Source organism: Agelaius phoeniceus, chromosome 4 (assembly GCF_051311805.1).
Source record: "Agelaius phoeniceus isolate bAgePho1 chromosome 4, bAgePho1.hap1, whole genome shotgun sequence".
Lineage (NCBI taxonomy): Eukaryota > Metazoa > Chordata > Aves > Passeriformes > Icteridae > Agelaius > Agelaius phoeniceus.
The window spans coordinates 61318147-61435867 of NC_135268.1; the positions used below are offsets into that span (position 1 = coordinate 61318147).

The 117721-nt window shown below is 39.6% G+C and overlaps 6 protein-coding genes across 7 annotated transcripts; 2 read left to right on the forward strand and 4 right to left on the reverse strand.

The window, feature by feature from the left end:
• Positions 1–35282: 35282 nt before the first annotated feature.
• On the reverse strand, positions 35283–37478 carry DRD5 (dopamine receptor D5). Its single transcript, XM_054633354.2, has one exon. It carries the CDS (start codon positions 37350–37352, stop codon positions 35895–35897), a length of 1458 nt encoding a protein of 485 aa, XP_054489329.1. The 5' UTR covers positions 37353–37478; the 3' UTR covers positions 35283–35894.
• Positions 37474–42695, forward strand: LOC143693988 (uncharacterized). Its single transcript, XM_077177702.1, has 2 exons — positions 37474–38402; positions 41077–42695. The coding sequence occupies exons 1-2, from the start codon at positions 37474–37476 to the stop codon at positions 41207–41209; spliced, it is 1062 nt and encodes a 353-aa protein (XP_077033817.1). The 3' UTR covers positions 41210–42695.
• Positions 42696–49083: 6388 nt separating this feature from the next.
• On the reverse strand, positions 49084–62164 carry OTOP1 (otopetrin 1). Its single transcript, XM_054633765.2, has 6 exons — positions 61832–62164; positions 56568–56704; positions 53623–53681; positions 51551–51681; positions 49631–50577; positions 49084–49254 (listed from the first exon to the last, which is right to left on the reverse strand). The coding sequence occupies exons 1-6, from the start codon at positions 62115–62117 to the stop codon at positions 49084–49086; spliced, it is 1731 nt and encodes a 576-aa protein (XP_054489740.2). The 5' UTR covers positions 62118–62164.
• Positions 62165–66507: 4343 nt separating this feature from the next.
• Positions 66508–72837, reverse strand: TMEM128 (transmembrane protein 128). 2 transcript variants are annotated; one of them, XM_077176600.1, is made up of 5 exons: positions 72609–72837; positions 71378–71516; positions 69311–69472; positions 68122–68230; positions 66508–66784 (listed from the first exon to the last, which is right to left on the reverse strand). In XM_077176600.1, the coding sequence occupies exons 1-4, from the start codon at positions 72724–72726 to the stop codon at positions 68131–68133; spliced, it is 519 nt and encodes a 172-aa protein (XP_077032715.1). In that variant the 5' UTR covers positions 72727–72837; the 3' UTR covers positions 66508–66784; positions 68122–68130. The 2 variants fall into 2 exon arrangements, with proteins under 2 accessions (XP_077032715.1, XP_077032714.1); XM_077176599.1 differs by having other exon boundaries at positions 71378–71519; positions 72609–72759.
• Positions 72838–81234: 8397 nt separating this feature from the next.
• On the reverse strand, positions 81235–90588 carry LYAR (Ly1 antibody reactive). The gene is made up of 9 exons (XM_054633082.2): positions 90486–90588; positions 89744–89911; positions 89321–89435; positions 87270–87377; positions 85797–85880; positions 83826–84162; positions 83430–83534; positions 82450–82535; positions 81235–82138 (listed from the first exon to the last, which is right to left on the reverse strand). The coding sequence occupies exons 2-9, from the start codon at positions 89863–89865 to the stop codon at positions 82004–82006; spliced, it is 1092 nt and encodes a 363-aa protein (XP_054489057.2). The 5' UTR covers positions 89866–89911; positions 90486–90588; the 3' UTR covers positions 81235–82003.
• Positions 90584–109538, forward strand: ZBTB49 (zinc finger and BTB domain containing 49). Its single transcript, XM_054633369.2, has 8 exons — positions 90584–90671; positions 92061–92234; positions 94226–95325; positions 100752–100798; positions 104556–104629; positions 105376–105458; positions 105546–105707; positions 108197–109538. The coding sequence occupies exons 2-8, from the start codon at positions 92083–92085 to the stop codon at positions 108850–108852; spliced, it is 2274 nt and encodes a 757-aa protein (XP_054489344.2). The 5' UTR covers positions 90584–90671; positions 92061–92082; the 3' UTR covers positions 108853–109538.
• Positions 109539–117721: the final 8183 nt, after the last annotated feature.

Genomic DNA, 117721 nt, shown 5'->3' on the forward strand with positions numbered 1-117721 from the left:
GGTTGTTTGTATTTCTCCAAGTAATAAGCTCATTTTTGTTTTGTTCTACACTGTAAATTACACTGTAAATTATAATCAGAGATCTTAATGTTCAGCTGTTATGACTTTATGACTAATTTATGCATATAGTTTTATACTGTGATTTATTTGTATATGGCATATTTACCACAGACGTTGTAAGCTGACCTAATAGGACAATTTCATTACTAGATAATTGACAAAAAATTGATGGGTGCTTTTATGCCAGACTTTATGGAGTTTTTTTTCCATCGGGATAGAAGTACAGCAGTAAGAAAATTAAATATATACGAGAAAGAGAACTGAGAATGAAAAATAAAAAATTTATGGGTTTGGTGCTACTATTAAGAAAGAGAGCGAAGTGGGATTATTCCAACAGACAGTCATAAATGGAAGCTAATCAAATACTGTGGAGAAAACTCAACAAAAATATTATTGTAATAACCACTTGTAAAATTATATATACAGCAAATGAAAGTATTACTTTTCAGTGCCTTTAGTTCTCTATTCCAAGGGTTATATGAGGCTTGCAAGGTGAATGGTTATGTAAACACTGAGTGTGAATGCCAGGCCTCCCGAAAATTTTATGAAAAAATTTCTTCCTTTTTTGCCTGCAGGGCAAGACTGGCAAATTCAGACCTTCTCCTTCAGACTGGGAATTACCTTGCTTTGTAGTTAGGGCTACTAACATGGTATGATGAGATCTGCTTTGAGCCAAGTTGGAAGATTGGAAACCAATATTATTAGAATGAGCAGGATTTAGCACTTAGTGCTGTTCATCAGCATACATTAGACACTGTTGAAAATGTTACAATTGGATAACTTCAATTAAATATCATGCTGACCTGATACAGCAGTTGTATCAGAAATCAGGACTTCTGCAACAAGATAAAATCATCTTACATTTGCCTACAGTTGCATTTGGAGCCCAGCTCTGAATGCATAGGTAGAGATGTCTGATAGAATTTCCTATCACAGCTTGGGGGTCTTGTACAGCATTAACAGCAAGGGGTCATGTTTTCATTTCTGCAATCCCATTTCCCCTCTCCTGTCCTGCCTGAGATGGGCACACAATTTCTGTGTGGCTGCAAAGAGCTGCTACAGACTGGGCATGGTGTGGGACAGGGGTTCCACATCTCACCTGATTTTCCTTGCCATCCAGTGTTCAAAGCAATTCCAGGCCAAGCTAGTGCTTTGTTCACTAGCCAGGGAAGTGTCCTCCACCTTGGGCTGTGGAAGTTTCAGATGTGCCAGTACTTCATTAACTTTCTCATCTCTGACCCTAATGAGTCTGCTGTTCTTGAAGTTGTTCTATACAGTTTTTTTCCATTGTTACGCTGCTATAATTTTTCCAGCAATGAGAGGACCACATGGAAAATATCAGCAACTTATAGTTTATTTTTTCTTATTGAATGTATCTAATTGTCTATAGCCTGTGTGTTTGTCAGCAAGTGTTGTGTGGTGCCACATTCCCTTTTCCTGTCTGACACTGGGGTGAGGTACTGTGAGGTGGTGTTTGTATGAGTATCACAAGTCTGTGTGATCAACCATGTCCATGCACAGTGATTGCAAAATAAACCTTTGGAATAAAATTTAAATTATGTGGATTTTGTTCTGGGTAAACCTGAACCTCCCCTATGCACATGTTTCAATTCCCTGGGGTTTTGTATGTCCCAGTACAAGACTGTTCATTCCTGTGTCTGGATGAGCCAAGTCATTGTGAGCTCTGCACTTGGGTCGTTGGGAATTATGGGAAGAAAATGGGCCCTGAAACTGTATATTTTTTAAGCATTATTTATATTTTGATTCTCAAATCAGATTCTATACTTCATTCTTTCATATGTTTATACTGGGCTTCAGAAATAAAAATGCAGACAACGGTGTGAGGAAAATTATTAAAACTGGCTAGTGGTAGTAATAACTGCTTATAAAAATTGTTGAAACTGGTGAGGCTTTTTGAAGAAAGTTGTCATTTGCAATGGATGAATTTGAGTTGCTACAGCTCTACTTCTTGATGAGAAATTCAGTCAAGTGACTATTTCTGCTACAAGGATATGCAAAAACTGAAATCTGAAATATGTATAAAAAGTTGAATTTCATACTTCAGGTTTTGAAGCCAATTTTCACTCCACAAGGATCTGCTTTCTAGTGGGGGAAGATGTGAGTAATAATCCATATGGGATAATTTTCATCTTCAGAGTAAAATTTAAAAAAGTAAAAAAAAAAGTGAAAAAAAAGCCCACTCTAAAATCAACCCTTTGAAATTTGCTTTCTTTCATTTGACTATTTTTATGTGCTTTTCCTTAAAGACATCACCATATAAACTACTGGAGCTCACATCACACAGCAGGAAGAACAAATCCAAGTACAGCATTCTTAGGAAATGCCTGTGGACTTTTCCTTTCAGTCTAACTCTAGTAAACAGAGTTCAGATAAAATCTAAAACCCTGAAACACAGAGGCCCAGACCGAAGCAGGTTGGTTAAGGTAAACATTTGTGCAGTTAAAACATTCAGGTTTGACTCCATACTTAATTCTCTCTTCAAGTGATTTTATTTGAAAGTGAGTTCAGTGGAAAGGTGAATTTCTTGGACTTGGACTCCTAATCAAGTTATCACAGCTCAGTAAGCAATCATGAATAACCTGAGTCACTAGAGCCTCTTCCTTGCAGGCTAAGCTGCATTTTGCCATGACCCAAGACAAACATGGGCAGTGGATAATTCAGCTGGTTTTTGAGATGCTCCTGCTAAAGCTTCACTACAGTTAAACTCTTTTAAACTTGGATTTTGACTTTAAAAAAAAAAGTACACAAGAAAAGTTTTCAGGGGACATTACACAGTGAGTGGTGAAGTCAACAGGAATCTTCTCCAGTGGTTTCAACTCCACAAGTGTACCAAGAAAGACATGCTATATGTACAGGAATGCTAAGTTTGGCACATTTTTATCTTCTTTAGAAAGCAAGCCAGTGGCTTGTTCTCTCAGTCTAGGAAAATAATGATATAATTCAGAGGCTGCAAAAGCACCAATCTGAGGCATTTCTTCTGAATTTGGGAGCAGGGGCTTGGTTGGTTGGTTGCAGATTTGTTGAGGTTTTTTTTAAGAGAACACTTTCAGTCTGGCTCATACACCAAAGCAGAGTACCAAGAATGGGACTGCTGGAGTTGTTGATTCCCTTAAGATTATTCCCAAAAGGTATAAAGACAAATATGACTCTGCCACACCCTTGAAACACAATCCATTAAGAGCATGATCTTGCAAATGTAGGAGGTAATTTGTCTGCTGATGTGTAAGGTACCATGCAGAGACATTGATTTTTGTTTCATTTTCTCTTGGTCCTCTCAGTTAAAAAAGTCAGTCAAGCTAAATGCAATGCTCATCTCTACATTTGTTCCACCTTTTGTTTCTGATTAGTTCCACCCAATTATATAAAAATTTTTACAGTTCACATTTGAAAATCAGAAAGCAATAGTTACTTAGGAAAAGCAAACATGCCAAAGATTACAAAACTGATAAGTACAATTTTCTCTACAAGCTGGCATGTTCAAAGATGAATTCAAGATTTAATCCCCTAAATCCAAATTTCATATAATTTCATCTCTTTGAATTAAAATCTACTGTCTATGTATATGTGTATATATAGAAAGACTTCTATGTTATCCCATGGAAAAAGTTCAGCAGTTATAATTCTTATACATAAAATAAATTGGACCTTTTGGATACTATATCAAGTTGTGAACTGGGCAGGTCAGACACACTGGGACTCGACACTTGCATTAATAAACTTAGATAAAGTTTGCATCATCTTAAGTTTGGAAAAATTGCCTAGCAAGGCTGTCTCCTTTTGGCCAGGCTTAGAGTCTTCACTTTCCACTTTTCTAGACTGCTAGGGAGAGACTATAATGCTAATTTGCTTAAATTTATTTTGAGGCATCAAAGGAAAACATCAAAACTCTTTTCATCCAACTGGATTGAAGACCCTCAAGAAGCAGCATGTATTAGAATAGTGCTCAGGCTAAATATACCCTTCCAGGATATGGTGATGCATTTTGTACACCAGAATCTCTCAGCCTTTCGGTGGGGAGGGCCTCATTGCCACCCCTCCCTTCTTTTCTCTCCTCTATCCCCACCTTCCCCTGACATGGGCTGTGCTTTGCCTCTAGGTGTGCCAGCACATCTTTAGAAACATCATTTTCATCAAGTGAAAGAATCAGAAAAGCTGATGCTTTTCTGGACCACCATTCAGGCATGCTGTCACCATTCTTACAGGTTGCAGTGAGCATTATTTCCTGACCCAGACTACCACAGAAGTGGGGAAGCCCCAGCACCACCCAAAAATTACATAAAGAGGCAGAAAGGAGGTCTCACCTCTCAGTGGGATGAAAGGGATGCAACCATGGCTCTCCTGCAGACAGGTACAGCTGCACTTTTAAACTTCTTTTATGGACTTTAAATAGGCCATGAGCAATGCAACCACAAGGAAGGTGGAAGAAACTCAGGAGTTTGTGACTGGGCAGCTGCTGACAGATGAAATCTCTGCCTGAGAAATCATCCAAGTGGCTTAGACATTGCTGCTGTTGATTTAATCAGTATGAAACATGTAGCTGGGCACCTGCAGTATCACTCTGAGATCACAGTAAAAGCACTGCTCACTTGGCAATAGTAATCAAAGGAAACAAAAGGCCAAAGGGATAACAGTGGACATCACAAGAAAAATTTAATATTACAAAATAAGTTTTCTAACAGAATATCAGTTAAGAATAAACATGGCCAAGAAAAACGGGATGCAAGACAGATGGTTTAATTTTTAGTACATGACACCTATTCAATGAGCAATTAAAAATTAATTTAAAGGTAATAGAAAAGTTCAGAAATGCATAACCAAAGCCGTAGAATTCATTAGCACAAATTAGAATTAATGAATTTTTATAGGAGTCGATATTTAAATTAATGATAACTTTCATATTTAGGTTAGGCACTAGGAATAAAGAAAAGCTGTAGCTAATAACAGCTAAGAAATTTCTCTAAGGAGCTGAATTGCCTATAATTGGCCATTAGAACACACTTCCATCTTCTTTTCACATGTACAGATAAATTATGGACACAAGCTGCTGCTTTTCTGGACCACCATTCAGACATGCTATCACAATTCTTACAGGTTGCAGTGAGCACTATTTACTGACCATAGAAGTGGGGAAACCCCAGCACTACCCAAAAAATACATAAATAACACTTGAGGAAGGTGGGGGATAGAGGAGGGAAAAGAAAGGTGGGGTGGCAATGAGGCTCCCCACTGAAAGGCTGAGAGACTCTGGTGTACAAAATGCATCACTAGATCCTAGAAGAGTATATTTAGCTTGGGCCAGCCTGAGAACTACGCTAATACATGCTGCTTCTTGAGGATCTTCAATACAAATTATTCTCTAGTTGGATGAAAAGACTTTTGATGTTTTCCTTTGATGCTTCAAAATAAATTTAAGCAAATTAGCATAGAACTCTCACATTGTTTCAAAAAAACCCAAAACCCAAGCCTTAAGTTGTTTCCACACAAGGAAGCTTTCATATTAAATTTGAATTATGTCTAGTGATAACCATTGGGAGATTGTGCTCTGAACTTTTTCAGCTCTTTTAAAACCTTTGCTACATTTTATTAACTCAGATTTTGCACAGCTGTTACTTGGTAGAAGTTTCAACCTCTTCTCATTGTTCACAGCCTTGGCTAATCAGCATGAGAAATGAATGTTAGTAAGACAAAAAAAAATTCTAACAATTCAGCAAGAGTAGGAGGAGAATCAGCATGTCTGGCAAGCTTGTGTGTTCACTATGAACCAGGACAGCTGGCTCTGATTACTTAAAATTGTAAAAACTTAATAAGTAGGTTTTCTAAATATTCTCAAACTATTTACTAAATAGGGTCAGCTTTGTACTCCAAAGTACTGACTTGAAGAGCTGGAGTCCAAATGGAGTAGGTGACGTTGGCACTCAGGATGTGGGTGGTGCTGAAGAGATGATCACTCTGGAATTCAAAATTGTTCTCAGCTCTAAGACAATTTTTGGTTTAAATTTAGAAGTGACAGAATATTGTAACACATCATACATGCTTTCACTGTCATTAAGTTACTCAATACTACTTTAAAAATCAGATTTTTGAAGGCAAAGACATTTCTTTTATCTTTCAAATGAAAGACATTGACAATGCTTTCTTCTGTACACAATATTAGATCATGGGCATTTATGATGGCCACTTTTCATCAGTTGTACCATGAACAGCTTCACTAGGTGAACAGTAGAAAGCTTTTTCCATCTCCAGTCTTTTAGGCTGCTCATATTTCAGAATCAAAAGAAAAATGCCAAAATAGTCAAATATTAAAGCCACTCCCTCTGGAGCCCCACACCATAGCTCTTGGAGAGGTTTTACCTTTAAATATTGCAGGTGGGATCTGAGGTAGGCAATGTTTGGCATTTTACCCTTCCCTGTCATCACAGGCCAGGATTTCACTCAGAAACCTTTACACAGCACTGAATAGTCACATAAATTCTTTCGGTGGTGAGAAAATGATTGATAAGCAACAAAATGAGAGCTAGTCATAAGGTTCAAAATGAGCAGGACTGGGTCCTTGTTCAGTAAACAGCAGATATTACCAATCTCCCCAGTCTGTGGTCCTAAAGATTCATTGTGTAGCTAAGCAGGATACAACTGCTGCCTCCTAAGAAGAGTGAAATTAAAACCATCTCTATAAGTTGCTTTCTGCTTTGAGAATATGTTCAGCAGGAATTATTACAATGGCCAGATTTGCTCTGGGTGTTTATCTGTAATATTTCATCTGACCTACATGCACAACTCGACCAGCTCAGGATCTGGCTGGGTTTGACCAAGCTCCTACACAGTGTCACTGCTGGCAGCAGGTCACAGACCCACCCCTTCCCCTCAGCCTGGCAGCAGTGCTTGGTTTAGTCCTTTCACAGTTACTTAAAGGAAAAAAATCTTACAATTTATTGAGATGATACATGGTAAATGCCTAATCTGCTCTATGACATTTTGTGCTTTATATTTATGAAACTCAATAGTTGCTTTATTCTGTAATTGTTGGTGTTCTCTTTATTTGTATATGTGTTTTTCATGGCAAAAAGTCCCACCCTTGCCTCTTCCCAAGATTTAAAAACATGAGAGATGGATTCTCTTGCATTAGAAAACAAAACAAAAAAAAATCTTGCATGGTGTTTATTTAATAAATCATTGAATAACATTTTCACAGCCCCCTTTAAAGTCTATGCTTTTGTCAGCTGGACAATAGTGAGGGGACTATCAGAGAAGAAGGAAGAAGAGCAAATGTGATAGAAGTTCACAAAGATGTTGAAGCTGGAAGAGTTCCTCTTCCTCTGGCTGCTGCTGTCCTGGAAGGAGCCAGCTCACCTGCAGGACAGCCCTGGGGCTGGCAGGCTCCTTCCACACACCTGAGGAGCAGCACCACCCTCCCTTGATGCATTCTGCTTATCTTTCCAACAGCTGCTCAGGCAAAAAGCAAACTCTGAAGGGGTTGTGAGAAGCAGAAATAGCAGCTAAATGCCAGGCTCTGCCCAGCCAGGCTCTGCCAGCTGACCCTGCAACCTAAGGTGCATCCTTGGCACATTAAATTGAACACACAGCAAACGTGCCTGCAAACATTTCTAGCCCAAGGAAAAACCCCTGCCTGAAAAAAAAAAAATCATGCATAATGCTCAAAACTTGGAAAAAAGTAATGCATAATGCTCAAAAGTTGGGTTTTCTTCAGGTATGACAGCCCAGTGCCAGTGGCACTGCAGTCATGTGCCAGTTTGCTTAGACCTCACTGTTATTTGGTGCAGCAACTAGAGTTGTGTCACTGCGGTGACTAATGACTCTGCATCAGATGCATCCCAGTGCAAAACAGAAGGAAAAACAAAGAGTAGACAGCCAGATATTAGTCAGTTATTCCTTGTATACATTCAGCAGGGTATGAAGAATGCTCACAGACTTTAAATATCTCTTCTGTCATGATGGTAGTTGATCTTATAAAATAACGATGTTCAGATAATTGCTCTTTCCAAATGTTTCTTCCACAATAAATTCAAATAATAGTTATGCACAGAGAAACAAGCACCTCAGACTCAAGGGGAGTCTTGTTTATGGGTCAATAGTGCAGCTATGTGATTCATTCCCAAAATTACATGTGCAGAGATCTTTTTATTCAAAACAGGGAATGTATAAAAAAAAATCCTTTCATTTTAATAATTGTATTCAGTTAGTAAATCAATTCCCAGAATAATGGAAATCATATGCAGCGTAGGGGAATAATTATACATGTATTTTCATGCAGAGTTATTTATATTTAGATGATTTTATACATATATACACACACACACAAAGACATATAAAATACAGCTTTATGTGCTGTAAAATAGTAAACATTTTTTTCTATTTCTAATGGCAGTAGTTCAGTAAGCTGTATCTCCTTGCATCATGTATGTCTTTACTAAATTGCACAAACTGAAGCCCTTCTCCAGACCAGTTCACAGATTTATAAATTATTTATGTATCTGTCAAGAGTTTAGTGATTTGCTCTCTTTAGTTAGAAAGGAGAAGTTCTAGAAATCATCACTGGAATAGTTCTAGTCCTTCAAATAGAAATACAACTGTGTACAATTAGTGAAGAGGGATTCCAGGTCCCTGCTGCTTTGACTTTTTCTACATTCACTCCCAGTTATTGATGTAAAGTTTGTAATATCTGTGTAATTCTGTGAGAGCTGTCTGTGCAAATCCAGGGCCAAATAACAATAACAAATAACAAAAGGCAAATCATAGTTCTTGCAGAACTTAGAGCAGCTTAAAAAGCCACTGAAACTAAGTTTTTGTGAGTTATTTTCAGTCAAGTCCTACACAGAGCATATTCAGAAATTCTCACACAGCTTAACTAGCAGCTTTGAATGCCTCATGAATTTTTATGATCTTGTTAATACTGAAATAGTGGAGTCCTTTCTATATTGCTTAGTTTATGTTGGCAGTAGAATGGGGAGTTATATTAATCTATTGATGCCTGCATCTTTTTATGTACTCTAGCAAAATGTATGTAGAAAATAACATGTGTGATTGAGAGTTTTTGGGGCTTGACAGCTAAAGCCTGGGTTTATACATGACAAGATGGCTCAGGTACAGTGAAACATTTTTTAATTTAGTCTCCAAGCAGAATCCACTGTTTTTGCACAAACTGGAACTGTTCTTGTTCGAATTTGCCAAACAACTTTAGAGCTGCTCAGTGGGTGCTCTCAGCCTGCCTGACCAGGTCAAAATCCTGGCTTCTGATGAGTGTTTTCAGGGCACTGCTAAGGTTACAGAGGGGAAAAATCACATTATTCAGCCTACCTGTTGACTCAAAATGACACCAAGACATTGAGAATACCCTTTTCCTTAGTCTCAGCTGCTTCTCTAAGCACAATTCTCACAGCACCTTCACTCCCTAGATAGTTCCAGCCCACTCCCCATACTACCCATCAATTCCATTGTTTTCTGCCTTCTATCAGCTTATACACCACTGGTGCAAGCAGCATTTCTCAGGTCTGTGATCCTGCAGGCTTTTGATGAGGATTGTGATTTACACATTTTCACTCCCCCTTCAAGCCCACCACCAGTGTGGCTGAGCCACTGCTCAGGGCTCATCAGGAGGTGCAGCTCACAAACCAAAGCTGCAGTTCAGTCCTGCTGGTCACAAACTGAAGCTCCACTGATGAGAAATGAAACCAATCCACAGAATCCAACACTTATGGAATCATTTAGGTTGGAAAACACCTCTAAGACCACCAAGTCCCACTCTTGACCCAGCAGTGTCAGGTTCAACACTAAACCTGGAACATCTACATGTCTTTGAAACACTTCCAGGGGTGACAACTCTGCCATTTCCCTGACAACCCTTTGGAACAGGCTGCCCAGGGAAGTGGCTGAGTCTCGCCTCAGAAATTTTGAGGAAGAAGGTTTTGTGGTGCTGACATACATCATCCTCTGAAGAATGAAAGAACTAGGGCTCAGCCTAAAGAAATCCACCACACAGAGAAAAGCCACATATAGAAGAGCTTGCTGCAGAAATGGAAGACAGAAACTGTCTTCTTGCTGGATTCCTCAAGAATTAGTGGGGTTCAGTTGCAATTTCTTTTTTTTTTTTTTTTAATGCCAGCAAGGTCAGCATGACAGTATAGTAGATGTTTGTGGAAGCTGGGGAAGGTTTTTGTCTGGTGGTGCTAAGGAATAAATTGCAGAGAGGTGACTTAGTTGCAATTAATCCCTCTCTAACAAGGCACTAGGTGACTTCCATGCTTCTCCCATGGCCTTTTGCAGCAGATTTCTGGTGCTCACAGGTTAAAACTTCTGGACTAAATCATTGGCAACCTGATACAAGATAAAACCTTTATCACAACAAGACTATGAACAGCCAGAAATCACATAGTGAGCAGTAATGTAATGACAATTTCTCTTATTCTATAGGTGCCCTGAATCCCCAAACCCTGGCTGGGAGTGAGAAATATGCAGACACAGGTGTTTCTAACTCCACGTGGAATAATCTGTGCTTCAGCTCTCTTCATCCTTTTCTCTTTTTCCACACTATAATCAAAGCCTTTCAGTGCAATTTTCTTAACTGACAGAAAACAAGAGATAATTGTTGAATCTTTGAGTGACTTCACCCAGAAAAGCCTCTCTCCCATTAATCCATATATTTCTGTCTCCAGCAGAACCATTCTATACAGATGAGAGGGTTTTTATTTGCTTAGAACTTATTTCACCCTGAATTTTTTTACAGTGCAGCAGAGAAAAAGCCGTAGTCATACTGAGTGTATCACTTCTAGATAATAGCTCTGCAAAATAAGGCTGCCTGCTCTCATCCATACATTATGCACAGAGCCAGGGCTTAACTGTGCTCCCCCTAGCTGACAGAAAAAGAGCAAAAAAGGAAAATCAATAGGAATGGGGAAAAGTTTTAATTAAAATCTAAAATTCAAAATGCTGCACGCATCAGTCTGGAAAGTCTCTAGTGATAACACCTGAGAATCACAATATAGAAATGCCATTTAAAACATTCAGTTACACTGTGTTTTAAAGCCATGTGTCAAAAAAATAAAATAAAGTTGCTGCTAAATAATTTTATTCTCTTGGCCCAACTTTAGTGGAAGCAGTGATTTGTGTTGATATTCTGGAGCAGGAGATTCCAGTTTGTGTCATCTGGATGGAACCAGTGGGTGGTGTAAATGTGCTCTTCATTAAGGCAATGTTAAATGAAAAAGCTCTACCAAAACCCATTGAAAACTTCCCAGGTGCCTTGCTGGGCATTGGAACTTGGGAGGCACAAGTTTATCTTCCCAAACAAGTCACAAGAATATACACTCACACATGTTGAAAATAAACAGAAAATGGAGTCTCTTCAATATATACTCCAATTTCCCAACATCTGCTCCACAATAAACATACACTGCACAATTGCTTTCATCAGCAGAGGTAATTAACTTTGAATAGCTGACTATCTATTTCCAGTTGTTACATAATGCTTTACCTTAAATAGCTCTCTTGGAAGAGAGACACCCCATGAAGTACATCTTAAGGATCACCTTTCAACAGCATCAATGTGGTCATGGCCACAATGTCTGCCTCGGGGTGAGCTGTGCCCCACCACTCTCCCAGCACCTCCTCAGGTGGCCCGGGGGCAATGGCTAACACCACACAGCAAGCAATGAGTTCTACTGCTGCAAGAGCTGCTGCAGCAGTAAAGGGTGAAATGTGCCTGCAGGGAGGCTGGGAGGGCTCAGGAACCCACCTGCAGATGCTGCTGCTCCTCCTCTGAGAGCAGAGCCCCGGGACCCCCGAGGAGCTGCTTCATCTCCGCCCAGGCTCCTTTTGTCCCGTCACAGAGGGCATCTGGAGGCATGGGGACACCTGATGGGTCTTCTCCTTGTAAAGACTGTCAGATGAGCCTGGAAGCAGGCAGGGAAGCTGGCCATGCCTACCACAGGCAGAGTGCTTCTGAGCAGCAGAATAAAACCAAATGCAGCGCAGACTGCAGGGGCAGCAGTGCTTGGGTTAGAGAGGACTCTGCTGGCTCCGGCCCCACTCTGAACTGGGAGGACAGCACCCCTCCAGGACACCCCTCCAGACCTCCAACATCTGCAGCTTACTTTTTGGCATGTAAATTTCACCAAAATCATCTCTCAAGCTCTAGAAGTCCCTGATGCAGGCATATTACTATATATTATATATAATATATTATATATAATATATTATATATTATATGTTCAATTTTAAGTGAAATTGAAAGCCAGACCTCCAGTTCCAGTGGTAGAAGGGGCCTGCCTTGTCTCTCTGTCATGTCTTTCCACTATTATTGCTATAAAAGGCATTTTGCAGTGAAACAGTAGCAAATCCATACTTTATGTCTCATCCTGGGCAGTTACAACTTATCTAAAACACCTGAATGACTAAACTACAGAAAAAAAAACCCAACTGAAACAACAACTTTGATTGCACAAAGAAAACAGACACCTAAAATCAGGGCAGTGGCCTGAGTTTTACACTCATAAAGTCTAAAAGCATTCTTCCAACAGTATAAGAAAAACAAGGGCTAGTATTAAAATTGTTCCCTCCCACCCAGAGCCCAAATCTCACTGTTGGACTGACATTTCTTGTGCTCAGTTCATCCATTGCTCACAGAGCAACACTAGTGACTGGCAATTTTTAATTAGTTGGACTTTTTCTTTATAAAATACTAGTGATAAAGGACAGGCTTTTCAGGAGACCTTGAAAAGCATATGAGCAATAACAGACAGAGATGGCTAGATTTTGACCTTAAATCAGTATGGAAAGTTGGGCCATGAGCATCTTTAAAAAGGGCTACTCTGTCAGCACCTGAGCAATGGGAAAAGGTCTGCAAGCAGAAGGGGTTTGAAATCTGTCTCTTCTAAATTATTCAAAATAGTTTTTGAATGTTACAGTTTGTGTTGTTCTTTAAGGAAGTAAACTCAAGTGCCAGCTTTTTGTAGCATAGTTCCTGCAGTTATCAAATCTGCCTCATTCAAATTTCTGCCCAGCTGCTCAGTAATCTAATAATCACCTTCCAATTTTACAGCTTACACAAATTACTTTTAAATAGAAAGATATGACTGACAGGGAGAGAAATGAACCTGAGAATTATCTAAATTATTCTTTCCCTGTCCATTTTGACATTGCCTAGCTTTCAGAGATACCAGAGTTGCTGGAGTCACACCTTTAATCACTTTGTGCCAGGAATATCAGGCTGGAGAGCTGATAAATGTGTGCAGTTTGCAGAAAGATTAAGAAAAATAAGTACTACCTGGATGCCATGGTGATAAGTGAATGATAGCATTACATTGCTTCCCACCAAAAGTATTGCCCCAGCTGTAACCAGGGCTGGATGCAGTGCTTTGTTTCCACAGTTACAGAATGAAATTTTAGATCAATAATTTAAAAACAAAAAGAAAAAAATTAAAATAGTATTTTCCTGAAGTAAAAATGATCCTCTAAGTTCTGATGAGACTATAACTGCTATTGTGCCTATGTAACTTTGCATATATTGGCCCTGGGTGTATATCACTATAATGGTGATAAAGTCCTGGTCTTTTACACCTCCAAGAAGAAATGAAAATTTCATGCTAAGGTGAAATGTGAAAAATTGAAACTTTCCTGTTAACAAAGGATTTTCATAGGGGGAAAAGACTTAGAGGCTTTCCAAGGCACTGAGAGACATCCACAAAGGCTGCGCTCAGTCCTGGGGCTGCCTGCCTCAGACTGTGTCCTAGGGAATCCTTCCCTCCCTGGGCTATAGGGCAGCCAAGGAAATGAGCCACAACAGCTGAAAGTGAGCCTTTTATTTTCTAAAGCTGCCTTACAAAGGGGTACACATAGTGTAGTAAGTGTGGGCCACCACAAAGCCAAAGTGGTGCAACCCTTCTTCAGTGATCCATGGGAAACTGGTGTCAGAAGATCAGAGCTACACAGCAGCTGATTAATGAGCACCTGGTCTTGCATGGGTTACAGCCATGCCCATGCTTGAACAGACCTGTAGGCAGCCCCATCCCATCCTGGTTTATCCATGGCCTGACAGTTCAGCCCAGACCCAGTGAGATGAGCTGGGAGAGAGAGCCCCAACTCCAGCCTCTCCTCCCATGCTCCTGAGCAACCAGGTCTAGTGGAAGGTATCCCTGCCCATGGCAGTGGGGGTGGAACCAGATGATTTTTAAGGTTCTTTCCAATCAAAGCCATTCTATGATTCTATGTTTTTGGGTTTTTTTTTCCATGTACTCTTTCTTTAGATAATTATAGATTTATCCAGATGCCATTTTTTTCTTCCTGGATCTTACGGTTGATTCTTAATCTAAATCAAGTTCTGCTGATTCTGTTGAAAGCAGACACTAAAGTGTAATGGTAATTACTGCCATTGCAAGCAGAGATGATCAAACTATTCAGTGCACAAGATTTCTGGTTTTCAGGAGAAACCATCCCCATCTACTTATGGCATTTATCTAAATGTGCTTTTAAAACAGTTTGGCAAAGGAATAATTAGTATTGTTTTCACAACTATAAAATACCTTTTCTGCTATCATGTGATATTCAGTGAGCACCAATAAATAAGCAAGAATGAAATAAGTAAATATTTGAGTGATGTAGGTTTGAATATGTGGACATGTCTTTATTAACACAGTTGAAATTTTTGGGATCAGGTCTCATGAACCTGTGTTGTTTGGTCCCTTTTCCTCCCTCTTCTCACACCACAGAATATGTCTTGTAAGTTTTTTCTAATCATCTCTCTGAGGTTGAAAAAAAATCATAGAAATATAGAATGGTATGAGTTGGAAATTATCTTCAAGATCATCAAATTTTAACTTCCTGCCATGTGCAGGGACTCTTTCACTATTCCAGGTTTCTCAAAACCCCATCAAACCTGGACCTGAATGCTTCCAGAGGTGGGGCATCCACAGATTTTCTGGGCAACCTGTTCCAGTGCCCCACCACCCTCATGTAAATTTCCTCCTAATATCTAATATAAATATGACCTCCTTCAGCTTAAAATCATTCCCCTTGTCCTATCACTGTATCTGTAATCTATTTTAAGGTGTTCCTGGGAGTAAGTGAATCTAAGTCCTGACATCCACACAGCATTGCACAAAACTCTGGGTCTCTGGTCCTACATGCTGTTCCTGGAAAGCCAAAATTCAAATATTTCAGAGCTAGATACTTTTTAAAAATTAAGATATGCATTGGATTAATGTACATACAGACTTTAAAACACCTGGAATAAACTGACATCCTGGCTTTTCCAAGCTAATTCAGGCATAACAGCCAGGTATCTGGAACTGATTTCATTGTAACATTACAGCTGCCAGGAAAAAACCATATTTTTTATAATTTCGTAAAGTATCTTATACAATGTAATCAATGTGCACTATGGTCCACAATTTATTACCTACAAAGGCTTGAATTCAAGTCCCAAAGCACATGCTGTTACTATACAATATAACACAAGTAATTTCTGGAATCATTTTCCTGTCCTTTAGGATTAAATTCTATCTTAGTAAATTTCCCACATGCTTCAAAACAAAAACAGTGTAAAAGATGGTAAATGCTGTGATTTGGCCCAGTCCATTACTAAAATAATAAACAAAGGCAAAATTTATCATGTATTGAAAGCTACTTTTCAGATCACTTCCGAGAGGACATGAATCTGTTGTGCCAGAAAAGGAGATAAATGTCTCCCTTAATGCATATCTCTCTTTTCACTCCAGTAGAGTAGCAGGTTATATTTAAACTCTAGAGGACACCATCACCTTGCCCCTCTTGTTGGTAAACATATTAGCCCCTAAATTTGTTCCTAAACAAGTCAGTATTTATTAGGCTCTAGTCCAAAGCCTGACATTCACAAAGGTTTGCACACAAGTCCCATTTAACTCTCTAACTTGCACCTTTCTTGCAGAGCCAGGATTTGTGTTTCAGTTGAAATTCTAATAGGTGATGTTCATACCAGCTGCCTGGTCTCCAGTGGAAGCCTCCTGCCATAGCTCACTGCTGCACACTGGCTGCTCCTGCACACAGCCCAACAGAGCTGCTGGTGGGACCCTCTGCCCCTGCTGCCTCTGCCCCTGGTCCATAGCAGGGGCTCCTCCTGGCTGCACAGCCTCCATGCACACACCTTCCTGCACATCCACGGGGGTCAGGTGGCAGCAGAGCTGCACAGAGGAATGGCACTCATCTCAGTGAGATGGCTGAAAAATAATAATATTCCTTATGTTCTCTGACAGTTGAGCCCAGGCCTGTAAATGGGAAGGGAACATGCCCAGACACACTCTCAATTTAGAGCTGTCTAGCACAGAATCACTACAGACATGTCTGGTTCAGTTTGGCCCATGCTAACCAGCATGGGCCAAAAATTTCCCAGGCAGAGTCTGGGAGTTGGGACAAGCCAAGAACCATTCCTGACAAACTGTTTCTCATTTCTCTGTCATTCCTTACAGGAGATCAGTGTGATGGGTTCCTGTATCTAGACAATAGGTCAAATTCCCCCACTGTTTGGAGAACATGTTTGTGTGTAACACCCTCATATCTCTCAGAAAAGAGTTATGCAAAACTTTCTGGGTTTTTTTGTTGGGTTTTTTTCAATACGGAGCAGGAAAACAGAAAATAATTTCCAGGTTCACACTCACCAATGTTTTCCTGTTTGCTGGTCCCTAAAAATTTTCCAGTGACTCCAGATTCTTGTAGGACACAAAGCTCACTGACAGGAAAATTGCTTTTCTTAGACACTTCCATGTACCTTCTGAAGTAACAGCTGATGCCCCAGTGACCAGACTCTGGGTAAAGCCAGTTGTCCAAGCACAGTACTGCAGTTTGAGGGTGAGGAGAGCTGCCCTTCTGCTCTCTGCATTTTTCATCCTGTACTGAAGCTCCCTAAAAGACAACTGCCTTAATTCTTTGTGATGTTAAATGGCAGGAGATGACTCATTTTGAACTAGCAAAAAAAAACCAAGAAAGAAAATGCCAAAGTTCTCAAGTTCAGCATTCCAAAAATGACTTTCAATTTGACAAGCATGAGTAGAAAGAGCTCTTCACCAGACTTTGAACTGCATCTCTGCTTAGCCCAGGAGCAGCAAAGCACAGGTCAGGCCAGTGAAAAACACAATGGAGAGAAAAACAGAGAACTGACAAGGAAGGCATTTGCATTCACAGAAGAAAAAGAGCAGAATCATATTAATCTAAAAAAACAGACGAGGATTTTGTTTTTAACAAAATAAAAGAGGGGTGGTAACAACTCCGCCTGCTCCCTAGGAGTAAAGCTGTTGCCATTCTCCACAGTATCTCCAATGGTGCATAAATCAAAATCCTGAAAGCAAAATGAGATGACTCATCTCTCAGATGGGCATCTGTCTTGCTGAGAGCAATGCAGAGCAACCAGTTACATTCCTGGAGAAGGTATTCTGAGGAAACAGACTTACAAGCAAACTATCACCAGCTGAAGGTACTGTCTGGTGACAGTGAAGTTTTCTACATCTTGTAAGATGTGGTCTCTTCTCAAACCCTTAATCAAATTATTACATTCATATATTTCTGAAAGCCATGACATGGAATGATAATGTTTCCAAGAACATTTCCTGGTTTGATTTCAACACCCTGGTAAAGAAAAATCAACTTTTCTAGAAAGGTAAGTTTGCACTCCGGGGGGAGGCTACATTACTGCTCGGGTGTAGCAAAGTAAAACACCAACATTTTGGGCAGAAACAAACACAGCTTTAAAACAGAAATGCAGCACAGCATCAATCAGTTTGTCTGTGTACACTGGGAATGCACTTCCTGTTGCACAAGAAGCCCAAAAGAACAAAATGTGGAAGAATATAGGAAGTTATCTGTAACATCCTAAAACAAGCTAACAGGTAAAAAGTTGTAACAAGAACTATGTAATAAATATAGTTTACTGGCCCTCTGGGCATTTTTGTCTTCACTTACTAATCTATCTTCCATTCCAGCCATCGTTAACATTTCAAAATGTCAGCAGCTTTCAAAGAGCCACTGTGTCTTTCAAAGTAAATAGCTTAAAAAAAACATCTTCCCCAAAGTTCATTAGTAATGCAGTGCTGCTGCCATAGTTGATGCTTCATGCTGATGAGGTGGAAGCACTGTGAACTAGCATAGTTTTATTTTATCTTAAATTAGAGGAACCATCCCATGAAGGCTCACTGCAGGTTAAGGTGGCTGCCCAAGCTGGAGAAGTCAGGCTGAGGGACAGCCCCTCCTGCTGCAGACATAGCAGTGAGCAAGAGACCAAGGACAAAGAATTTGCAGACAGCTTCACTAAAGAAAGTTTGGCATGGATCAGGACAGCTCCAGAGCAAGTGAGTGAATGACATGATGACAACTAGATACACAGATGTAGTTTTTTCCCAAATACATATAAGCCCTGTGATATAGGGAAGGCCAGCAAAATGTGCACAAGCAGGAGTCTAGTGAGCTTTTCTTTTAGCCTCTCCACAGGTCCAAGCTGAAAATTCATGCAGTTGTACACAGCCAAGTGGTATTTTGTAAAACAGAGTGGACAAAGAAAACCCATTTATGAGGTACATGTCTTCTGTCAATTGCCTGTTATGGAGCAGGCCTACCTGGTAAGGTGAGTCATGAACTTATGTTTTTCCATCCTTGGTAGAGCAGCATGTACTGCAGGGGCATTTTAATGGCCTCAAACTAAAAGAGAGTAGGTCTAGACCAGATACTAAGAATAAATTCAGCAACAATTCCGTACCTCTTAGCCATGGCTTGCTTCATTCTGAACATCAAAAATCCCAAACACAAAATTTACGTCATAGAAAGATTTTCTAATGGCCAGCACCTGAGTATAAAATATCCAGGGATATTTTACATATAGGCAGGGAAGACATACCTGAGCTGTTGTGGTCTAAGGCCACTGAAGGACTTTGTCCCTCCAGGTGAGGGAGCACACCTGGCCTCCATGCTGAAATACAAAGGAACAGGTGTCTCTCAGGGTCTCTAGCTGGTCAGTGACCCCAAGAAATGTTAAGAAGTCTCTTTTCCCAGCCCAGGGGTCGAAGAAGGGGTCAGAACTCTTCATTTCTCGGTCTCAAGGTTGTTTACTATTCCTTATCTATAAAATTCTTTCTCCTGGCCTGCCGAGGTCCCCTCAGCAGGACAGCCTGAGCCACTCTGCCTGCCCCGGGGCAGTGTTACCTTTTTATACTAAAAACTACCGTACAATGTTTACAATTACTTTCCAATACCTATCACCTATGTTAGACAGTGAGCTTCTACTCTAAACCAATCTAAAAGTGCCACCATCACAGCAGAAGATGGAGGCCAAGAAGAAGGAGAAAGGCTGGACATGCCCAGATTCCTCCATCTTACCCCCTGAACCCCCATTCTAAAAACCCCAAAATTCTACATTTTCACCTTGGGAAAAATTCACTATCATTCTACTTAAACTATCCTTCATATAAAGGTTGGTAATTGTTTTTTCCAAGGGCTAAATCAAAGGCACAGGGGTCTTGGGCTCTGTGCCAAGGTCTCTGAGCCCCCTGGACAGGGTCTTGAGCCCTCCAGGGCAGCCAGAGGAATTTCCTGGGTTCCCACAGGTATCAACCTTCTAGACTGTGGGAGGACTCCCCAGAAGGGATACACAAAGAGCCCACAGGATGTGGAAGAGAGTTGTCCAGAGCTGGTGCTAAATACATGTTCTTGGAATGAAGCTTGGACCTCAATTCTGACCTGTAGGATGGGTGATGAGCTTTCAGGCTTTGGGATCCAGAGACTGAGATCTGCTGGGAACATGTCAAAGAGCTCCTGTGAGCCCATTCCCTTATCTGTCTCTCACCTGGCATACAGAAACCTGGTTAAAGCACAGCACAAAGACCTGGACTTATTGCTTTACTTTTGTGTGAGACAGGATGCTCAAATTTCAACTTCGTAGGAGAAATTTAGACAAAGCTGCTAAACATTTCCACAACATTGCTTAGGCTTCTGGGGACATGCCCCAGGTGTCTTCTTGATCTTTATCTCCTCAAACTAAAGGGAAAAAATGTGTTTTTCTAGCCCTATCTAGGAACTGCTGTGTTGCCAGCACTTAAGTTCAGATCATGACTCAAACCTGACAATCACGAGACAGAAATATCCCCTTCTAGTCTAGGGGAAGCTAGTATGGTGAAAAAAAATTATCAAATTTCATCACTAGTCTCTTTACCTTTCTAGTTCACCTCCCTTTCCCACACAGCTGTGATAACTGTTAACATGTTTCCTTGCTAATTGCACAGAGGGTGAGTTTACTTTTATTCTCTTCAAAAGAAAATTACAGTAATTTTCAATTACTCACTTGATTAGTTTCCTTCTTAGTTTCTTCCCTCCAGCGTGCCTTACCCCCTGTCTTCCTCCATACTCTTCCTTGCCTGCAAGTGAACCCCCTGGCAATGCCAATCCATCAGCAAATCCTTCAGCTGAGGGCCACGCTCTGCTCCCTCCTCTTCCTCCCTCCTTCACCTCCTCACTGGCCATGAACACATCCCTAATTTACACTGAAGGGAGAAAGAACCACCCTGATCCCCCAAGCCTCAGTCCTTTGTTGTCCCAAGGAGCATCTGTAGCCCCAGGACCAAGGTCAGTGTGATGGCACCCATGTAAAATGACCAATGTTTGGGATCATCCACAAGCCTCAACTTTAGGGTGGCATCCTGCAATCACTTCCATTTTCAGAAGATCTTGCCATGGAACATGACTTTTTTTGTCTTTAGAAACCTGAAAAAAATAGACATGAATAAAAAAAATTGATGAGTTTTTCTGTCCTGGCTGCGGCTTTTTTTTATTTTTTAAGAACCAGTGTGGGATTTACCAGATATATGTATAGATATAGATATATAGATATAGATATGTAGATGTGTAGATATATAGATATATAGATTTATAGATATAGATAGACATAGATAGATGATATAGATAGATATAGATAGATATATAGATATAGATATAGATATAGATATAGATATAGATATAGATAGATATAGATATAGATATAGATATAGATATAGATATAGATATGGATATAGATATAGATATGGATATAGATGTGAGGTGTGTAGTCCACTTTTTATTTGCATTTCATTGTGAAGCTGCATGATTGCACAAGATGTCTGAGCCTGCTCTCACCCACCCAGTCTCCTCTGCCCCTGGTACTGCACTAAATAAAACAAGTGCTTTACCTCCTCTACTGCTCAGTAAACTCACCCACAATGATGGCTACAGAGTGACCAACAGCTAAGGGGAAAACAATGGTATCATCAGGGGATTAGTTAAAATAGAAAGACAAGTTTTACCTGGAAATGTGTCTACTTTTGTCAGCCTGTGTCGTTTTTAATCTGAATTGGAAAGAAAATTTTGAAAATAATTTTTTACTTGGATTTGAAATGTGTACCTGAAAAATAGCTCCTAAATAAGAACAAATGCAGCTTAACAGAATGGTGAGTCAAATTGGAGAAAGAAATAGAGAAGATTTCTTTTTGTAACATAATGATAATTCCACTGGCATTAAGTATCCTCAATGCATGATTGAAGGTAATACTCAGACAAATGTCTCCATCACTAAAGGCATAATAATGACCTAAAAATGTGGGGCATATTCAAAAACTCGCATTTCATCAGATCATCCGTGCAAACAGCAAATTTTTTAAATCAGCCTTCCTTCATCTCGCTCTTCCCACCTGCAAAAGACACCACTCATCAGTTCTTCCCTTTCTCAGTCTCTTTTTTCTTTTTTTAAGGCAAGTTTCCAGTTCTGGCAGGATGATGGGCTAAGATTAGATACACTGTGGTACAAGCAGGAAAGTGTCAGGGCCCACAAAGAACCAGCATGGAACAGGTCCCAGAAGCTCATGGTAAGAGACACTGCCCTGCCTGCCCCAGTCCCAGCTGCCTGTGCCTGAGCATGGGAGCATGGGGGGCTCTGCAAGCCCCACTCATTTCATACAGAGCCCTGGGCTTGGGACCATCCCACCCAGCTGCAACCCAGCAGTCTTGTCTTTAACTTGGGGTATTTTGTGAGGGAGGAAAAGAGCTAGGGGAAACATAATGCTGCTGATGGAATTTCCTAACAACTTGGCCATCAACTGGAAAAATACAAATTACTTTAGATGCTCCTGAGTGAAATATTTTTACTTGAATCCTCACATTTCAACGTCTTGTTTGGAGTCCGAGTTATTGTGATTTTGGTTGGGAATGGGGAAGAGACCTTCTAGACTCATCAGATCTCAGCTGTCAGCTGCACCTCCAAATCTGTGGATACATGACATGTTCACTTTTGTCATCTGTCACTAGCTTTAGAACCAGATTTGTCCTAAGAAGGATATGGAAATTAAAAACCCACTCAGTTACAAAACTAGTCAGTTACTCCTACTAGAGCAGGATGCTGCACTTACTCTTTTGTTGTTGTAGTTACCTCCAAATTTTAACACTGAAATAAATAGTCTTCCACATTTCAGTTGTGGGAAGGCAAACACCAGGTGGCCTTTGCAGGGAGCCACAAACATGTGGCTGCTGCCACTGCTGCCACTCACACTCCCAGCAGTCCATCCACAGCACAGACACTGTTCTGTCATTAAAAACCTTTCATTTCTTCCCTCAGCCTAACACTTCTTCCTTTCCCTCTAAACCCTGCAGCTATAATCCTCCAGGCAAGGAAAGAACACTGGCAGAAGAAGGGTTTTTAATAGCATGTTATCTGCACAGCACTGACTCGAATAGTTAATGATGAATGGGGATATTAAATAAAATTTGCCATTTTCTTTTATCTGGCCTTTCACCCCCTAGATGGATAATTTAAAAAAAGAACTTCAGTGTTTTCCCAAATCTGCACAGGGCAAGGTAGTTACTCTCAAAACTTCCCTAAGATTGAAAATACATGGAAAAATAAGACAATTCTCTGTTCAATGTCTCTGAGTTGCATCAGTAAGTCAGACTCTCTCTGAACCACATTCCCTGCTTCTCTTTTTTTTGTTTTGTTTTACTTCTCTTCCTGCAGCTTTATTATCAACTAACGATTCCTAGTAATCTATTGCAAATTTACAGCTGTGTTTTTACTGAGATTACACATTACACATTAAGATGGTGTAAAAGTGCCATAATTCACCTCCAAATTAGGCCTGCAGTGTGCATAAAATACTTTACATAAACTAGGGAGGCAGAACTGTAGTAGGGCACAGCTTCTGCACAAGAACTATGAGAGTCATCAACAACTCCATGGTAAAGTGTAACTGAAAATTTGGAACCATTTATTTTACAAGCACAGAAGCTCACAACACACTAGACTGGGAGGGTTTGGTCTCTTTGCCATGTGACATAAGAAATAGTGAAGCATAAGATGAAACAGAAAGGCAGTAAATCAAAAGCTGATGACAGCAACTAATTCTTCAGTTTGACATCCTCAGATTTGAAAGGGAAACTGTAGTGAACTTTTAAGACCAATTTGTGTATGTACAAAACCTTCAGTGATAGTTAAAACTGTAGAGGAATCACTGCTCATCAGGGCTACAAACACAGCACTATTTGTAGCAGGTGGTGATATCTTTTATCCTCTATGACAGAAGCTTTTAAGCACACACAAGTTGCTTCACTAGATACAGAGGCAAAGTACTTTAGACCTTTAGAAGCAGGGTTTTTGTTCCCAGAAATTTAACTGTTATTGTATTGGTTAGACAGAACATATCAGAGCTTTTTAGGGATTTATAATAATGGCAACAAAAATCATGGATGGAGTATAAAACTTCATGCCTCAGACACCAGAATCTTAAGCAGAATTTAACAAGGAGCAGCTATAGAAAAGGAAATGTCTTCATTTTGAGTTACAGTATTTGAAGGTGTTAGACAAACCATGCACACAACTTACCAAGGGTAACAGTTCCTTTTGTCTGGGATTTCAGTGCAAGATCTTCCTGAAGACATCAGCAACCTCCATCCCCAGTCCAGGAAAGAATTATTGGCTCATTTTCCAATGCCTTCAATACCAGACTGGCAGACAGGACATAAGTGTACTTAACTCTGGAAGAAGTTAAAACTAACACTTCACCACACCCACGTTAGGGCTTATTAAAAGTTTGACAAGTGACATTTAAGTCCCTTTTTGGAGCTTTTCCTCCATGTCTCCCTACAGGAAGAACTTCATGCTGTGGGAGTACAATGATTTATCTTATATAGGTCACTCAATGGACTTCATTGATCCTGTAATCACTAAAACCATGTCTGGATTTCAACCAGAGGCCAAATACAGAGATATTTTGTATAATCCACCTTCTTGGATATTTTGTGTTGTTGTATGAATTATTGGCTAAGAGGTGGGAGTGGGAGGAAGCAGCTGAGGCTGAAATGAAGCCAGAAAGCAATCCAATTACTGCTTGCTAAGCCTACAATATTTTTTGTTGGGATTTTTTTTTCCCTTTAACTTTTTAAGTGTAGGTTTGTCAGCCAGGACATCTCAACTTTCCTTCTAATCAAGTTCAGAGGTTTACCAGTAGGGAGGAAATTAGGCCAGTGGTGTGCACAACATAGGCTGAACAGCACAGTAGACAAGAGGGTAAAAAAGCATTACAATTTCCATTTAACTCTCAGTTTTGGAAAATCAAAAATTAGTGGAAGTTATGGGAGGGGAATATCAGACAACTATTTATATCAAGGACTTTAGATTTGGGCTGAGCCTTTGAACAGGTGGGAACCATAGCTGGACCAAACTTGCAAAAGACATTATTTACACCAGGACTCCCTGAGCTCTGCCCACTGGGAGAGGAGAGCTGGACAGAGAATTGCTGCCAAAGTTAGTCTGGGTGGGAGCTGGCCCCAAGCCTGTCCTTGAAGGAAGGAGATACACAGGTGTAGCCAGCTCATGAAAAGCCAGTCTTGCATGGGGTGCTGGGACCACAAATTGTTAAGTCTTTGTGTAGCTAATAACTTTGGTTTATATTTCATCTTCCTTTCCTGTACTATCTTTTTGTGTCTGCATACTTTAATTTACAAATATGGTGGCTGGCCATACTATGCTGCTCATCCTGTAGAGAAGGCAAAAAGGGGGCACATGAGAAGACATCTCCACTGTTCAGAGCCTTGATGGATACAATTTTGAGTCCACAGTGCAGGCAGGTGGGGCAGGTCCCACCACCTCCAACAGAGTCAGAGTCACTTCACTGAATAGATGAGAGCAGCAGGAACTTCATAACCTGACACAAGCAACACATGAGACCTCCAGGGGCTCAGGAAAATGTGCTCCTCTTTTCTCAAAGGAGAACAGATTCCTGAAGGGATATAGTACTGGACAGAACAACCCTGATGGACCTTGAAGGTTCCATCCTCACTTCAGTCACAAGTCAGTTGCAGGACAGCCAGAAACCCAATTCCAGTCTGGCCTGAGACTGTCACTGCTTGCCAGCCAGAAAGAATGCACAAAGTGGAGTTCTCATGTAACCTGGAAGCTACTGACTTGAACACAGAATGAGACATGCAGAATTAAGCCTCCTCTGAATCTGGGGTTTCTTCACAAGGAATAAGAATTTGTGAAGGATAATTCCAAGCAGAGAATCCTTTCTAGTTGTTGAAGTTGAAAGAAGAAAATTCAGTTTGAACATCAATAGGCTGCAGAAAACTGATATGGAGGACCAGTATCTGATTCCAAACTTTCGACTCTCAAGCAGAAGCCCACTACTGAAACTAATACAGACAGATGAATTTTGATAAAACCTGGACTGAACTAAAGGGCCACCTCCCAAATCCTCCAGAAATAAAGAAGTGTAAACCAGTCCCAATTGGCTGCTCATGCAATATGCTTCTGTGGTGCTTGGGGCTTTGGAAAGCAGAGGTGGTGCACAAAAGTAGAGTTTCCAAAAAAGAAGTCATCTTGGAAAGAAGAAGGGAGCACAGAAAGAAGAAAGATGGCACCGTGGCTAGAGGAAAGATCTGGAAGGTATGTTTCTTCCAGCTACTGATTAGCAGCCCCTAAGGAGATTATTTGACACTTTCAGAACAGTTAATCATATCTGATAAAGTAGAAAAAAATTTTCTTCCTGTACCAAACAACTGCCTCTAGTGCTCCAACTAATATGCTTGGAAAGAGAGGAGAGGGAGAGGGAGAGGGAGAGGGAGAGACAAATTTAGAATGGCAGCCACCCCTTTTAAATCAGCTTCACCACTGAATGATCTGTCCTAGTAGATTAAAGTTATAAAGTTTGTATTGCTGCCATCAGTGTGTTCATTCCATTTGCTTTTATACACAAGGCACTGAAGCATACTATCTTTCAAAAAAGCAACTGGAAGTCAGCTGTGCCTCTTTGAGTCACAAAATAAACCTCTCAGCCCAGAAATGTGAAGCTAAAGGCATCTCTTAGGTTCCCCAAGGCAGCCTGAATGCTGTGCAAAGAGGCACTGATGTAACACAAGCTGTTCTTCAGCCAGCTCAAGTTGGGGAGCACATCACATAGAATGGTCCTCATTTTACATCCTTTGCTGCATCCTTTGCATCCCAGTGCTGCAAAATCCTGCTCCAAGGTGTTTTAATAATCCCTGTACATGATTCAGTGCAGCAGTATGTGGGAGGCAGTGGTTTGTTTCAGCTTACTGTGAGAGAATTTAAATCAGGTGCTGAACCAGGTGATGCTCACAAGTGAGAAGGAATGATCCTGCTCAATCCAAATTTACAAACTCATCCACTTTGTACATACACTTATGCTGCATTTAAAATCTTGACCAGATGGGATCCAGATTCATCTGCAACATCTGCAGGTGTACTTGGACAAATACATCTGTAACCTAGAAGGCATTAAAGTTCTTACATTTTCATTTACAGGGAATTTAGGTGCCTAAGGACAAGACAACAGTTTTGAAAAAATCTCTCTTCCACACCCAGCTGATTTTTAAGGCAATGTTGTCTCCATATGCCTTAACCTGTGCCATCACATACACCCCAGTGCTCTTCATTTTTGCTGAGCCACCTCCCCACCAGCTCTGGCACCTGCAGACCAGGTGTTCCTGCATTTAGTGAGCACACACAGAACCTGACATTTAGCTTGACTGAGAAACATCCAGTAAGGAGAGTTATTTACAATGTGTATCACACTCTGGTGGTTAAGAGATCCTGCTGAAGAGAGACTAAGCTTCTGCAGCCTCCAAGGAGAGCTGATGAGCAGAAGGGTGAGCAGGGGCATTATCTCCTCTTCTCAAACCTGGGGCACTACTGTGGTGTGCACAGATCCAGGAGTGCAGAGTTGAGGTGCAGGTCTTTGTGCTAGCATGGGAACATATTCAAGCAGAGGTACCATCACCTCTCTTTCAAACAGTACATAAGTAAAACATTTACTTTTTGGAGTTTGCTCTGCAGATCTTTGCAGGCTGTTACCATCACCTGGATATCCTGAAAGATAGCACTAAAGCCACTAAAAGATTAAAAAAAAAAGAAGACACATTCTGCAAAGATGTAAAACAGCACAAGCATTGCTACATTTTATACTAAAATTTTCCTATTAGATGCTACATGATATGTAAATATTTATGTATGAAGTTAAGCTTTCTGTCCTAGGCCCATTCCAGCTGTCCTATCACTGTACAAGACTATCTTTATTCAACAGGCAAAAATAGCAGAACTTGGTACCTCTATATTGAAAAAATGTTGCTAATACTTTTCATTTAGCAGAAAGCAGAGCCCCCACATCTCTTGTACTGACACGTTGGCAGATTTAGGCTTGAGTCACTAAGAGTCACCTCTGTATCATTGTGTTACAAGTCACCACAGATCAGCTTTGCACAATGAATATATGCATTTAATACATAGCACCACAATTTGACTATGTTCCTCATGCACCTTAATTGCACAGATCAAAGAAATCAGAGCACTGACATACCGAGGGCCATTCTACCTGAGATTTCAATTAGGCACCTTCAGAAAGTTTCTGGAAGGCAGACTTGCTTCCAGCAATCCAGCAGAAGAAACCTCTAAAGTGCCCTGCCACTGTACAGCACAAGCAGCAACCCCTGTCTGCTCTCCCCTCCCTGAGACAGCACTCCTTGCAGGATAATGCAGAGTGTTGCTGTGAAAGTTATTTTCCAAGCTGCACCACAATGGAATAAGTGTGGCTGCTCTTCATCTGCTGCACACAGCAGACAGACACTTGAGTTGCAAGTGTTTAATGATAAAATAAATTATCATTATGGCACTGCTGAAGTTATTCAGAAGTGGCAGGAGGATTGCACAGAGCAGGAGAGCCTGTGGATCCTGGGAGGTGGACAGGACTCAGCCCTTCTCTCTTGGCTTCTCCATGTAAATCTCACCCATCTCTGTGTGGCCTCCCTGAGTCCACACAGTCCCTGCCCTGGCCCCATCCTGACCCCTTCCAGTCCCCTTTCACCTGCTTGCTCCAAAACCCACTGACCTCTGTTATCATCCCTGCCTCAGCCACCAGGCACCATAGCACTTCCTCCTGGTCCCTTCCTTTGTTCAACCACCACCAAATTTGTGGATTCATGGACTCTCAGTTAGTTTCTCAAATTCCTCCTTAAATTCTCTCCTTCCCTTCTACCCAGCTATTTTCTTTCCCATGCTCAGACAAGAGCTCTGCTATTGCCAGGAATTTCAATCCTGCCACTTTTCCCAGGGCTGCTGAGCTGGCCCTGGAATTTGCACTTTTATATCTCATTTTATCTATGAAACTCTGTCTGCAAATACTATTTTTTAAGAGAATGGCATTATTTGACTTATCAAATTGTTTAATTCAGAAAACACTTCTATCTAAGAAGACATTTAATATTCAGACACTGTCTTACCTCAGTTGGATGTCTGGAGATTAGGCAAAACATTTTATCTTCTGATGAAGCAGAAATTCTTTGCACACCGTGAAGAAGTTTGCATCTTTGTTTTACTGATCCAGAAAGACAAAAAGCATTGTTTAATATCCATTGTTGAGAGACCTCGAGGTACTTCTAAGTCTTCTTTTCTTGTTGTCTCAGAATGCTTATAGATAAAGATTGATTAGCAAATCAACATAGAACTGCTTTGAATATAAATTAGTTGAAAGAAATTTGCCCTGGGATGTTTAATATGGGAAGACTGTGAATTAGTATTTTATTCTTGTAATGAAAGATAATAAAATGTTAAGATCTGATTTGCTTCTTCTGGATTAATTTGTACATTTTACTTTTATAGAGAAAAATATATTTAATTACCTTATAAATATGATTGAAATGTTTTTTTAAATATATATTTATATATTTATATATATATATATTTATAAATGTTTTTTAAATATATTTAAAAGAACGTACACATGCAAGTACATAAAAATCAAATGCATATACTCTTCACAATGAAAATATTCAGCCTTTATTTCTAGAAAAGCCAAAAAATTAAACCTTTTGTAAAAAAAACTCCATTACCTCTATGTCTAATACTGATCCATTCTCACTTTGTATTTTCAAGCAAAATCCCCAAGAGCTTTTTAAAAAATTCATTTACTCTTGTCCTCTAAATTATGGTTTTGGTGAATAATCTTGTGTTGAGAAAGGAGACGTTGCTTGGAAAAAAAAAACAAACATAACTAACAACAACAAGACCTATGAGCTTCCCCTTGGGCAGAGAAATAATGTAATTTAAGTGTAGCTTGAGGTAGTTCCAGATCTGGGGACAATAAGGTACCTGAGCAGCAAGCTCCATGCCAGGAGCTTCTGCTCACCAAAGGAGACTGATTATATCAAGTCAACAGAGAAAGCAAAAGGTCAAGGCCAAAGGCTAGAAACTTGGATTTTGAATCTTACTGAAAACCTTTCAGATTGGAAAAACAAGGTCAGAGGGTAAAAGCAAGTACACTGAACTTCCTGGTTAATATTTGATTGATGGGAAATTTTCAAACTGCATCAGGTGAGCTGCAGACCAGATTTCTTCAATTCCTCAGAAGCAACCAAGCTCAAGCTGTGGTCAAGGCTCATCTCTGCTATGCAGCTACCAGGGCCTCTGGAAAAACTAGATGAATTTAGGATTGGATGTCTTCAGCTCAATGCTGGGTCCCTAAACTGTGAGCTACGTGCAGCTCAGAGAGCAAAGCCCCGAGCAGCTGCCGGAGCCACATCCGTTCAAGCCACAGCCAGGCACAGCTATGCCAGAGAGGCCACGCTAAGCAGATCTCACTTGAAACCACTTCATTCAGAGCAGAACCTCAGAAAAGAAAATGTGGTTTCTCTTTTCTTTAACAACCAAAAAACATCTGTTGCTTTAAAAATTCGTATTTCCTAAGCATCACATGCAGGTTTTGAGCACCTGTCTTAGGAGCCAGGCACCTGTGGTGGAGGGTGAGGCTCTTGTGTGTCAGGAAAGGCTCCCTGCAGTCCCCTGCACCAGCTGGCTGACACCACACTGATTTCATGGAAACAGAACCCATTTTGCCATTTCTTTCCTTGTTTTGCCATTTCTTTCCAAGGCAAGATACTTCAATCATGAATCAGTAGATGAACAGTAATGGGTTCAGAGCTTTCCAGCTTCTGGTAGCAGTGAGGACACAGTCCTCAATACAAACAAGTATTTGCTGTTAACTGCAGGGAATAATTCATAGGAAGATTTTTTTTTCACATACTGGAATTTTTAATTTTTATGATTACTGCATAGTATTTTATAAATCTCATAAATGTGACTGTGATGGCTATGATATAAAGATTAGGTCCATAAAAGTATTTATCCTTCTTAAGTAACTGCCTACTATGAATATTATTGACTGTTATCTCCATTTACAACTAAGAATGGATTTCAACATAAAACAATATAAAATCATCCTGTAAATTTTCCATTAAACTAAACTATCCTGGGAGAGACAGCAGGTTCTCCGAAAAAAACAATCCATCATCTGCTTCAAATGATATTATTTCTATTTCCACTCTTGACACACCTAATGCTATTACTGTTCTCTACCATCAACTGCAATGATAACACTGCAACAATAAACAAAAGGCTGAAGAGACATATCTTTGATCCCCCATTAACAGAAATATCCTCATTTATAGTTTGTTTTGTGCACATCATTGTTTTTAAACCATAAGTATACCCTTATCTTTAAAAAAAAAATTAAACTTGGAGGGTAAAATCCTGTCAATAAATACTTAGTGCACTATATAGTTAACAAGACTCAAAATAGCTGTTGCTGATCTATGATCAAAGTGGAGATTCTCAGTGCAGACTTCATAAAGCTTCTGAGAAGTTTGAAAAGTCTTCCAATGTTTGAAAACAAACAAATACATCTGAGTAAAAAAAATATTTCTGCATTGCAGCAGGTGAAATGTTTTGTTCAGTGTGCTGACTTTAAGATGGTTTCATCCACTATCGGAGAATACCAGTGGCAATATTTATAAGAAGCAAGGAGAAATAATTTCATTGCTCCATGACCTAAGCACACATCTATCCCTGAGGTCTTCTGCTGAATTAAATAGGCACTGCATATTTTTAAAGATCTTATGAATTCAATTAAAGAGTCGTGAAGATGGCCTCAGAGGAAAGAGAAATCTCTGCATTATTACTAGCACTGACATAGATGTGTACCCTGCCTTCTGTGTGACAGTGACAAAAATGGCCTCCTTATTAAGAGTGGTGATTTTGGTAGATAGAAACAGCTGAGGAACTCGTGACCTCTCAAACCTCCAGCCTGATGCATGTTCTGAACACTGCCTCCAGTCCTGTCAGTCTTGAATGCTGAGTATGTACATGATTGACTCCTAAATGGTGTGAGATTGTGCTCAGTGTCAGTGCCACAAGAAAGCTTCCTAATTTTAAAGCCTTTTTTTGTTACATGTTGCAAAAATTCTCGGTCGGGAGACTCCCTGCAGACACACATCAGATGTGGTTGGCAAAAGCAAAAAATACAATGAAAGCAAAGCAATAAAGTACCAGACTTACCAAAAATTACTGCAGTATTTTTCCTCCCTTTGGAAAGTGTTTTATTTGTGTTCACCTCTCAGAAAGACACCTACATTTCTTTAGCTTGTGGAAAAAAACCAAAATCACTAGACAACCCAATATCCATTGAAAAGCCAGAGCTGTTAAAAGTTCTTTGAGGGTTTGAAGAGTGAAAGAGTTCATATGGTGTTTGCACATTTTACAACGAACACAGAACAGAACTTTCATGTTCTCCATGTCCCAGCTTCTTAAAAATTAAGATACTTTCCCATAAGTCCTTAAAATGCCTCATCTGTAATTACACACAAAGATACACACAAAAATTATAAATACACTGACCCTCCTTAGGTATGGTGCTATCCAGGACTAACAGATCCAGCTGCCTAAGAGGTCATTTAAAAGTTTAACAAATTGCAAGGTAAGATTTCTAAAATTAATACAAAACAGAAACTGAAAATTATCTGGGACCTTGAAATCAGCCACCACTCAGGACTAGATTAAGTTAAAGTCATACTGTACCATGAAATCAAATAATTTAGGTACCAAAAAGAAAAAAAAAAAAAAAAAAAAGGCAGATAATAGGCACAGAACTATCAGCATAGAGGAGTTCCAGAGAGACACTACAGGGATATGAGGATTGTAAAAACCCACATGCACTTCCAGTGAACTCCACTCCTTGTACAGGCAGATGCATTAGTCCTTAAGAGGGAAACCATTAAAAAGTAGGGCAGCAGTTTCATCTGAGGGAAACAAGTTAGAACAACCCTTTTGGGGATGTTTTCATTAAAAGGGGCTGCCCCTTTTTATAGTTCAAGGCAAGATACACATTTCTTTTAAAAGTTTATCTTACTAATTCTGAATACTCTAGCTTTGTCAGTGGTAAGTAATTAAGGCATATTAAAATGCAACAAATTGTCCCTTTGAGTTAAGAAAATATTTTCTTTAAGATCCATAAGGTCAAGCTCTGCTTCCAGCAAAGAAAGTACCTTCTGTGTGTCTTTTGAAGCACAAATGTTGCCTTTCTGATGCTCTCAGGCTTTGAAAGATGAAACCCCCTGACAGACACATATTTCAAGACACATATTTCTATTATCATAGAATCACCACCAGAAATCATTTACCAAATGAAGTCATAAACTGAAAATTACTAATGGAAAGTGGCAATTTGGCCAGTTTTCTGTACTGCCCTCACCATGCTCACAAAATCTAGGGGCTGGCTAGAAAACGCCTCCCTTCAGATCTAAGCTAAGGACTGTTTCTAATATTCTGCACAAAGCTGTTACATAAACCCACTGATGGAGATGTCTTCTTGCATCCCAGAGCCAGCCCACTCACTGATTCCAGACACCCAGGCAGGTGAAGCCTCCATGAGGAGAGCTCTGGTCAGGGTGATGCAGGAGCATCTTGTACACTTGTACCCCTGAGCCACACCTGCAGTGAGCTGGATCCAGGGGAGCTGTCACAGCCCTGCACAGGCATCCCTGGGAAGCAGAAAGGACACATGGGCAGCTGGGGGGACACCTCTGTTCTAATGCTCTGTGCTGCCACTGGAGCAGGGGAACAGGCAGCACCAGGCTGCACAGCCTGCTGGCACACAGGTGCTCAGGGAGAGATCAAGATTTCCCATCCCCATTTCCCCAGGCTGCTTCTGATTTAATGCAGAAAAACTGGATAAAACACAGGCATTGCCCCGGGAGTTGGAATCAGCACCAGGTGCCTGCACCTCTTGCATCTGATATCACTGGTTTTTTGCACAAATCCAGCTTAAAATGCTGTACTAGCCTCAACACTGGAGTAGTAACTAGAAAATGCAAAAAAAACAATCTAAACTCAGGTTGGGATAATGTATTTCTGCACCACTGGAAGCAGTTTCCTTGATTCTCGTTTGAGCAAATTATTTTATCCTGGGCAAGTTTATCTAATCAGAAGGGCTACAACTATGGTTAACTCTAATAACATATGATTGCTTTAGCATAAGAATGTATTCACTCTCAGTGTCAAGCCATTAGTAAGTTGAACCTGGTTATGGGCATGAGAATTGTTTTTCAAGCTTCCCTAAGCCACAGTCACAAGACCCTTCCCCTAAGGACAGCTGTAAAGGGATATCACACTGGGATTTCATATCAACAGAAAAAAAAATGCTCAGGTAGATGTCAATCTTCAGTGACAAGCAATTGAAAAGGTAATCCAAGATGACACAACTAATTAATATCAAAGACTAAATACATAAAACATTGCTTGCAGAGCAGATTGCAGCAGAGCCACCACAAAGGGATTTCAATCACGTGGCCCCTGCGCTTCTCCCACCCCACATCCCCAGGGGGTAGAAGATAACCCCAAACCAGCATGAAGGGTTGAACTTCCAAGCAGCCTCAATACTAAGCCCATAACATTCACAAGTTCCAGCATCTGGTTAAATTATTTCCCCTGAAATAATGCAGATTCCACTTTTCTTCCATACATCTTACAGGGGCCTTCAGCTCACAGTTAGGCAGGATGGGGAGGCCCCAGCTCAGGGCCATTAGGAGGGAGGGCTGCAGAATCTACACCTACCACTCAATTTAAATCTGCTAAGCTCATGGCACAGGTATTTCTAAAGGGTAAATTAATCCAAGTGTTGTTCACTTTGTGAGCCAAAACTTGAAATAAATATTGGTATTGCTTTTACTACCTTTGATCACTCGTTTTGGAAATAGCATCAGTTTTGATTTCTGAGCTGAAAGCTTACAACTGTTTCTAATATTCCATTTGATATAAATGATTCAATACAAACAGAGTCGAAGATATTCTTCTCAGTTGTAAAGATTGCTTTCAAATGTTTAGTATAGTTGCACTTACAGCACCTTAAAATTCCAGTTAATAAGTAACTCTGTGTGAATGAGTTCTCTAGTGTCTGCAATGGGAAATAATGATTATTAATAGAATTTTCAACCATAATTATTGTTTTTAGACACACCCAGCTCCTAATTCTATCATCAAACTCTTGACATCAATAACATTTTAACAAAGTTCAAGTACAGAATTAAATGGAAAGTTTTAATATGTATACTTGATATTCTTGGCTACAGAAAGGGATAGCATCATAATATTAAAGAAAAAAAGGTATAAATCTAGCTGTAAGAGCCATATAAACAAGTTCATTTATGTCAAGAATTCCTATGAGCCTTGCTTTTACCCAAAAACTGTACTTTCCATACAGACTATTTGCCTTTAAAATGATAGGGTTAAGCTGTTAGTCATTTAACTATTCATATAGAAATGTTAGTTGGAATACTTGTTATAAAACCTTTCAGGGTGACAAACGAAAGATAATAAACCCTTGATCAATATAACTTTTATTTATTCATCCAGGAACAGAGGATATCATAGGCAACAACGCCGCCTAGGAGAACAAGGATTTCACATAAACTGTTTTGGCAGAAACACGCATTTAAATAATCATCCAAATCACCACCTCACTATCTCTATCTTAAAAAAAAAAAAAAAAACCAAAACTGAACAAACAAAAAAATGGAGAAAAAGAAACATAAGATCTGAACAAACAAACAGCCCAGAATTTTTTAAATTTAATGTCTATGCCAGCCACATCTGTCCCTGATTTTAGAAGTCATAATACTTAGCAGTGACAATGGCACCTTTCATTTGCAAACACATTATAAACATGAACTGACTGCAATTATACCACAATACCTCACCACAGCTAATCACCAGAACTGCCTGGTCTGCCCTCAGCCTGGGGAAGTGCTGATTTCAGTTTGTGCTGCCAGGCCCCTGTATGACAGTGTCTACACCCTGCAAAGCACTACCCTCAGAAGTGAATTTAGCATAAACTGACTGACCAAGCTACAGCACATCATCAAGCAGGTGCTTCCACTCAGGGCTAATATTTTCTTTTATATTGCAAGAAGAACTGACCAGACCAGGACACAATTTAATGTAAACCATTTGGAGTGAAAGGTGTTATCTTGCCTAGCGAAATCTCCCCCTCACAGTCCAGCTCACAGGCAGAGTCAGTGGCAACCTCATGGTCAGGGGAGATCTGGGACATCCTATCAAAAGGGTCCTCACGATTTTCCTCACAGTCAACCACATTTGGGATCATGTTAACATAAGCAGTCACTATCTCCTTATGGTAAAGGGTGTCCTGGTTGTAAGAGATAAGCTCATTGCTTATATTAACAGTCTCCACTGCAGTACCAGAGCAAAACTGACCACATCCCAGGAGGTTGGAGAAAACCTTTCTAAAGTCAGCATTGAAGGCATAGATGATGGGGTTAAGAGAAGAGTTAGCCCAACCAAACCAGACAAAGATATTAAAGGTGGTCTCACTGACGCAGGGCAGGCCAGCGTGGGGGTCACTGGGTGGGCTCTCGCAGAAGGGAACCATGCAGTTCAGGATGAAGAATGGCAACCAGCAACACACAAAGACACCCATGATGACAGAGAGCGTCTTTAACACCTTGGTTTCTTTCCTGATGGAGGACTTGAGGCTTGTGTGATGGTGGCAGTCAACGTGGCTGCTCCGGCAGCTCTGTGCATGCTCGGCTGCCCTCTCCAAGGAAGAGATACGACGAATCTGCACCTGGGCAATGCGGTAGATTCGGGTGTAGGTAACTATCATGATAGCCACCGGGATATAAAAACTGATCAAGGAGGAGGAAATAGCATAAGTCCTGTTGAGGCTGGAGTCACAGCTCTCCGATGGTCCAGTGAGGGTATCATTGCCGCCAGAGGTCCCATCAGAGGGTCTCACTGCCGCTAATGCCACCCATGTGGTACTCATATCTTCTGCCCAGGTGGTGACAGCACCTGCTGCTGCCCAGGCAGTGCCAAATCCATCTTCCATATCAGCAGCAGCAACAACATCCCCGCCTTTGTGCCAGTTGAGCTGGACAGGGATGAAGGAGATGAGCACAGACAGCGCCCATGCCACGCTGATCATCACCAGAGCCAAGCGCTGGGTCATCTTCCTCTCATAGCGGAAAGGGCTGGAGATAGCCCAGTACCTGTCCACGCTGATCACACACAGGTTCAGGATGGAGGCCGTGGAGCACATGATATCAAAGGCCACCCAGACGTTGCAGAAAGCCCCAAAGGGCCAGTACCCAGCCACCTCTGCCACCGCCTTCCAGGGCATGACCAGCAGGGCCACCAGTAGGTCCGAGACAGCCAAGGACACGATGAAGATGTTGGTAACCTTGCTCCGCAGGTGCCGGTAGCGGACGATGGCCGCGCACACGAGCACGTTCCCGAAGAGAGTCCAGAGGATGAGCAGCGCCAGCAGGCTGCCCGCCGCCACCTGCGCTGCCCCGGGGGAACCCGCCGTGTCCCGCGCCGCGCTGGGGGGCCCCGTCGCCGGGGGCAGTGGGCTCCGGCCACCCCGCAGCATCGCTGGCGGCTCCCGCCGGCGGCGGGGCGGCTCCGGCCGGGATGCGCCGAGCAGCCAGCGCCGCCCCGCCGCCCGGCCCCATGGGGCCGCTGCCCCCCCGCCCCACCGCCACCCCCGCCGGATGGCCCCGCTCGGCCGCTCAGAGCGCTCCGGGCTCCGCGGCTCGCCACTACCGCGGCGCCAGCCCCGCCGGGGTCCCTCTCCCGCGCTCCGGGGACCCCAGGCGGGGTCCCCGCCCCGCGGCTCAGCGCAAGTACCTCCGCTGGGGATCCCCGCCCCGCGGCTCAGTGCAAGTACCTCCGCTGGGGATCCCCGCCCCGCGGCTCAGCGCAGATCCCCCTGCTCGAGGTCTCCGCCCCGCGGCTCCTTCCAGGGGTTCCAGCTCCGCGGTTCAGCGTGTCCCCTTGCTCGGGTGTCTGTTCCGCGGGCCCGCTTTGGGTACCCGCCTCGCGTCCTTTCGCTTGCGCTCCCGCTCCGCAGCTCAGCGCGCTCCTCTCTTGCCAGGCTTCGCGGCTCAGCGCGTACCCTGCCCGTGGCACACACGGCTTCGCGCCCGCTCCTTCTGGGTTCGCTCCGCGCCCCCGCGATTCCCGGCGGCTCCCGCCCGGGCTGGCGGCTCCGCTCGCCCCGTGCCCGCCCGGGCGCCCAGCGCAGTGGAGCGGCGCTCCCGTCTGCGCTGCCCGCCCGATCCCCGCTGCCCGGGCCGGGCCGCCCGCCCCCGCCGCCCTGTGAGCATGCTCCGCCGCCAGGGACGCCCCGTCCGGGCCGCTGGGCACCGCGGCCGGCCGAGGACGGGACGGCACGGAATGGAAAGGAAAGGTGCAGCCGGGCCAGCCGCCCGCCCCGCTCCTTCCCTCCCTCCAAGACCGAGTCACCCTCGCAATTGCTCGGTGCCGTCACCGGCTCTTTGCGCAGCACAAGAGGAGAGCGCGGTCCCACCGTGGGGAGCGGGGAAATGACCCCCAGCATCCCCGGGGCAAGAGGGGCTGTCCAGGACGGGCACGGACACAGCTCGGCCGGCCTCTCGCTGGGAGCGAACGGGGCTCAAAGGTGCGGTGTGGGAAGCGGGACGGGCTGGGTGTCTTCTACAGGGATGAGAAATAGAGTGTGCCTCCGTACTTATTCCAGTGGCTTCTGCTGGATGGCTGAGATGTATTACAGGCAGAAAGCCCGGCAAGAGAAAATCTGATTCTCTCTCTTTCCACCTCTGTGGGATGAATCACTCCTCTCGGTAGGGCTCCAGCACAACTAGAAACAGACTATGACCGTGAGCATTATAGGTGTTAATGCTCTTGGACTCACTGCGTGCTAATGTCATGCTTGAGTTTCTTCAGAGAACGTCTTAGTTATTTTTATTGGAAATACAATTGGTTTAGTTCTCTAAAACTTAATTTCTTTTCAAAACGGTTGTCAGAGATCAAGCCCGTTCTTGACTCAGCAGCACGGGTTTTGGCACTGAAAGGGCTGAACTGACACTCTCCAGGGACCTTCCAGCTGCTTCTCCAGGCAGATTGGGAGGGACAAGAATCACTACACCTTGCTGGATCTGCAGTGACATGAAGGAAGATTAAGTGCTAGAGTTACTAAATACAGAGGGAAAAGAAAAAAAATCTAATTCTGAAACCTTTTAGGTAATTTTATAAAATTGTCACAAGAAAACTGAAGCTTCACTTTCGCTCTCGCTTAAGAAATTGGCGCTACTTTTCCACATTTAAGCAGAGTTATATTTAATATTGTAGGAAGAATTTAGCTTTTGTCACCACTGAATTCTAAACAGTGTGACTAAAGCTCTGATGCTGAGGCAATGTGTTGCTTGCACAAACTCTACTTTCCTAAGCAATGCCTCCTACAATTTCTCTAAACGAAGAAGCAGATTGCACAAGTATTTGTGCACATGCCTGTTGGAGCTGCTTGTCATGGATATATTTTTTAATGTAGTTAATGGGGACATTTTATTCCAAAAAGCAATGGTCCAGTTTGCTTGTTTAGCTTATATTCATTGCTTCATCAATGTAGAGGTGTGTGCATTTGCTTGTAATATGGTATCTGTATGTTTACAGGTGTGTTTACACGTGTGCTGCCAGTATGCATGAGCTATTTAAATAAACACACATGTAGGTATCTGTCTTAAAAGCAAAAGTAGCCCAATAAAACATAGCCTGCTCACAACTCAGCAGCCCCTTGCCCACACTGGTAGCTTGGTACAAATCAGAGGTGCAGGTGTGTGTTATCTCCTGCCAGCTCTGCCGGCTGTGCTGGAGTCAGGCACAGAGGAGGTGCAAGCAGATGGGAAAGATGCTGTAACTCATTGAAACAAAGATTATAACAGCACACTTGTCAGATGTCTAAAGAATGAAGTTTTGCTATGCTTAGTTCCTCACTGTCTGCAATAGGTGGACCCAAAGTGGAGGACCTTCCAAAGTGTCCCATTTATTGGTGAAGAGTTGTATTTGGCTGTGTGAAGCCTGTAACTCAGAATTTAGAGGATGCAATGTCCTTTCCCACCTATTTAATATTTGGCAATCATGCTTGGTTTCCAGCTGGTGTGAACTGATGTTGTTCCCCAAAGCTCCCTGTGGATAAAGATCCAGCTTTGAGCTGGGGGAAGATTTGTCACCCAAAGGTGCAGCTGTCAATGGGTGCATCAGTGGCAGAGTCTCCAATTCTGATCCATTTCATGCATGCATGTTCAAAACTTTCTTTCAAGGCAAAGGAATGCATTAGGAGATCAAGAATATTTTCAGTGGTAGTAGAAAGAAATCCTAGTTTGTGATGGGGTGGCATGTGAGACTAAAACCCCCATGCTGACAGACTCAGTGAGTTGGGAAGAAGTGGTGCAGGAAAGAGCAACAGGACAACTGCTTTGTGATTTTATGGGATCATTCATAATGGCATCAGGTCACAGAAACAATCATTTAATGGGGACATTTCTGGTTTGTTATAACATTCCATCCACTGCCATCAAAAATTTTTAAGCCTGAGATAAAAACCTTTTGCATTTATAGGTTATTAGCATCCTTTTTTAACTTTCTGTAGGCAGTTTGCATATAAATCTCATTTTAAGAATAGTCCATTAAACCCACAGCTGTCACTTGCTGAGAGATCTGGGGTGGGTTTTTTTTCATCCTGAAATCATCTTTTTAATGTCTTTTGTGCTTTTCCTTCAGAGCTTTGCCTCATTTTTCTTTTTTTTTATTCACCTGTTAAAATTGCAGTTCTCTCTCACAGCTGGCAGATTGGAAGTAATGGAATTTATCTGCTATTGCAATGGTTCTGAGCAAAAAAAAATCTTTTCAGTTCCTGATTTTAGAAATGTATGTTTTACTAGCTCTTTCCCTTCATTGCCACATTTTCTATTTCCACTTCAAAATACAAATACAAACACCCTTGTTCTGCCTAATAATATTTATTTAAAAATCATTAATATGCATAAATTCACACATTCTCTCATTTGAGAGACACTTGGTGTAAAGAGATAGGAAAATAATTAAAGCTGAAAGGAAATTAAAATACAGAGACACAGGTGTACCACTGAGGTTTAGGCTGTAAAAGCATCCCATCAAAAACCTTCCATTACTTCTCTCTAAACCAGAGAAGAAGAGGTAGTGACAGAGGTTTAAGTGTAGAAGGATGCTCAAGTGGAGCTGTATTTAGGAGCATTTAACCCATGCTTAAGGTCAGTCACTTTTACTCACTGACACTGATGCTTTTTGTTATTGCACAGGTGCAGGTGTATATATAGCCATGGGAGAGTCCTGAGGAAGGAGGGAGATAACTGGTATCACCACTTCATGGAGTACAGAAAAATCCATGCAGACTGGGTTGGGTTCTGCTGTTCATGTTTCAAACAAAAATAAATATGAGCAATTGGAAAGGGATCAGAAATGCATTACAGGAATGATGTCTGGGAAACTTCCTCAGTTGAGGAGAGGGCAACAGGAGGGTTAGAACCAGCTGGTGATATCTGACAAGGGGAAAACTTTTCTATAACAGATGGCTTTTAATATTTTAGGTAAAATTAGAAAAATTTCAGAGGCTAAAAACTGAATCTATGAGAAATCAGGGTAGAGGTGGGGTACACATTTTTAACAGTAAGGATGATTAATGGCTGAAACAATTGGTTTTGGATTGTAATAGATTTGCCATCATTTGCAATCTGAAAGCCAAGGCTAAATGCATTTCTCAGAGGCTGTGCCTCAGCTCATCCCTCAGCTCTGTCTTCATTCCAAGGGTACCAAAGAGTGCTCTGTAGCCCAAGTTGTGGGAAAAGTAGTTTTCAATGGCTCCAGTTACCCCCACTGGCCTTAAATCCTGTTTATGTTTTTGTTGACACAATTAGCAATATGTAGCAGGATCTGTAATGAGTGTGACATGGTTCCTACATCAGCCATGGACCACTCAGGGAAATCATGAAAAAACTGATGCTAACAGAAGACATTTCCACAGTTTTATTTTTTTTTTAAATTCATACCAGGCTTGACTTCATTTAAACCTATGGTAAGAGATAAAGGATGGATGCAAGCCAAGGTCAAGATCAAAAGGAAAGGAACAGCATTTTTGTAAATATGATTCCTACTGTATTGTCTTTATTAATTTTGGGGCTTTTGTCTTATAAAATAGTATCTTTTCTTTTTAGAGATTTATAAACATGTATTAAAAATAGTATCATTTTTTCTAATAAAGCAAGATTTCACATGATTAAAAAACTACTAAAGATCAGTCACATTTGAAAGAAGATAAATAAAAAGAGGGAAACCCCTGTTTTTTACAATTCGAGAATTTTATTTCTATTCTCTGTGTGTGCATGGCCATATCCCAGGGGAAGAACTGTCCTGAGAGAATAATCAAGATGAAAAAGGTGACTTTAACTTTCTAATGCTGAACATTTCAAGATTTTTATTTTATCTTTTGTCAACGATACTATCAAACTGCAAATAAAAATCAGGTGGGCTTAATTCCCCAAGAAGCTGCTGTAATTCTGTATCTGACTTCAACAGTGTAACAATATGCCCTGTGGAGTAATTTCAAAACAAATTTCTTTACAGTGTTCTGATTTCTCTGTTCCTCTAATCTACCACACATTAGGAGGATCTATGAATTTTATATTGAACGTGTAAAATATAGGCTTTTTTAGTGAAATAATTTTTATTGGAACTTTTACCAACAGCATCATTTATCTTAGAATTTTACCCTGTCCATTAACATAGCATGAGATTATCTTTCACGAAATGGGTAGGAAAACCAAATCCCTCATGGAACCAAACAGTAATTTCAGCAATGAAATCAGACACTATTGTGAAGACTGTTAAGTCTGATAGAAAAGATGGGGCTCAGCAAACAGAAGTCAGCAGCTGGGTGTCTGCCTCTCAAGGAACACAGATGATGTCTCCTAGGGTCAGACAGTGACTCATCCTTGGGCTCCCCTCCTCCCAGAAGGCAGCTGCTGCAAGGAAGGGAACTGGGCTGGGAAGCAGGACAGGGAATGGGGCAGGGAATGGGGCTGGGAGCAGGACACCCAAACCTCAGCAGTTTCACTAGCACTGTGGGAAAGCTGAATCCTTGCAGAAGAGCCTGTTGCAAATGCTACACAGAAAACTGCAGAGCCAGGTAATTTTACAAGTGTGCCAACAGTTAGAGCTGACAGGGTTTTTAATCCATACATTTTAGAGTTGTGTAAGACCAGCATTAGATTTTGTAGTTCAGGATTTATTTGGAGAAAGAATTCCAGCTTCAAAATTTTAAACATTAGTGGTAAGGATGAGCAACTTTGTTACTTTGAGATAAACAGCAATAAACTGCAACTTTTACTTATTTCTGCCTTCCCCCCCCCGCCCTTAAGCAGTACTTGAAATAACATGCTCATTTAGAATCCTTCTGGTTTCTTCTCCAATACACATAATGAGGGTCAAAGGAATTTCAAGTGCAGAGAGTGTCAAGCATCCCTGTAATGCCTTTAGGACCTGGCTGGTGCACTGCAAATCAGAGGAGGGAACATACAGGTTGAAAAGCATATGCTCAAATAAGCCAAGGCAAATACCCCAAATTCAGCACAAGGTCAATGTATTGCTGCAGTGGAACAAAGTTTGAAAGTGCAGGCACAGCCAGCTCTTCTTGATATAGTGAAGTTTGGGTTCTTGACTTTTTTTGGATTTGAAAGGTTTTCCAAAATGGAGAACAAAGAAAATAAAATTAAAGGTTTAGAGAGAAGAAAGACATTCTGATGCTTGGAAAGGACTCGAGGACACTTTCAAAAGTCTCTTTGGCTAGTGATACATCTTTTAAATTTATTTCTTGGTAATTAAACTATTAGATTCAAGAAGGCAGTGGTGGAAAACCCTGCCTGGGGAGCACTGCAGGCATGCTTCTCATACCTGGGAGAGGAGCAGCAGCAGGGACAAGGAAGGGGGTTCATGGAACCAGCCACCATTAAGATGTTGTTACGAAGCTGTTGCTTACTGCATTGTTGTTGTTGGTTGCTACCTTCCTACAAAAGTCATTGCCTGCTAGAAGTGAAATTACTAAATTCAGAAAATTTCAGACACAAAGTGTGGACTTAGCCTTAGGTATATTAATTGTATCTGTTCATTCTTAAGAGGATTCTAATCTTCAGATAAGCCTGGAAAATATTTGATAGCACAATAAATTAGAATAAAGAAGTTATGGTATCATTTAAAATCCTGGCCAGCCACTCACTCCCTCCCCCAGAGTGGGATGGAGGAGAGAATCAGAACAGTAAAGGTACGAAAATCTGTGGGTTGAGAAAAAGACAATTTAACAGGTAATAATGCAAAAGGCATGTGAGCAAGCAAAGTGAAACCAGGAATTAATTCACCACTTCCCGTGGGCAGGCAGGTGTTCAGCCATTCCCAGCAAAGTAGGGATCCATCACATAACAGAGATTTGGGAAGACAAATGCCACCACTCAAAATGTGTGTCCCCTCCCCCACTGCTTCCTTCTTCTTCCCTCAGATTTATGCTCAGCACAAAGCCATAGGGTGTGGGATATGGTGTGGGATATCCCTGGGTCAGCTGTCCTGGCTGTGTCCCCTCCCAGCTCCTTGTGCAGCCCCAGCCTCCTCCCTGCTGGGGTGGGATGATGGACAGGAAAGGCCTTGGCTCTGTGGAAGGGCTGCTCAGCAATAGCTAAAATATCCCTGAGTTACCAGCTCTGCTTCCAGCACAAAGCCCAAACACAGCCCCACACTTGCTGCTCTGAGAAAATTAACTCTATCCCAGCCAAAAGCAGCACATGTGGAGCTGTTCCTCACTCGAATTAAAATGCTGATGTAGTTCACCAGAATTAATGATTCTACGTGTGGTTTTCACAATATGGCTTTTAATTCCAGGTGTATTGCAGTGACATTCAAGCAAAGATTTATTGGAAACTAAACATAAAACACCCACTGCTTTGTTACAAATGAAATAGAGAGATAGCAGCTGGTTTTCCTGCAACCGCTGTTCTTTCAAAAATTTCTACCTACTGCATCCATCCTTATTTGTACTTAGGCATAAATTATGGTCCATTTGCTTCTGGCAAGAAAATGAAAAATGTGTTGGTAAAGATTTTACCATCTTTTAAAGATGAAATTCAGTTCTCTTTTAGGTGAAGAACAGTAATAGTGGAAGGCAGGAGGCATGCCATATAGAACTATAAGTTTTGCTTTAAATGTCAGCCAAATTAACATTATGGGACATGACACACCTCCTAATTAAAGAAACAAAACCAAAAGGCAACCAACTAAAAGCAACAACAAAAAAATACTCTAACCATTGACTACTGACATTAAAGTATCATCAACTTTAAGATGAAATGAATCCCTTAGAAACTAATAGAGCCAAACCTCTTATTTAAAGTTCTCCTCAACAATTGCAGCTGCTTCAATTCTGTTTAAATCCAGATCTCATTTTATTCATGCATGCATAGAATGAGGCCAAATGCTTGGGGACAAGGGTTCCCAGGGAATAAGTGATCCAATGAGCCATCTGTACACACATCATGTCTAATCAGAGTGAGGTGGGGAAAATAAAAATTATTAGATTATTAAAATCTTGAAGTTTGGGAATCTTTTTTATTTCATGGATTTCTGGTGAAGATGAATGAATTATTTAAGCTAGTGATAAGAAACATGCACTTACATTACTTGGGTAATTTCCCTCTCTGCTGTTCTCTGGAGCCATCTATTCCTCTGCTCTTATATAGTCCACTCAAAGTCTATGGAACACAAGTGGACAATATAACACACAAATATTTCCAAAATTATCAAAATGGACATTATTTTTTGCATGATTGAAAAAGGAAATTCAAAGTATTGAGAAATACTAGTAAAAGGAATTAACTTTTAGAAGGCCTCAACCATGAGTCTTCCATTTTCTTCTATCTCAGTGTCATTGACACAAAAAAAAAACTTGGAAATCTGTGGTAATGCAAGTTTGACTCTTCAGGTAAACTGAGTATTGTAGTGCTCTTTCTGCACCTTAGCAGCCTTTAATTCTGTACACATATGAGTTTAAATATAATCAAAGCATGAATTATTGAATAGATAAAATTATTCAATGAATAAAGGGAAGGAGTGGAAGAGCCTAACAGAAGGATGAACATCAGAAAATAACTTTCTGGTTAAGATTATGCAGCAAAAATTTGGAATTTTTTGCATATCAAAGAAATTCACTAAAGAAATTCCCTTTTAAAAAGGTCTCTTTTAAAGTAATATTAAATTGGAGCACCTCAGGAGAATATAAATGAGCAGCTGTTAGACCTCTCTCCTGGGTAAGCAGGCTCTTGTGCCTCCTGTCACATGCTCAAGCAGATAGGTAGGCAGAAATAGGGTAGATTTGTGCTATTTATTATCTTTTCAAACCTGTCATAAATCAGTATTGTCAACATATACTAGTGAAAAACAATTGGAAAACAGTTGTTGGAGAAAGCCCAGGTTTAGCATTGAGCAGAGAGTTAGAGGTCACACTATATTAACTATGTTAATCTAAGTATTTTTCCTTGTCCAAAAAATCTATGCTTCTTAAAAATGCATGCTTCTATTTTTCCCGGTTCAAAAATCAATATTTCTTAAAAATGTATATTCTCAAATATTCAGAACTTCGTGACTCACTATTGCTTCGAGAGTAGTTAAGCTAAGAGCTGCTTCCATAAAACAGTCTGTATTTGGATGAAACAATATTTTTTGAGAGAAGTCCTGTTGTGAAAACCTCTTAAGCATGTCAGGTCAAAATCAAGTCTCTGGTCCTGAAACAGAACCATTTCAGTCAGCAGGATTTCATCAGTGCAGCTTGGAATAGAATTTGCCCATTAGCATGTTTAAAGCATTTGCTCACTGCCAGAGTGCTACCTTAATTCACTTTTCTGAATAAACTTCAATTTCAGCACTCAAAAGCAATTTAATATTGTGGGCAAATGAAATTATTTCAATCATAATGTGAAGAAGTAGAAAGGGCTAAGTAATTGCAAATGAAATATAACTAAATAAGGATGCTATTTATTTTTGAAACTTCCAGATGTGTGCTACATGTTTGTAATAGAGCATATGGCCACTTCTTGGCCTTAGGGATTTAGAGCTAGCTCTGCTTTGGCTGAACACAACTGCTGGAAATCAGTTAAAGAACACCAGTTCTAGCTAAGGAATGACATGGGACCCATCCCACAGGAAGAAACAGGCTTCCTCTAGCCATTTTTATGAGCATTTGAAGATTGAAATGGAATTTTTGCCCCTACCTAGTGAAATTAATTTTTTTAATGATGCTGGAATTAGCTGTAGAGTTTGTGCAGGATGAAAGATTAATTATTGCTTTGGAAGGAAGATTAAAGCTTTATTTCATTATCTGGATGACCCTATTTACTCAAATTGTAGAGAGACAACTGAGTGGTGAGAGGTGGTATTTACATGGAACTAGGTGAGATCAAGCTACTGAGTTGAATCAGAAAGATAAAAAATGTTGTCTAAGAATGAATAGAAGAGCCATAAAGATGTTATGAAAGAGCATGACAAGCAGCCCTAGGGACAGGCAGAGATTACAGCGATGTACAATAGCATCTCTTCTAAAAACCACTTAAAATCAAACAACTGAAATTGCTTTGCAGAAGACTGCTTTACTCAGTCTCCTGATGCTTCATCTAATTCAGACTTCACCTGAGACTTCAGATGGATACTGATACTTCTTTACCTGCTCCGGGGTCTGCAACAGGTAAAGAAGGTAGTAAAAATTCCTAAGCAGGTTATGGCTATGCATACCACAAAATGGAACTGAAGATTAATTATGATGCGAAGCAATTCCTGAAGCGACCTAAAGCAATCAGGTAATTTATCGAATGGGCTGTGTTTGCCATCTAGTGGTACAAAACCAAATTTTTTTTTCCTGCTGCATGAGGGCAGAGGCAGCTGCTGAAATCTCCTATCTCAGAAGCAAACCTCTCCCAAACAGAAACGTTCCTGCTCTCGGGATGATGGTGGTGATAAGTGTACAGCTGTCCTTTCAGGAACCAGGAGCAGAAATTTTTCAGCCCTTGACCCCCCAGACTTAAGACTAGCTCATCAACAAATTAGCAAGGGTTATCTAGTAATTAATTGATTTTGCTCTTGGAGGTGAAGACTATAAGAATATTCGAGCACCCAATTTTTCACTGCTTTCTGTGAGAATTTAAGCAACTATATATCACAGGGTTTTGAGAATATATTCTAACATCTTTTAAACCACTCTTAGAAAACTCTTGGCCAAAGGCCCTCCAGATTTCTAGAGGCTTCAGCTTTGCTTTACAGCACCTCTGTATGAAAACCTGTGATTATTTTCCAACCAGGACACTGATCTACAATGAAATTAGTAGCTCATTCAAAGATTGTGCAGGGAATACATACCATTCTGGCACTGGAACACATATACCTAAATATGAGACCTAAATTGTCTCTTAAAACATTTCAAGAATATTTGAATAAAGAATTAAGTAAAATGATTAATTTTATTTCTCAGTTATGTCATAGAGTAAATACAAGATAATTAATTAATTAATTAACTAATAGAAATATATTTTATCAGAAAAATTATATACATCATTATATCTAATAATACATATTACTCATCTGGATGTCTTGCTATCTATATCTATCCACAAAATAATAATTCTATATTGATTTTCATCTGTAATAAGGAAATTTAAACTAATTCCCACACCCCAATTTTCTAGCAAATATTTTAGTACATTAATAATAATATTAATATTTGAAAATTATTTTAATTTTACTACAAAAAAACCCCCAAAGCTATGAATTAAGACTTGAAGTTTTCCTAATATCTCTGTGATTAAGGAGAAGCTCTTTCTGGGATTTTCTGTTCTAAGCCATACAGAATTTTTTGTAAACTCCTTTCACAAATCACAGTGAATGAAAACAAAGCCATAGAGAACAAATTGTATAGAGAACAAATCCCAGTTGACTAAAACAAAGATTAATGAGATTGAATTAACTTCACTATGTAGAATTAATCATATTAACACTAATATGATTCTGAAAAGTGTATTTATACAATAACACACATATATAACAAAACATGTGGAAAGCAAAAAAAATTACATGCTATTAGCTATTGTCCCTTCTTTAAAAAAAATTATTGAATCTTCTATTTATTGGGCAGCTGCTGCATTCACTCATCCATTCATCCACTCTCTCAACTGTTATTTATGTAATTAATTATTCAATCAATTGTTCACTGAGGGACCGTATATGATCTATGTTTTACAATTGACCTCAAAGAGCGAGGCAGCTGAATGCATCCGATAGAAAATAGAAAAAGGCATCGCAAGGTTCACAACAATTATCCAGGGTTCAAAGCCAAAAACTATTTCTTCCAGTCCATTGTCATACTCCGGGCGGCACCCGAACGCCGGTGGTATCCACAGCTGCAGGGAAAGAACGTGAGGCCAGTATTAATCACCAGCCCTACAAGTCAATAGCCCTTAATGACTGTGACTCACCGTGCTGCAAACTGGTTTCAGGAGTCCCTAAGAAATCCCTCCCTGTTGCTACGGGGGCACACTGGTGGAAGAGGGTTTCAGCTTCTGCTGTTGCTACAGTTTTTGGACAGTTAAATGAAAGGAACTTCCCATATTCCTCATTTAAATAAACTTTGTTCCCCAAAAGCATATTCACTTCTTCCAGAAGTAAAATATTCTGCCTAAAAACTACAGAAGCATGCAATTTTAATATACTTATCAGACTTGAAAGGATGGGAAGCTTTTGGGTATTAACTTGTGAACTACACTCAAAACGTCTTACCGAAAGGTTGCAGAGGAATAAAAATGCAGCGATGTTCTTCAAAATTCTCCTCTTGCTGTTAGTAACTGAGTTTCTGCTGTATAATGAGAAATCTGAGGCCGAGTGCATGACCAAACTATTGTCCTGACTCGTTTCTTCTCTGGCAACACCAGCACCATCGTTTTCTCTCCCACAGATGCTGCCTTTAAACAGACAGGGTATGTCACCGCTGTCACGAGCAGCTCTGCCGTTGTAAATCTCTTTGTACAAGGGGCTGAGGGACAAGGTGCTCCCCCGAGATATGGTCACTATTCGAAGAGTTTTAATGTCCTCATTCACCTTTTCCTGCTCACGGTGGATGGATTCAATGATAAAGAGGTTCTGAATATATTTCTCAATAATAACCAGAACAGAGTAGGGTAGGTTATACCATGTGTATTTGGGATGACCTTGGGCACAGATAATGGCAAGGATTGAGCCCCAGGAGAGTAGCCAGGACCCTGCAGCTGTGCCCACCAGCAGTTCTGCATCCAGTTTTCGAGCAGGGTTCTTGGAATTATCCAGTGATCTCTCCTCCAGTCTGTAGATGAGAAGGGCGACAACTCCAGCCGTGCACATGAGAGCCAACACGAAGATAGCGTGCAAGTAAAACATAGTGAGTGCTAACTCACTTTTAATTTTTGAGCCTCCAATCTGAATTAAATACACAACAACTATGGCTATTGTGCTAGTTAACACAATTAGTCCAAAAATCATTCCAACAGTTATGCCATGGAATTTGAATGGAGTTTTGGTTTGCTGGTGGTGCTCAACTTTCCGACCGATGTTCTTCCACAGGACATAGAGCATTGTGGATGCTAGAATGTGGTACTCTATGTTAAAGGGATATAGGTAATATATTCCCTGAGAAAATATTGAGCAGAGAGTTGTTGTTGTGCAATTGCATTGAGGTGCGTGATCATCTAGAACTAAAGGAGAAGGAGAGATCAGTTATGTGCATTATCAAGGTTCCTTGTTTATGTGAATAAATAAAACATAAATAAAATATTGAAACCCAAAGGGAAGAATTCAGTCAAACAACGCCCAGTTACCCACCTAAGAAAAGGCTTACCCATGCTTCACTGGGGTTTGAAAGCAGAAGGCATCCCCAGCAGCTGTCATAGAATGGCCTGGGTTGGAAGGAACCTTAAAGATCATGAATCTCAAACTCCCCCTCCCGTTATGAACAGGGAGCCTTCCACTAGACCAGGTTGCTCAACGCCCCATGAACATTTCCTTGAACATTTCCAGGGATGGAGCATCCACAGCTTCTCTGAGCAACCTGTCCCAGTGTCTTACCACCCTCACAGTGAAGAACTTTTTTCTTTATATCCTCTTTACCCTAAATATTTGCTGACTACAACTTGCACAATCTTGCCAATGGAGAAAATGATTCATTAGTAAAAAACACCCAGAGCAAAGTCTTTGTCTTGTAAAACAGCACTAATGGATAGCTTATATTCTTTTGAGCCATCCCACTGGATCCTGTAGGACCACAGGCTACATGCAATCACTCTCCTGGGAAAGATTTGCAAGATTATCCATATTTGGTTTTTTTACAAATAACTTAGTAAGTAGTAAACTCTTTTTTAACACTGCTATGTTAATGTATTACTATAATTTAGTAATAAAGTGGTTCCTTAGTGGTGTTCCTCAGTGATGCTATTCCTGAAAAGAAATGTTCTCAAAAAATCTATTTGTTTGGAACTTAGAAGAAAATTACTGCCTTGTTCACATACATGATAATGATCATATAACATTTCAGTATCAGCTAATTACCATGTACCCTGGAATGACTATGCTGACATAATCATGAATGACTTAGCTAAATCCTCCAGTGACAGTGTTTCGTATGAGTGTGCTAGAGCAGGAATTTCACAATGCACCAAGCCTTTTGCTTACCTATAGTTATGTTCCCAAAACCAAGTGTGATTAGTCTTTCCTTATGTTCATTCAATTGATGTTTTGACTCTGTTAACACGCCATTTGTCCACAGGAGCAAATTTGTGAAAACAGAATGGATAACACCAAACCTACAAAACAAAGTGATTATTGCAGGAATCCTCACAGACTGTATCTCATTAAATATGTGCAATGAAATTAAATTGATTAACTTTCTGTGTACAAGCTATATGGCACTATTTATTTGTCAATGCAAGGGGAGAGTTGAAAAATCATCACCAATCTCTAAAGGTGTTCTGCAGTCACTTAAATCAGTCTTCCAAAATCTTACAGAAATGCAATATATTAAATGGCCTAATGCATTAAACTATTAATAGAATTCTTTTATTGTTTCTTATGCTCTCTTATGTGATGGGTTTTATTCTTTGGGCTGGACAAGCTTAATGTTAGTGGTTGAAAAATCTGAACAGGATTATTTTTTTGCAAACCATATTTCGCAGCCTTCTGCAGTGCTTCTTCATATTCTCTGTCTGATCTTTCTTCACAGATACCACCATCTTCTCCAACTTCTTGCCCATGCATTTTTGTCTTCTGGAGAGAGCTAAAGCTAACAGAGGGCTTTATTCCATTCAAAGTACTATTGCAAATGTGGGTAGGTCTCCATGCATTTTTGAGGCTCCTGGCCTCTGACAGGCCATTTCAGCTTGGTGAAACAGAATGGCATTGGAGAAAGAAGTGTATTAATGGTTCTGAACTTTCTTTCTAATAAAATCCAGAAAAAAAATTGTCCTCTGTTGCTAAGCAGCTCCCTTTTTAATAGGAGATCATGTATCTATCTCTTTCCTAGACAAATCCTTTCACCTACCAATGCCAGGTGATTTCCTGAACCTGAGGCTCTTCATGTTTCTTTACCAAGAAACAATTCTTTATTACAACACTCTTCTCAGTGATAAACTTTTTTAAATCTACGTATAAACAGAGCTGATAGCACCAGCTGACATTGCACAGCCTTTTGTAATCACTCTCTTCCTGAGCATGGGGTTTCAACACTTACCCAGGAGAGCAGAACAAATGGAGAACCTTCACCACAGATGATGTTTCTGAGCAAATTTATTTTACCTCCTATAGAAACTGGTCAGATCATTGATAACTTTAAATATGTACTTTGAAAATTACCATGTTTGCTTACTTATGTTCTATATACAGACAGTTTACTATACATTAATCCACCTTCTCACTAGAAAACTAGAAAACACATTGGGGCTGATTTGGTACACAGGATACCACCAGGGAGGTTGTGTTTCCAAGTGCATGTGCACAGCTGCATCTAGCACAGCTGTGAGGTGTGGTTGACATGCCTGAGGGATGGGATGCCAGAAGGACATGGATGAGCTCAAGAAGTGGCCCTATGAAAACTTATGAGGCTCAAAAAGGCCAAGTGAAGGTCCTGCAGCTGGGTCAGGGCAAGCCCCAGCATCAATACGGGCTGGAAACATTCAAGGTCAGGTTGGATGGACCTCTGAGCAACCTGATCTAGTGAAAGGTGTCCCTGCTTATTGCAGAGGGGTTGGATTAAATGGCTTTTCAAGGTTTCTTCCAACCCAAACTATTCTATGAGTCTAAGATCTAGTTTTAAAAAGGAGCTTTCCATAAAATCAATATAAAATACCTCAGTTACATTGCATTGACTGCAGGTTGCTGATACAGGTTCCCTTTCAGTAGGTAAATAAATAAAACATAATATAGTGCATAGTCTTAAAACACTTATATGATCCTTCCTTAAGTGACTCTGTGGTATCAAATAGTGATACCAAAATAAGATACCATTTTCCTCTCTCATAAGAAAAATATATGTATTCTGACACTATTTTGTATTACAAAATATATGGGCGGGTTAAATAAGGGTAAATGGAGTTACTTTAACTGTTCTGTTTCTTTCTACTTAATGCAATCAAGAAGAGAATCAATCTCTGTATATTTTCACTGTCTCTCATACAATAAAACTTTGGTGTTAAAGCACTGTACAGACCTACACCTATTAACATGCCAGATGAGGATCAGATCCACTTTACCTTTCAAGTGTTTTGAAAGACTGGATAACATCCTTTGCATGACACCACAGAAAATACACCTAAATAGAAGAAATACAGAGAAATATTGTTACACTAATGCACATGTGTAACATTCAGAAAGGAATATGCATCTGTAGATAGACATTCAAATGGTTAAAACTTCTGATGATTCAAATTGAGGCAGCTCCATCTCCACACATGTGAAAGAGTTCATGATTTCATGTGATATTTACACAAAACCTGATATTTCTTTCATGAAAAATCAGTGGCTTAACAGTAGAAAGTCTAAGTATCACTCACTAAAACATATTTTCCTTCTGTATCTGAAGAGACTTTTATTTCAATGACAAACAAAATAAAGCCACTGGCTGTGGATAGAGGTGTGATTGCTGCAGGGCATAGTGATGCTAAGTTTGAATAATTTATGAAATATATTAAATTCTATGGAGGGAAACAGATTGATGAAAGGATGCCAGACTTGACTAATAAAACAACAAATTCCCAGGACACATGAGAAAAGTTTGTACTAACTGCATGAGAGACAACTACATTAAGAACACAGCAGCTGCACTCAAGGATAGTGCAGAAAACTCAAACAAGGAACAAAAGAGAGAGATAACAATAATAAGTTAGCAAGTCAAGGTAAGTGGAATAAAATTGGAACTCTCTGTTTGTGACAGCATAATGGAGACTTCAGAAAGAGATTGCTACTGAAACAAAGCCAGGTGTGGGAAGGTTCAAGAAGAACTATACCAATATTCCTCAGGGATGTTAGGGTGACACTAACAGTCTGTTAACTCCCAATAGTTCCTAGGATACTGAATTCATCAGTAGCTGAACTATCAGAAAAGAAAGAGTCCTAAGATTTCTCTTAGAAACCTGTCTGGTTTGGTATTTCAGAAATGGTCTGAAAAGTGATAAAAACTTTGGGTTCTTCTTCAGCAGCCAGAGTAACTGGAAGCCCATTTTTCCACAGCATCCATTACTGTAGGATGCCTTCACAGTCACTGCTTCTGAGGCAATCAATGCTAGGCAAATGCAGTTCTTTATGGCTCAACTATGCTACCCAGCAGTAACAATTCCTCTAATGAAGCAGTTATCAATGAGAAGAGTGGCCACTGTAAAATCCCAGATGTAAAGACTAAAATATTTTGTGTAGGCTTCAACTGAAATCAAATTGAAATTACCTTAGTCTCTAATGCCATATTGAATTTCCCATCCTGGGATAAATGCAGTAAAATCTGACAGCAGATATGAAACCAGATCTGTTGAAGATCTGTTCAGATACAAGATAGTGGGAAGAAATAGGAAAACTCAGTGCAGAAATAAAATAAGCATAGAATAATAAAATATGCATAAAATCCAGTTTTTGGCTCACAGAATACTCATTGCCTCAAGGAGACTTCTGCCTGCAGAAGAACATAATGCACAGCCTGCCCTGGGAGGGCAGGTACATGTTAGCTCATCCATGAGTGCAGAATGTATATATTCATTTCATGGTATGTATCAGGATGCCTCACTTTGAGTAAGTGACAACAGAATCTGATACATATCCGTTAGAAAATAAATTCTTTGGTTTTTAGATGACACATATTAGGGATGCTCTCTGCTGTGATTTCATTCACTGTTTTGAAGACACAAGAAGATTTGTCTTAGGTAAGACGTATGTGGTTCATTACTTTTTAAATTTAACTTTTTCTTTGATTTCTCAGGCTAACATTCAACTGTTCATTATTTTAAGCTCTGTAAATGATAAATTCAGTGACATTGGGTGATGTAAAATTTAAATTAGAATTCTTATTGACTTTGTTCAGCATTTTTATTCACTATTCTTCCACACTCCAGTTCATGGTGGCTGGGTCAGCCTTGTCAGCTCTGGGTCACAGGCTGTAATGAAGAATGTTGAGTTCAGATCAGCATACAGAACAGCTTAATTTCATTGGTTTGTTTTTCAGAGATGAAAGAATGAAGTTGCAAGACATGGAGAGTGGATATTACAAGAATGTAAAACTAAGATGACTTCAACCAACTCAGAATTTCAGAAAAAAACATAGATGGGGAGTTACTGTTTAAATTTCAGTGCACTTTTTTCTTTTTTTTTACTGTTGAAGAAAGCAGAAAAATGCTGGCTGTTCAAAAGCTCATTTACATGCAATCACAACTGCTAGAAAAACATTTCTTTTTATTTCTGAATGATATAAACCCCTTGGAAAATTCATAAAAGTGCCTGGCTATGATTATTTCAGCTGAGTGGCTTTTTCTTTCCCTCTTCCCTACAAACCTGCTGACAGGGGTTCAGAGGAGTTAATGTGAGAAACAATCAGCTATGGAGTGTCACCACACACTCTAGACCCAAAGCCTAACAACAAACAGGCAGCTGGAATATTTCACAGGAGTCACTGACTATGTTTGCTTCTGTGCAGCCACTGATAAGAGTAACCAAATGCTTCTAGAAGGAAAATCCATGTTCATTTTTACAGGAAAGTTGTGCAAGTGTTTTAGGACCAGGTAGGAAGAGTTTTGTCCCTTTTTACCCAGCCTCTAACCACAAAGGAACATCAGGTTAGACAGATGGAATTCAACTTGTGTGGCAAGTCCTACATACATAAACAAGGGAATTGTCTTTAGCCAAAATCCTCATTTCAGCCTGAAAATTCTGTATGTAACTTCAACTAAACAAAAAGGTCACGTAACTTCAACTACAGGAGAACAGTTTTTTATTATCCTTTTTTTCAAACCCATGTTTGAAACCCATGAATTTTATGGCTAAGCAACTTCAGGTTGCAAAGCTTGAATTTACTATACATGCAAAAGAATTTAGTCCTCAAAAGTATTCTGTGATATGCTCAGAAATCAAATTATTGTTAAATACACTGATGACAAGATAAAATATATTTTTGAAAAGAAACAAAGATTAATATAAAAGCGCAACCAGTGAATTTTACCTGTAAGATGGTGTGGACAGCATGTGTTACAGGAAAAATGCCTTCAGTTGGTGATAAACAGTTTGAAAAATCAATATAATATCCAATTTTAAAGGAATCCAAAATTAAAGTAATCACTGCAAATAATGTAATCCCACCTACGAATGAAAAAGATATTAGAAAATTTTATGTACAGTTATAGTGTCTAGGAACTATTTGTAAAACATACAAAAACCTCTTTAGGGGAATGAAAGCTGATCAATATCTGTGTTCTTGTTTAGGGAAATAAGATTAGATCAATGCTCAAGAAGATAATTGACTCTATGAATTAAGTGCCTCTAATTTGTGACAGCCTCTGCCCAGTACATTAACCAGGATCACCACTGGAGAGCCCCTGCATGGCCAGGGAGGAGTTGCCAGCCCTGCACTGCCCAGGGCATCCAGCCCCTGGCAGAGTGCCCAGCTCTGGGCAGGACAGGCTCCCAGGTGACAGTGGCACTGGAGCAGCCATGGAGGGCAGGAATTACTGCCCTCAGCAGCCCCACAGCAAGATGGGCACTCCTGGGAGCTGAACAATCAGCTCACATCCCCCAGCCCAACACCTGCACAGTGGAAGTAACACAATCACTTGGTGTGCCCTCCCTGAGCATGGCTGGGGGGTCGCACTGTGACTCAGAGACCACAACGAGCTGTAAGGTGTGTTCTCCTAATAAAGAACCACAGATTTAATTTCAGTATCTGTATTTCACACACACACAAAAAAAAATATCCTAACATATTACTCTAAATACCCTAAAGAACTTTGAAATACATTTCCCTTTGTTAATTTTTTTGTTGCTGTTATTATTGGGTTTGTACCTGTACGACAAAGCATAATTGGCTACAAGATTACTGAACCAGACCTTGGTTTTGGTTTGTTTTGAGGGTTTGTTTTGGGTTTTTTTGAGTTTTGGGTTTTTTTTGGGTTTTGTTTTTGGTTTTTTTTTTTTTTTTTGTGGTTGGGTGGGATTTTTTTTCCTTTTTTTAAGCTTTTTTTCAAGCAAGTTTTCACTGGATTTAATTTGGACTTATTTGAATGAAGACTAGGTAAAAATTTATCCATGGACCTTAACCAGACCTCATGATATAAGCCAGCATCAGTAACTTAATCTTTCTTTACAATTCCTCACAGAGTAAATAACATCACTAGTGTTGACTTGGATGAATATTTATCTTTTATATGGGGCCACAACCTAACTTCTTTACAAATACCACGTGTTCTACTTGACATGTGGTAGTAAAAAAGTAACACTAAATTAAAAATTTATTTAATTAATATCTTTATTGTCAAAGTTGCATTGATAAAAATTAAGTAGAAATTATATAAACACACTATAATTTTGTTTATTATTTCATTGACTCTTTAAACAAAAATAGACTTCAGAAACCTTTTTAACCACAAGGGTATGAATTCCAGTAGGATTTTATGCTTCTGTTTTAGAATCTCTCTATAATAAAAACACTGTAAAATTACCAATTGAGTGTAATTTCTACCAGGAGCTAAAACCTTTTGCTTTTATATTGCAAAACCTAAAACCTCAGCTCTGCACTTCATGCATGTATATAATCCCATATAGTTCTTTTAAATTTATGCTTCTTAGGTCAGCTAATTTGTATTCTCACACACATAACAGGACTGAAACCCACGTTTTTAGAGGTGCCATTTGTACTGTGTATGAAACTAAATGGTATTACAAAATACAAAATTATAGGCTACCCTTGAGATCAAATGATATGTTTCTTTCCTTATCTAAAGAATGTTAATAATTATGAAATAAATTAGAATTTCTAGTTCTGATTATATAATTATAAATATAGCTGGTTATAAATCACTCTGCCTGAGGTAACTAGACATGCCTGAGCAAGGTGTTAGACTAGATGAACTTCAGAAGTCTCTTCCTACCTGAACTATTCTAAGATTGATTTTGTGATTTATGATTTATTTACAACGTATGCAGGAAACAGCCTATTTGTCTGAAATGAGTCAGTTTCACATGTGTTATGATTGTTTCAATAAGAAGGCAAAAACTATCTTCTGAAGCAAAAAGATTATAGACTACTGACCTCCAAGGATTGGAAGACTTTATATTACTCTTAATTTTAGACTGTTTCAGTTATTCAAATGGTATTTAGATATTTCTGCAATCACCCAGGTGGCCACACTACAAGTGTGTACAAAGTGTCCAACATGCTTATTTATAGGCTTCAAAAGAGAATGATTGTACTAATTTTCTTAGTCAAAAATCAAACCACAACCATAATGACCATGCATATGGTATGTTAATAGTATTTCTGACAACTTTTTGTGATAGAAACTTCAGTAGTATGTACTAATACTAAATGGACACCAGTAATTTCAAGGAAGATAATTCCACTACTTAGTTATTTTCATTTAAAATTGTAAGAAATGTGAAATTATTGCAATTGAGCACTGTTTCATTATTTTTCCTTTCAAACGTTCATTGAAATCTCTGTGTCTTGAGGGATCAATAATAGGATTTTAAATATTGCTAAGTGCTGGCTCATTTCTTGCTAGTAACCATCAAGAAGATCAGAAAAACATAATGATACAGTTGCAAATACAGTTGCAGATACACTCTCACTTTTAAATATCATTCAAATAATTGGCAGGTCAATGCAGGCAGTAAAAAGATACAAGTTGAAGTCTGTCAAGAGCTTTTAAGTTGACCAGTTGTCAATGCTTTGAACAGAAACTGTGCTGCTAAAGAATGTGATAAAATCAAGCTGTTTGTGAAGCCAACTGATTTTCATTTTGAGTTCTCTAGCTCACTTCTCTGAACTTTCCCAAAAAAATGGTCAGAGAGCTTTTCCTAGCAGGAGAGCATACTTAGGAGAATAATATTTGGAGTAAGTCAAGGAAAGACTTCCTAAGGCTCCCTGTGGTTATTTGGGTCAGGATAACTGTGTTGTATTAATGACACAGCTCTGCCACAAACCTTTCCTACATTCAGACTCCAGGAGTGGTTCTTGGTCAACCACACAGGTGGGAAGACAACCAAGCTCAAGGGTTCACACATTGACACCTTGGTGCAGAAAGGCTCAAGGAAACCTTCCTGTGAGCAGCTCTTGCAAAGTGATCATCTGTCCTTCTAGTGTTGCTAAACATGTACAAGGAGTCAGTTATAGGAGGTTTTTGTTAAATCATTCCATTTCAACATTTGTCAGAGCAAAATGGTCTAAGCAGGCAACTGCCACCGCTTTTACTGAAATGATATTCACAGTTTGAAAGGATTCATGAAAATACATTCATTTTCTACTGTTTAATACAAGGACATTTGCTCTCACAATTACAGGAAAGAGAGATTCTTCAAAAGTAGCTGATAGAGCTAGTAAAAAAAATTGCAGAAAGCTTTCAGTGGAAAAACCCAAACAAAATATGTCTGTCCCACTCCATCCTCCCCTTTCCTTTTTGGACTTTTGATCTTTCAGGTAAAAGACTTCTATGGCAAAAGCATGATAAAGAGGAGGGCATAGGGGATCTTGGCAGAGGAATTGCCACCTGAGTTTTTCCTTAGCTCAAATAAGTTTTCTTTTACTAATAGAGGATAAAGGAGTTGTACAGCCTTGTTGTAACTACAAGAAACTCCCAAGAATAGGAAAGTGTAGGTCATTCCCTAAGGGCAAATTTGTTGAATTGCAGCCTAAGAGAAGCCATGGAACCCGAAGCACTTGAGAAGTCAGTACAAAGAGCCATCCTGTGCTGGTAAAAGAAATGGATATGGTAACTCTGTAGTTCAATCTAGGATCTTATTTCTAAGTTTCTGTGACTCCTTATATTCTGTAGGACAAATGAAATGCTGTGAATGCGGCGCCAAAAAAAAGAGGGTGGGGGATCCTGCTGTACTTACCCATGCTAGGCAGTATTTATTCCATATTTAAGAGGGGAAAGCTACACTCTGAGTAACAAAAGCTTAGCTTGGCCCAAGGTAGGATCTTATTAAGCCTTGCATGAATTTCAGGAGGTTGTAAGCCACATAAGCTAATAAATGAAAAATGCTTGAGAGATTAACATTGCCTTGAAAAATAGTAAATAATCAAGAGGAACAATTCAACAGTTGGTACATGAACTCCATACATTTCAGGAAAGAGTTTACAGACCATGGCTGTACATTAGACATTAAAAGAAAATAAGTTTTCTGTCAGCAATTCAAACACAAATGTTAACAGTTGCGAAGAAAATAAATTATACATAACTACTGAGATTGAGAACTACATTTCCACAGCACAACCTTACTTTTCAAAATAATCAGGTGTTAGGTGTTCTTGGAATTTTCATTTAGATGTTTAATTAGCTGCTGTGAAAATTAGCTGTTGTCTCATTGTTAGTAGGTAGAAAACACTTTAGGGGAAATCTATCATAACATTCCACTTAAATACTTTCCAATCCATCACTCACAGTGCTGAGACTGGAAGAGGCTGGTAGAACTGGGATTGCCTATTATTGCACAAGCACTGATGTAGGCTGTTTCTTTTCTTTGGTACCTGAAAACACAAATTCCTGTCACTGCAATTCTGTGATGTGCTGCCCAAACACCTTTTCTCAATATACCTTTGTATCCTCACTGGTACACAGCTGACTGCAGATAAGGGCCAGCACACCCCACCACTACTCTTGCAAACTTGTATACTTTTTCTGCAAGCAAATGCTCAGTTTAGATTCCTTGTTTAACTGCTTTATGTACTGATGACAAACTGATCTGGTCAGGGATTTTGTCCTCTACAGTCTAACGCTAGATGTTTCAGAAGCATCACTGTACACATATAAACAGGAATCTCTGATACACGTTGGTATAGACAGAGCTTCAGGACCTTTCTGACTGCTACTACCATAAAGTAAATTGCATTATACCATCTAGAAAAGGTGATAATTCCTCTAAAACAGCTGCAAGACAGCAAAAAAAACTGCCTCTTCCACTAGCTATATTTCATTTTTCAAGTTTCACCAAACCAGCCTGGTAAGGAAGAAAGGTGCTGGAGCTTTCAGCACTATAAATGGTAGTTGGAAAGTGAGAATGTTTAACAAACAGATTCCCAATACAATCTTCTAGTATGTTCAGCTTATGCATATATTTACTTTAGAGTGCACTGCATGTTCATTCAGTTTGCAAAGACCAGGATGCCTCCCGGTAGGGATGGAGAGGTAACAAAGAGGCAGCAGACACAGGTGATGGCACAGATGTCCCTTGTGCGGTAGGTACCACTCTGTGCCATCCCCCCGTACTTACACTTCAGCCAGCGGGCTCCGGCGTGTGTATCCTTGTCCCGGATCAGCCTCCTCTGCGTGCAGCTCCTGCAGAGGTACCACAGCATCCACAGCAGCTGGATGAGCATCAGCGTGATGAGGTAGGAGAGCAGGTGGCTCTTGCTGATGCCCACGGCATGCACAGCCCAGGCGAAGGTGAGCAGCAGCCCGGCCAGGAAGAGGTTGATGCCGTACTGGCTGCTGAGGATCTCGGCGTTTTTCTGCGGGTAGCTGCCGCCCACCGCGGGGCACCCGGCGGCTTCCTCCATCTCCCACGCCGCCGGCCAGGTGCTCCAAGCAGGCGGCCCCGCTGTCCCCGGGGAGCCCGGAGGGCGCTGCTGGCCCGTCCCCCATCGCGGCGGGGGCGGAGCGGGACCGCCGGCCCTGGCCGTGCCCTGCCCGCGGGCGGGGGTCCCTGGCAGCCGGGAATGGCTGCTGAGGTTTTGCGGGACGTTCTTCCCTGAGACTGACAACAGCTGGGGTTCGGACGAAAGTTAGTTCGGAGCCAGCTCTGCCCGGCTGCCTTTGGTGACATGGTCCGTGTTGGGAGACCTGCGCGGTGTAACACGTTCCCTGGGCAGGAAAATGCAAAAGACACCGTGTGTTGAACAAACCCCCGGCCCGACGGCTGGAAGGCCGAAGAAAGGCCAGAACCTGGGAGCTGGTGAGGCTGGAGCCTGCCCTGCAGCCCGGGAGCCAGCAGCTGCTGATGGAGCTCCTTCGCACGGCAGGCAGAGGGATGACACACGTGCTTCACACTCTGGGCTCCACAGGCATCTTCTGCTGAGCAATCGGTACTTTCACTGGTAGGACAGAACCTCGTTTTTCAGGAATTTTCTAGACCTTTCAAAAGCGGTAATTCACCTTGGGTTTTTTAGAAAGTCCCATTCTGACAACACAGTCCTATAGGAATTGCTAGCTGGAGAAGCAACTACTGAGCTCAAAGTAGCAAAACCTTCTGCAGAATTTAGTCCCCTTCTTATATATTTGTTTTCCCAATATTTATACACACTTTCAGTATTGACCCTTTTCTACTTAAACTGAATTCTCTTAACTTTAGGTATTTGGATGATGAGCATAGCTTAGAGGCCAAACATCAAGATAGACTGGTCCTTGTCCTGACCAAGTGCATCTTACTGTTTTACATTTTTGCTCTGTACCTGTTGATTGCATATTGATTACCCAAAACATTGGTTTTTACAGTGACTGACCCACACCTTGCATGAAATTAAGCCACTAGTTCAATTACAATAAAAAAAAGAAAAAAAAAGATATCTTGAAAATACAGCATCTATTTTATTCCATTTCCTGTGGCAAAGGAGTCCTTTTAAGCTTTTTCTCTTCTGAAGCCAGAAATTAATAAAGGGGTTTTTTTCTCATATAAAAAAAGGACACTTTTGAACTTACATATAAGTGTCTGGGATTCACAAGCCTCTTAAATAACAGGGAAGTAAAACAAAATGGCAGAAAGATGAAATGACTGAATTCTGGACAATCACCTGTTTAGGTAACCATAAAGAGGTAGTTCCTGCCCTTTATTCATTTTGCCCTGTTCTCAAGAAACAGGTATTTTAGACCATGTGTACATTTTCTCATTGAAGAATGCGCTTAACAGGAAGAGAGCCCTTTGTTTCTGTCTGGCCTGTTAAATCAAAAGCATAACTAGTCAAACAGTCAGGCTTCAACCACCTCTAGCTCACAGCTACATCCATTGTTATCAGAAATGGCATTGTGGGATTGCCAAATCCTACTTCTATCTCATACAATGTAACCTTTAAAGAATAACTGAGGAAGATGTTTCCATTTTAGAGAGCTTCTATGGGTAACTGTGATAAATAATCTTCACTGCATGGACTATTTTACTTCAAATTATCCAAGAGCATCCCTTGTCACCTGTAAGCGAAAGCTCTTTGGTGCTGGTACACATTCTCATCCTGAAATGAAATAATGTAAATGGATACAGAAGATACCTATGGTGGCCTGTACCAAGAGAATACATTCAAGCTTTAATAGAGGTGGGGATTTCAACTGCTACCTCTTTCTACTCCCTTGCCCTAAATTCTTTATTTGGTGGTAAGGAAAGTAACAAAAGCAAGGAGTTCATAGAAGTGGCAGCAGCATTGTGTCAGGTTGCAACAATTAAAACAAGCATTGTTTTACCTTCTCACCAGATTTGCCACTACTTCCTTTTGAACATGTAAGTGAATGAGTATTGTGTTGGATACTCAGATCTGTTACTGAAAGACTTTGTACAATGAGCATTTCTACCTGGGATTCTCAGAAAGACATCAAAGTAGTCTGAAGGCAAACAGCTCTCCAGAGGTGAACAGAGTGTTATTACACCTTCAATAAACCCAGATAAAGGGGCATGAAAGACAAAGGTACTCTGAGCCAAGTATAGTATTTAAAATCTACATGAACATCTATTTTATAGAAAAAGCAATGAGATGGGGTGGAAGTCTCCAAGAAAGTGTAATTAGATGGTTAAACAATTACATATTGAACAACTATTGATCACTTTTGTACAAAGTTTATTAAGATGTTCAGAAGAATGAATTTTAAAAATCTTGTAGCAAATAGTAATTTTAATTCAGATTACAAGGCAACTTAAAACACCTAGAGCAATTATATAGCTGACAAATAAAAATACAGCTATAATAACCATCCCTGAGCAATACTGCATCTTAAATGTTGTAATAAAGAAAGTTACTCAAATGTACCTGTGTATGCAGACAAAACTGGTAAAACCTTTTAAAAACTGAAGACCTGAAGATAAGCAACTTGCACTTTAAAGATGTGAAGCATGACTGGTTTTGGCAAATTTAAATATTACATTTAAACAAATCAAGCTGTTAACTTACCCTAAAAACTACTTCAAGTGGTGCTAAATGCACTTTATTTTGGTTTGTCTGATTCTTTGTATTACATACTACTAGGTCCCAACTTTTTTCATTAATGGAACAGTAACAACCAAAGACAATGTGTATCTCTGCCATCACTAAACATTCCATGTGTTCAGCAATGGTGTGAATTTGGAAGTCAGAGTGAAGAATACAGTATCCTTTGGCAGTCCAGACTTTAAGCAACACTCACAAGTGTTGATTTTAACAGGTTTCAATACCCAATTTCTACATTCTCCTATTTTCCAAAAGGCATGCATGGAAAAGTATTTACACAAGGACCCACATAAAGTGGTGTAGCAACCAGATGGTGCCCAGGTCTTCAGACAGCTAAGTATCTCAGCCAACATGAACAGACAGTTAATAAAAATAAAATGCTATTTTATTTTCCCAACTGAGTATAACTAGTAGCTTTTAAGTTAATATCAGCCTCTTCATTGCTGAGTAAGGAAAATGGCAACTTCATTAACAGGCATTGATAAGAATGAAAATTTGATTTACAGAAGAAAAAACAACCTGAATACTGAAAAACGGTGCATACATCAAAAGAATTTAATGTGTGCTCCAAATATTTTGTGTAGTGTTAATTTTGTTCATTGTATTGCTGGTTATTCACAGCTTGATCATCCACCTTTGGCTGTGGACAAACTGTATGAGCATATAGTAGAATTTATTTATTTATTTATTTAATTGATGGCACTGCCAAATGTCAACCAGCTTTCCCTTTCCCTTATCCATACTTTTTTTAAACACTAGCAGATTTGAATTCAAGACATTGGATAATAAAGTATTTCCTATATGGTAACAAATATAACAGCAGAAATTTCAGAGATCAAGAAATGTCTCCTGTAAGTAGGTTTACAAGTACAAACACAGGTTCCAGATAACAGTATTTTACCTGTCAATTCAAATGGAAAGAATATAGTATTAAAACCCCACAACACTTGATTTAAGTATCACTTACTTCCAAATCAAACAACATGATTTGAGCAGGAAGTTTGAGTAGGTAACCTCTAGGCCCCCAGAGATAATATTTAAAGGTCCCTTTCAACACTAACTATTCTATGATGCTATTACTTACTACCCTGTCCCAGTCCCTCTGCAAGCCTCTCAAGTCCCTGGGCCTTACCCGGGTCGGCAGAGAGTGGGGGGTGCAGCCCCACCACGGCCGACTGCAGGGAGACACTCTCTGTGCCCCGAGGGTGCTGAGGGCACTCAGGCTGGTTGCCTTCGTTGCAGCAGAGACGACCGAGACGTCGGTGGAAGAGGAAAGGGGCCGACTCCCAGCAGGGGATATTCCAAGGTTTTATTAAGGAGTCCCGAGCGAGCTCCTATACCTCAGGGGGTTCCTCCTGCCGAGAGCACTGGGGGACGTTTGGAGCTTACATTTAAAGGGGGGAGGAAACTAACATAGATAAAATCCTACTGACCAATAGGTATCCCTGGGGGATGGGTGCTGGGGGGATAGACATACAAAACAGCGTATGGGGCAGGACTTGGGGGGTTGACCCTTGGCCCCTGGCTAATCACTCGACAACTTGGACCGAAACTTCTAGGTAGGGGGCTGGGATGTCGAGGTGACTGGCAGAGAGCCAGGGTGGGGGTTTTGGAGATCTCATCCCGGGAAAGGGATAACACAAGTAGAGGGAAGAGGAGGGGGGGGGGTACAGTCTGGAATAAACCATTTGGGAAAACATGGGGATACAAAACCAACTACTTCAAAGTATTACAAAATATAAGAACGCACTACAACACTACCCATGTGCTTAATACTCAAATATAAATAGAAGCTTTACAAAGCTTTACAAAATGAAAGGTTTCATGTTACTAAGAGATGTACAATATATTTATCTTCCAATTATTGACAAATCAGTTGCTTTTTCCTATGGTTATGTCCATTGATTTATAAATCAAGTAGATTAAGAATTACTGTATTAGAGCAAACAGGCAGTATTAGAAACAACAGAAGTACTGAGATGTAACAAAAGTGACATACACTTTGCAGGATTACAGTTCCTTGAGTCCTTCACATGAAGCTGAAAGAAAAGAAAAAAAAACAAATTTAACAAAAATCTTTGAATGTTCTATATACTGCACAAGCTCTATCAAAAATGAATTAATGATTTTGGAACACCAAGTAATAACTTGTCCCTAATTATCAGGCAAATAATTATTTGACCTAATACAGAATTTCCCCACATATTTCAAGTGCAGAGACAGAACATGGCTAATGATAGAGCAAACAAACATGGAGATGTTTGTATCAGCAAGTGTGACTCAACATTTTGCCACAATAAAGAGGTTCTGAATTAAGTATTGTATTTTTCAGAAGTCTGAGTTCTGTCAGAGTAGAAGTTAATTATCTCCTTAAAAATCAGGTTTCTTGATATCTCAAAAATAGAGGAGAAAATGCAACAGTGGTTCAGCTTGTTATTAAAAAAATCTGAGTTTCACCATCCCAGACATTAAACACTTTTTGCCTACATCTTTGTCAGTAGAATAGGCTACACTCTAAACCCAGCAATCCAGCACAGTCTTCTTTTTGCTGCACTCCTAAAAATGCTGAGGGATCACCTCACTAGGAAGTGGCAAGCAAAGCCAAACAGGCTTCCTCCTCATCCCTTGAGAAGTACAACAAACAAGACCTGCTGAAGGAGGAGCTGCCCTGGATGACATGAGACTCCTGTGATATAGGACACATCCTTTACCCTATTTACTGATCTGTATTTCGTGTCTTCCTTAGCCTTTTACATTTCCCTAGATTCATTCATTTGATAAGTATATCCTAACAAAAGATGTGGCAGTTATTGAGAATGCATTTTTCAAGTCAACAAAACAGATGGGTTGGCCTTTGAAAAGTCCTTTTTAGAAAGAACAAATAACTTCTCCTATCTGGCAATTTTCCACACAGCAGGTTGATGTGGGCTGTGCATCACAGAAAATGAAAACAGCACACTTGAAGACAAAGACATGACAAAGACTTTTTAATTTAAAAAAATGGAGAAGGCCTTTGTCCATGGATGTTGGTATCTTCTCCCCTTTACTATCAGGTGAAACAGCTTTACTAAGTTATCCCAGTCTAGGTAAAAGCTGCAGGTTTTTGGTCTATACATCCTGAAACCATCCATTCTCACTAATGTTTCTTTTCAATGTCTAGAATGGAGTTTTAAAGAAGTGAAAGGATATTCTTCTCCTTTTGATAACTGCATGTTCTCTGTTTACTCTATACACCACAAAATGTCACAATTTGAAGAATGTCCACAAAACATAGAGAAGAAACCCGTAAAGGGCTTCCCAATCATTAAATGTCTAACAAAGCAGTTCCCACAACAGGATAAATACTTTTATGTGCTTAAAAAATTCAATTATTTACCTGAAGGGCTTATCCCAGGAGTGACACAAGCATCACAATACCCATGAACTGAATGAAGAGCAACACAGGTGTCAAAAATGACCAGACAGGCCACAAGGCAACATTGAAACTGGGAATAAAAGCAGAAAGTATTTGGTAAGTTCAGTTGTCACATTACAGAAACATCAGGCATACAAAGGAAACATGTCAAAAGAAGAAATAAGATTTAAATTACTTAACCTGGAAATATACTTTGTTTCTGAAAACAAAACACATCAAGGGTAAAGGGTAAAGATACCTTTTACTTTCAGAAAATCTGTATCTGAAGCCCCTGAAAATTACCTACTCTTTGATTTTTCAATGGGCATACATGGCAGCTGAGAGAAGCTTTAATCTGAACTTTGATCTTGACAGATTTCAGTTAACTGAAGAGACAAGGGGAAAACCAACTAATTTTACAACTGACTTACAAGAATTACAGATTTGACTAATTATAAATCATAGGGAACCTTTATTTTCCTCAATCTTCCTTTTTTACACCATTGCAACAAACACTGACTGATATCTTGATACAACAGCTAAACAAGAGGAAAACAATTTTCATGCAGAAAGCAAATAGATTAACTGGTACAATGTAATTTTCTTCATTCACATTTGCTCGGTTCTCATACAATCTCATAAGTAAAGCAACTCTTACTAAAAGTACCATTCTCAGACAAAATATAAACCCTTAAAGCTCATATGTCAATAGTCAAAAGTCTAGCATTTTGGGTATGTTTGCTACTTATATTGTTTGATAATGAAGAGCTCTGACAGAAACTGATTGAATTTTTTCTCAGAGAGAGAGACTGCACCTTTGTCTTTATTTGTTAACTGCACAAGTAGTTGCCAGAGATGAGAAATTTACACTAACAAAGATAACTTCAGTTTTCCCCTGAATTTTCAAGACAGAAAAGATCCAGTACATCTCTAAGTACACAATATAAAGTTTCAACTGTTGCAACTCTTGCTTTGTCGATGAAAGTTGAAAGTGCAAGAAATTATGCTACCTAGAACTGGTATTGTCACCAATACACAAAGCAGAATTACATATAGAATTTCATTACAGAATTTCTTATAATTTATAAGAAATGATACTTATAAAATGAGCCCATTAACACACAGACTAGCACAGGTTTAGCAGAAGTTTGCACACAGTGTTTGAACTCACCAAATTGCTGCTGCTATGAAGGTAGCTGTTGTGATAGGAATCAGTGCAGGGTACTGTTCATCATAGTCCTGAATTCCACAGTACCACTCAAGATACAGTATGCAATAAAAGGCAACACATAAACATGCAGCCAATAAACAAGTGCCACAGGAAAGCCACCAGCTGTGGGAAGAAAAGCACATTAAGCCATGTTTAGCACAGTCACACTGCAGTTTGCTGAGTAATCTTCAGTCGACAAACAGAACAGGCAATATCTGTTAAAAACACAGATTGCGGCCTAGAGTTCCTGTAGGTTTTACCTTAAATTAATCTTACAAAACACTTTTTGCCCTTAAAAGCTGTTAAACTGAGTTTAATTTTGCAATGAAACACTCCTTTCATATATTGTCCCCTCAAGTATTTTGGAAATTCAATGTGACAGATCTTGTCAGAATCTACTGTACTACCACACCAAAACCACTTAGTCAATAATAAAGTAAAATAGGCTCCACTCCAACTGTGCTTTTCACTATAAATTAGACTGGTGATCTTTGTGCAACAGAAGTGCTGCAGAAAGCTTTAATATGGTTTCAGTTTGGGAAGTCTCAAATTTAACAAGAAACATGAAGATTATTTATAACTACTGAAGAAAACCATGGAGAAATCCAGAATTTTAAACTCAAATAATAAAAAAACACAGGGTATGTGATTATTTAGGAAGACACACTTTTGAGCCTCTTTGAGGATACATTTCAAGACTAGTTCAGATAAGGCAACTTGGGAGGAAGATGCACTTTAATAAAATCTTATCTGAACATGTATTAACAAATAAAAATTTTGAAAAATGAATTCTTACAATAACTTGATTACTAAATTACAAAGGGTAATTAAGGATCTTCCTATTCAGGTACCATGTGTTCTGGAATGGTACAGCAAACATAATATGCTACTTTGAAATCCTCTTACTACCAAGGGAGAATCCTGCACCAAGAGAACTGTAGCCATGGCCTACAAGCAGTGCAGGAAGACAGGGTCCTGACCCCAGATTTTGATTACACCTTGGAGTCACTGGTTTTGCTTTCACAGTCAGGTGTATGAAGGTATAACTAGCCTGGGAGAGCAGCTCCAGAGAACCTCCCAGCACAGAGCCCTGGGCAGCTTCCACATACTGATATAACAATGACAACTGCAATGTGTTTTAAAAGCACTTCCAGCTGAAGCCATCTAAAAACATTTAACATACATCAATCCCATTGAAAATAATTTAATAGAAAAGAAATAGACTAGAAATAAAAATTACCTCACAGAAATTATTTCACTAATCTTTTGCTGGCCTACTCAAAATCATGTACAGATCTTCTAGAGAAATGAACTTCTCTTTGACCTCTAAGGATTAATTTCAGGGGGTTTGTTATAAAAAAATAAAATCAAAGCCTAAATACTTCCAACAAACCAGGCAGCTATTTCTTGGACTTAAATGTAAGCTTGAAGGTACAGTATTAGAATATCTGGTATCAGAGCAAACTTTGCATGTACAAAAACAGCTAAGTAGAGTTTACAGAGAATAAAAACAATTGTAGCAAACTGTAAGCATTGTATTTACTTTAAAATTATATAATAATATCAGCTTAGGTGATATTGGTCCAACCTCCCTGCTCAAGCAACCTCAGCTACTGCCAGTTGCCCAGAATCATGTCCAAATGGCTTTTGAATATCTCCAAAGATGGAGACTCCACAACCTCCCTGGGCAACCTGTTCAGTGCTCAGACACCCTGACAATAAAAAAGTGTTTCCTGATCTTCAGAGGGAACCTCCTCCATGTCAGTTTGTGCCCACTGCCTCTGGTCCTGTCCTGGACACCACTGGAAAGAGCCTGGCTCTGTCTTCTTTGTACCCTCCCTTCAGGTGTTTACATGCAATGACAAAATGCCTCTGAGCCTTCTCTTCTCCAGGCTGAACAGTCCAAGGTTTCTCTATTCCTACTGCAGATCTTGTTCATCCATGATTTAAAATACAGTGACCAGATGTAACAAACTCAGTATGATTATAGGACTAAAACAAACCTTTTTGTAAGAAAAGATACCTTACCTATCTGCTTGCATAGTTTCTTTGATATTTTTTAAAAAATCAAAGTAGTACGTCACAGCTATTGATGCCAAAATCCAGAATGCAGAATGAATATTCAGTCTGTTAAGAGGCCTCATCGTCTTCTCTACAGCTGTAGACTCTTCTGTAAAGAAGAACATAATTATAGCACTAAAGCCAGTCATTAAATGAAGTATGATTATAGTTACATAAAGCATGATACTTTATCTTTTTAATTCATTTATCTCGGGAGATTATTCTACTCATCATAATACACTTTGTGCTACAAATATTCTAAAGACCTCTGAACATTTACTGAAATGAAACAGTTTAAGCAAGGTATCCTTTGATAAAATGATATAGCAGTAACAATCAGCACAACACTGTATCTGTGTATCTTTTTAGGAAACAGGTGACTAGATTTTGTAAGGGTTGTTTAACTAATGAAAAACCCCCGGTTTTATGAAACAATTTTTATTAATTTAGCATATAGAATTTCAGGTTGCTACTTCCAATCACTGATTTACTTTTACCCTTCTTTATGAATTTTAGTATTTGCAAAACGATCACAGGCATAATTTTCTTGTTTTCAACTGCAGAGAATTCACAAATTTTCAGCTGCAGTTTCAGGAGCTAGCTGGACTTACACTGCACACTTTCAGCAGGTAAACTGCAACTATCATTGTGCAGGAAACTACCTTCTCTTTTTTCCCTCATTATCATGTACTGTTTTAGAGAGAGCAAGGAGATGCGAAAGCCATTTTTGTGCCGACAGTAACCACGTAAGACAGTATTTATACACACTGTCAAAAAAAGGTGTCAGAGGCGGTATTGATGTCTCACACTCTGAAGTTTATCACCAGGAGTTCCTGGTGGCCCGTGTGCCTTCAGCAGTGTCACATGTGCCGATTCCTCCACACGCACCGCCGCCAGCCGAGAGTACCCACAGCTCTGCTGGAGCTTACAGGCAGCTTTATTTTACATTTCCTACATTCCTCCTCATCCTACTGGAGCTTGGGCCCGGAGCATCGAGCATTTCATCTGCATCAAGCAGATGAGGCAATCCGCGGCTGCCAGCCCCTCGCATCCCCCACGCCCGGCTCGCACTCAGGAGCGGACACCTGAGGGCAGCGGGGCCGCGCTCCGCGCCGCTCCACCCGAGGCGGCCCCGCTGGCGTCCCAGCGCCCGCCCGGCAGGGCTCGGCACCGCTCCCCGCGCCCCGGCACCACCCACCGGCCGTCCCGCCGCCCCGGGCAGGCGGCTGCGGCTGCTGCGGGTCCCGGGGCTCCGGCCCGCGCCGCCCCGGGCGCCGCAGCCTCGGGAGCGCGTCCCCGCCGCCGCCGGGCTCCATGTTGGGCCGCTCCGGCAGTGACGCGGCGGGGCGGGAGCGCGGCGGCCGCCACCGCCCCGGCGTGAGGGGCAGCGGCGGCGGCCGCGCCCAGGCCTCGCCGGTCCGGGGTCCAGAAACAGCTTCGGGAACCGCTGAGCCCCAATGGAGGGAGGGAGCACTGCCGCGTACAGCCGAGTGCCGCACTGAAGGCTGTGGTGCCGAAATGATTCAGGAAAAAACCCCAAAAAACTCTGCGGTGTTTTCCTCATCTGCCAAGCAGATGTTCTTCAGGGCAGATGTTAGGAAAATCTCAATTTCTGTGACACAGATCAGTGGTGTAGGTTAAAAATGATTGGAGCATGGTGCTAATAACAGCAGGCTCGGAGGTTCGATCTCCGAAGGGGCCGTTCACTCAAGGGTTGGATTCCGTGATCCTTCTGGGACCCTCCCAACTCGGAATATTCTGTGACTGTGAAATGCAAAGCTCTGGGAGCTTTCCAGAGCCACGGGAATCCTGTAGCACTCGAGACTGCAGCTCGTAACTGGAAATAACAAACATATTTGCAAGACAAACTATGTAAAAGTTAAATAAACGAATAAAATGGTAAAATAGATTGCTTCAGTTCTGTAGTTGATATCTGCATAACTAGATACAAAGTCACATTAGCATGTTTCTGCAAACAAAACCTTGAAACCAATTGGGCTTTCTTGTTTATTCACATGGACAAATTCAAAACTACCCAATTTTGCTGGAAGGTTAACCTTAGGTCTGGTCCTTGTAAGAATACTATGAATATTAAGAGTGAATATGTGTGCTGTATCTTCTGGGGTGTGTTCAGTGATTAAGCCATTAACATGGCTTTTAAAATTGAAAATTTTTTTGTAATAGTAATGATTGATTAGGTTAATTAGATGCTCCATGTGATTGTTACAAAACCTGTGCTTTCTCAGAGAAAATTTTGTGGCATAACATTAAGGCAAAAATCCTGCTGACTTCAATGTGGAAGTACCTGTCCAATACAGCAGCTGTTATGTATAGCTTTACAGTGGGATTAAATGTAGAAATATTCAATAAAAACTCAGATTATTATAAGGACGATTGAAGAAACAAGAACTTATTTCAGTACATGTAGTTTACTTACCAAAATCAAATTTACTAGCTGTATATAGATTAAAGTTCAAAAATCCAAGTGTTTCATAACCTGATTGTACTTTTCCTCTCAGAAGGCAAAATATTTTGCATTAAAACAATGATTATGAGAAATGTGTTAAATTTTCACTTACCACATGCATTCTTTGCATGGTAAATGTGCAGCATTTATCAACAGAAATGCCTTGCAGATACTTCCTTTCTAGTTTTATGTTGAGAAAACAGGAAAATAAAAAAAGAATGGAATGTAGGCTGTGGATAAATAATTATGTATTTTATCAGTAAACCCTAAAAAACCCTAAAAAGACCCCTAATTTTAGGCAATCCTAAGGGAAGAAACTAACTGGTAGAAACTAATTAGGGTAAAAGCTAAACTTTCTGTGACTTGAACTGTTTTTAAGCAGTTCTAAATCTGCTGGCTAACTATTTTCCTAAATATACTATTGTGTGTTTTATTAATGACTGAGATTGTAGGGACAAGGGAAAACAGGGTTCTCGTTATTCTTTATTACTGCACATTGAATTTAAGTAAATTCAGCCTAAGAGATACAAGAACAGGAAAAAAAATTCATTCTCTGCAGAAAGACAGGCCTTCATTTACATCTGAATTTCATATGAGAGGTGTCATAGTAAGTAGAAATTGTTTTCCCAGACTTAGAACATGTATCACATAAGGGCCAACCACATTGCATGCCTTAGTGACTACAGGGATTATTCTTTATGTAGTTCAGTTGAATATTTTGAAGTTAGCAGCTCATGGGAGATCAGAGCTCTGCTTTCTTATCAATGAAATAGAGGTTTCTTTGTTTTATTTCCTTTGAGTAAAATGACTACCTCAGCCTTCACTTTCATCTTAGTGATTCAAATAAGAAACAAAGGAAATCTTCATGCACTTTCTTTGCAAAAGCTATTCATAGGATATATCTTTGATTTAAACATAGCAATTAAATAAATATGTATGCTTGGAAAGGTTAAGATCTGTCAATGTTGTTAAACTGAACACCTCTGTTTACCTACAGAGTAGGTATTGTGCAAAGAGCTGAAATAAGAGCTTCCTTCCTGGGCTCACTATTGACCTTAACTGAGACCGCTCATGTTCTGTGTTTGTAGAGCTGAGATGTTTTCTGTGATCTTTTCACAGAGCTTCTCTGATTCAGAAATTATTAATCTGCCAAAGAATAGATAGTGATCAGGAGCTGAACCGAGACTGTCACAAAATGAGCAACATAATTAACAAAGCATCTAATCAGCGGGCCTGTTATGGATAATTAATTCTTCCAAGTTAATGTTTAAGAATCCTTGCATCAATGTTAAGAAGTATTTTAAAATGTGATGCTTGATGTGATAACTTTAGTTAAAAGTCTGAGAAATAAATTTGTGAATTTGAAGTTTCAGTGAAAGAAATGTACAACGGGCAGAGTTTGCAGCAATTTTTTTGTGAACTGTAGTCCCGGACTCTCACATAATATTCCACATCTTGGGAACTGAATTCAACACCTTCACATTCTTTTATTCTAACTAGAAAATAATGCTTTCTTTGTTAGTTGAATGTCTTTAAATATTCAGATTTTTTGGTTATAAGCTGAATTTCACAATCTATTTCAGTATTTTGAATTTTATTTTCTTGCTGCTCACTGAATATTTGCTGCTTAGCGGTTGGTTGATTATATGTTGATTTACAAGTAATTCTTAATGGCACACAAATGTGGTAGCTTTTTGTGTTTCTTGACTGGGTAGATATAAAATTTAGAATTGGAATTCCCAGTTAAATTCTCACTTTTAGGAAGTCAAATTAGTTTTCTAATATTCTAGCCAATTTTCATAGCTTTTTCCCTATTACAGAAATCTGTAGCTAAATTAGCCCAAATATTATCTGTTCACAAAACACCGGATTGGAATTTTCTTCATTCCATATCTAAGTAGGGTAGGCTCCTTCCTATGTTAATTTTTAGCTGAAGTAGGTTGGATACAATATAGACATATTTTTTCATTTTGAGGAATGATTGTGCTATAATAGTCTGTGCTTTCTGTTCACAAACTAAGTAATAATAAAGTCAGTAGTAATCTGCTGCTTATCTTCCACTATCAGGAGTAAAAGATTGGATGGGTAGAGATTTTCAATCCTTTCTGAACCTTGTCCTTGGACTAAAGTATTGTGCATCTTTTACACTGGGTAAAAAAGTAAATACATTGTCTGACTCATCTAGGTAACAAAAAAGCCTCCAAATAGTACAAACAATTCCCCTGCTTTCATCTTGCATTCTTTTAACTATTTTAAATTCAGTACAATGGAAAAGGACTTAAAAGCATTTGGTGTGAATAACTTAATGCAGATCTGAAAAACAACTGCTGGGTAAAACTCAATTGACACTGGATGTGGTGCATATACAAACTCCTGAACTCAAGCTGAATTCTCATGCGAGTATTAAATTGCAGTGCAGCCTTGGAGTGACCCTTTAGGAAGGAAACAATACATAGAATAGTGTGCTTGATACCAAGAGGGCTCTATATTTAAGCATGCAAGCATTTGAACTTCATGAAGAAAAAGAAAGCAGAAAAGATAAAGGCAGTTTAAAAGGTGAAGAGGGCATCTAGGAGAACAGAAGAAAATGCACCACATAAAGACATCTAATTTATGTAGGTATGTTATTCCTCACCTTGAAAGTTGTCAGCAAATTACCAAAAAATAGCTGATCTGAAGTATTTATTTGATAGAAGACCATCTTCACCCTCAATTATCCTGATTAAAGATGTTGGATATTTTTAGTGTTCAACACTTGCCTTTTTATAATCAGCAGTACAAATATAAGAGCACTGTTCTGTTCTTTCCATCTTTAACTGTGCAAACAAAACCAAAATATTTATCCAAATTTATCCAAATATCCAAAACTCATCCTATTTATCCAAAATAAATCTGGATAAACCATTCTCCTACAAGTAGCTAAGTAAATTTTCTTGCTCTTTCTCTTCTAAACCATTTGTTGAATTTAGTTTCACTTAACTATGCTTACTTTCTTGAGGGGGTACAATGGCTCTCAAAATGTTTTCCCAAGACTACAGTTTAATGATACAAAGCACTTGGCAGCAATACTCCAGCTATAATTGTTCTTGACTACTCAATCCCCAGTAGTGGTATATAATACCTCTCAGTTTGAGGATTTGATCTGGTTTTAAAAGCCTGCAAAAATGCAGGGGGTGGTGGAGAGGCAAAAACAAATGGCCAGATGTGGGAGAGTGGGAAAGAGAACACTTGGGACTTACTGAAACTGATTTCTTACTTAGGGAAAAGTCTGTGCAACCATGCATCTGTAACAATATGAAAGGAACTTCATTCTTAGGGCATTTAGGAACAGCCTAAAGTATGGTTTTTGAATACTGAATGTGAGATCTAATTCACCCAGGAAAAAAATATCTGTTGTGGGAATGGGCATTCAAGTGTATCATTCAACATTTACTGTACAGAAGCATTGGCCTCTCTTAGTGTGACACTTTGTTTCTCTGTTGGTTAGCATTATTTTAGGCTGTGATAGAATTTTAACTATGGTTTTGGAGATGTCTAGTGTCACCACTGCTTGTGATTTGACTGATGTACTAAAGCAGGGCTCTCACTGTTAACAAGATTGGAAAGTACAGGTCAGCATAGCAACATCTCCTTGCTGTGGGATTCAGCTCATGCTGTTTCTGTGGATTCTTGAAAAAAAATAAACACAAAACAAAACTCTTACATGCTTCATTCACAGTGAAGGTTTTCTTCACTGTTGTCCTTCACAGTCCATTACCACTTACATATAATGTAGGGTCAATTTTTCATGTATTTTGAACAGGTATTGTAATCAATTGGACAACAGAGTTAGAAGGAACACTGACTGAGTATTAAACTGTCCAAGACAGACAGGAAAAGAAAGATGTTTCCTTTATAAATTCAAATTCAACAATTTGAATTTTTGGCTAGAGGATGATTGTAAAATTCCCATTACTGTTCTGGCTAATCTGCATAACATAAACAGGTCCTTAAGAACATCAGCTGAGCTCAATTTTTTTCTTCTCATGGAAAACTTACCCAGTGCTAACCTCTGGAACCACTTCTGGTACTGAAAGTTCACCAAAAAAAGCTGAAACTTTCAAAGGCATAATACCTGGAACAAAACTGTAGGAGCAAGAAGCAAGAGGAAAGATATTTTCATGGTGTAAAACATGGTAAGAAAGAACAGTCTAGGAGAAAATCCTGGTCCTGTCTCATCCACAGAAAACATGAGCCTTTGTCATGTATGGATACTGTACAGTGTCCATAGGTGTGTATTCCTCCTGGAATTCCTTCCTATCAAGAGAAAAGGCCAGCAGAAGGGTAAAAAATTAGAGTAAAGGTGCACTTTTAGTGCTTTGAGTTTATACATTAATGGTTGGATGGTGGAAGATCATTTTGTGGCTACTGCAAGGAACAGAAGGCAGGAGGAAACACAGTGTGGTTTGAGCCACCTGCAATGCAGGCAGAATTCTGGTTCTTTTTTATTCTGGTTCTTTTTCTTTGTCACCTGAGATGCAGTGATCTGAATACTTTCAAGTGGATTTCATGCTGCCTGAGAGGAAGATCCCATGATGTTAACCAAATATATGTGAGTTGAGCTTGACTGTAATCTGGCCTTAATTAGGCTTTTTATACTAATTTTGTACTAATGCATTCCACATAGAAGCTTGAGAAGAGGGGTTTAATGGGTGGGCAGGCATCAAGACGTCATTTCTGGTTTTCTGTTACTTTCAAGTAATTTCATGAACTATAAAACTACTTCTGTGGGAAGTCAGTATTTTACTTCTGCTGTAGCTTAGGTATGAAGTTGTGTAGCAAGAGCAGCTTCTACTAAAAGATTCTAATGAGAAAAGTGAAACACACAAAAGACTGGACAATTCTAAATCTTCCAGAATAGATTTAAAAAGGAAAGATTAAAAAAAGATGCATTTGGAAAGGACTAAGATCTGTGATCTGCAGTCTTGAAGAAACAAATCCAATCTAAGCAAAAAGCTTGAAGGTTTTTCAGCCTTTGCTGTCTGAGAGCATAAAAGCACGAGGATTCAGGTACAAAAGGAATTACATCCAAGAATTGCAAAGAGAAGCAGTAGATTACCAGGGGTAAAAGGAACTGTGTCTTAAAAGTATAAAGGAAAGTTACTAGTAAAATTTCCTCTAGTCCAAGTGGAATTTAGAATTCAATATAAAGTAACACTTCCTGTAAAAGTACTAATGGGAAACATAATATGCAGCTTTTCTTGGCTGACAGAGCAGAAAAGAAACTTAGAGGACTTATTCCTGTTTTTTTCTTAAAGGCTAATCTGGGAGAAGAAAGGGGTAAATGTTGAATATATTGACTGAGATATCTTGTAACCTGTGACTACAGCTCAATGTACAGAACAATATGCCTTTTTTCACTTATCTTGCACAAAAACTTTAATATTTGCTCTCTTATTTCCTTAATAAGGGTGAGTGTTACAGCCTTAAAAGTTTCTGAATGAAATAATGTATTGGGTCTCTGTATCCTGTGGTCATCAGCTATGAGCCACTACTCATGTAGGGCTCTGAGTACATTGTCCTGATGCAATTGGATTATAGCACCAGGTGGGAGGATCAGTTTTCACTGGAGAAAGAATGAACTACTCTAATGCACCAGGACAGTGGAGGGCTGAGCACAACAAATAAGTAGCTGTCCTTTGAAGCTTTTTTTCTTTGAGTGATTAAAGTCCCTGCTTAAGTGCTTATGCTATAGTTATAATTAAAGCCACTAGCTTTAAACAATTTTCTAATTTCTCCCTTCCTCACCCTGCCACAAAGACACTCACTTTTCACTACACTAGAAAAGAAAATTTTAACAATAAGGTAAAATTATGGAGCTATGTTATGCTGTTTAGAAAATCACTAAAACATATTCTGGATTAAAACAATACTGGTAAATATGCTGCTTAATTATTGAATAGAAATTAGAGAGGTCCTGCTGTTTTTCTGTCTTCTTGAAGGATTCTCAATGATCTCTTGAGGGATTATGCCTCCCTCTGAAACAATTACCACCAAATTTGAAGTAAATTCAATCTGATCAAGACATCATTAGTTGCAAGGAGTAAATTAAAGTCCAGATCTGTTGCAAGGGGAAAAGTCAAATTGAATCCTCTTGAGTACTTTATTAATTGTCTAATGAAAAAACATCTAAGTCTGGGATTTTTTTCACTGGAGAGCTGCATGTCACTAATGCAACTATGCATGGACTAGAATAACACTTGAAGCCTTCTACAATTAAAGGCATAGACTCATCTACCATACTACATATTACTTACCACACTTACCATATTACATACATGACATATATGTAATACACATATATGACCATACTCAGTATTCCCAGGAACACCCAGAAAGAAAAATATGCCTACAAAGCATTATTCTGCCAACAGAGCAGGAAAGGTAACACTACAGCAGCAACATACACTGAGGTTATACTATTGTAATTACAACAGGGCTTACTTGCAACAGACTCCCACTAATGACTGTCCAAGAGAGGCAAGCATTAGATTCATGTGTGCCAAAACATGAAGGAAAAAGCTGAACATCAGCTGGTGCTGCTTTACCCTTTACACAGAGAGGGGAAGAATAATTTACAGTGTGTTTATTACTCCACACAGGCAGCACTAATCCAACCATGGCAATGCACAGGGGAGTACACTGTTTGAACCTTAAAGAATGATAACAGTTAAAGCAGAAAAGCAAATTACAAGGTCACATCCTACTCTGATAGGTCATCTGCATACTGTTTATTTGATATTCCTTATTCCCAGCTTTCACTGATCCATGGTGTTTGAACACTTAGCCTGCTGCTTTGCTTCATTCAGTGATCACTGCAGTAAACCCTGAGCATCAGACACCAGAACTCTGCAGTGATAGGAGCCAAGATTTTGGTTATCTGTTAGACTGAATAAAAAGAACTGTTGCATAGCTTCAACAAACAACTAACACCTTAAATTCATTATGTCCTTTCTTGCAACCTTTACAGTAAGACAAATATGTACTCAAAAAAACTGAACCCAGTTTTTAGTATTTATACCTTTAATATAGTCAATATTTCTATAAATTCAGATATTTTTACTGTGGAGTTTTATAGAAGTGTATCTGCTTGAAATCACTAAGCAATTTTTAAAAACACCATATGACTGAGTGCTTTATAATGCTGTTTTTAACAGACTATATCATAATAGGAAACTTCCTACATGGAAGTAATTTTGCAATTAAGTAAAAACCTACAAAACTTCAAGTAACTTTCCCCAGGCAGCTCTGTCTCTTACATACCTGTAACATTTCTAGCCTAGCTACATTGTTTTGGTGACAGTAATACAACAGCCTCTTCAAAGCATGTATAATTCGTGGATTTATTATGCAATTATAAAGTGACAAGATTCATATATTTAAACTTGTATTTTAAAGTAATCTATTTCATCAGTCAATTTTTAGTCCATGTAACCACTTCTATTGAAGTCAGCTGCATTACTAATCAAGACTTTCAGTAGCAATGCATATACAGATAACTCAGTCTTTAGATTTTCAGTGAATGTGCAATATTGCATACACAAATCTGACACTTTATTTATGCATTTTACAACACAGAATCAACAGTTTATTAAAGGCTGCATACACTATCCACAGTGCATAAAGTGGGTATCAGCCATACCATTTTGAATTTTAGCATAACAAAACATTTATTCCACAGTGGGTTTCTGAATATGAAAATCCTATTTGCTCTGAAAATAGTTCCTGCAAAAAGCCACACAACCCAGGTCCTGAAAAACATTCATGCCTATAAATTATATTCATTACTGGAAGAATTTTAATACAGTAGGCCAGCAATTACTTTCAATGCCTCTTAAAACTTGTACAAAAAAATATACATTTTCCATAAAATCAAAAAATAAAGTATCTGAAAATGTTCTGTGATAAATCTAGAAAAAGGGGAGGGATCCAGTATTAAAAGTTAAATTCTGCTTTCACATACACAATTTCAATTGATACCAATGCATAGTATTTGTACAGCTGACAGAAGAGTTTGACTCCATCTGCAAGATTAAAATGCAACAGCTATGCAAAGTAGTTTATTTCACAAGAAGTATGCAAACTGTTTATTTCACAAGTTTCACTTTGTCCTTAAGAACTCTAAATTTAGGATTGTTATTCACTTTCTTATTGAATATGGCTAGGATGTCCTCTTCTGTTTTGTGATGTTCACCAGCTACTGCATAATATTGAGCTATCACCTGCACAAAGATAGAGAAATGGTTTTTAGTCTGTGAAGATAATTCCATTGTAAGCAGTAATACATTTACATTACTACATTAAAAGTGCCATGGAAGCTATTGTGCTATTATTCCTTTTCAGAACTAGCACTGAATTTCTTGTGTAATTCAGTAAGCAATAAAAAACCTGTCCTTCAGCTGACATTCTGTTAATTGATATTCCATTCAAAATGTTAACTTTCTGTTTATGCCATCCAGAATTTTCTGTGTCAGCATTACACAAATAAATTCACAAGACCATAGGAGATTAAAAAAACCATGTTGTACAGTACCTTTTTTCTTAGTTTCTTAATTGAAATTTCATTGTCTGGAGCCTGTTTCAGAACTGCTTTGATGGTTCCCTTCCAGTTGAATTTACCTAGGAAATAATTAGGTGGACAACACTGTTAGTGAAAGGAGCTATTCTGAGTCTTCTCTGCTAGTAACCAGCCATCAATCTCCTGATTTTGGAATCAGTTTGGCTACCACAACAGTTGTTACCTTACTGACCCTACAACAGGAGGGTGTCTCAAGCATAAAATTCATCAGTTGTTCCTGAATATAAAATGGAGATGAAGAATCAACACAGTACTTGAGCAACAGGGGTCACAATTTTTACTTAACTTCTGCACTTCAGCTATTAAGCAGAAACTCTTAAATAATGCAGGGATAGTTAAGATCCTGTCTCTTCACACTTAAATCACAGGCAGTCAAATTTGACCATACCACCTTCAGAGGTCATTAATTGGTAGTTTATCAAATAAATGATCTCTATGTTCAAACACAGTCAGAGCATGACAGGTGATAGGCAGAAGTAGGTTTATCTAAGCATAAACTAAGGTCCAACGTATCTGAAGTCAAATTTATGATTCACTGAGCAAAAATGGGGATATGAGAGATGCCAAGAGGTCTAAGAGTTGTTACCCTTTTTATTGTGCTGTCCAATGTGCATGGCAGCAGGGAAGAGACCCACTGTGGTGAAACCTCAGTGTCCACTGGAATCAAGCACAGCCAAAGGCTGCCAGCACAGCTCAAACAACATATTAGAGAAGTAATTCATTATCAGGTGTTAAGAGTAGCACAGGCTACTACTTACTCTGGAACAGATGTGTATACTGAATATACACATTCATGTATAGAGATGTGTATACTGAATATACACATTCATGTATACTGAGGCACAATGGCTTGCTACAGAAGCTGTCCTTATATCATGCATTAGGTCTTTTCCAGAGTAGTTTTGTAATGATCTAAATTGTTCCTTTAAGAATACCTTTATCTGTTCCCACATTTTCTTCATTGTCATTGACATTTTCTGTTTCCATGTCTTCTGAAATGCTTTCAGTTTTCACTCTCTTTGTTTTGGTATGAGGTTCCTCTAGAGATGGAATTGGACAAAACATACACAAGAAAGATTTAAAATGAGAAGTTCTCACATGTTTTGTCAATAACATGACTTAAGTTTTTGTTCTTGTAACATGAGTTTATACTTGCAAAGTGGTTCAGATTTTATAAAAGAAATGAAAGAAATGTACAATCATTGTTAAAAATAATCTAATTTGTATATCTTATGCACTACTTTAAATTCTACTTAGGTAGTTTATTGAGCTTTGGAATTGAGAAAAAGCCTCTTCAAAACAAACAGGAATATAAGTTGTATGATGGATACCTTCCACATGTTTATGCTTGCGTTTCTTTACATTTGTTTCTTCTTCTGTTTCACTGTGATTGCCATTTCCATTTATTTCAAATTCATCCTCCATACTCTCTTTTCCTTTTTTGGACTTTTTAATCTTTTTTACTTCTTCCTGGTTTTCCAATTTCAGATCTTTTTTCTCCTTCTTTTTATTCTTTTGTCTCTCTTCTTTTCGTTCCCTCTTATTCTTTTTTTTCTCAGTTTTTTCATCTGGAATTCCATTTTCTTCTGCCTTTGTGTTTTTCCCAGTTTCTGCAGGCTGCTGCTCTTCCTTCTGTTGTGGTTTGTCTTGTTCCTTTTCATTTGAAGTCTTTTGTTGAAAGAAAGATAATTACAGTTTTCACATGTGCTTTTTGACATTGCAACTTTCCTCTACTAGATCATCAGTAACTGTTCAGAACACTGATATCCTGAAATCAATTAAATTGCTCACATATGATGTCACCTGAGAAGCAGCACCAGTGAACTAATGTGCCTGATGCTTTTAACTTAACAGACTAAATGCTAATGAACATCACAGGAGAAATATTATCTTACAACATATGTAATTCCTAGTTGAAGTAAGTGTCTATTGTGTTTTATATTATTTGTTAAATGCAATTAAGGAAGTGACAGCTCTTTAATTTACACAAACAAAACTACAGCACATTACAGCAAGATGCAGAACTTATTCCCAAATACACAGCCCTTGAGTAATAATCTCTTTTGCCATCCACTTCCATGGATAGCAAAAGAGATTATTCTTCCATGCCATCCACATGCCATCCATGTGTCTGGGACAACAAACCATTATGACATGATGCTAAAAAAGGCACTTCTGCTTGAGAATTTCAATTGAGTATATACACTTCAAGGTATGTATTACCAATCATATCTTAAGATCTTTTTAAGATTTCTTAAAAGTGAATTGAAATGCTGTGTTATATATTTTATTTTAATGATAAGCTCTATGGACAGTGTTATTGTTTACATTTGTGTTTAAATAAAAGGTTTTCAGATTGAAGAGCTTTTATAAATTAGTGTAAGTCAGGGGAGAATTGCTTATGACTTTAGTGGAGTTGTACAAACTCAGTATTAATGCTCCAGTAAAACAGTGTATTTCAGTGTCCAGAACTTATGTTATGTTCCTATCCTTTAGTAAAGGTGTTTCTTTCTTTCCTGGCTCTTACATTTGGATTCCTCAGTAAAAAATAAACTTAACTGGAATCATCAAATCAGAAACACAAAGCATCACCAACAGGGGATTAATGCCAAAGCTATGCCTACACTCTTCCTCAAAAGAATTTGGGCAAAAGGGATGAGAGCATCTTTACATCAGCTGAGAAATGAGCTTCTCCAACAGCTCTTGAGTAGCAGCAATAGATGCAAACAAACAACACCCTACCAAAACACACTAAGATATAATGAAATACCTAATGAAAGAATTAGGCACCGACAAAAGGTCAGAGTGAGTCCACAATTTGGACAAAAGAATGGGAGGAATTTGCACCACAAACTGGAGAATTTCTCTCCCCACTAATGAAATAGGTAAACTATATGCTTGTTAATTTCTCACTCCAATACATATAAATTTGAGACCAATAAACTCTGAAAGATGTCTTATTCCATCTTAGTGTGTGATAAAAGATTGGAACAAAGATAAAGGCAGAGGTTTTCCTTTTGTTATGTACTAGTAGCACAAATTAGCCTCCTGATTATCATGGCACAATTGTGTCACCATGTCCAAGTTTTCAACCACAACCTACTCAGTATGAACAACTTCAGCAACAGTTCTGTGTTCCACAAATTAACAATTTCGTTGAGAAATATTACATCATAACATAATCTGTTGGAACTGTGGGAGACAATGTTTCCACTCACATCTACAAAGGGAGTCTGAAAGGTTTTCCTTCAAACATTTTGGAGTGCATTCCCATTTTATAATGTATCTCCAGTTAAACTTACGTTTCTGGTTGCTTCTGAGAAAACACCCCACACCTGATCTTGTAAATTGCTGTCATTTATTCTCAAACTGTTCTTGATCCAATTCTGTGCATAGAAAAAACAATTATAACTGAAAACATCCACTTCTGATTTCATTTCTTCATTACCATATAATTGGTTCTTGTTTTTTATTTTTCATTTAAGACTGAATCACTGCTTTTGACTAAGATCTGCTTAGAGGTTACTCCTATTAAATCTCTCAAGCCTCTTTGCTAAATTGTTTCATGTAATGTCTAGGGACTGTTAGGAGGCTACACCATATATCTCCATTGCCTCCCCAAGTGGCAAATATATACAGAAGATAATCCTGAAGCATTTTGATACAAATGGCTACATTAAGGTCCCACCAAATCTTCTGACTGTTCCCATGAGTTAAAACATTAGTGATCTGATCTTATTTATTTGTGCACTGTATATAAGGTCACACTCCTAAATGGATACCTTAGTTTATTACAAGAAAGTATAATTTAAGCAAATAGCTCAATGCAAACATTTCAAAGTTGTTTGGGTTATTGCAGGTGTTCCTGGTGAAAATGAAAATATAGCAGTAAATTATGCTGTTCACATTATGTGCAAGAGATCAACTTTTAGCAATGGGGAATTCAATGTTAAATGTAATATAAAGATTTTTGCATTGCAGTAAAAACCCCAGGAAACGTGCATTAGTAAATTGGAATAATTAACTGAAAAAAATTTGATCTTTCACTGCAATGTATCTTATCAAAAAGAGAGGCTTCTGGAAAATACTAGTTTTCCTGCTCACAACATTAATCCTGTAGGGAAATAGTCTAACCTTCAGCTTGCTAGCAGCAATTTCACCACAGCTCTATTAAGTTCTATTTGAGTGCTTTGGAAGCAAGCTTGATCTCCTCTCAGCCTCACAATCTGATGCACAGAACAGAGGTGGGGGGAAAAAAGGCCCCTTTTTGAGTAATTATTCACTTTTGATGAAATTCTTTAGCCACAGTAAATTCTTGGCATCTGTAATTTACTTTAGGGAAGCATGCAGAGCAGGAGAGTCTGTCAGAACACTGAGTAACAGGAAAACTCTCAAAACAGGACCTTGCCTTCAGGAAAAAAAACCAAAGCCAAAGAAATAAGAAATCTTTAAAAGTATGTATAAGAATTTGGGCATTCAATAGAAATAGCAAATAGTCAAAAAAGAAAGGTATTGAAAACAGAACAAACCTACATATGGAGATTAAGCTTAAAAGGTAAGTATCTGGCTTACTACCTAATTCAACTGGCAGACCAAGAGTCATTTAAAGCAAATTTTACACACACTGCCTATTTGAAATTCAGTTATTACACAATCTATACAAATGCCCAAATAAGCAATTTGTCCCACCTTTGTTAAAAGAGAGTGGCATTCCCTAAAAAAGTCTATTTTTGTGTTCACTGCACAGATAACTGCAAATCCCTATTAAAACATACCTGAAACTTTACTTTTTTTCTTGGAATGTTATCAAAGGCACGTATTTGCTCCAGAATGTTCCGCACTTTGGGACTTATGTTGGGCTTCTTCATCACCTCGTGAATTTTCTGAATGAAGAAAAACAGAATTAAATCAGCAAAGCAGCATAAGGAGCAAATGGTACATGTCAGGTGTGCAAGTCTGAAATACACTGGGCAGAAATCACCCAGCACCTGTAGCTGGTATAGTCTGCTCATAAGAAATGCTCAAAAAACATGAGAAAAACACTGACCTTTGGCTCTATCATAGCTCATTAAATGTGTCAAAATTATCTACATAAACATTTATACCTATGTAGTAAGCAGAGGTAAGCAGGACTGCTCACCAGTGCTTTCTGATGAATAAGTTACAAACTGTAATAAAAACATTTCAAACTAAAGTAACTGTATCACAAAAGGGATTCTTGCAGCATGAAAAAGACCTGCATTAAGAAAAGCAACTTTTTGGTTTTGAAGTTAATTAGAAAAATCAGGCTTACTTTTGATGCCACAGCTGACATGCATTTCTCCTGGCAAGAGTGCCAGCTTCAACAAGCATTTATCCCTATATGACAGCTCTGGATATTCCTGTGCTATGGGTGTCAGCATGACAGAAAAGATTAGACCAGGGCCTCATGGCAGCCCCTTGAACAGCACTGCTTGCTTGTGGGGGGAAAAGGCTCTGGGCTCTGCAGTACTTAGAGATTGCAGCCACTGGACACTGCAGAGCCTTCCTGTACTGCTGAAGATCTGGTGACTGAAAGGCTTTGTGAATATGTTAAGACTGTCAGCAAAAGGTAACTGCTAATTCCTCATCCTTCTACATAGGAATCACTTACTATTGAGGCAGGCTACCCATGCTCATAAGCAACACTCACATCATGCTGCCTTTACAAATGTCCTCAACAGTGCTCAGTCTCAACAAGAGCACTCATCTCTGACTCTATTCATCACACCTTCAAGCATGCATACAGCTTAGCAACTTCTTAGCATGTGTTCTACTTGATAGAAATAACATTAATAACTTGATAGAAATTCCATAGATAAATGTGATCTAACTTCGTACTAATGGGGTTTTAAATGTGTTTGAGGTCCTTCCAAAAACCTTTGAAGTAAAGCCATAAGAGAGTAGATTCTTGTGAAAGACAGAAAGAGTAGGAGATATTTCTATCCATGCTGGAGCTTCTTCTGTTCAACATGTTTACAAAATATCTGACAAGAGGACAGAAAATTTTCCCAATGATATGAAGCTATTCAGGATGAGGACTATGAGGATTCCAGAAAGATCTTAAGAAAAAGAGTGACTAGGTAATAAAAAGGTGAAATACATGCAACACAAATTCACATAACGCAAGAATGAAAGGAAAAACAATCCTAATTTCACATCTAAAATGGCAGGCTTTAGTTGACCATTGGAGCTTAGATACAATATCTCAGGGTTAAAATAGCCAATTGCATGAAAATGCCAGCACAATGATCAGCAGAAGTGTTAAAAAACCAAACAAAAAAAACACTCAAAAGTAGATTAACTGACAAAAAACAGTTAGAAAGGAATAAAGGACACAGAAAATACAATCATGACATGTGGTAAATCTATGGTTCTCTTGTATCTTGAACAGCATTTCACAAACATACAGTAGAGTGGGAAGATTTTAGAAGACCAAAGATCTAATTTACACATGAAGAACAACTGAGCAGGGTAGGATTTTTGAGCCTTGAACAAAGAATATGAGACGGGGAGGAGTGCCTGACAGAGACTTACAAAAGCATAAATGGCATGAAAAAATGGAAAACTACCAATGTCTCTTTGTATGCAGTTGGGAACATTACACTAAATCAAACCAGTAAGAGACAGATTCAAAACAAAAGACACATTTCTTACTAGGATAAACACAGACTTATCAAGGAAATGCCAGAAGACAGCTGGGGATATTGGTAAAAACAGATCTCTGGCTTGAGCCAGTACAGGCCCTTTTCTGTCTTTGATAATTACAGACAACAGTTACTGTAGGTGTATGCAGTACAAACCATACCTGAATCCACTCCTGCTGTTTAGCATCTCCTTTGCTAGCTTTGGCTTCAAAGCCTTTCCCACCATATTTCTGGTCTTCACTTACACACTTGATGTGTTCCTTATAGTCGTCACCCCTGAACATAAGAGATTTTTAACCACAGGTCATTGAAATGCTTCACTCCTCCAACTATGCAACACTTAGCCAACCAACAAGCTAAAGTAATAGATTATTTAAATGAATGGATCATTTAAATATTATTACTGTCAACACTTAAATTATTAAAATGTGATGTGTTTAAAGTACATGCTTCTAAGACCACAGACATTTCTGTCGTGCTACAGCTTTCAGTGAGAATTTCTGACTTGCATCTCTTGCATTTGTGACAAGAGTGAGCAAGTGAGTCTGCAGAGTGAGCAAGGTTATTTCCCATTCTTTACATACCAGAAATCCTTGCCACAATCCATGCAAGACAGGCACTGACAGTTTCTGCAGATGTTCACATGCTTTTCAACCTGTGCCTTCTTCACGGCTTCTCCACACGCATTGCATGTGAAAACTACCATGTTGGCGAGTGGTCAGGAGCCTCTTCCTTCCCACAAAAGCACAACTCTAGGAATACAAGAAGACGATTATCTTAATTCACAGCTTGAAAGAAACACCTGGAGGGCCGAAGCGAAACACACCCGTGCACCCACTGACGGCCAGGGTGAGCAGCCCGGTGCAGAACGTTCAAGAGCTCTCTCCCCCTGATGCCCTCCGTGAGCGCAGGGGAGAGCAGTACCCGGGAGCCAGCAATCCCTGCATCCGCCACACCAACAGAGAACCGGTAACCCCCCTACCCATCACCCGAACGGAGAAACCACCGGTAACTCCCACACCCACCACGCCAACGACGGCACCGGTGACCCCCGTACCGCCCCAAGCCGATACGCGCAGGCGGCGTTCCCCGTCCCGCTCCCTTCCCCTGCGGGACCGCGCCGCTCCATCCCGCTCCCCGCAGCTGCACACCCGTCTCGGCCGGGCCCCACCGAGCGGTAGCGCTGAGGGGTGGCCGGGCCACACGGCTTGGGAAGCCCGGCGTGGCCGCCAGCCGAGCTCCTGGGCGGCAGCCGGCTGCTGCCGTGCCGTGCCGTGCCGTGCCGCTCCCATTCCCGCTCCCATTCCAACTCCCGTTCCCCCGCACCTCAGCAGCGGCCGCCTCCGCCGCCGCCCCGCGCGGCACGTGCCGCACCGGCCCCTCCGGCCTCGCCGCCCCGCGCCTGCGCTGCCGCCGCCCCGCGCACCGGAACGGGAAGGGGAAGGGGAGGGAGCGGCAGCGGCGGCGGAAGCGGCCGCTGGCGGGGATGGAGCTGGGAGGTGGCCGGAGCCGGTAAGCGCTGGGCTGGGCAGGGCCGGCTCGGTTCGGCTCCTGCCCTTGGGCCGCTGTCGCGCCCGTACCAGGCCGCGCCGCGTTCCCCCCCTCCCGGGGCTGTGTGTCCGGGGGCTCCTCCCGCCGCAGCCCCGGCCCCGAGCCCGCGCCGTCCCCGGGCAGAGCCGGCCCGCAGTGAGGCAAACCCTCCCTCTGTCCTCTCCTCCGTGTGGCACCTCCAGCCTGGGCTCCACCTGGCGAGGCTGAGCCGAGCTTAGCCGTAAATAGCGGCTGTGCCCGGGGTTCCCGCCCGGGAGCGGCTCCCCCTGCCCGCCGGCTCTGTGGGGACACACGCACCTGATGGATGAGAGGCACTTCACTGTCACAGTAATTGCAGGATGCCGTGATGGGAGATGTTCACAGGGAAAGCAAATTGATGTGCTTTCTTTATTTTAAAGCCTGGTCAAAACATGATAAGCATTCGTAGAGAAAAAGCACAATATAATAGCCCCCACCCATGTAATACAGTCAGAGACAGGGAATCACAGAGCAAACCAGGATAAGTTAATGTGGAATCCTTATCATTCGTGAGATTTGAGAATGGGGCGACCACTGTCTGGGCATGCTTAACAGAAGGTGGTTTTCCTGCTTCATTCCTTAGAATAGGAAGGTTTTCCTCCATCATTCCTCGTTAGAAGACTAAAAATTCTGATTGTCCTAATAGTTGGAATTGTCGTGTTTACGAGTGCCCAGGGGAAGCATTACATCCTTGGTAGGGAAAAAAAAAAAGGAAGTATAGAATTCAATGTAAATGTGTTGTGTTGGAATGTGACTTGTCTTTTCAACCTGTTAAGAGGGGATTTTTTTCATTTAGATATTACATTGTATTGAAAACAATACTATGCTAATATGTCTAATTAATCAGATCCATGGTGGAAATGTATGTAGCTAGAACAGCAACAAATGCCTGAAATAATACTAATACTATGTTCTCCCTTTGGAGTTTAGAGGATGAAGAAACTGAGGTTTTCCTCTACAAATGCTACTGATTTTGTACATGCAATGTGTCTTTTGCATTAGAATCTAATTATTGTAGGAGTTGTCTAAATTAGGGTGCATTGTTTTTGTGGTTATGGAGTCCAGTTTATTGGCAGCACCATTAGATTTTTGCAGATGCTCTTTGTTGTAAGCAAATCTCTGTTAAAATCAGTATTTCAAATGTGTATGGCTGTGTATCTGTTGGTGAGCAATACTGTGACTCCAGCCAGAAAAATGGCATTAGTGATCAAATTGCAGGTCTAAGCTGAAGTCTGCTTCCTTTGAAAGTTAAAATAAATTGTACAAATGTTCTTAATATTTTAAATTACTTTTGCAATTTAATATTCACCTTAGCATTTTATTTCATTATAGGTAATTTAGGTGGTTTTCTAGCATGGATACTGTTGCTAGCCATAGCTGTCATCTTCTGCAGCAGCTACATGAACAGCGCATTCAGGGGCTTCTCTGTGACTGCATGCTGGTGGTGAAGGGTGTCTGCTTCAAAGCACACAAGAATGTGTTAGCTGCTTTCAGTCAATATTTCAGGTATGTGATAGAAAATTCTTCTCTATAAAAAGTTAGCTAAATGCTGTTGGCTGAGGTTTTCTCTGAGAAGGGTATTTGTTTCTGTTGGTCACAAGAACTCTTGGGAGTAAAGGAGAAAAGGGAAATTGTTTGTCTAGAGATAAAGCTGTGTCAAGTATTCACAGCATGCTCTTCTTGATTTACTTGCTTATAGTGCTTCATATAATAGATTCTGGCATGGACCTGCATTCAGTATTTCTCCAGAAAAAGATAACTGCTTACAAGGAACACAGTAGAGTATATGAACAGAGCCAGATAAGGGATAGAATTTATAAAATATTATCCCTTTCCAAATAATGGGACTTGTTTCATCAATCATTTTCTAAATAAAATGTGACTATATAAGTTATTGGTGAATCTCTGCTTACTCAGATTCTCAGAGACAGCAACTGTGTTTTAAAGTATACAGGTGGCCCATTGCACCACATCACTGCTTTCTTACTCTTCTGTCCTGCCCTCAATTGTGCCTCCAAATTTTGGAGGGTGCTGGATCTCCTAGCTTAGTGTTTTATATTAGTTATGAGTAAGCTGTTAGATCTGGCTGTCTTTAGAACTTGTTTTTTGAAACATCTCTAAGGCTTGACTGCTAATTCATTTGTAAGAAACCTACTTTTATGTTATGACCAGAGAAAAAAGATAAGAGGTTCCTTTTTCTCCTCTAGTGCTGTGCTGCTGATGAAGTGCAATTATGCTCAAAGACTAAATTTTTAAAGTAGCTAAAAAGAACTAAGAACTCAGCTCCTATTAAAATTCAATAGGATATAAGTGGCTAATTAATTTAGGCTCTCAACCCAGATCTGTCCAGTTTTGATTTAGATAGGATGGTCTAGATTTATGAAAGGATTTGAATGTGGATACTGGCTTCAGAGTATCCCCTGCATTTCCAAAGTTTCAGCATAGACTCACATTCTGTTAAGATTTAGAGCCCATTGGTATCATGCCCTCCTCTAAACAAACCCAAATCTGAGATTTAGCCCACAAAGAGTGGGCTAAATCTCATTAAGTTTGGGGCATTTTTTAGTGTAGCAAAGCAACTACATATGAGTGACCTGACCCCATTTATATGTCATTGTTTACTGTTGGGAGTATCAGGATTTTAATTGGTATAAGGTTTTTGACTGAGAGAAAGTATGAACCCACTTAATCTAGGACTGCTTGTGCATGTGAAGAACTACATCTCTGATGCTGAGAATACTTTACATCAAGCAGTAAGAACTGTTGCAAATTCATGCATTTTAAGGATTCAGTGACAATTCAGTAGGTATTGGTTGTACTGCTGTTTTAGGACTATGTACCTGTACTCTTCATTATCCTTTTACTTGGTTCTTATCCAGTACCAGTAAAAAAAGTACCTTTTTTGATAGGAGAAAATAAATTGAAAATAATGCCATCTTCTTGTTTAATATTGCCATCCTCTTGTGTATTTGTGGAGAAAGAACTAGTGGTAAGACCTTTGATAGGTTTACTGATGGAGTTCAATGGACAAGCTCAGTTGAGAGGAGAAGAGTTTAGCTGACTTTGAGGTCTATCTTCTCCATTTTGCTAGAAAATTTATGTCCTTTTATCTGCCATGATGAAAGGAGAGAAACCATTCTGAGTCAACCAGTTCTGCAAATTGTCCATAAATACACCACTGCACCTAATATGTGAAGAATGGTGGATAAGAAACCACAAGCACAGGGTGTTATTTGAAAACATTAAAAAACACAGAATTAAAATTAGATAAAGGATCATTTTCTTTGATTTATACTTCAAGTGCACTAATGTAGGACTAATATATAAGACAAATAATTGAGCAGTTTTGAGAAATTCATCATCAAAAACACAGCAATCTTTAGAGTACAAACTTGTTTCATACCAAGCAGCCTATTTGAGATGTATGTATGTTTTTCTTATTGAAGTGTTTGGGAATTATTTGTGTTTGTGTTCGAATATTTCCCTTATTTTATCAGGACCCTTTTCCAGAATTCTTCAGGCCAGAAGAATGATGTGTTTCACTTGGACATCAAAAACGTAGGTGGCATAGGCCAGATCCTGGACTTCATGTACACCTCCCACCTGGATCTTAGTCAGGACAATGTACAAGCTATGCTGGACATTGCACAATGCCTCCAAGTGCAAAATGTGCTGAACATTTGCCACACCTTTTTAAAGTCTTCCACAGCTGTGGAGCAGGCAGCCAGCATGCCATGCAATAGTGTGTTTTCACTGCAGAACACTTTGGGTACAGATAGCAGCTGTGCTGGGGATGCCTATGGGACAAACCTATTGCCTGAGTGCTCAGCTGACAGACAGACTACCAAAGGCTTGGCTGAGCACCACTCACAGCCTGTTCATCTGCACACCTCTTCAGGTGATGGACAGAAACCACCACAAGATTCCTTAGATGGCAACTGCACAGAGCTTCCATTTAAACAACCAAACTACTACTATAAACTGCGCAACTTCTACAGCAAACAGTTCTACAAACAAAACGCTTGCTCTGACCACGAGAGAGGAGCAGAACCATCCTTTTCTTACAGCACATCCACGGAAATAAACACAGTGGAGAGTAATTCTTGCACTGTCAATCACTCTGAGTGTATTCTGGAAACCTCTGAGCATTTACCATCAAACTTCCTGGTTCAGTCTGCAAGTGAAGCTGCTCCAGACCAAAATGCAGAGAGCACAGTTATGCAGCCCAGCAGACAGATGCGGCTGAAAAAGGCAGTGCACCTCAAAAAGTTAAATTTCCTAAGATCTCAGAAATCAACAGAGCAGCCCCCTGAGCAGCCCCAAAGAGATGACAGTAGAACAACAGAAGTAATTGAACCTGTAAATGAAAGTACCACGAACACAACAGATGTTAGAGTTACCGATGAAAAAGAAGCTGAAGATTTAGTGAATTCAGAGAATTTTGAAGAAACTGTTGAAGTGGAAAGATCTCAAGGTCCTTTGGAACAAGAAGGACAATCACAGACTCTTCAGTCACAGAAACAATATACTTGTGAATTATGTGGGAAGGCTTTCAAACATCCAAGCAATTTGGAGCTACATAAAAGGTCTCATACAGGTACAGTTATCAGTTACTTGGTCTGCAGACCAAATATTTCAGTTACACAGAATATCTTGCAGTGTCTCTTGATTTAGAGATGCTGGTTAAGGGTCTGCTTTCAAAAGGCTGTGGCTTATTTTGTTGTTTTTTTTTTAATGGATAATCTTACAGAAATAAAGAACTGTAATACCGAGTTTTCCTGGGAGTTGTAGAAAAGATTTCTATGTATTTGGGGTTTTGGGTGCTTTTTCAAAGAATATCATGTGCATTTGATGAAAATGAAATTTCAATGAAAATTTTGGTTTTGTCCTGCATTTAGATGAGTCATTTCTAGTCAGTTTGTCAGGTGGCCCAGATGTTTAAGCCAAATGACAACAAAACGTGTAAACAAATAAATGGTACTATAAGTATACTAGAATATGTCTGTTCTCTCTGGTCATATATTTATTGTAAGATACAAGTGATTTGGCTTGGTAGTCATTTTTTTAACCTGTAGAAATGTGCCTTATAACAACTTTAATTGTCTTTACTTAGAGAGTAAGGCTCTTGCAGGCTGCAGAGTAAATGGGAATTTTGAATTAATGTACCTTGTTCTAAAAACTCACAGGTTATATTTTTAAACCTAACATAGATTTATTTCTAAGTATCTTTTTATTCTAGTGAAAAACAAGCCGTGGTTTAACTGCAAATTATTTAATTTGTCTGTTCAATTTAATGAGCATGTCCTGTTATTAGATATGCTTCTTTAGAAGAGTTTTTAAGAATTACCTTGACCAGGCAGGAACCACCATTGATTCAAACTCCTTGAGATGATATTACTCCTGGTTAAGCTGTTGAATATTTTTTGCCTTTCTTTTTCCTTGTATTAAATATACAAATGCATCTCTCTCAATCTTGTCAAATAAACATCATTTTGGAAATGATCACGTATTGGTATTTTGACACTAAATATGAAACTCTCTTAGCAGACATTGATTTATTTTGTCAACTGATCCTTAGAATTAAAAGTTTCTTTTTCTATTTTATTAATGGAAAAATCTTCCCAGAACATGAAAATGTGAACATTTTGCATTAGCTTCCTGAAGTTCTCAGTTGTTGGCTTTAACTGCTTCTGTATATTCATGTTGCTAAGACTTTTTCTAAAATTTGTTCTCCTGTGAAAGAGTTGCATATGTCTCTTACCTAGATCCTCTTTTTGCCTTGTATTCTTATTATCTGGTTTGACCTGGTATCATCAGGTCTATTTTAATATCCTAGATTTTTCAGGAAAACAGATGATCAGATAGGTGACAAGAGCATCTAGAAAAGTCCCAGCTAACTGCAGTAACATGTCAGTTTGTGCTAGAGAGACCCCAGGGTTCAGGAATTCTCAGCTGCTTTCCAAATACCATCTTCTTCCAGTAGTTTTCAAAAATTCCAGACTTGAATGCTAGTTAATAAAGCATTAGCATTCTTCTATGGATGTGCTAAGATGACAAAAGTGTAAGAGCCTAAGTTTAACAAATAATAAGCACATCAAAGGATGGAAAAACTGAGGCAAGGATATGACTAGAAATGTCTGTTTGCTTCCGTTATTTTTGGGAATTATTCCCTGTTATTTCCCTGTTATTCATGTCAAGTTTTTTTAAAATACCCAACTAGTGCAAAAAGAGTGTTTGGGAAATTGCAGTGGATGGTGAGTAGGATGTTGATATTGGAAAGACCCGTAGCAAAAGGTACAGGGCACATCTGTATAGTTACTGTTAGGTACACTGGTAGTTAAGTAATATAAGTGTATGCTAAAAGCCATTTCTATTCTTCTGCCACTTCAGAAAGCATAGCAGGTTGCTAGCTATCACTTTATTCAAAAGCATTAATTTTCTAGAGCTAAGCAGAAGGGTTAGCAGGCATTTAAGTCTTACAGGGCTCACTGAAAGCCCTCCCAGTACAGCTTTGCTGAAGAGATGGAGGAAGCTGAAATGGACATGTCACAGTGACAAACCTGTTTTTAACCCAAAAATGACAATTCTTTAAACACAAGTGCTGTGGTGGTCTGGTTGTCAAGAAAAAGCACATGTGAAATTCTCTGCCCCTGAACACTAAAGAATTAACAGGTTAGCATGGGTGCATTGATGAGCTTTCTATGTGAAGGCAGCCAAACTGTGTTCTACAGTCATTGTGCTGGCATGTCTGACTGTTTTATTTGTATTATTATCATGGACATTTAAAGGAATCTCTGAACAGAGCTTACTGCACTGACTTTGGTTGATTTTGACTGAATGTTATAATTTGTTCTTTATTATTATATTGACTTGTCTGAAAAAAAGGAAGCAAGTCTATCTCATATAGACCATACCTGTCCAGAAACATCCAGTGGTTTTGTTGAGGTATTTTATGTATTTTCAGGGAACATCTCAAAAGAGCAACCCAAAACAAACTCGCGCCCATGGAAAGAACTCTTGGCAGGATGGAATGCAGCAGAACAGAGTAGCACTGCCATGTAATACAATACATTGTTGATCCTCAACCTTTTCATTCTGAGTTTAGCTTAAGCAACTTCAGATTCCTTGCCTTAGTGAGTACAGCTCCTCACCTTTGTGATCTCATCAGGAACACCACTTCTGCCTTCATGCCTTTCTCCTCTGGAGCTGACACAACACTGCTTTGGTCACTGTTGTGTACTTTATCTTCACCTCTTCTTGCAGAATGTTGAACAAGATAGGATGAAACAGAAGATAGAAAGCACAAGCCAGGCCAAGGGTTAAAAGTAAAGTCCCCTGTCTAAATTGTATTGAGTTACTACTTTTCCCCAGTTTTTCTCTATTGCTGTTGATCCAGCCATGTATCCCACTATTGTGTACTTTGTCTTCTTGCAGGGTGTTGAACAAGAAGGATACAATCCTGGTGTTCTCAGATGAGGTTTTTGGTTTGGAATTTATTGACAGTTGTAGAATCATAGAATAATTTAAATTGGCATGGGTCTCCTGAGGTAATCTGTTCCAGTCTCCTGCTCAAGGCACATCAAATTAGATCGGGTTGTTTTCTTCATGACCTTGTGTAGTGAAAATTTTGGACACCTCCTGAGACAGAGGTTCCACAACTTATCCAGACAATCACTCCCAGTGTCTGACCACCCTCGTGGAATAAAAGATTCTTTTCATATATCTAATTGAATTTGTCATGATCAAACTTGCATCTGTTGCCTCTTGTCCTAAGACTGTGTACCAGGAACAACCTGCTTGCATCTGCCCTCCCAAGCCTGTAGCCAGCAGTAAGATTTCAGATTTCCTGTGTGCCTTCTTTTCTGAAGGATCCAGATATGGTCTCACCAGTGATAGGCAGAGCAGAATAATCTTCAGCTTATTAGCTGCACTAATACACCCTCAGGTACAATGAGGCTAATTGCCTCACTGTACCTGAGCAATTGGAGCAATTGGTTACTTGATAAGCCCAGTGGTTTGGAATTCTATGCAGGTGCAAAATTGTTGCCCAAAAAGTCATTTGATGTTTCTTTTTCAAAAAACCCCTGTTTGTTTTATCTTTATCTTGGGGGGAAAACCTCCAATTCTTTGTACATCAGTACAGTTAGAATGAGGCTGCATGCAGCCTACAATAATTGTTTGGAGAATTTTGAGCCTCCAGTTCCTTCCCTCTCCCTCTAGTCATCTCAGAATGGATTCCTGTTCAGATACTATTATTTTGGTCTCCTGTGACTTCTTTTTTGTCGAGGTAATTTCTGCAAAAATTTCTTGCTATTGTTTTTTTTTATCCTCCATTTCATATTATCTTGATGCTTTTATGGCTTTTAGAATCCTTCCCAGTTGCTACACATCTGGCTTCCTGTTGGTTTCATTTACATTTGTGTTGTCAGTATCAGAATTTTTAGTGTTTTGCAAGTTTAAAATCGTAATGAAATCAAGCCTCAGGGCTCTTTAGAGTTGAGTGACTTTATAGTTGATTTACTGGTTTCATAATTTTTTTCTTTAATTGAAAGAAAGCTCTTAAAACTGCAAGATTTCCATTCTTCATTAAGCAGACAAAGTAGGTAAAGCCTCAAGCTGTCAGACTAACTGCAAGGTTGCAATCTGTGAAGCAACATAACTGTATGTTTACTCTGTGTCTTAAATCTAAAGAGAATTGCATTTAGTCCTTGATCCTAAAATATGTTGGAAGAACTTCATCTGTATTTGGCAGGAGGAAAGGGAAATGGAATTCCCACACCTGGATGTGGTAGATGTTGCTTGTAACATTTCCAAGGATGGAGGAAAAATATTGATGTAAAGAATACTTAATGGAAGAGAAGCCAAGAGGTCTTCTATGAAGTAAGGAAAATTAAAATTAAAGAAGTAAATAAAAGTCTTTGTACAGATTTTTTTAATCATGATCAAGATGAAACATAGCTTAAGATCTCTTTTTTCCCTTTGGAAATATTCTGTTTTCAAAATCATATGGATTTACACTAGTTTTATTGCCCTGCACAAATGTCCTTTAAATGTGCAGTTAAACTCATGAAAGATGATGATAAGTGTGACTGCTATTGAATGAATGGAATTTAATCATTTTTTGTTTTTAAAATTATAAAAGATGAATTCTAAAATTTTATCAACAGTGTACAAACTAGGAAACCAGGAATTAAGCAGGGGCAATTGAAAAACACTTATATGAAATACTATAGAGGAGAAAAAGTTATTCCAAAAACATATTTGTCTTAAATTAATGAGAGAATTGAAGTGTTGTACAGTCACATTCTAGATTGAGAGTCAAGTTATTTTGGAAAGCTAAAGTGGACTGCATCAGTTTTTACTAAAGTTGCTAATCTGTTTTTAGAGATTCAAGGACAACAGTTTTACAAGTACAAATTCAGAATTTTGGAGCAAAATACTTAGGTAATCTTCAGGTACTTCTATATAGGATGAGAATTTGAAGGCAAATATATATTTTCTGGAACTGAATGGCTATGTGCTGAGCAGAGATACATGGTAGACATTAAGATAGGAAACACAAGTCTTCCAAATGAGCTTCCCTTTATTCCTCCTTTTTAAGAATGTGTCTCTGTGCAAGTGAAAAAAAAGTCCCCTTCCCATCACTGTTGTTGCTGGGCCTTGTCTTCTATTCTGTTTTTCCTGCTGTTATGATACTCCTTTCATTTAGAATCAAAAGTATTTTAAAAAGATTAAAACCTGCACCCATTCATATCAAAACTCTTCTGCTTGTTTTGAAAGATAAATTCTGAGCAAATCTGCTTACAAACTCAGTGGTAAAAGCTGTGTTTCCCTCTTGAATTTCCCCTTAAATAGATGGGTAAGTATCCTTTTGGGGATATTTTTTACTCTTACATTACATGTTTTAAAAGGAAGTATACCAATTTTAAACATTTCTGTTCTACTGCAACTATTAGAATTAGAATTTTAAACATTTCTGTTCCACTGCAACTATTAGAATTATTGCTATGTTTCTTCTTTTAGGTGAGAAACCTTTTGAATGTAACATTTGTGGGAAACACTTCTCACAGGTGGGAATATTTTATATATTTTGGTACTTACACTTGAAATGCATCTCTGTGTTGATTCTAAAAGTTTTGGGTTTAAGATCAGATTTTTTTTTGTTCAAAGACACAATTCACTCTAGGGATAAATTATTAAAATGTCTTATATGAAAACAAGATGTTGAATGTTTTAGATGTCTTTGATTCTGTCTGCTCTCCGTAGATGTGTTATGTGTTTTACATTCAAATGAATGTTTAAGTATACAGAGCCACAGCTATATTTGAAATACAAAGAACATTAATTTCCAAACTGTTCTTTTGCTTTATGCTTAAAGGTATGTTGTGAATAACATTTTTACAGTGTCTGAAAAAAGTGCAGATTCAAGTTTTATGTAATGTTGTATTCACAATACAGTTTCATCTTCCTAAATGGCATAAATTATTAAGTAGACTTGAGTCAGATAAAAAGAATTTAAATCCATATAAGTGGGCTCAGTTTGTTTCAGTGAGAAAGAAACCACCACCTGCCAGAAGTGACAAAACTCAGCTATGATTTAGAAAAAACTTCTTGTGAAATTCCATACTTACATACAGGCCCTAAGCTTTAGCTGCTTTATTTGCCCTCCAGTGTTTACTTCCTATGCTGGATACAACAATTAATTTGTATTTCTACAAATTTGGTGCCTAGTTGTCTCACATTTCCAAAAGTCTATTTCCTTTCTGATTTTGTGGTTGAGAGCTGCACATGTAAGAACAGCAGACAATAAAGAGGTGCATATTTTTATACTGAGATTATATAATTATTGTTGAATAGCTTTGGCATTTCTTATGGGTGCTGGTTTAGGAATTAGAGCTATGTGCTTTTTGCCTACCCACACACCACTGGTTGTGCTTCTCTTGCTTCAGTTTCACAGCCCACCATGGGCCTTGTTTGACCCATGAATCTGATGCCTTTGTGTCCTCCACCTTGCTGCCAAATATGATTATAAGACTGCATCCAGTGAACAATACTGTTTCATCATGCTTATTGGGCAATTTTCAGCAAAACTGGGCATGGTTATTTCTAGGCAAAGAGCAGCATTTTCATTCATTTTGATGGCTGAACTTCTAGTTATTAAAAGAAAAACAGGGATATTTCAAATTCCATTAAAAGTGCTTTTGGCAAATAGAGTGGTATTTTGTACTACTACAGTGGGGGAAGAGGGGGGAAGTGTCACACAGTGTTTGACAGGCATGACACACTTCTCATGCAATATGCTTTAATTACAGAAACAAACAAAACTCCTGACAAAGCTGGAAATTTCTGCCTTTTAATTAGACCCTCCCAAACAGCTTCCCTTCCCTCCCTGTGACCTGACTTGCCTGAAGGGGCAGGCAGACACGTGTTCATGGACATTCCCTACACATTCAGCATAGAGCCTCTGGGCTGCAGCTCTTTCTCTGCTCAGAAAGGGGTCTTGCACATTGCTGAGGGACTTGCTTTTGAGTCCTGCAAATAAGATTCCACTCACCAGAAAGTAAGATGCAAGGATAATTATCTACTTTTTGCTTAAAATACCATCTCCAATCTTGTCCTTTATCTTCTCTGTATGCAGGCACAGAAATAGAAACACTTTTCTTATTTAAGCCTTCATGTTCTGTGCTTTTGAGACAGTACAGCTGTTAGGCCTGGTGGGATGTCTGCCCCTGCTGAATGAAGCTGATGGGCTGTGTGTTGGAATGTGGAGCAGAAAATGAAAGAAGTAGGGGAAATTGATGTGGGAACTCATAGTTGGGAGCAAACAGCCATAAAAGTCTTTGATTTTTTGAGGAAAACATTCCTTTTTTTACTTCCAAGCCTTCATCTTCCCATATTGCTTGTACACAGCTTGTTGTGATGTGAACCCTCTCTGGCTGGTGATCCAGGGTATTGTGTTTCACCTCCTCCTGCAGAGATTCTTTTGGGGGCCCACCTGCATAAGGTGCTTCACTTTGAAAGCTTGCCATTTACAAAAGGACTAAGTCTCTCTAGTCTCCAAATTTGGGAGGAGGTCTCTGCAACCATTTAGAGGATTCTTCTGAGCATTTTTTTTCTTGCACTGAAATGCAAGCAGAAGTCCCCTTAGGTTTTTTCCCATTGGGATGGCATGTGATGTTTTAACCAAGGTTGTGTGCCAGCTTTAAAGCTTAAGAAAGAATACAAGCTATTGATGTTTTTACCATTTTTTGTCTTAGCACAGATAGTAACAAGCTTTGCCCTCATTAGGAGGAAAGGACATATACTTGTAATAAAGAAATGGATCTACTTGCTACTTTCTGTAAAATGTTTTTATTCTTACTATATATGCCTTGTGGGAAATAGCTGTTGCACTTCAAATTCACCCTTTGTCTTTATCTGGAATAACTTTCAAATGCCCATGATAGGGTTTGTTTGTGACATGGATAGAAGTAAAGGTTCTGTCTCTTTTTCTGTATGTTTTTCTAAAATGCACTGTGACATAAAATCCCTTGTCTTTGAAAAGCAAAAATTATTCCATGATTCATCTTCTTCTTCCCCAGAAATAAGTATCTAATGCCTCTCTTCAAGTAGATTTCAGTATTAGAAAGTTTTGCCTTAGAAAACAATTGTTCAGTGACACCATTTGAAAAAGTGTACAGGGATTAAAGAAAGCTCTTTCAGGGTTCCCACATTGATCCATTCAATGCTGTCCTCTGTATGTGTGTGTGTGTGTCTGTAGTACTGGAGTTCTGGGATATTATACAGTCTGATAACAGTGATAGATTATAACAGGTAATTTATTATCTAAATGAGTCAGAAGGAATTTGTCTGGGTCTAATTTTTATTATCTTTCTGTGACTGATGAGGACATGATAATCTTTGCATCCCAAATTTTCTTTCCCGATGTAAAGGACTTGATGTTTCCTTAGATAAATAAAACCCAGGCAATTATCAATCAGAAAGGTTTAAAAACTGACTGTGGAAGTGTGCACCATGTATGGAACATCTGCAGCTTTTCTACAAGGTGTGTCTTGTGCTTTGAGAGCTGGACTCAGTGGAGTAGCCATTGACAAGGACTAGTGGCTTTAAAACATTTTAAAAAAAGTTGGACTCAGTAAGAAGATTTTATCTAGTCATTGTCTGGCTTGCTGGCTAGACTAGCATGATTATTAGAGGACTGAGAGAGGAAAGATGGAATACAATTGTTAGCAGTAGTCCCATTTGTTCTTTTCTGTACTTCCTTCTGTTCCTTTCTGTACTTCTATTTTATTTTGGTATGAGTAAATAATTTCAGGTTTGGAGCATCTGAGTATTTTATGGATAGAAAAATGGTCACCCTATTCTTTTCTTTTTAACCACCTGGTAGGTGAATTCAGACATCCTTGTGTAACAATATTTTATTTGTAGCACAGGGAAATTGAGACTGAGATGAACCATATTGCTAGTAAGTTAGTAAGTTTTCTTTTTCACTGCATTCTAGATAGTATAATCTTCAAATTGGATCTGCTTTCAATTATTGGTCTTTTTTTTTCTTAGCATTTGATTTCAGGCTTCTTGTTTTTATTTTTTCCCCTATTTCTCTTCTTGTCAATGGATAATTGCATACATAAACAATTTGAAGTACATGGTAGTCTGTCTTTACTAGATAAGAGTGCCTGAGTTCATACATGCTTTGTAGTCTTCACTGCCTTAGAAGTAGGAATAAAAAGCCAGGCTCATAGTTCCCATCATTATTTTTTTTATCTGTATACAGCAACAGGCAAGCTGAATTTAAATATTTAAATGTTTAAATTGCTCTCCCTTCAGGCAGGTAATCTCCAGACACATTTACGTCGACATTCTGGTGAGAAGCCATACATTTGTGAAATCTGTGGCAAAAGGTGAGTAGAATTGTTCATCTTAGTAAACTTAACATGAAAGAATTTGTTCATGTTTTCTGCTGATCTTCATGATAAACTACAAGCCAAGAGCTAAGGCAGCATGCTGCTCAGTTTTGTTTAGAAGATGCTGGTTTAAATGTGTGCTGATGGGATTAAAATACATAAATGTTTCCAATTGACTTGCTGTAAGATAATCAGTGTCACCAGAGCTTGTGGTCTAAATTTTTTGTGTATTGGTATGAAGATAAGAATAGCATGGAGTGTATTTTGTTGTGTTATATGTATTGTGTTGTGTATTTTTTTGTGTATTTTGAATGGTGTGAGTCACAATAAATCATGTGGGTTTGTACCTTTCCCTCACATTTTTGTCATTATTTGGTGATACTTTTTTTTTTTTACGTTTTATGGAATTCTGAAGTATGGGAAATTCGGCAAATTTAAGCAAAGCATTAAATGATTCTGGTATCTGAGAGGTGACCAAAAATACACTAATGCAGGAATTGCATAAAATGCAGAATGAATTAGTAACATTAATGGTAAAAATATTTTTGGAGGTTTTTTCCTAGCATAAATTTAATTGGACATTGCCAGTTTAAAAATGTTTTCTTAATTGCATCAGTTTATCTGTATTTTAGGCCATAGTCTGTGTTCAGAACATCAGGCATTCATTCAAGCCAATTTCCCTATGATAGTTTAGGGAAGTAAGGGCTTTATGACACTGATTGGGTTTCTGTGTTGTCTTACAGATTTGCTGCTTCTGGTGATGTTCAGCGTCACATAATTATTCATTCTGGAGAAAAACCTCACCTGTGTGATATCTGTGGCAGAGGTGTGTAAGAACCAAAGCTTCTGTCTCAGGCTTTTTGACTGAAAAGTGAGGAATCATTTTAATCTCAGAGCCTGTCATATTTTCCAGGTTTCAGCAACTTCAGTAATTTAAAGGAGCACAAAAAGACCCATACAGCAGATAAAGTATTCACCTGTGATGAATGTGGGAAGTCATTTAATATGCAACGAAAATTGGTCAAGCACAGGATAAGGCACACTGGAGAGAGACCATACAGCTGTTCAGCCTGTGGTAAGGTTCACTGTGCATTGCTTGGTTTTGTCTTTGCTTTCCAAATGATGAGCAAAAGTTTCTTTGTCAGCAGAGTAACAATTAATCAAAACTGTTTAAAGTTGAAATACCACGTTGTGAAAGTCAGTCACAAAATTTTCTGTCTTGCATGCTTCTAAGTCTTTCATTTGGTGTAATAAACTCCTCTATTTCTTGTAAGTTTAAAAGAGAATTTCAATTGAAAATTAGAGAAAGGAAGTAAGAAGAATCAACATTGTGTGTGTTTGCTAACTTGTTTGCTACAGACATGCTCAGAGTAGCTGCTTCAAAATAGGTTTATTTTCAGAATAGTCCATTCTGATGGGAAGTTAGGTTTGACATCATTTGGCTATTGATGGGGTCTTTTCTTCCAATTGCATACAATTTGATTTTAATTCCATTCACCCACAGAGCTTTTGCTACTTTGCTTCAGCCTCTGGAATAAAATCAAAACATGATCAATATTTCAGAACACCAATTTTCAAAATCTGTTAGATAGGCCATACTGCCAGGAGGTCTGAAAATGGCTTTTGATCAGGTATATCTTGATCTCATAGGTTACTTAGCATCCTGCACAGTATTTTTTTTGCCATTATGTGTTATTTTGACAGAATTTCATTCATGTTCTGAGGAATCAGCTTCAGAGGAGGGTAGCTTCCTATGTTCAAATCCAGCTGCAGTATGTTTTATTTGCACTGTCTTAAGGCACAAGAAAAAGCCAATATTATCAGGAGGCCTTGCATCAGAATGAGGAAATAGATACACAGGATACAAAAGTAAAAACAGTTGTGTTGCTGCCATTAACAGGCTTGTTTTCATTTTGTCTTGTAGTGGTCTTTTGAATATTTTTGATTTGTGGAAAGAGGATCTGGTGAAGCATTAAGAAATCATTCACACTATGCAAAACATCCAGATGTATTACTCCAGTAATTTTTAATCTTATCATTATGTTTAATGGCTGTTCTGAAGAGAAATCTGTGCAGCAAAATAAACAGTGTGCTGCATAAAATTGAGACTGCAGTTGTATTGGGCAGTCATTTAAAATGGTTCATTTTAGTTGGTCCTTGCAAAATAAATGAGATAAAAATCACAAGTTTACTTCTACTATTTTAAAGAATGTGAAGTGTCTGAATCATGTGGCAATTCTGGAAATTAATTCTCTCTTTTTCTGCTTGTTGTCCTACACTTTGCCTTGGTTCAGCTTCAGACTCTTTTCTTAGCAATATGATGATTGAGCTTATTTGAGTCTGTAGCTTTGAAGATAGACCAACAGTTGAATATTTTTCTGTGTTCTAATATTTACAGCAATAAAAAATTACACTTCTCACACATTCTCTGGCCAGAATGTAAAAAAGGACTGCTGCATTATGTTAGACTAAAGTAAACAAAAAAGCTAACTTTGTCACCAGTTTCAGAGTAGTTCCTTGGTAATGAACAAACCATTTCTTTCTATGATGCAGCTCTCACTGGAAAAATATATTTAGAAGCCTATCAGTATACTGTTTTTCCAGACAAATTAAATTGATAGTTTAATTTTTTTTTCTCTGTTAAGATTGAGGCAAACTGAGAGCACTCACAGTTTTCAAGTACTAATGGATATTCCTGTCTCTGTCTCGGGAGACAAAAACTAAACCCATTCATTGGGAAACACAAGTTAGAAAATCAGATCAAGAAGAAACAAGTTAGTGGAATTGTAAAAATATATGAAACTTGTTTGAACCTGTTCTAGATAAATGATGGGACATACAATACCTTATTGCTTGATAGTTTCTGTAATTAAAATGTCAGAACCCAGGAAATTCCTCTGACTACCCTGAAGGACTCGAGACCCTGCCAGGGGGCTCGGAGACCTTGGCACAGAGCCCAAGACCACCTGTGCCTTTGATTTTGATCCATAGAAAAAATTACCAACTTTATATGAGGCTCTGCAAGCCACGAAAGTTTAAGTAGAATGATAATGAATTTATCACAGGGTGAAAATGTAGAATTTTGGGGTTTTTAGAATGGGGGTTCAGGAGGCAAGATGGAGGAATCTGGGTGTGTCCAGCCTTTCTCCTTCTTCTTCTTCTTCTTCTTGGCCTCCATCTTCTGCTGTGATGGTGACACTTTTGGATTGGTTTAGGGTAGAGACAAACTGTCTAACATAGGTGATAGGAAATTATTGTAAATAATGTACATGTAGTTTTTAGTATAAAAGACAACACCGCCTCCGAGGGCGGTCAGTGTGCCTCTGTCTGACCTGCTGAACAGACCTTGGCAGGCCAGAGAAGGAATGTCATAGATAAGAAATAATAAACAACCTTGAGAACTAGAGAAATGAAGAATCCTTACTCCTTCTTCAACTGCACGGCTGGGAAAAGAGACTTGTACGTATCTTGGGGTCACTCTGAGCAGCAGAAATGCCAAGACTAAAACACGTGTACTCCCTTGTGCTGAGAGCAATATCTGAACGTGTCCCTGGTCCCTTGCAGGGAAGTGTTTTGCGGGCTCCGGTGACCTGCGCCGGCACGTGCGGACGCACACGGGGGAGAAGCCCTACACCTGCGAGACGTGCAACAAGTGCTTCACGCGCTCGGCCGTGCTGCGGCGGCACAGCAAGATGCACTGCCGGGCCCCCGAGGAGCTCACACCCGGGATTGAAACGCCCGACCTTGACAAGTCCCAGAGCTCGGACTCCTTTGGCCCAGAGATGTCTGTTACGTTGTTACCAGTGTCTGTTAAATTTCCCGTTAATCCCGCTGGAAACTCCCCTGAATTCGACAGTTCGGCGGATTCTTACTGTAAACTGCGATCCATGATCCAGCACCACGACTCGGCAAACCCAGAGAAACTCGCCGTGGATTCTGCCAAAGCGCTGAAAGGCCAGGCCCAGCAGGCCCCAGCAGCGCCCCCAGCATACGCTTACCCAGAGGTGGATGTGTCTGCAGCAGAGGAGCCCCTGCAGGCCGAGGGCATTGCCCTGATCCGCCCCTCCGTGCCCGGCCTGGACGGGCCCTGCGCCGAGCCCCTGGGCAGCCGCGCCGCCTCTGCCGCCTACAAGAGTAACGAGGGCCCCTTCTTCTCCAGCATGACCCTCTGGGGCTTGGCCATGAAAACCCTGCAAAATGAAAGTGAATTGGAGCAATGAGGGCTCAGCTGACTGTACCAAAACTTCTCAGAGGCGTTTCTTGCTAACGTGGTTGCGATTGCACTGCAGCACAGAGAGAGCACAGAGAGTTTTTAGGCCAGGTCGCTTGGACAGTGACAGGAATCAGAGTGCTCGTTCCCAGAACCACATGTAGGCTGCCTTTATTTACACTGCTTCTCAGCAAAGTTTAAATGCACTGTTGGGGACCTTTGTTGTTCTGTGACTGCACTGTGTAGCTCCTGTGTTATTGCCAAGGTTTACTAAAATTTGCTGCCGACTAAATTTACCATTTAACTTGGAATTTTTTTACCTAATAATTGAGGAAAGGATGGCCAGTGTCTAAGTTCATGATATGGATACAGCTCCAGTCATGGGTGATCAGAGCTGTGTGATGGTGTAGATATGACAGGAGGAAAATGCTTAACCTATCCCTAGGGAACCTGAGTTTCAGTAGTGGCTTTCTTACCAGTAGGGTCATTGGGTTACAAGACCTGAGTATTGTGACATTGAATTTAAATGTTAAATACTGGGCAATATTTGTGATAGTGCGAAGTAACTGTATATCTAGAAACTTTATTTTTTTACAATAAAAGCTTTTTTTTAGTATTTTATAAACTATTTTGCACAGCAGATTATTTGTAAAATGAAGGCGAAGATCAAGTTGTGAATAAAGAGAAATTGTTTTACACTGCTTGATGATTTTGTCTTTCTAAGGATTTTCAGTAGTTCCATCTATTCCAGGTATCTTTGCAATGCTAAAGGGGATGCCATCACAAGAAGAGCTGTACTATAAAATAAATGCAATCAGTACACCAGTAAGTTGTCTTGTACTTGAATGAGTATAAGACATTGGCTGATTAATGGAATAAATAGACTTACAGGACAGAAACGTTGCTTAGAGTGGCCTGTTTCTGCTTTGGTGCTTTGAATAGTTGTGGCATTTCAAACTGCTTGCTACAGATACGTGACATTCTGTGGAAATTTAAAGTTTGGAAAATATAGTATTCTGTCTTTCTAAGGTGTTTTTTCCCCCCCAAGAATTCAAAACTAGTTGTTACATCTCTTGTTGTGTTAACCACCATACACTACAATTTGGGGCTTCACTTGCTGGCTTCCTTTACTTAGTCCCTGCACCTTCCTGAACTGCTTTCAACCTGAGTTCAAATGAGAGAGTGTTTCTGGCCAGAGTTACAGACCCTCTTCAAACAAAAGGGGCAGCCCATTACAGTGTCTGTGTGAGTCTCAAAAGATACACGTTTCTCTCAATAGTCATTTAATGTTACAAAAAAACTTTTTTACTACCTTAACCAACCAGTTTAAAAAAAATCAGCTGCACTGGAGAGCAAGTTGGGATTTTTTTCACCTTTCTTTTCTTGTAGTGCACATATACAGAAGACTTAAAACCACTATTTTTCCAGCCAGTGAAATCAAAACAACAAAGTTTATGCAGGGTGTGTGTGTGTGTGTGTGTGTGTGTGTGTGTGTGTGTGTGTGTTAAAAATAGCATTAGTCTAGCTGAACACAGTCCCACATAGATTAAGCAGGGAGCACTTTCTACAGGTTGACCCTGAGCTCTCCCCTCATTCTTTGCCTTTTGCATTGTTTGCTTTGGAACACTGCAGTTCCCTGTGGGAATTGCCCATGTGCCATTCTACAGTCCAGGTATTACAGTTCTGACCACGTGTGCTCATGCTCACTCTCACTCTGCTTTCCTTGCACTGCTGCCTGAGGCAAAATGTGGGGATGTGCCAGTCACTAGCTCTGTAGGTTTCCTCTTGTCAGAAACTATTTTTAAATTTACTTATCCCAAGAGAAAATAGAAATTGCCACAAGGATTTTGTTGCTTGGAACGGATACATCTGCAATTTAAACCTCCTAACTTTTCATTGTCTCTGATTCCACAGTGATTTTGCTTTCTCTGTTGCATTTTTGAGGAGTCACTATAGGGTAAATTTAAATCAAACCGTGTTGCAACCTTTGTGCTCTTCTAACAGTGTGTTGGAGGTCTGGAGGAATGTGTAAGACTGTCATAAAGGGAAAGTGGCAGCTTGAGATGCTTCTAAACACCTAGATTAGATCAGATCATGGATTAGTACTGGTGCTTTATGCCATGAGGACAGCTCTGTTGCATTAAGGATTATTCCCCTTGCTTGGCAGTATTTCTGTGAGAGTTGTTTCACACCAGAAACATGACAGTTCTCAAAGCTGCCACCAGACTGGGAGTGCTGTCTGCAGTTTGGAGGGTTTGTTAAAACACCACGTTGCAATGTGGCATATTTGAGAAGGAAGTGGAGCAAACATTGGTAGGAGGAAACTGTTCCATCTGAGTTTGTGCAGCTGGAACCAGAAAAAAGGAGGAGTTACAACACTGGGAAGGAGCACTAAGAACTGCTGTTTCTAACTGGCTTGAAGGAAAAGCTGAGCAAGAGAGAAAATTCAAAAGATTAGTAGGTGGATGGAGTCAGATGGAAGAGAATGAATTTTTATGTAAGGAGTATAAAAAATCCCATCCCTGCAGCCACTCTGCAGTGAGAATATCACTGCCTGACTGGAAAAAAATGTATTTTGCTGTTGTGTTTCCAAAATCAAATACAGTCTGTCATGTCAATTTAGTATTTCCTGAGCTTTTGTCAGCGAGACATCAACAGAAAATGACCTTGAAAGAGGATCTTTCCTGTATCATCATAATTACCTATGCCAACCTGTAGGTGTTTAATGAAGTGGGTGTTTGAGTGGGAATAGCAAATAAGGTTTGACAGTCCTAATGCTGCCATAAACCTGGCAGAGCTGGAGAGGAGTAGGAACCCCTGTGGCTTTGAGGAGCAGGTGGAAACTGTGACACCAGTGCTGAGCCAAGGATATTCCACAAGCAGCAGACACCCATCCATAGCTACAGCTCACAAATACCATAGCCAGGGTGCTGAGGGGATGGGTAAGCATTGGTCCCTTGGCCAGTACCAGACAGTGCCGTGGTACCATTCTACTTGATGTAAATGATATGCTATTAAAAAAAAAAAAAAATATATATATATATATATATTTTGGGAAGAGGATGTTAACCAACCCAGCCTAGTGAAATTGGAAGACTATTAATTGTTATTTCTTGCAATAATTATCCTGCAGCTCAGAGCTGCTCTTGGTCTTGCAAACCAGAATCACTTTTTTTTACAGAAGGTGCAGGTGACCACTCAGGGCTTTGTTTGGATTTGTTCAGGGCGGACATATCTGTCATTTTACTCCTGAACCATATTAAAAAAAAAATAAAATTAGTGCTTTACTTTGGAAGGCATTACTGTGGTTATTTTGATTTAATTTTTTAATTTATTTTGATTGGCTTTTTTATTTATTTTGATTAAAGAGCATTAAATCTGTACAAAACATAACCTGCCATTTTTATGGGAGGATGGTTACTGTGTATACACAAGAAAAGGAGGCATCATATAATGACATGTCACAGACATGTTTTATGAAAAATTCTTTCCTTAGGATTTTTTCTCCTGAGAAGCTGAGAGGCCTCAGAAACAAAATGTAAACAATGGTTATCTGCTGCTGTGGAAGGCAACAGGTGGATCTGTGATTGGTCTCCTGTGATTGTTTCTAATTAATGGCCAATCACAGTCCAGCTGTTTCAGACTCACTGGTCAGTCACAGGATTTTGTTATCATTCCATTCTTTCCTATTCTTAGCTAGCCTTCTGATGAAATCCTCTTCTATTCTTTTAGTATAGTTTTAATAATATATATATATCATAAAATAATAAATCAAGCATTCTGAAACATGGAGTCAGATCCTCGTATCTTCTCTCGTCCTGGGACCCCTGTGAACATCACCACAATGACATATAATCTAAGTTCAAAAATCTCCCCCCAAAAAAATCCTCTGCTTGAGACTTATTTTGTAGTTTAGTTAGAACTGAAAAAGTTGTGTAAGGAAGGAGAAATTTACCAGGCAGGACTTACTGCTTGCCATTGAGCACAGAGTGTTTTTGTGGTCTAACATTTCATCTGCATTCTCTCACACTCTTTTTAAACCTGGCCTACTAGATGTTTCTCAAATTCAGAGGTCAGGCTTTAGAACTGAGCACTTGTGCTTTGTTTCCATGGCTTCTTCAGCAAATTCAAATACACCTAAACTCCTGTTGATAATTTTACAGGGAAGTAATTGCTACACATGAAGTATTCCCAAAACATCGAAGTGGCATATACAAGAGCAAGCCAAATCTAAGACAAAATCAGTGTGAAGCAAGTGGAACTGGCCCCATAGGCCATTTGCTTCTGGAATCCACTTTTTTCTTTCCTTGCATTGTCTTCCCCACTGTGGGTAGCTCCATTCATACGTGGACAGCTGCATTCAATTTTTGCTGCTCACTTCATGCCCCTTACCCACCCCTCATAATCCAGCCCAGAGGTTAACATATTCAAGCTCAGGAAGGAAAAGTGTTGAGGCATATAGGTGAACAGAGCTGTAAAACTTTATAAAGTCTCCAGGCTCCATGTTTTGGAGTGTGTGCTGGGATATTTTTGGATATTTAGCTTTCTTTAGCTAAAGAGCTTGTTTGGGAAGTAGTATGTTAGATAAACATGGCAAGACAAGTAGCTGCCTGAGAGAAGAAGAATTAATAGAAAGCAAATAAACATGAGCTTTATAGACAGATTCAAAGGGAAGAATGTGATAGCTTGGGAAATGTATTCTAAGGACAACTGAAGTGCCTCAGATGCAGCTATTTGGTAATTCAGTATGCTAATGACTTCAAAGTGACCTGTGCTCCACTGTGCTGCAAATAAATTTCTTTGTATTGGTACACACAGACTTGTGCTTTCTGGTCCATAGCCTTATTCATTAATCCTTACTGACATCTATTATTGAATTTGCCTTCTCTAAACAGTTGGTTTCCACCTCTGCTATTAAATCTCCATCCTAGAAAACAGCTAAAAACTACCTGTAAAACACAGCCTAGTGAAGACACAAGCTAGTGACTCAGACATCCTTTTTTTTTTTCTGAAGACAGTACCCCTACTGTTTAAATATAATTTTTTCTTCTTTTTTGTAGTTGATATTCACATGTGTGTTCAGATCTGACAAGAGTTTTGTTCACTTGGTGAGGGAATTTTTCCTGGAAGGTTACAAAAGCCCATTAACAGAAGCACACAATGCAGTGCTGAGGAGCGTGCATGCATGAACTACAAGTCTGCCAGCTTTTTGTGAAGCTCTGCATGGGGCAGTATACTGAAATAAAGCCTTTCAGACCCTTTTAATGTAGTTCTGACCTTCCACTCTATATTAAACAGATGACTGGAACCAGAAAGATAGGTCATTGTGATTGCAGTTAATATTTGTAAGGACCAAAGCAGCTCTCAGCCTTTGAGGTAGAAGGGAATCATCTTAAGTGTGAAAATGTATCATCACAAGAATGGAGAGGATCAAAGGAAGGCCAGCTGGTGCTCGGACATCTTTTCATAACCTTTATTACAATGCTAGAATACACTAACCTCAATGGGAAGTCCATTCAGTTCATGTATTTCAAATAGATAATCTGTATTCTGGTGAAACAAAGAACGTGAAAAAAAGCCCTTTCTAAAAGGGAGGTGGTCAGCACAAATTGCCTATGATTTAATCATTTTGGTTTTCTAAAATCAGCTTAGCTTTTTCAGTGCAAATATATGAATGTTTAACATGCTTATTTTAGAAGTGATTGAAAATTTGTAAAATTTAGGTGCAGAGAGTTCTAGCTGATTTTACTGTGGTTTACTTCCACTTCAGAATAAATGCCCTCCACATATTCACTTGCCATGTACAAAAAGTAAGACATAGTATTTCAGGAAGGAAAAAAGCCAACAGAACAATCATAAACATTAAATCATCCAGAAGGCATGCATATGTGGAGTTGTGAAAAGGCCGAGGTTAAGGCTGACTAGTTTTGACAAATACCCAAATTCTAAGTTTGGGCCTTCAGGGAATGTCATATTCCTGTAAACATCTATGAAATTAGCAATATCAAAGCAGAAAATCAATGAAGATTGCTCTTTGTTGGTCTGCTGCCACAGTAAAGTCCTGTGCCCAGGGGCTGAGGGCTGTGCCAGCAGATCCATGCTAAATGGATGGGGAAAAGCAGTGGGACTGCAGGTACAGACCAGAGGTGGGAACTTCTGCCAGGATATTTTTTAGATGGGGAATGCTGTATATCACTAGAAAATCAAAGTACATCACTATAGTATACACAAAGTATATCACTAGAATATCAAAGTTCAAATTCAGTTGTTAAATTATTTAGTCATTGCTTTTGGATTTGGATTTCAATCAATCAATCACTTTCTGGATTTGTTCTGTGGATGCAGATAGTGGAAATTATCCCTTCTACTTGTTGAGTAGGGACTTGATTCCAGCCAATTCTATTCAATTTTTTTTACCAAAGATGGATACCAGTGTCCAAATTGCATTATTTATGAAGTCAGGACTTGCCAGGAAATGCAGCAGTCAGTCTCTTAATATTGCAAAATGCCACATGGGCAAAAGGATATTACCTTTTCCTACCCAGAAAGTGATGGCAGTCATAGCATCAGCTGGATAACAACTGTAGCCTGTGGGGCAGATCTGAGGGGCACTGAAATTCTGACAGCTCCAGGAAATGCAACTTCATTTCAATTCAAAAGTCATTAAAATAATCCCTAATTTCTAAAGCTCCAAAGAAATTATATTTAATTTATTTTTCTCCAAGTAATTTGCATGTCAAATATCTCTCCCTCTCTCTCACATGCTCTCCCCCCCTCTCTCCTGTCAGTGATGTCTCTCTCAGCAGCTGTCTAGTCATGAATCACTCCCGTCATCTGAAGCATATTTTTAACACTTCTAGACGTGCTCTAAAAGCAAATGCTGTTAAGCAAACAATTTGCACTGTTTTTCCATACACTTCCTTCACTTGCCCAAACCTTTCATAATCATGACTTTAAAAGCTGGGTCACAGGGGAATCAGGTACTGGAAAATACAACCTTTTGTACTTGTGAGAGTATCATAATGTTACATCAAATTCTCATGTAATGCAGATATTGTCTGACTTGCAGAGGACCTGAAGCTTGAGAATTCAACTTCATTAAGATTCATATAAATGTTGCCTTTGGTTTCACCCATTGTATTCTGCACCCTCTCAAGCTCAAACTTCACTTAGAGTTTAGGAATTGAGCAGACAAAAAGAGAGAGAGACACTGTCAAAGCTTAGTTCAGCTGCTGTTTCAGTAAAGTAGATTAGATTATGCCATGTTTGCTTCAGAGCAGCTACTTTACAGCCTGAAATGGAGAACATAATCATGGAGCTGATAAATCATTTTCCTTGTAATCCTGAGTTTCAGAGCTCCCAGAAAAATTACATTGACCAAAAAGGTTTTGATGTTAAAAGCTTCTCTGTTTTTCTCATCTATTCTTTGACAGAAGGATGCCCACTGGGGCCTTAGGGCACCAAGGATATTTGCTAAGTGCCTGGCAGGCCTTTGGAACCATCCAGTAATAAGTCAAAGAGGAAGATAATCTTGTTCTTCTGCCACTGGCTAGTAAGTGACTCTTCTGGTAACTTTAATACTTGTCAGGAATACAAGTTTTTGAGCTCCAGCTCCAGATCCAAATTATTACATTGGTGCATGGGCAAAACAGGAATCCTGACTATGCCCAGCTGGAAAGGACTTTCTTTTTCCAAGTAAAATGTGGCCTTTAAATACCCAGGACCAAGTTATGTTTACTTTTGCAAAGACTAGAAGCAGTAACCCTAAAGGATGCTTCTGTCTGAAGTCCTAATGAAAGTGTTGTACAAACTATGAGCCACATACTTCATGTTTGCATCTGGAACTTTCTTGGTGCTTTGATGTCACATCCCTTTGTATTTTTAAGTGCTCAGAAGAACCCTTCTGTGACAAAACACTAAATAATACTTGAAGTCTGGAAACTATCTAAAGTACTTCTGATAGGGAGTGCTGTCATATGGGGACTGTGATATGGATGAGCACTGAGCACTCTGACTGTGCTGGGTATATCATTTCATCTTTCTGACAAGCCTGGCTGTAGAGGAATCATCAAAACTTTAGCATGTTGGAAAGCTTTGTTTTAAACAAGGAAACTTTGTCAGCCACCAGCAATCGTATCACCACTATTCAGAAGCTTAATTATATGATTTGTGCTATTTGCTGTTCTCAAAAACCCTTCCTTTTGAAAAGAGGATTAAATAAAACCTACCTCTAAGGGGGTAGCCCTTGTTATTGCAAGAAGAGCCTAACACACTTTAAGCGTCTAGAAATCAGAAGACAAAAAGCATTTCAAGACATCTCCATGAGTGTTGCTGAGCTGATTTTATCCCGCGAATCCCCAGATCCCGCACACCTGATGCGCCGCTCCGGCCAGCGGCTGCAGAGCCTCTGCCCGCCGGGGGGCAGTGAAAGCCCGAGAGATAAACGGCCTGGGCTGGGCTGAGCTGAGCTAAGCTAAACTGGGCTGGGCTGAGTGAGCTGGGCTGGGCTGAGCTAAACTGAGCTGGGCTGAGCTAAACTGAGCTGGGCTGGGCTGGGCTGGGCTGGGCTGAGCTGAGCTGAGCTGAGCTAAACTAAACTGGGCTGGGCTGAGCTAAACTGAGCTGGGCTGGGCTGGGCTGAGCTAAACTAAACTAAACTGGGCTGGGCTGAGCTAAACTAAACTAAACTGGGCTGGGCTGAGCTAAATTGAGCTGAGCTGGGCTGGGCTGGGCTGAGCTGCTCCGCTCCGCTCCGCCAGCCTCCCGCGCATCCGCGGCAATCGGGCTGCGGCGTTATCAGCAGTGCTAAACCTCCTTCCTCTTTGTTAGGAAGCGATCATGTGCTTTGTTATCCGCATTTTTAATAGACTGCGAGGACA

Coding starts and splice junctions, on each gene's coding strand:
- DRD5 (XM_054633354.2), bottom strand. CDS start 37,352: ATGCTGCGGGGTGGCCGGAGCCCACTGCCCCCGGCGACGGGGCCCCCC.
- LOC143693988 (XM_077177702.1), top strand. CDS start 37,474: ATGGCCCCGCTCGGCCGCTCAGAGCGCTCCGGGCTCCGCGGCTCGCCA. Junction 38,403..41,076: donor GGAGCGAACGGGGCTCAAAG/GTGCGGTGTGGG, acceptor GTTATTGCACAG/GTGCAGGTGTATATATAGCC.
- OTOP1 (XM_054633765.2), bottom strand. CDS start 62,117: ATGGAGGAAGCCGCCGGGTGCCCCGCGGTGGGCGGCAGCTACCCGCAG. Junction 56,705..61,831: donor CGGAGCCCGCTGGCTGAAGT/GTAAGTACGGGG, acceptor TTTCATTCGTAG/GTGGGATTACATTATTTGCA. Junction 51,682..53,622: donor TCTTTCAAAACACTTGAAAG/GTAAAGTGGATC, acceptor TTTGTTTTGTAG/GTTTGGTGTTATCCATTCTG.
- TMEM128 (XM_077176599.1), bottom strand. CDS start 72,726: ATGGAGCCCGGCGGCGGCGGGGACGCGCTCCCGAGGCTGCGGCGCCCG. Junction 69,473..71,377: donor GAAACTATGCAAGCAGATAG/GTAAGGTATCTT, acceptor TTCTTCCCACAG/CTGGTGGCTTTCCTGTGGCA. Junction 68,231..69,310: donor TTCATAGCAGCAGCAATTTG/GTGAGTTCAAAC, acceptor TTTTATTCCCAG/TTTCAATGTTGCCTTGTGGC.
- LYAR (XM_054633082.2), bottom strand. CDS start 89,865: ATGGTAGTTTTCACATGCAATGCGTGTGGAGAAGCCGTGAAGAAGGCA. Junction 89,436..89,743: donor GATTGTGGCAAGGATTTCTG/GTATGTAAAGAA, acceptor TCTTATGTTCAG/GGGTGACGACTATAAGGAAC. Junction 84,163..85,796: donor TCTCAGAAGCAACCAGAAAC/GTAAGTTTAACT, acceptor TTTCAACAAAAG/ACTTCAAATGAAAAGGAACA.
- ZBTB49 (XM_054633369.2), top strand. CDS start 92,083: ATGGATACTGTTGCTAGCCATAGCTGTCATCTTCTGCAGCAGCTACAT. Junction 92,235..94,225: donor GCTTTCAGTCAATATTTCAG/GTATGTGATAGA, acceptor TTATTTTATCAG/GACCCTTTTCCAGAATTCTT. Junction 100,799..104,555: donor GTGGGAAACACTTCTCACAG/GTGGGAATATTT, acceptor CTCTCCCTTCAG/GCAGGTAATCTCCAGACACA.